The sequence below is a fragment of the Rattus norvegicus genome, chromosome 2, assembly GCF_021556685.1.
Source record: "Rattus norvegicus strain SHRSP/BbbUtx chromosome 2, alternate assembly SHRSP_T2T, whole genome shotgun sequence".
Lineage (NCBI taxonomy): Eukaryota > Metazoa > Chordata > Mammalia > Rodentia > Muridae > Rattus > Rattus norvegicus.
In genome coordinates, this window is record NC_141535.1 from 195,305,125 (window position 1) to 195,431,393 (window position 126,269).

The 126,269-nt window shown below is 40.9% G+C and overlaps 2 protein-coding genes and 1 long non-coding RNA gene across 23 annotated transcripts; 1 reads left to right on the plus strand and 2 right to left on the minus strand.

Annotated features, from left to right (window-relative positions):
* Positions 1–1,155: 1,155 nt before the first annotated feature.
* On the minus strand, positions 1,156–78,954 carry Rap1a (RAP1A, member of RAS oncogene family). 17 transcript variants are annotated; one of them, XM_087620190.1, is made up of 11 exons: positions 78,398–78,513; positions 41,718–41,815; positions 36,250–36,344; positions 34,955–35,071; positions 22,299–22,381; positions 18,000–18,068; positions 15,254–15,310; positions 13,369–13,509; positions 10,989–11,132; positions 5,892–6,007; positions 2,206–2,889 (listed from the first exon to the last, which is right to left on the minus strand). In XM_087620190.1, the coding sequence occupies exons 5-10, from the start codon at positions 22,353–22,355 to the stop codon at positions 5,921–5,923; spliced, it is 555 nt and encodes a 184-aa protein (XP_087476316.1). In that variant the 5' UTR covers positions 22,356–22,381; positions 34,955–35,071; positions 36,250–36,344; positions 41,718–41,815; positions 78,398–78,513; the 3' UTR covers positions 2,206–2,889; positions 5,892–5,920.
* LOC108350082 (60S ribosomal protein L21 pseudogene) lies at positions 29,552–34,948 on the minus strand. The gene is given in 1 exon segment (NM_001434470.1): positions 29,552–34,948. A coding segment is annotated over 1 exon segment (483 nt). The 5' UTR covers positions 33,018–34,948; the 3' UTR covers positions 29,552–32,534.
* A 103-nt stretch (positions 78,955–79,057) lies between the features above and the next one.
* Rap1al (RAS-related protein 1a like) lies at positions 79,058–95,381 on the plus strand. Of its 5 annotated transcripts, none has more exons than XR_015676739.1 (4): positions 79,058–79,936; positions 81,593–81,687; positions 93,676–93,845; positions 95,004–95,381. It is a non-coding gene; the product is annotated as an RAS-related protein 1a like (long non-coding RNA). The 5 variants fall into 5 exon arrangements; XR_015676740.1 differs by having other exon boundaries at positions 81,593–81,641; XR_015676738.1 differs by lacking the exon at positions 81,593–81,687.
* The last annotated feature ends 30,888 nt before the right edge of the window (positions 95,382–126,269 follow it).

Genomic DNA, 126,269 nt, shown 5'->3' on the forward strand with positions numbered 1-126,269 from the left:
TCCAAACATTAAGAAGAATAAATACCGAAGTGGCTGCAGTTCATTAAATTATTGGCATCATACCTTCCCAAATGTCTGTGTATATTTTGTGCCTGATTAAGTTGTAACTCCAACTCCATGACTGTATGGAGAAGCACATGCAGAGTACTTTGGATACAATGCTGGTAGGAAAGCACTGTAATGCTGGAGCGCCCCCTGGTGGAGGGTAAAATGACGCACTTGTATTTACTGTTCATTCTAACACTAGACTTTCGGAAGCATCAAGTCATTAAAGTTGCTTGTGGTCTACTTGGGAAAAGAAAAAAGCCTATCAATTGTGGCATCAAGCTTCCTTTAAATTAAATTGTTATTCACAAACTAAATCTATTATACTTGAAGCAGTCACAAACACTACTATGTAATTTGTTCATGAATATGCAGTATGAGATTCAAACTAATACCCTAGAGACTCTCGGATGTCTTGGCTATAAAAATGCAGCTTTCCTTCAGTCACCCTTCCCAAGACAAAGGAGTTCACATGAAGACACTATAAAAAGATAACCCTCTCTCTTAACATGACACCTTTCCATGTTGCTTGGCAAGTACATGCAGATTTCCATTGAGTAACGCTGCATCCCTCTGGCTTGAATATCCCTGGATGCCAAAAAGGTGTTTTTCTTGAGTTTTACCTTTACCAAGGGGAGAGTTTAAGATGTGTCAAAAGAACCTGATAAAATCAGTCTGTGCTACTGGTGAGACTGTTTTAACAAAAACCTACACAACCCACGTGACATAGTGTTGAGACATTTTAACTGGTTTGTGAGAGGTCTGACTGTCCATGAGTTTAAGTCCAAAGAAACATGTAAGATGTATTTCAAAGCATAATGATGTTAGAGGCCCTTAAAATAAATGTGGTATGCCTCTGTCTAATTGGTCACACAGTGATAATACGCTCCTGTAGTCCTAGCTTCTTGAGATCTGAGGCAGGAGGATCTCCTGAACCCAGACGTTTGAAGCCAGCCTGGGTAGTATAGCAAGACCTCACTTAAAAGGCAATCAAACAAAGAGCCCAGCGTCTCTCATTGGGACAAATGGACCCTCTCCTTCCACTTGCATTTTAGTTTAAGGCTTGACCCCTCAGTCACAGACATGCATAACTGGATAAGAGAAGGGAAATGTTAAGTAGCTAAGTTTATTAAAGTATCAAAAAAATACAATTTCCAAATTTTCAAACAGTATATTTTGACATTTCTTCAGATTGGTCGGATCTTACATTTGAAAGCTGACTTAGTAACTGAAGGGCTGTCCACACACCTGGCAAATCTCAGCAAGGTGTGAACACCTTCACACCTAGCTGCAACGAGACCACATCTAGATCCCTGAGCAAAGATTTACTTTCTAGGATTGGTCTCCTGGATTTTCGGGGACAAGGCACAGGGTTTCCTAATCTTGCCGTCTGCTTTTTTCTCTTGTGTGCACCTGGCCAACAGGCCAGTTGCTTTCCCTTTCTCCATGGAGAACATACAGCAGTCTCACCCTGGGTCCACTCCCTTTCTCCATGGAGAACATACAGCAGTCTCGCCCTGGGCTCACGACCTACAGAAGCCCCACCTTTGTAAAATGCAACTGGGAAGGAAAGGAAAAGCACCTCTGTACGGCCAGCAAACTAAGGTGTAACCATCTTCATACCATTCCTGTTATATATACTGCTCATAGTCAAGTCACGCATCACTTTTGTGTTCTAACTTGCAACCACTGCCCTCAGGTTCTTCCATCTATTAGAGAGCCAGTTTGAAATTTTCATTGAACACTTCATTGGTGGACTCACACCAGCAAATTAACAATGGCAAGGATTCCCTGGATGAAGTTACAAACTGTGCAGGATTTGCAATAGTCAAGGTCAAACCCTGATACAGTGTTAAACTTATCTTTTCACATATAAAAATAATACAGAGTGGGACATTTATTCAGTAAGATACAATCTTTAAGGTCACGAGAAAATATATAAAACTAGTCTATGTCACGTGGTGCATTTTACTGTATAGTAGGAATAAATCTATCTAGAGCAGGAAGTGCGAGGCCTGTTCCTGGAGAGATCACCAGTTAGTGCAGTTTAAAGCCCAGTGCTCTGCTGAATCCAGGCAGGCAGCAAGAGCTTTACACAGAGTGGTCTTATAAAGTAAAGGACTCAAGTCTACAAACAATAACAAAAAGACACAAACCAAATGAAAATGTACTAAAATTTAATCATCCATAAAAGCTGTAATTTAATCTGACAGTAAACACAAGAAGCAATATTAGAGTTGGTTTAGTATAGTATATATTTTAGCTTTGAAAGCCATAGAAATCAGTTATCCCAGTGTTTCCCTATAAAAGACCCATTTTTCCAAAGCATTATGCACAAACAATTTTAATTAGAATATAATGACAGATGATATTTTCATAATTTTTAAATATAAAATGAAGTCAATGACTCAAAAAAGTTATCTGCTGCAATGAGTTTGAGGGGAGATTTCATAATCTATATCATTACAGATAAAAAGTATGACGGTTCAGCTTTTTAGTGCTTGGCAGGGAGGAGTCATGATAAAAACGTCAATATGAAATCATTTGATTATAGTAGTAACATCTAACATTTGAAATGCATCCATGCTCTTCTGTATAATTGTATTAGAGTCAAGTATCTTATTTCACATCTGTTATAACTGCTATTGCAAAGGAGAAATACTATGTCTTATTTCCAGGAGATATACACAGAGCAACTTTTTCTCCAGGGAATTTGTGCAAACCAATATAAGATCTAAACTCTTCACATAATATATAAAACAGGAGAAGCCTCTTCAGATTTAGTTTTTGAAGTCTGGAATGCTGGCACTTTCCAAATAGGCAACAGTTCTTCATTTCTGTAATCTGGAACATTGAAGACACAGACATACATATAGAGTTTTCTCAGTATCAGAAGGTGGCAGTCAATAAACAGATATCTAGTAACACATGAGTGATGACACCAAGTACTTCAGTAGAAGAGCTATTTTACCTTCCCATTAAACATGCTCAAAAACAAGCTGGGCATGGTGGCATGATCGCCAGAAATTTAAGGCTGACCTTGATTACAGTTTGAGGTCCACACTGTCTCAAAAGTTCAAGGTCAAATATAAAAGACTGAGTTCACCAACAACAATTAGTGATCAATTTTTGTCTGTCCCTGCTTTTATTACACTTAGTATTTTCATGTCTTATCTACCACTCTATATAAAGAGGCAGACAGTAGTACTTTGCTTGTATCCCATTACCTTACTTTTAAAGGTTCCACATTTATCTACATACACTCTCTGTGGGAAGTTCAGCCACTTTCCGATACCACATTAGGAACTATCACCTCTAACGCAGCCGGCCAGAGACAGCGCAGAGAGAACCCATATGCAAAGGCAGAAGAGTCAGCAGACCTACTGCTCAGCAGAAGCCAATTAGTTTAGAGGGCAAACTCCTGGTGATAAATTTCTCTGAGGTCCTTAAAATTGGGATATTTAAAAAATTTACATGTTTTAATACAATTCTACTTAAAGGCTACAGATATATAAGCTGCCTTTGACATTCACATACTCTTATTAAAATATTGTAGTTGTTATTTAAATCTAACCCGTTATCTTAGAACTTTTCGGTCCTAGTCTTGCTGTGTTGGCCAGGATGTTCTCAAATTCCTGGGCTCAAGTAATGCTCTGCCTTAGCCTCACAGGCGGGGACTACAGGTGGTGCCCCACGCCAAGCTTCAGCTCCAACTGCAAAGTATTTTGGTTGCTCAGGCTTCTATTACTGGGCGTTACCACACACCTATAAGGATCTCGGGAAACTACACTGTCAACTGAACTGTGTACACGTCTAAAGACTGATGCAACAAATATGAATGGCTTATTTCTTCCTAGGCAAGATTTCTTTTATCTAAGGTAAACTTTATGCATGAATAAATTTTAAAATCACAATAGGCAAAGTGGTATCTTTTCCTTTAATATAAACTGAGAGAACGTTTTTTGAGAATACAAAGTTAAAACTCATGTTTGCCAAAGTAATGTCAATAAGCCATTCAACTCTAAAAGAGTGTAACAATACACTACCAACTGGAGCCCTCAGTTTTGTCTTTGTACCATTCCTTAAACACACAGATACACAGACACACACAGACACAGACAGACAGACAGACACACACACAGACATCTTAACAAGAATTATTTCCAGGAAACTAATGACAAAATATTTTAATCGATCCGTTTTAGCCAAAGGCCGCTCAGCTCTTCAGCAGCAGCAGCCATTTAGGCAGGAGCTGACCTTCCGAATTTGATCACCTTAGACAATCTCTATCTTTTCCTCCTTTCTAGTTTTCCTTTAAAAAAGGGTTGCAGTTACTCAACTGTTTTCTAAGAGAGACAGCTATTCATCCCTATCTCTAAGGAGTACAAATTAGCCCATCAGGAGTGGGAAAGCAGCAATCTACTAATCAGGCCCCAGAGGTCAACAGTCATTAAGAGTCAACAACTTAAGTTAGGAGAGTTTGTTCTTCTGACTCCACCAAGCCTCAAACCAACCATACAATTGACCGATGAAAGCATTTTGTTTGGGTTTAATAGCTGACAAAGAAGGAACATCAGTGGATTTAAATACGTAATTAAAGGAAAACAAGTAACTGGTTCACAGGGCCTGGCTTCTTACCTAACTGGCAGTACAAATGCTGACATGAATTTCTTAATGAAAGCTGAAGTGAATGCTACCTCACGTCAACTACTACTTGATGCAGACTGGCAAAGTGTTTGTTGAAGAAGTTACTCTTGAGAAGAACTGACATTCAGAACTACAAAGATATGCCACCACACACCATACAGAATGGCTCAGGTTTAAAAACCCTGAAAATACCAATCTTGGGGAGGATGTGGAACTCATGAATTGCTGGTGCATATACCCTGGTACAAATATTTGGAACCCATATGTATAGCATATGAGCTGGCCATTATGTTTCTAGACACATACATGTGCATAAATTATGCACACAGCTGCAAACTATCCATATATTTTGCTGGCTTTAGTTTTAAGTCAGGGTCTTATATAGCCCTGATTGGTCTGACTCTGCTATGTAAGGGAGGCTGGCTTTGAACTTCTAATCTTCCCACTTCATTCTGTCTGGGATAACAGGTGTGAGCTGTATTGTCCATGCTAATTCCTCAAAAGTACCTCAACAGCAAAATACCCTAGTCAAATAATAAACTATTGTCATAAAATAAGCTGGGGCTGGAGAGATAGCTCAGCTGTTAAGAACACTGGCTACTCTGCCAGAGGACCTGGGCTCAATTCCCAGTACCCACATGGCGGCTCACAGCTATCTGTAGCTCCAATTCCAGGGGTCCTGACGCCCTCACACAGACAAATAAGCGGGAAAAAAAAACCCAAAAAACAATCAATGCTCATAAAATAAAAATAAATAAACTAAAACCATACTACTGATATATGTGTGTGTGTGTGTGTGTGTGTGTGTGTGTGTGTGTGTGTGTGTATACACACACACAAACATGGACACTTCTAAAAAAACAAAAACCACAGCTCTGGGTTGAGGGATGGCAGTATATGTTTTTTGCTTATGCTAAGTTCACAGAGAAACAAGCAGACAGGGTAATACTGGTTAAATGCTCTTCCCAGCTTTTAGCACTATTTCTCAAATATCCACTCTTTGGCAGGTGTTGGCAACATGGTGGTGAGCGAATCACACATGGTCCTCACTCTGATCTTAGAGTCTCCTGGGAGGAAATAAATTACTCAACAGACCCAGGGACCTCTCCAAGTCCTCATGCACAGCTACAGCAGCTCAGAAATACAGAGAGTGAGTACAGGAGAGAGGAGGAAGTGTCTGCTCTGTTTAAGCACCTTACCTGGCTCAGAGCTGCTGCTGACTTCAGGTCTAGAGCAGCAGACATGATTTCTTTTTAGGCTTCTTCTTTTCCACTGGTGTTTTTCTATTTATCTGTCTGACCAGGTCATAAAATATCTAGGTAAAAACAGCAATACAAAATACTGATTGATTGGTGCACAGAATGACTTTGAAAGTACTAAGCATTATTCTGCCATTAGATCTGCTTTACCATTCTCTTCTCAAGTCAAGTTTCTTGGCTCCCCAAGCTAACTCAGAGGAAAGAAGGACTTACTTATTCATGATTAAGGACATGTACCTACTCTTACAGTCAGCAGTCAGTTAAAAAAACAATAGTGAGCACTTAAAGTTATAATTAAAATTATAGCACCAAAATTACAGCACTAACAGCAAAGCGCCCTCTTCACCTCATTTTTCCTGGATCCAAGTAATGGCATTTTGCTGCTTCTACTTTACTGGTTCTTCTCTTTCTCTCCAAATACATTTACTTTTGAACCATGAGATAGTGACATGGATCCTTAAAGGGCTAAATGTGTTTCTCCCAGAACAAGAATATACTCTTGTGGTAACCTAAATACAGTGCTAGTCCATAGGGTTGGAGAGATGGCTCAGTGGTTAAGAGCACTGACTGCCCTTCAAGAGGTCCTGAGTTCAATTCTTAGCAACCACATGGTGGCTCACGACCATCTGTAATGGGGTCCGATGCCCTCTTCTGGTGTGTGAAGACAGTGACAGTGTACTCACATCCATAAAATGATAAATAAAAAGCTGATCACAGTAAGATATTTGAGCATCGATACCTTTCTTTGTATTGTTTTGAGCATAAACCCTAACATGGGCAGAATCTATGAGGACCCACGCTGGATTCCGTTTCTTGATGCTGCAGCACCTATTCATCTGTCTCCTAGTATTTGCTTATCTGTTTGAGGTGGGGCCTCATTTCCAGCTCAAGCCACTTCAGACTTACTGTTAGTCAAGGCTGGCCTTGACCCCTGACTGTCTTGCCTCCATCTCCCAAGTGTTGGGATTATAGATGCATATACTCCCTCATAAACTGCTTTCAGCCTTGTAAACTGGGAATAGTTCTTTGGTCTTTGTCTTTCGGGGTTTTTGTTTTCTTATTTCTAAAAATAAGTCTAATAAATGTATATGGAATTTACCTTAATCTTTATTTGACATTGATGCAGATTTTAGGCTGGGACAGGTAAAAGTGTCTCTCTTCTGGAACCCAACATCAAGTCCATGATGTCCACCTATGGAATTTTTTGTTCTTGTTTTTTGTTTAAGGCAGGGTCTCACTATGCAGCGCTGGCTGACCTAAAACTCACTTTGTAGACAAGGCTGGTTTGATTTTAAGAGGTCCACTTGTCTACTTCCCTAGTGCATAGTCAAAGCAAACAACACAACAACAGACAGGAATAATCCACTAATCCTTGACTTGAAGTGACAGAGAATACAGTAATAACTATGAAGATTCACCTTTGGAAGAGTAAAAACATCAAAGACAAAAATACAGTACTTCCTGTTTCATGAGAGCGGATCCGTTACCTGTCGTGTTTATATGTAGTTCTGCCGTGTTAAGTATCCCCGTGTGCTAAAACAAGTCTGGTCCTTAGCTAAGAGTGCGGCACTAATGGCTTGGGATGAAAGCAAAGGCCTCAGCATCCTCACCTGAACGCCTACCTGTTCTGCAGAACTGGCTTTAAGGAATGCAGTAGGGATGAACTGGCAACATTTTCAATGCATGCCAAACAAACTGTGCTGAGGGCTACTTTCCTTAGTTTGCTTTTATTTTGCAGTGTTGGGGACCAAACTCAGGCCTTGCTCATGTAGGCAAATACTCAGCCGCTGAGTTATATCTTTAGCTGAATGATTTTAATAATTGTGGTTTTATTAGAGAATGACCCTAACAGTTATTTTCCATGTATCTGTCTGTGTGGGTGCCTGGAGTCCAGAGTGTTGGACCTGAGCTCATGGCCTTTCACAAAGCTTATGAGCTCTTAACCAGAGCCATCTCTCCAGCCCAAGCATGCCTTTGATCCAAGGATAGACATACTAAAATAGAGCAGAGCAAAGAAATATGGTTTCCATAAGTGCATGGCAAAATATTAACAACTAATGAATCTAAATAAAGACTAAACAATATTTCTCTTGTTCTTTTAAATAAATTTCAGAAGAAAGACACTTTAGCATCATTGATTTACATTCATTTCTTTTATTAGTTTATAGTAGAGGGGAATTAAACCCACAGCCTGTGCATGCTGGGAGCATCCCCCACTACTGAACTATATTCTAGTTTGCACATTGTTTTAAAGCTGAGAAACGGACTATACATTTCTTTAAACTGTTACTTTTTCAAATGGCTCAGGGATTATAAGGCTAAACTGCTGAAAATAAAAAAGAACAGACCCATTACAAAGTTATAAATATATTCTTTTCTTCCTTCCATCCATCCAATTCCCATTTTCTAAAATCATTCCACTTTCTACAATTTTATTTCTAAATGTTAAAAAACTACAACATTTATAAGCAAATTGATAGTTGTTTTCACAACTCTAAAACCTTTGAGAACTTAAGTATATGAGTCATGAAAAAGTTTTTATTGTTGTGCAAGGCTTAACATGCAAGCTATAATGCAAAGTAACAAAAAGATAAATCAGAACAGTAAATTAATGAAACACACACCCAGTTCCTATTTCAGTTTCTTCCTACCAGCCAACTTGCAGTTTCTGGTACACAGAGACAGATTAACGATGTTTTGCAGTATTACGTCTTTGGTACACACAGAGACAGATCAACTGATGTTTTTACGTCTTTGGAAAACATGGCCTACCTCACAGCAGCGGGTGGTTCAGTGATGAGGGCAAGTTCGAACTATAATATTTGCTTAGAAATGCTGAAAGTTCCCAGCCTAGGTTCGTCCTCATCTCTCTGAACTATAGAAAAATCTAGAGGGAACACAGAATAGAGTTTCTCAACCCCTCTCCCATTCCTAATTGGGATGTCTTTATTCCAATCATTACTCCAGCCTCAGCAAAGAACAAGAATCTGGGGCTAAGATTGCGGTACCTCCAGTGCACTGATTACTACTTGTAGGACAAAGAGAACTAGAGGGCTCTGGTCAAGCACTGTGCCCTTGTCTGTTTTCAAATTTAAAGTCAAGAGCTGAATCTTGTGAAATTATTATTCCGCTATCTTCATGCATCCAGAAACTATACAAGCATTTATACAGCGGCTTAAGCGGTCTGAAAAACCACAGACAATCCAAGGAATTCTGCAGCTTAATTCTTAGGCTATAAAAAGCGAGATCTTAAAAAAAACACCTCAAATTATATTCTCATTTCTAGCATGTAGTCTGTGTGGTTTCTCAAACAAGTAGAGACTATTATGGTGACTATGGCATTTTATTGTTTTTTACACCCCTATGTAAAGCTTGAACAAGACCGCTAGGAAAGTCAATTCTGCTGCATTAGAAACTACAACCCAGGAAGTTTAATAGCCTGTATAGGTTCCACATTCATGTAAAGACAGAAGAAGAGAAATACTTACTTTCTCCCTACTAAACTCTGGCTCCTATAGGAGGGGTCTTGTGTGATGGACTTTGGTCCAACTCAGCCCTGCACCCTTGATGAACTTGGAAGATGGACAGCAGTGAGGCTGACAGACACCGTAAGGAACCAGATTCCAAAGGTCAACCATCTTTCATAAGGTGACACTGCACTACAATTCTGAGACTCAGGGGCATTCACCAACTGTAATGTATTCTTCATTAAAATATTGTTAGTTCACTTTAGTTAGGGTCTTGTAATATATAGCCCAGGCTGGCTTAGAACTCACTGTCCTGCCTTGGCCTCCAGGCTGCTGGGACTACAAGTGTGTGCCACCATATCTGGGTCCTTTCATTCCTTTCAAAAAATACTACTCTAAACATTAAAATTTTATTATAGCCATATTTTAAAAAAAAACAACCTTTAGGAAATTCTAATTCTATAACAAAGGAGGATGAGTGACAGCTGTCAATTTCTTTTCACTGACCTAGCATAAGTAACAAATAGCTATATGGCAGCGTTCAGTAGGGCTGGTTGCCCATATAGGATGTAAACCTCTTAAGGGCTGAATTAGTTCTGTCTGAGTGACTGCCACTTGGGTGCAGAGTAAAGTGCAGGCACATGACAGGCACTCAATGTGTTTCCCAGATAAATGGAGTTAAAAGATTTTTGTATTGTTAAAAGTGGCTTCACCTAAAAGAGCAAGCTTTAGCATTCTTAATTATGTATAAGAAACAGAATGTGTAGTAAGCTGATTTTTTTTCCCTTACCAGGTGTTGAGAATAATATTCTGCAAGCACAGTCCTGAAAAGCACTTACAGAACCAGAGGCCAGAGAGGAACGGAAGTGCAACCTTCTCTTATTCTCGCCTGTGTTCAAGCATCTGCGATGCTACAATGGCAAGTGCATTGGCCAGAGAAGGGGACCGGAGGCTTACTTTGCCTTTCTGCCCCATTTATTTCAAATGCTTTTGGTAAAGTTCCAAAAGCAAAAGGACTCGCATGGGTTTGCCTGATGGGTGGTAGCAAATTGAGAAATGAACTAATTTTTTAGGGGCTCGGTCAACTACTGTCTCTTTAAAATGAGGCACATAGCCTATTTGCAAAGGTCTTCTGGACCACAGTTAAGACCTTAAGATAGTGAAGAGCTTCATTGGCCATGTGCATCCAGACTACCAGCCTAAAGGATGGATTATAACAGCAAAGTTAAATTTTTGTACTTTTCTATTGGACTTTACTACTTATTTATATTTGTCTGGATAGGTAACTTATAATAAAAGGTGTTGTGTCAAGTTTCACATGCTAGTTCTGGCATATCACTGAAAAGTCTTAGCAGGATTTTATATACAGCCTGTGGCCATAAGGTGACATTAGGTGTTTGCATTGCAACTATAAGAGAATGACATCATGGAAGCCAAGGAACACAGAGTCTAGCAATTACTATTTTTTACAAGATGATAAAATTGAGATTGCTATCATTTTTTTTCTGAAAAATTCTGGCTATGAAAATAAAAAGGCACTTGTTTGTACTGTCCAACAGTTGCAGGTTACCTCATTAACGTTGATCTTTGACTTTGCAGAAGATTCTAAAAAGGCACAGTTACACCACTGTCTTGCTAAATTCTGGCCTTGTTCTTTGCCAACTACCCGCTCATCTTCCAGATCACATTTATTGCCAACCAAAATCATTGGAACCTGCAGGAAGGAAAAACCACCAAATGAAAGACATGCATGACTTCCCTCTCATGACAAATGAGCAATTACCTGCTACTAAGGGGAACACAGCAGTTTGCAACAGCATGCATCAGAAGTGATTAAAGCATGCTGTGTGTATGGCTGCCTAGGACTGAGGGGGAATAGAAGGGGATGAGAGAGCCAAAAATAGCGAAGAACTCCCACTAGATTCATACAACAAATTATTATTATTTTTTTTTTTTGGTTCTTTTTTTTCGGAGCTGGGGACCGAACCCAGGGCCTTGCGCTTCCTAGGTAAGCGCTCTACCACTGAGCTAAATCCCCAGCCCAACAAATTATTTTAAAGAATAGAATTCCATTTTTTCTTAACGCAGTATATGAATGTTAGGCACTATGTTCATGTGTCGTGCCTGGGGAGGCCAAAGGAGCTGCAGTGCATTGTGAGGTGCCATGTGGGTGCTGAGGATTGAACCCTGGTCCTTTGGGAAAGCAGCAAGTGCTGACTACTGAGCCATCTCTCCATCCCTTAATGATCCTAAAATTCTCATGTGATCACTACAAATAGCTTAATTTAAGTAGGAAACTGAAGGAAATGGTACTCCCTGCTATACAGCAAGCAGTACACTCCTCTGTCCTAAGTGGTTTAAATGCTTCATCTCATAGGACTATAAATACCAAAAATGGTGATAAGACAAAAGATAATCAGCAGCTTCTACTATGTTTAGCATTAGACTTGAAGGCTGTGTAGGTGAGATGTTAAGGAGAAGTAAGAATAAAAGTAGGAATTGGAAAGATAGCTCAGTGGTCAAGAGCACTTGCTGCTCTTTCAGAGGACCTGAGTTTAGTTCCCAACGCTCCCATCAGATGGCTCACAATCACCTGTAACTCCGGCTCCAGGGAACCTAACCTATGTCCTCTTGTAGTCTTCCTGGGAGCCCCTCAACACATGGAATACACACAGACACACAGACACAGACACAGACACAGACACAGACACAGACACACACACACAGACACAGACACAGACACACACACAGACACAGACACACACACACACAGACACACACACACAGACACACACACACACAGACACACACACAGACACACAGACACAGACACAGACACACACACACACAGACACAGACACACACACAGACACACACACACACAGACACAGACACACACACACAGACACACACACACAGACACAGACACACACACACACATACACACACACAGACACAGACACACACACACACACACACACACACACACTTTAAAAAAAATGCCATCAAGCAGCTGTGTCTTTCCTTTTACTCCACACCAGAGATGTTTGACTATCTTAAACACAACATCCTACTTCCAATAAAACACGCAACTTTTAGCTGTGTTCCTCAGCTAAAAGTTCAGAGAACAAAGCCAGGAGGTTGTAAGGCAATGGTACTACACAAAAGAAAGAATGTAGGGATGTGGTGACATCTTTTACCCAAACAGGTTACATTAAACCATCTTCAACTCCATCTTTCTCCTCTTACTGATGGAATAAGGACACAGCAGGATCAGAACTCATCGATCTCTATCTAACTCCCCGATCTCTAACTGTGAAAACAGAACTCTTTGAAGAAATCAGCCATAGAAAGGAAGACAATTATCCATTAAAGGCAGTCATGGAGTCATATGGCACAAACACCTCTTACCAACAGTGTTGACAAGGTTAAGGGCCTGAGCAGTTGAATATGCTCCCATTAGAAAAACACACCAAAACCAGGAAGGTGTAACTGAAAATTTCTACCTTAATTTATATCATCGAAAAGGAATTTTCCCACAACCTCAAGTTCATGTAATCATGTAAAATATATTTTATTTTTTTACAAAAGATAAGAAAAAAGTATATGTTACTAACAAAGGTAGTATATGCCTATAATCCCAGTACTCAGAAGGTAGAGACAGAAAAGTTAAGTACCCAAGGCTAGCCCTAGGCTATATAGCAAGATACTGTGGTAAAACAGCAAAGCAACACAAAGAACATGTACGGAAAGAATTTTAGAAAGAGTTAACACTCATGGCTCTTTGAATGTCTCACGCTCACAGTGTGAGTCCCACACCTTCCCTCTCGAAAGCTGAACTGTACTTTCAGGGGCTCTTTCCTTCTAACCCTTCTAACGATGAGAAAGCAGACACTCTTATTCGGCTATGGAGAAATAGCGATATGTTTTATAGAGAGGAAAATACTCACATCTTCTGTGTCTTTAACCCGTAAAATCTGTTCTCTCAAGTCTTGTAAGTCATTAAACGTAGACTGAGCTGTAATTGAATAAACTAGTGCAAACCCTTGGCCATTCTTCATATACAAATCCCTCATTGCTGTAAATTGCTCCTATAATAAAAAAATCCAATTATAAATATTAATTCATTTTGAATGTATGCTGCAATAATTTAAAAAAAATCTTAAATAAGAACCTACATTTAAATTACATATTGTCATAAGACTTCTTGCTAGTTTCTGGAAACTGAGGTGAATGTCTATGTTTACTGACACAATTCCTTTAATATACAAACCTGAGTTTATTTTGTTTGGAAGGTTTATATATAATCAGCACCCAAGTAGAAACAACCCAAGATGCAAACCTAGGTGAGTTGGTCATCCAGCACGGCCAGACTGGTACATTACCAACCCTAGACTATACTCGTTTGAAAGGAGCTTGTGCGTACTTTTTCCTGCTCCCTGGATTTCAAATTCTTAGAAAGGACCTGAGAACAGCACAGTGACTGTTTACTTCAGAGTCACTGACCATCAACACCAGCCACAGTCGCACTAGATACACTGACTATTATTTTAAGAGTCACTAACCATTAACTTGGTCATAGTAGTACCAGATTAAATGTTTTCTGTTTGCTTGAAACTCACTTTCTCTTCTTTGGAGAAATCATTATTGCATGTTATACCCATAGATAACAATACAGAATGTCTAAAGAGTTCTTGAACTTGGTATATATATTAAGAAGGCACATATAGCAGAATGTTAAAAATGCATTCTTTTGGTGACCTCTTTATTATTAATCATACAAACCCACAAAGCTTTATAAACTTTGTTTCTTTGACTTGTCCTTTCCCACTGTTGCCACCTCCATTCTGTTTACTATACCCAATAGTTCTCCATGTTCCCACCTGGCTGCCCCTCTCCATCTGCTACTACAGATGTCAGCTGAGCTAACCTTCTCTACCTCCCAAACTTCAAGTTCTGTCTTTCATACATTTTTCTGGATTTTTCAATTACAGACTTTATTAGAAATTCTAGCACTAGTGTACCTTCCCTGTTCTTTGGGGATTTGGTCTCTGCTAGTTATTTATTAATACTGTAAATACTGTAAATACTGTATTGCTACAGACAGTGCTGGCTCTTACTGAGGATCCCAGCCTCCTGCCTAAGGGTATTCCACAAGACTCATCAACGCTGTTCAGCAGGGCCAATATACTGATCAACACAAGAGGCACAAGTCTCTCAAGGAATGTACACAGAGATAAACAAAAGTAAAGTCTAACGCTACAGAGAAAAAGAATTTTTCTTTGTCCGTTTTTCAGGGTTATGGGCTGGAGTGTGGAATAGAAGTCTACATGTTAAAGGGGAAGGCACTTAGAGGGAACAGGAGAGCAAGGAGGAGGAGGTTAGTATGTGCTCTTATAATATGTCCCAGGCAGAAACCAACAAATACACAGGGCCCAAGGAGAACCAGTGTTGGAGAAGCTGCAGCAACCAGTTAACTAGAGGGCTAAGCAGAGGGGACTAGGCAGGGGATTCCTATCTTAACTAAAATTCTGAACTTAAATACCTTAAAAAAAAAAAAAAGAGTACTTATAGCATATATCTAACTTCAATATAAGACTGTCACCCGCTCCCTCCAAAAACCCTTTAGATTCTTCAGGTGAATAAAATACACAATTTAGCTATAATATGTGGGCATCAAAGCATACCACAAAACAATTGCATAAGGAAAATGAATAAAAGATTACACTTAGAGAATTAAAAAGATTCAGAGTAATCACTTTACATAGAGAATTATTTAGGTAAGAAATCATTCTCACAGACTAAAACCTGTTGAAAGAAAAAAGGAATGCTTACTGTCCCTGCGGTGTCCAGGATTTCCAGCATGCACTGTTGGCAATCTACTTCGACTTGCTGTGACAGAGCAAAGAAGACAAAGTGAAAGAGCAAAATCAACATGTTTTCCCTTTACCCCTTCAAAGCACTTACTGACAACTACTGAGTGTTTTTCTACTTGGTACCACAATAAAGAACAGGGGTCTTCAATCACACTAGCAGTAATCCAAAGGCTAAGGTGGTTAAACCTGAGTGTGGCTATTCCCTGCCGTAATGATGTCCTTATTGGAAGGCAAAAGAACAGGCTTTGTAAGTTAAGAAAAATGGTACATACAGTTCTAACAGGAAAAAAAACTGACAGAAAAACATGAAGATCGTATTTTTGAGGAAGATCTCTCTCTCTCTCTCTCTCTCTCTCTCTCTCACACACACACACACACACACACACACACACACACACACACAATCATCATGGAAAACAAAGAATTAAAGAGCCCAAGCTCCGTGTAGATTTACCTATACTCTCAGCACTGGGGAGGCTGAGGCAGAAGAGATTTTTATGGATCTATGGGGTGACATTGAAAGACACTATTTCCAACAAAAGGTTGGGCTTCACTCTACCACCTTAAATGGATCAAACTGTATGCAAAAAGATTTTGAGGAATGGAAACGTTTGCAATTTACCATATATAAGTTGTTAAAATTTTGCTAAAATATTCACGAAATTTGCAAAAAAGGACTCAGAAATGTTAAATAGCAATGAGCTATTTATTCCTTAAGAATATACACATTTCTTAAAACTTTAAGGGGTTCTTTGGGGAAAAAAACTGGGAAGAAGGTGAATAGAATATTCCCAGTCTCTAAAAGAAGACTGGCCTAAAGAAAGTATCAATTATCAACTCTGTAGAAACTTTTTATAGACGGGATTGAGGAAATTAGTCTTCCAGCTTAGGGACAGCTCTTGCTTTACAGTTAGAGACTTAACCAGCAATTTATTTGGAAGAAACTTCAGTAGAGCAACACTGTCTCCTAAGAATAAATATAGCACCCTCCAGGTTCTTTTGACCCTTGCCTCCCTGTCAGTATCAAGAGGGAGTGCCAGGGGTGGGCTGCACAAACTCATCATCCCACCCACAGTGGGGCAAACAGTTAACAGGCCTGCAGTTTCATAGGTATTTAGAGCTCAATTGTGTTAATTTGGAAGAGAATGAGATCATTCTGCCAGTACATCCTAAAAAGCTTAATTCAATGAAAATTACAGTGCTATCAAAGAAACGATTCTCAAAACAGATAACCAACAAAGCAATCCTTTCCTCTGTAGTGACAATTCTAGAACTGTGTTTCTTCAAAAAAACACAACAATATTATAAGAATGGGTGTTCAGTTTTAATCCCAGGTGCAGGAATGTGGGGCTGCTTTGGATTGTCCACAGCAGCTGACCAGGATCTGCCTCATGCTCTAGCAGAGGCATGGTTTTGTCAGTGCACAGAGTTTCTTCAAGTGTGTGATGTTTGGAATTCTGGGAACTTTTCAGAGGATACATAAATGCTAGGTCCCCAAGAAGTGGTGTTGGTTGGCGGTTGTTTAGGGAGGCTGGTTGCAGTTTGTTAGTAACTGTGGTCAAAGAAGAAACAAAAGAAAAAAAAATTAAAATCAGGGAACACCCCCTCCCCTTTTCGTTTTCCTCTTTGTTTCTCTCCTATTCAGTGTTAAGGGGTAAAACTGGGGGGATAAAATAAAGGGTGGCAGACAAAACCACCCACAAAGTAGCAAAGACCAGCTACACCTCTCTGGTGAGATGTAGGTTTAATCTCTGGAAGGAGGGGTAACTGGCTCTTTTACAGTACTTTGTTACATGACCCTAACACTGGACACCTAAGCTTTTCATAGCTCTACCTAGTCTTAGAACGTATTTTTGTCAAGACCAACTATTTTGCTTCTTTTCAAAATAATTTTAGTCTTTCCCTAAATTAACTCATTAATTAATTCCTCCTTCCCTCTCTACCCCCACCTACCTGTCCCCCTAACAAAGATAGTGTCTCTGTACACTAGGTTGCCCTTGAACTTATAGAGCTCTCTCTGTCTGTTTCCTAGATGTTGGGATTAAATGTATGTACCACCATGCCTGCTCCAACTTCACTTTTTTTAGAGAATTTTGGGTTCACCACAAAATTAGGGGAAAATAGAGATTTCCCACATTATCCACGCCTATACTATATACAGCTTCCTCGTCTCTCTTATCAATTCCCTGCAGCAGAGTGGAAATTTGTCACAATCAATGAAGCTACAATGACACACAGTTTGTATTACAGTTGCTTTTAATATTGTATGCTCCACAGACTCTGAGAAACATGACAGGTGCTTCCATACAGTTTTTTAATACTTTTGATAGACTAAAAGTAAGTATCTAAATTTTCTATAAGCCAAGTAAAAAAAGTTAATCAATGACTCCAATCCAATAGTAGGTTTTGTTAATAAGCAGTAGTGAAAAATATGCCTATTACTCATTTGTAATATTTTTCTACTTAAACGTCCCACTGGGAAAATGTACACAGCAGAGAGTGACAGCGCAGCCGGGCAGCGGCAGCACACGCGAGTGCTCTCCTAAGCAGGATCCAGTGAGGCTTGTTTCAGCCTGGCTAAACTTCTAAAAACAGCACAGGCATATTTCTATTATTTCTCAGAACTATTTAAAAAAGCAATTCCATGACCAAGTTTGAAAGTTGTAAGCATTACTCCCACATGCGCACACAGTTTTGCATTTTACCTTTCTGTAGGAATCTTCTATCGTTGGGTCATATTTTTCAACAAAAATTCCCTGAACAAACTGAACTGTCTGAGAGGAGAAAACAAACAAACCAGAGTCAAAGACTTGAAAGAAAACCCAAATGTTCCTAAGAATTATTTAACACTAAAAATTGTAAAGAATAAATGGAATTGTGTTGAAATTCTGGATAAACACAAACGCAAATCATCAGGATTATATCTAGTAAGAACGCACATATAAACTAAGAACACATCTGTTACAGAAAGAAATGGTCATGGTAAAAACTTGTCAATAGTGCTACTACACTGCATAGCCGTGATCACATTACATCTTAAAAGACAGGGATACAGACAATATTACATAACTCATTAAAAAATATGTAACTGACACAAGGCCCTGGGTTCGGTCCCCAGCTCCGAAAAAAAAGAACCAAAAAAAAAAAAAAAAATATGTAACTGGGGTTGGGGATTTAGCTCAGTGGTAGAGCACTTGCCTAGCAAGCACAAGGCCCTGGGTTCGGTCCCCAGCTCCGAAAAAAAAAATGTAACTTCCTGTCCAAAAGGAAAGAAACAAAGGTTCTAACTGTTTATATCTTTTAAACTGTAAGGAAGAATTAAGGAAATTTAATGTTACTGAATTATCTGTTTGCCTCAATTTTAGATTACAATCTAATCTAGATTATATTTAGGTTTCACTTGTACCTAGAAATACTTCTGATTTGCCAGCTGAACTTACATCATCTTTCTGATTCTTAAAGGTTTATTTATTTATTGTATGTATATAAGTGTTTTATCTGCATGTACACCTGCATGCCAGGAACTGAACTCAGGACCTCTGGAACGCAGCCAGTGCTCTTAACCGCTGAGCCATCTCTCCTGCCCTACCTTTTTATTCTTAAGTCTTACTTTTTCCAGTGGAAAGTATTACCTAGTCACAGAAAACAAGGGCTATCTAAGTAACACCAGAGAAAAAAGTGACTAGGTGGTGTATATATTTGAGTGTACACAATATTTAGAATTTGAATTCAGAACAACTCATGGCTTCAAGGAATCAACTGCCCCTTGGAACATCCAGATTAGGAAGAATGATATAGGTTCGTCTGCAGTATACTGAATGAACGTATCTGAATGTATATTAGAAAGAACATTTGTCACCCACTAAATGGCAAGTACAGATGGTAATCCTGAGATAGCCTAGGCTGTTTTAAAGGCCTATAAACAAAGGCAAATATGCAGATTAAGGTCATCTACAACATAAATTATTAAAGGGGCGTCAGTATATAATCACAGTAAAATATTTAATCATTCTCTCCCTCTTTTGATTCCTCTGTTTTGAGGATATAACCCAGGACCCCAGACATGCTAGGCAAACATTCTACCATGGTACTGCGTCTTTACTGTGTGTGTAGAGACAAGAGGGCACTGGATATCCTACTCTATCACTCCTAGCCTTATTTCAACATACAGCTAAGGCGTGCGCGTGCGCACGCACGCACACACACACACACACACACACAGACACAGACACACACACACGTACATGCTCACCATTGGGGTTACAGATGCCCACACCCAGGTATGAGTGCTGGGGAATTTATTTAAACATAGGTCTTCATATGTACACAGCAAGAGCTCTTCCCCACTAAGCCATCTCCTCAGGTGCAGTCTTTTAATCCTCATTTTTATCAAGGGTTTAATCACTTTTTATTATGACATAACTTAGATAGGAAAAGGTCTAATATGGCTTTCAAACAAGCTTAGCCTAGAGGAGAGATTCTCAAAATATGGTCCAGGGTACGACATTCTTGAGGTGCATGAGGTCCCAACGCTAAGATGCAGTACCTTGCTCTTTACTTGTCCTGCACTGTTAGGAATGCTCAGGGGCAGGTGGCATGGAGGCCTAAGCACAGCCCCCAAGCTGGACATTACTGGCACCTGTGAACACTAACAACCAAATTTACTGGTTTAAATAACTGAAGTGTAGATGACACTCGGCACCTCTGTTTTATGATGTGCAAGCTTTCATTGTTTCTCTCAATCTGGCTTCTCATTCCTCAAGGATATCTCACTCCTTTGTCTGTTTTCATTTTATTCCTATGACGCCCATATTGGTTCTGCTCCTCCTTCTCCCTCATGCCCTATCTTCTTTTCTACTGATCACCGTCTCCAAGATACGAACGTTCTCTACTACTTCCAATCCCCAAACCAAACAGAGAACTCCTTCTAACCCTGTATCCACTGAAGCTTCTCCTCCTTTCTCTGTTCGCTCTCATACTCAGACTGTAACTGTCCACATGGTGCTCTCATTTCCTCTTCAGCTCTACCCAGCATGGTTGTGGCAACATCTCCAGACCAAAGCTGCTCCTTTTATGATGTGCAACCATCTCCACACACCATTCTTCTTCCTCCCTTGACTTCTGAGCAGTCAAGCAGACACATCTATGTATTCAAACACAGTACAGAGACTATCTTCTATGCTAGATATTTCAATCCTAGCCATCCTCAAACAGGTGATACCAATTCAGAACTCAGTCCTGAGCTGCTCTCGCCTATTCTCTCCCTGGACAATTTTGTTTGCACCTATGGAATTCAATTTACTTCTTTATCCGATTACCACCCTTGTTTCCACCCACCCAATCTGTTTACAGCAACAGTCCATGTATTTCATAAGTCCCTCCTCTCAGCATTTCTAACTTTTTAAAAGTCATTTCAATCTTATTTACATGTGTTTATGTTAATGTGTGTGAGCCCACAGAAGCCAGAAGAGGGCACAGGTTCCTGCAGGGCTGGACTTAAAAGTGTTGAGAGCCAGTCAGTCGGGGACTGATAACTGAACTTAAGTTCTCTTCAAGAACAGGATTTTCTCTTAAGTGTCCAGTCATCTCTCAAGCCTTGATACCTATAGCTTTTAGAAAAATCAATCATAAATGGTAGTCCAACTAGCACCTTTCTTCCCTATACATGCTCCATCTTAGATATCACAGTTAGTACATACAAAACACCACATACATACATACGTACATACATACATACATATACATACATACATACATCTATCTTTTTAAAAAAGTCCAGAAAGAAATTGCTAGACTGAAAGTTACATGTAAAGCCAAGTGTGATGGTACACATTAATTCTAGCATTTGGGGAACTGAGGCAGGAGGATTACTAAGTTCAAAGCCAGCCTGGGCTAGCACTGAGATCCTTTTCTCCCCTGCCCCAAATTACATGCATTTGAAAACTCATTTCCATAGAGGTGTTAATTTATATTCCTAAAAGGCTAACAGTAATGGAATTCTCATGAAACTGAATATGACTGATACATTCATGGTAATTAATGTTGTATCGCAATCCCCCTTTAAACTCCTAAGGATACATTTGTGTACTTGAGCAATCAAGGATCTTGTAAGTATCAGACTTTGCACTTCTATTCCAGCCGTGAGTCTCAGGTCTACCTCCTCCTATTTAATTTTCAAGCATCCACATGTCTCTTCTTCACTGCCATGGCCTTAATCAAGAGCCTAAGCAACCTAGTGTACTTAACTAGTCCCCAATTTAACTAGTCCCCAACCTAGTGTACTTAACTAGTCCCCACCTTTCTCCACTCTTCTAAAGGACAGAGTGTAAAGTCCACTTGTTAAGTAAAACACTCGGCCAACTCATCTGCTTCCTAGCGCCCTCAAGAAACCCTACCCTGTTTCAGTCCTGTGAGCTCCCACCTTCCTGTTACCTCATTTTCTCCCACTTACTAATGCCTAGCTAATCTGGCCTTTCCTGCAGCTCTCAAAGCTAAGGGCCATTTGCCAGTCTCTCCCTTAAAAGTCCGAATTTTTCTTTCAGAGCATCAAGTAATTCTTTAATTGTGTGTGATTACATCTGCTTTTCTGCTATATTGTGAGCTCCATGAAGGACTTTTATCTGCTGTTGTGACCCCAGAGGCTGGCATATTACCTCATATATGCAAAAAGTAACTCTCAGACCATGCAAGCTTGGAGTCAGGCAAAGGAGAATCTACTCTGAGACAATCTATAACACTTTTCCCCAATGGAATATAAATTTTCCTGACAATAAAAATTATGTTCCACTTTGAGTCACAGATACTGGTGGCCAATAAGTAGCTGGCATAGAAAAGTGTAAGTGACCTGCCAGTCAAAAGCTATATACATCTTTGGCTACAAATAGCAGGTTTATAAAGAACAAAGTCTCTTTTTTCCTTACTCACTAGAAGCATGAAAGCAAGCCAAAGTCCACATTCTATATATTAGTTAATATTGATGAGCTATAGCTGGGTGGTTAACTTACCAGAGCAGACTTTCCCACGCCTCCTGAACCAAGGACCACTAGCTTGTACTCACGCATGATGTGGTCTGTTTAAATATTGACAACTGAAAAACAAAAAATAAAAATAAAAACTCACAAACTTACAAAACAACTTAAAAATGTAGCATCAAACACAGGGTTTTGCTTTTTAATTTTTTCCATTAACATTATCTAGTTAAAACAGAGGCAACTGTGCAAAAATGACACAGTTTTCAATAACGACTTTATAGGACCAGTCCCAGACTCTTATTTACTGAAGATGATCTCTGACTAGGTATCAGTCATTAAGCCTGTTCATATTACTTTGAAAAGTGTTCAGAAAACAGGGAATTAAAATCAACTATAACCATGACCCTACTTATTTGCAAAGCTATAATCTGGAGAAGCACATGAGCTTTAACATAGTCAACATGTTACTTTACTTGTCCAAAGCATATAGTACTTCTGTAATGTTTTATTATAGCTGAATGGTATAAAATGTCAGCTTGAAAATTCTTAGGATATAAATAGTAGGTGAAAAGACGTTGTTAACATGTATCAGCAGGGATTAGTAAGCACTACCCACGGTCCAAAGAGCTGCAAAGAATAAACAGATTATAAGCTTATCTTACAAAGTAAAAGCCAGAAAATAATTTCCAATGGTAACAATGGAGCAAAAAAGGTTAAGACTTTCTACTCTATAGAAAACTGCTAGAACACTGGGGAAAACGAGATAATTATTTTAGACAGTAGAAAATAAACAGCGAGGATGGAAATGTGTAGATAAGAAAGACGTAACATGCTCACAACTCCTTGGCTTTCTATCCGAAGTTTCTTTTCAGGCTGTGCTACAGGGAGAAAGAGTTCAGGCAGCTTTGAAAATACACCAAAGGAAAGGGAGCTAGGCTCTGACTATCCAGGAATCTCCAGAGGAATCACTTGAGTTTGGGACCAATAGAAAGTCAAGCTCTCACTCAGTGACTAACCAGGGAGTGGATATGTACTTGTCAATATACCCAGTCCTCTGGTCTAGATGCATGTTCTATACAGACACTGTTTTTTCAGCACGACTAAATTCCATGTACTATCAAGAGCAATTCACTTGAAAATATACTTCTTAGAAATGTACCAAAAGGACTACCACGCATGGAGACTGAACTATATGAGATAAGACAAAGAACATAGTATGAGAGAAAAGAAAATATGTTGCTGCAGTCTCAGGGTTTACATGGTGATAAGAAATAGCATTGCTTCTTAGTGAAACAGCAGGCATCCACTAGACACCTCAAAAATTTTATACATTGGCAGAAAAACCTAACAACCTCCTTAGTGATAGTCTACATGTTTTTCAATATAGGGCTGAAAACCAAAATCAAAAGAAACCAAACCAAAAACATAACCACCACCACCACCACCACCACCACCACCACACTATGGCTGGTGAGATAGTTTACACCTTTAATCCCAGCACTCAAGTGTCAAGTGCAGATCTTTGTGAGTTTGAGGCCAGCCTGATCTACAAAGTGAACTTGATATCAGCCAGGGTTACATAGTAAAAGCCTGCCACACAAAGAAAAAAGTTATGGAATGTGAAGCTGGGCATAGACTTGTGCTTGCAAAGGCACCTGTCCTATTAGAGTTTACCTTTTACCTAGATACCCAAATAGAAAAGAGTTGTTTGTTTGTTTGTTTGTTTTAAACTCATGGGTGTTCTGCTAGCTTGCATGCCTGTGCACCAAATGTGTGTCTTGTGCTCACAGAGGCTAGAAGCACCAGATCCCCTGAAACTGGAGTTATAGATATTTGAATCAAATCTGCGTCATCTTCAAGAGCAGCCAGTGCTTTTAACCTCTGAGCATCTCTCCAGCCCTGACACAGTGATTTTTCTTCATGTTATTATGGTTACATTTATATTTACATAACATGGGCTGACGAACATGAGTAGTTCAGTGAGACCTGATGAAGACCTCTACGGTGGCCTTAGACTGAGAAGGGGACTGTGCTCTTTTGAAGGTTCAGGACTCTAACTGATGAGAGGTGATTGATAAGGAGAAAGAAGAAAGACAAACGTAATTCCTAGGTATCTAGTTTGAGCAAAAAAGTGGCTGTTAGGGCACCTGCAAATGAAGCAGGTTCGTTGCTTGAGGAAATTTGAAATTTCTGTGGGAAAAGCACATAACAGAATTTGATAGCTATTTTTAAAACTCAAGTTTGAAAGGGCTCAGAAAATGGTAGCAATTCAAAGCACAGCAGTATTCGAAATCGACTGAGGAACATTCAGTGAAAGAGAGGAAAGCTAGGAGGAGGACTTGAAAGTAACTACATGTTATCAGAGACATGAGAATCAGGTGGGGTCTGGTAAGCTTTTGCTTGACAAACTTGTGTAGGTGTCCTACCTATGTATTAGGTGGTTCTCTCACTTACATGAGAATAATGCTGATGCTGGCATACAAGAGCATCATACTGCTTCCTGCACAGACTGTTCCGTCCTTACCCAGGCCTCTCAGGGACTGCAACCATTATGTGAACTCTAATCAGTACTCTAGTTCAAGTATGCATCTCTCATGAAGTAGTCACAATACAGCAAACAGTAGCTTGTTTATATTCCCCAAATGCTTCCAAATTTTCTAGGGGAACAGGAATTAGGGAAAGAATTCAGAGATGATCAATTTACCTGGGTCAATTTTCCAATAACAGAATATTTAGTCTCTGTTCCTTAACAAAATGGTTACTATATCCAACTTTCAAAGTCCCTTTTCACATACTGTATGTACATAACATGGATTGTGAATATACACACATAGAAGCACATCTATAAAAATAAATAGCTTGTACAGCAAGCACATACATAGAAATATCAGTAGGAGTAACTGGAGTTCATCTTTCCCTCCTTAAGGGAGTTACTGCTAACACATCATTGCCAAGTAAGGAAATAATCTATCTTCCAAGCAACTGTCTTTGTGGAGACCTCCTGTGTCCTGAGCTCCCAACAAACAGCAGAAAGCACCTGACTTTGGCTGAGACTGCTGGCTGACAAGTGACAGACACAGCACTCTAATAAAAGTTTTAAGTCAACCTTGACTTTTTTTTTTTAAAGAATACACACACACACACACACACACACACACACACACACACACTGTAGCTATCTTCAGACATACCAGAATTAGGCATCAGATCCCATTACAGATGGTTGTGAGCCACCATGTGTTTGCTGGACCTCTGGAAGAGCAGTCAGTGCTCTTTTTTTTTTTCTAAACATTTATTTATTTATTATGTATACATCATACAGCTTTCTGCTTGCATGTATTCCTGCAGGCCAAAAGAGGGCACCAGATCTGATTACAGATGGTTATGATCCACCATGTGGTTGCTGGGAATTGAACTCAGGACCTCTGGAAGAGCAGACAGTGCTCTTAACCTCTGAGCCATCTCTCCAGCCCCCAGTCAATGCTCTTAACTGCTAAGCCATCTCTCCAGCCCCAACTTTGACTTCTTAATGTTATGATTCAAGTTCCACAAAATTAGTTTTAAAAGTAGCATAATTTGCTTGTCTCTACAAAGCAAATAAATCCTAAATTAGTTTCCTGTGTTTTAAAAATGCATAAACTAAAGAACTATAGACAAAAGTTTTCCCTGCAAATTGAACCTAAAATTCATGGGTTGGAGAGATGGCTCAGTGGTTAAGACCACTGACTGCTCTTCCAGATGTTCTGAGTTCAAATCCCAGCAACTACATGGTGGCTCACAACCATCTTTAATGAGATCTGATATCCGTTTCTGGTGTGTCTGGAGACAGCTACGTGAACTTATATATAATAAATAAATAAATACATATATATTTAAAAATATATAAAGGAAACTAAGTATTTGATTAGGATGAGAAATTAGACATTTGAACTAAACTGTAACAGTAGGAACCCCAAAGGTGCTGTCCTAGCAACGGCCTTTATCTGTAACCTAATTCACTCACTCATTCATGGACAGTCTCAACTATGCAGTCTTGGCAGACATGGTCCAAGTTATGTAGACAAGGTTAGCCTTCAACACAGAGATCTGCCTGCTTCTGCCTCTGGATTCCTGAGATTAAAAATGTGTGCCACCATATTCCACCACATGCTTAAATATTTCCTGATAGCAACAATATCATTTATTTATTCATTTTTGAGACATGGTTTCTCCATTATGTAGCCCTGGCTGCCCTGAAACTCATTATGTAGATCAATTGTTCTCAAACTCAGAGATCCATCTGCTTCAGTCTTCCAGCTGCTGTGATTAAAGGTGTGCGCTACCATGTCCAAGCCATTATTTTAAAGCAAAGACTGGAGCTTACTGGTTGAACATGTGACACGCAGCTCTTTGTTGGCTTTTCAGCACTGTAAAACAGACAGAACGAAACTCTGGCAAGTGGCCACAACATGTTTTAGGGAGGAGGAAATGGAAACAAAAATCATGACAAGATTTAACTTTCTAAAACAAACAACCATCTTAACACTGCAGGTTTCTGATATGAAACTGTGTGGTAACTATTACCTCATTGAAAGCATTCATCTTGAAGCCCTCCTCTCTACACTGTAATTTCTAATACTCTCCAGACTAGTACACCAGGGGAAGGGAGTGCACATACAGAGCCATGTGGTGGAAGAGGAGGAGTGGGTCTCAGAACTGTTCTCATGCTCACCATGTACCAAAATCCAGATCCTCAAGTCCCTTACATAATACAATATCTGCACGTAAACTACATATACCCTCCTATATACTTTAAATCATTTCTAGATTTCTTTTTTATTCAAAGCTGATTGAAGCCCTGAGTACAAAACCTAAGAGTATACCATGTCAAATGTATTTCATCAAACTATATATCCTAAACAAACAAACAAACAAACAACCCTGCTCCAGTTTATCAGAAGAAATACTAATATATCTGGAGGACTAAACAAAAAGGGTAGAAATGTTAGAGTAGAACATAAGAGAAAAATTAACTGCAACTGACTACTGTTAAACACTTATATCTGTTAATACTTTTAATCCACACAACATTCTTAGTATCTCCAATTTTATCCCAATTATCCTCGTTTTTTAAAACAGATTTAATTTTATTTTCTGTGTAAGGATGTTTTGCCTTCCTGTGTGTCTGAGCACTATATGCATGCAGTATCCAAGGAAACCAGAAGAGGGGAGTAGATCCCTGGAGCAGGGGTTATAAGCAAGTGTATTATCTTTAGTTTTAGAGATGAGTCAGAGACGCTAACGTTAAGCAAGGTCACAACAGGTGGAGGGTGATTTCATTTAGGTGAGAAAAGATAACCACAGATCTGAGAGAACTATTTCAGAGACAAAAACGTTTAAGAGAATAACAAAACCTAAAGAAACACTTGATAGACCCTGTGAGGATATTTAAAGACGTTTTGGGGTTATACTGTTTATAAAAAGATCTATTAGAGATTTACAAACACATGATTATCTCTATAAAAAGGTGGTAGATAGGATGAAGACAAAGGCATGGTTTAAAATAAAAGCAAGCTGCTCAGTCTATAACCGAGACCAGAGTGAAGAAGAAAAGCAGAGACAGGGAACATACATTGAGGGAGTTCTGTGATTTGAGTGTCTGCCGATCTCATTGTTGGAAACGTAATCCCCAAAGTTGTATCTTAAGAGTATAATATTTGAGAAGTGGGACTGAATCATGAAGGCTTTGATCATTAACAAAGAATCACTGATTGTCTGAGGACTGGCTTTGTTATATAAAGGTTTTCCTTTTGCTTGGGAAAAAAAGTAATAATGAGTATTTCTCTATATACATGGAAAAATTTCAAGTTTAAATAACTATGGAAAATAAAATGTCAACCAACTAGATGGATATACTTTTGAAATCACTAGGAAAGGTACCAAGGCTTAATAGAAAGTAGGTGCTGCACAAGCAAAAGGACCTGAGCTTAGATTCCCAGAGCACACAAGTAAAAAGCCAAATACAATGGTGAGGGTCTGGTGGTGCATACCTGTAACTCCAGGACTGGTGAGGCAGGGACAGGTGGAAGGGGAGTTGTGGTGGGGGATAAGTGGCAAATTCTAAGGGCTACTTGGCCAACCAGTTCTACAAAAACAGTGAATTCCGAGTCCCCTCTATATAAGGTGAAGAACAATAAACAGACATCTGACATCAACTTTTAACTTTAACATATATAGGCACACTTGCACCCTACACACACCCACATCTACCCCATAAATTAACACACACACACACACACACACACACACACACACACACACACACACACACACGGTGGTGAGGGAGAGGGAGAAGGAGAGGGAGAAGGAGAGGGAGAAAGAGGGAGGGAGGGAGGGAGGGAGGGAGGGAGGGAGGGGGGAGGGAGGGGGGAGGGGGGAGGGAGAGACGCATGCACACACACACATCATTAAACAAGACTCAGTAACTGAAAATTCAACAGTGTTAGGTCCAAATCAGGCCCCCAAAATGACAACGCTAGTGACAGTGTCCTGAATGAAAGGATTCTCTGACAGGTAAGCAGGATTGTTATACTGGGTAAACAGAAGCTTTCCTCAGAAATCTCTGTAAGGCAGCTTTCTATTTGCTAGGAAAACCATGACCTCCTTTATCTGCCCACAATGGTCAACTACTTCAGACAATATTATTCATCAGCTCAAAGATCCCCCCCCCACCCTGCTAACTACCATAAAAACCCACTTGCTTTCCAGCAAACCATTATTCTCAGAGGCAGACTGGCAGTTTGCTCCCCAATTAAACCTTTCTTTCTACCTACCTAGTAGTCCAGTTCGGTGATTTTACTGCACCCTCACAAACAATAAGAGAGTGGTAAGCAAAAATATTAAGAACAGTGAAAAAAATGTCAGTTATCACACACAACACAATGAAAAGAAACCATGACCCCAGCCAACGCTGACAAATACAAAACCTAGGAAATAATACACTTAACTTAGATGTGGTGAATAAAGAACTGGTTTGGGTTGGGTTTTTTGTTTTTTGTATTTTCCTGCTTAAATATTAAAACATAGAACTTCTTTAATCACAAGCCTCCTTCAAACACTACTGCACGCAAATTTCCACTCTACTTCTGGGCAACTGAGCTGTTACAAGTTCTTTCTCCATTGCTCTGGGTCTTGTGGTGGCCACTAGCTGGCTTCAGTTCTGTTCACTGCTATAAATACAACAAAGAGAATTCCTCCTCCATTTCTAGACTTCAAGCATTTGAACAGGGATCTTTTTTCTTTCTTTCTTTTCTCTCTCAACCTCTATATGTAATCATCTGCACTCAGCAGTTTTCTTTTAAAACACGTTTCTGTTGCTGCTCTGGTTTCTTCTGTAAAGGCTTCTGTCTCTCTCACTCCTTTTACACACTTTGTGCCTAGGATATGGCTTGATGGCAGGGTAATTTGCATACTATTCACAAAATACTGGGTTCAATACCTGGAGGCACTATACAAACAAAAACCAAGCCACCACAAAACTATTCCATGGTTGCTTGATACTATTGGAAGTTACCAGCTTTACCAAAAAAGGAGATCACTATTACCTCAATGCATAATTAAGTCACTTTAGTATTTTCCTCTATATTGGAGACTGTGTCTTCATTTTTGGTTTTAGATATTATGTTAAAAGTACCCATATGATACCCGTATGATAAAAGTGCTACAGGTTAAGAGTCCCTCCTCCAAAGTATCTGGGCACAGTGGTGCTTCAGACTCTGGACTGTGGGTCTGCATCTGTGGACTCTGGAGCTCTGCTACTCAGTCCTCCTAACAAAACTGGCCCAGGAGGACATCAGTGCCTGTCTTCTGCAAGCTGTTAGGTTGAGAGTAGAGTCTGTACTATAAGGACAGTGACTGTGCCTAGGTTTTTGTTTTACTGTTGCTATTAGATTTTTGTTGTGGTTTTTAAGGGAAAAAGCACTACATTACGACTCATTCCTACTGTCATCACTTTGGTCCAGGTATAGAACTCTTAGCAGTTTCCAACAATTCTTGGATTCAAAGCTTTTCTCTGCATTTTCCTTACATACATATTAGCTAGAAACACAAATTACACTGTTTTAAAGAAATTTATCCATCTATATAATCTAAATAAATCTTTGTCAAAAACTTTAATAAGAGACTGGGTGTGGCGGCATATATCTTTAGTCCCAACAATTAGAGGCAGAGTAATTTGGATTAGAAGCCACTTGGTCTACATAGCCAGTTGCAGGTCAGCCAAGGTGAGATCCTGCCAAACAGACAAACACCATTTGATGGTGGTTAATTCATTGTTTAAATCCTTAGAATTTTCTAAATATTCAAGTTACAGATTTCCAAAGGTAACAGTAAAATTTCCGTTGAGTTTGACAAGTGGTCTTGAAAGCTTTAATATATTATTGTGACAATAAAATAATTTATCATTGAATTTATTCACTAACCAACAAAATGGAATTGTGATAGTTAATCTTGGTTGTCAATTTGATTGGGTTCGTAATCAACTAAGAGACATACCACTGGGTAGGTTAAGGGTAATTTCCTAGAAGGATTAAGCAAGGGAGGAATCCTCCTTCCCTTGAAGTGGACAGTACCTGCCAGCAGGGGCTCAGATGTACAGAGGTTCAAAACGGTTGCTTCTTACCTGCTCGCCTTTGCCCCTCGCTAGCCGATACACAGACTGCCACTGTCATCCTTGGACATGGCATTGGAACTCAGCCTCTTGGACTTCTACATGGACTGAAGACCAGGGGCTCTTCAGGAATCTTCTAGGCCTTCAGTGACAAGTTGGGTCAACCCTTCTAGATTGATCAGCTATAAGGCTCTCGCCCTCTCCAATACCTAAACAGACATAGCTGGACTGCATACCATGTATCATACAAACCAATCTAGTCAGTCTCTTTTATAGTATATATTCTTCTATTAGTTTTATTCCTCTAAAGACTCCTAATACAATTTCAATCTCTTTCTCTCATATTTTTGTCCACCACATTTTTTTTATTGATGTATTTATTCTTTTCAACCCACTGACTGTAGTTAGGACTGGTTATAGGGGTACAGGAGAAGGCTACACCACTGAAGAAAGTCTCCCCTTCCTCAGCAAACATGAACTGCTAGAGTGTTCATGATTGTTTTGCTCTGTAGTGTAGGCTGACCTATTCATAGCAATTCTTCTCCTCCAGTACCCAAATGCTGAGGTTATAGGATATGCCACCATGTTTGGCCCCTTCTCTAATAATGCACTCCTCATCAAGCATCGAGGAGTATTTATCTCTGCATCTTACCTTCTGTGATCTTTTCTTAGGATATTCAGTTTTTGTTTTAAAGGCTTTGCTGCTCTTCATTACCACTACTGTTGGAAGACACTTCAGCTTTAGTAGATGAGCCCTCAGTACACTGCCTATTGCCTGGGTTTCTATTTTCCTTTCACTAAGTCAGCTGCTGTAATGGCAGCTCTTTGGAAAGTTTCCCCCTCTGGCTATTTTGACTGTGGTTTTAACTGAGTGCTTAGGCTTAGATCTCTATTTAGCTTGCTTAGGATCTAATGTCTTCAACTGGTGTCTATTTAGTACTTTGGAAATATGAAATCTTAATCTCCTTAAATATTATCTCTATTTGATTTTCCTCTTACCTGGAATTCTGATCAGACAACTGCTAAACCTCTTCCTGTATTAGGATGGAGACTAAGCTGCTCTAATGAGAGCATCTATCATCTAAGGGACGACTCAAGCCTCCCACCCCCACTCATATAGTCTAGGGCTTCTTTAGCAGGTTAGAAATATGCGAGCCGAACTTTTATATCTTACTGTGTCATCCTTAAAGCACTACTTTCATACAACCCTTAACCCCCCACAATAGCTCACCAACCACATTACATTCTTTTCGTCCACGGGATGGAAGACAAGAAAAAAAAGTAATACGTTTTCTCCTTATTCATGACCTAGAAGTTGCAGTTTTGCACTAGTATCCCCAATTGCTCAGAGCTTATCATACGGACAGAATTCACTTGTTAGAAGGCAATGGCATGGAAGTGCTGGCTAGACAGCAAAGCGTTCAGTCAGCACACCCACCACTCACTACTAGAGGGACAAGCATCAGGAAAAGCATTTTTTTCTGCCATAATTTCAAATATTTTCTTACATTTTTCTATCCTTGTCTTTTTCAGTTAACCTATTTTTTTTCTTTCTTTCTTTTCTTTACTTTTTTTTTTTTTTTTTTTTTTGCAGTCCAGGTCCTTCATTTCCTTTGTATACATTAGGCCATGAGTCCGTATGGAATGGGCTCCAGCAGCTCAGGCTCCTTCCCGTTACTCCTCACAAAGGGGGCTTCTCTGGGTGGCGCAGGCTGGTGCTTCAGCTGAACCCAGGTGCCCTTCTCTTTGGCTTCCTTTTTCTTCTGATCGTTCTCCTTCACCCGCTTCAGGAAGCTGTCTCTGCTCTTTGAGTGCTTGATGTGCTCAATCCACACATTGATCCTCTTGGCCAGAATCTTGCCTTTAACTTGCTTGTTTACAATGATGCCCACGGCATGCTGGGTGACATTGTAGACTCTGCCGGTTTTGTCTTGGTAACACTTAGGGGGCATTCCTTTTTGAACAGTGCTCATTCCCTTGATGTCTACAATATCACCCTTCTTGTAGATTCGCATGTATGTGGCCAAAGGAACAACTCCATGTTTCCTAAAAGGTCTACAGAACATATACTGAGTACCTTTCCTCTTTCCTTTAGTATTCATCATTTTGGTGAGTTACTGGAAGATGGCTTCCCCGGTGGAAAGCAGTTAACCTATTTTTCAGATCAGTTTCTTGCTCACTAGTTTGAGTGTAAATTGTCCGTTTAAACTTAATTTTATTTATACAAATATATTTTTATATAACAAATGTATATATTTATAAACACATATTTAGTTTCTAAATTGTTTTCCCTTCAACCCTAATAGCAATACTTCATCATCTCATTTTCTTGTTCTTACATAGCACAGTGAAACAGTTAAAAACAGCTAGAAACACTGTCTCATCTACTAACCTTGCCCATGTTACTTCCTCATTTTGTGCTTCAGTTATTCACCTATAATAAGTGGCCACTGTTTCACAGTTGTGAGAACTGACTGAATTAATATGTATTAAGGATTAGAATATTGAGAGATTCATAGAAAGTTCTACAATACTAAGTATCATAATGCTGCCATTCTGATATTTTAATTTAAAATTTCCTAAACATGCTGGTCTACATATAAAAATGATAAGGTATAAAGTCAGTGGGAGGATCCAATTGAGCCATCTGTTGTTGTGGTTGGTCCTTGTTTTCAGTATCTTTTTTCTTTTTGAACTGAGGAATTTTTTTTTTAAAACTATGACATGCATTTGCTTCTGTCAAGGGCTATCTCTGGCTGGAGTTACTGTAAACCATATTTCATTTTTATCTTACAACTATTCACAAACTGACTTAGAGATGTAAATCTCACAGAGATAAGGTTATAACTATAAAATATCAGGGAGTAACTGCTCCCCTCCCAACCTCCCCCACCACTTCAACTCATTTCATTTTCCTTGTAGTTGTCTAGGGTTGGGGGGGCCACATAGACACACATGATGAGCTATTTTTCCTAACAGGCTGAGTTAGTGTTCTACCTGTATGTCTCCAAGACAATGTAGCCAACCCCAAGAGTTTAGTAATGGACCTCATGACAGAAATAGGTTGTGGTAGTTGTTCTAGCTTTCACTTCCTAAGCCTGTACAGAGCCATGTCCGCTAAAACACCCACTCTGGGGCTGAGGATGAGGCTGGGGCTGGGGCTTTAGCTCAAAGGTAGAATGCTTATGTAGCATGTGCCTAGATCAATCCATACCACCACAAAAACAAACAAACAAAAGGTAATAATAAAATTTAAAACAGTTCCAGCCCTTAGATTCATGAAAACTACAGTATTTTCTGCCTTTTAAAGTTATTTTCATCTGGGGGAATAAGGGAACGTAGCTTATCATTTAAACATGAGTCCCTAAACTTTCCCCTCAGAACCTCTTTAAGTATCTCTAGGTGGTAGACAACTAAAAGCATGCACACTTGCTTCCTGTTGGCAAACGCTGCAACGAGACCCTCTGGGACTTCTCAAACCTAAAATGAGAATGGTAAGTTTTCTTGGTGAGGAATATACAACTAGAAGAATTGCATCCCTTTGCAAAGAATATGTCGTAGATGTCTAATTTCAGTTCTAAGTAGTTTGTTTAGGATTACAGTTATAAAAATCTATCTTTGCTTACAAATTCTATGTGGTCAACATACAAGAATCTATATCTAATGAAAATTCCTTTGTAATATTCTGAAGATGAAACTATGCATAGTTGATACTATGAAATACCATCCTAAAGTGATAATTTCATCACGAAGCAGTGCTTTTGCATTTTGTGTCACTTTAAAAAAAAAAACCAAAAACAAAAAAACTTTTGTCAATTCACACCTAACACCGTGGAGTTTGGGGCATTTTCATCCCCTGTCACCCTCTCTCCTGCTGATGCCCTTCTTCCCAATAACTCTTCTTCCTATGTTAATGCCTTTATTGGGGGTGGGGGGTAAGCCAGAATTTAATTAGGATTGCTTACACAAAAAGCAGTTATTTACTGAGACAGGAGCAACTACCCACTCCTACTGAGGAAAAAGACAGCCCTTCCTTCAGTACCTGTCAACCATCCATAGGCCCTCAGTGAGAGGTGGTCCAAAGAGCCCTTCCTGCATACATGAGAAGTAGTGATGAGCCGACTCTGGCAGCCGACCATCCAGAGTCCAGGTGATGACACTGCAATGAGGTAATGGATACAGTGACCAAGTCATGTCCAGAAGAACTGACTCTTACATTCTTCCTGCTCCCTCCCTCTTCTGCTGTGCCACTCCCTTTATAAGGTAGAATAAGGGAAAAAGACAGCAATGTTAGAATTACCTGGGTCAAGAATTGGTTACCCTCCAGTTATAGAACCCATCTACTTAATTTTTCTTCTAAGACATAGTCTTAAACAACCATTATTGTTCTTTTAGGACTTCTGAAACTGCCTCATAACTAGGTCATTGTTGCTTAGTCTCCACAGCATATTGGCTCTACACTGAAACCAGAATGATCTTTTCAGGATATATGTGTGTGTGCATGCATCTTACCATGGTCATTGTTTTAAGATTGTCAACTTGACATAGCTTAGAGCATTTCAGCGGAAAGCCTCTATTGAGGAATGACCTATATTGTCTGGCCTGTGGCCATGCCTGTGCTGTAGTGTTTTATTAATCAATGCCCAGCCCATTGTGAGTAGCACTATTCCTGGACAAGTAGCTAAGCATGCCCCCGTGAGCAATCCAGCAGCATTTCTCTGCAGTAAGTCACTCGGCTGTGAGTTTTCTGGTTGAAGGCAATGATGCCATAAGTAGTAAGGTGTCCTGCCTCCAGGTTCCCACCCTGACTCCTGCCATGGTTTCCCTCAATGCTAGACCGTGACCTGAAAGTAAAAAACAAAACGAACCCTTTCCTCCATGCTGCTTTTGGTCACTGTTTTATCACACAGCAAGAGAAGAAACTATGACAGTTACCACCCTTCTCAGGGAGTCAAATGGCTTCTTTTGAAGCTCTTAATAACTGAGCCCTTTGTACCCTATCTTGCTCTGCACTCTTACTTGTTGCCAGGCGCCCTGGGTCTCTCTTCAGTTCCAATAATCTGACATGCTTGCCTTTACCAAGGGATTTTACAAAAGCACAACTATTTGTTCTCCCTGAAATGCCTTTGATCTTCCCTCTCAGTTAACACTAACTGTTATCCTTAGATCCCAGCATACCTCTTCTATAAGATACACATTCTAGGGCTGAGGGCAAAGAGCTTGCTGTGCATCTCAATTCCCAGGATCCACATACTGCATCCATCTATAATCCCAGTACTTCTATAGTAGGACAGAGGACAGAACGAGGAGAATCCTGAAGACAGTGAGCCATCTGACCTGGTGTAGCCTGCTCAGAGACAACGATGAGATCTTGCTTCAAGCAGGGAACAAAGTGAGAGCTAATACCTCCACCTGTGTCACACAGTGAGACCCTGTCTCAGAGAGGAAAGCAAAACTTTTAATCTCATTCTTAAATAAAGCAATCCTATGGCGTTGTTTTTAATAACTAATTCTAGATTTGAATGCAAAGACGTGCTGCATGGCTGAATGTTGTACCATATCATATCCAGACCTAAAACAATAGCTTTTTTTAATCAAGTAATATAAATTTTAATTTAGTGAGAAATTCATCATTCTGGATTTTTTTTATCCCTGAAAGACAACTAAGAAAACATTTTTATGAAACAACTTTAAACAAGCATGTTTTTCCTACTATGAATTTTCATGCTATGAAGCAAGTAAGTTGGCAAGACTGGTCTTGCCAGTGTTGGTTTGTCTGCTTGTCTGAAATGACTTGCAACATATCCTTGGCTGGCTTCAAACTCCAGGTCCTTCTTCAGCCTCCAGATGATGGGGCTCAACAGTGTGCATCACTAAACCTGCAGACAAGCTGGCAACATCAAATAACACTGAGATGGATTTAATAACTTGAAAAATAGAAAAAGAAGAAAAAAAGAAGGGCTGGGGACACAGCTTCATGCCAAAGTTTAGATTTGAACTCCAGCAGGAGAATGGAAAGAAACTATATTATTTCTCTTATGCTTTATTTTCGTATGTTAAAAAGTATCACCTATTAATGCAGTTGTTCACAATACAGTAGGTGATCAAGGTTTCATATTGCATAATTAAATCACTAGACTGCGCTGTCTTCTAAAAACAAAATACTTTCAAAATGAAAATCTCAAATGTACTTTTTACATTAAATCAAATTACTATTCTGAAGTAAAACTTAACTTCTCATATTTAAATGATTTAACATTCATCCTGAAGGGATGATCTTTGTTAAAGTTTCTATGACTTTAACTTTTCCTTCTAAATGTCTAGTACTAGCAATGCCTCTAACAGAAGGGAGAACAGTACCATATCCAAAAATATCCTGTACTCTGCCTTTGGGGACAACATGTGCTCTTGGATCCATGAGCTATCAAAGCCTAGTAAATGCCTGTATCCTGTTTAGCAACACAGGAAATCATCACAAAGTGTGCGGCTGAGTGATGGACATGGAGATGGGGTACTGTCAAATATGACATTATTAACCAGGCTAAAAAACCCTTGTGTGCTTAGTGTGTGAGAGCACATGCACATGTAAACAACAGGTTAGTGCTGGGTGTCTTCTATCACTGCTACCACATGTTCTGAGACAGGCTCTCCCTGAACTTGGGGCTTACTGGTGAGGCAGGACCAGCTGGCTAATGAACTCTTGGGATCCTATTTAGGATTCCCCAATTGGACTAAAGGTGTCCTGGGCACTGGGGATCCAATTCAGGCCCTCATGGCTACAGGGTAGGTACTTTACTGAGTCACCTCTCAAGTCCTTAGTCCAAAAAATTTAAGATTAATACTTTCTAGGTTGACCAAAACATTTTTTTCTTTTACATTTTAAAAGACACACTTGACCAGGTTAACTAAATTCTGCAAAGCACAGCTAAATGTGTCCAATTCTGGAATCCACTAGCAGATATACTTCTATAAATGGGAGTTTATTTGCTCTAATTTTGTCCCTTGGCAGTACTGCGAAATAAACTACATATGTATAATCTTAAATAAGGAAGCTTGAGTTTAGAGTCATTTGGGGGAAAACAGAAAGATCGCTATTGCAAAGTTTCTGAGAGATTTGTCTATTTACTGTTTTTTGGTGCAGGTACAGCTTGATCCTAAACTGAGCTCTGGCGTCCTGAGTGCTAGAGATGCAGGCATGAACTACTACACCCAGAAATATATTTTTAATAGACCTCAGTTCTTCTATTCAGCTAAAATGTTGTGCCCTTAAAAAGTGAAACCATGTGCCCAGCAGACTAAATTTTATAAAGCATTCTGTCATTTACAAAGCTTTTAAGTAATCAAAAATTTTAAAACATATTATTGTCCCCATTATAAAGGGGGACCACAAAAGGGTTTTACTTGGGTTATATGATTTAAGCATAAAGTAACTAGAAGCCATAACCCAACCTGCCTCTAGTGTTTAAATGACATTAGCTTTCCGATATATTTGGTTTTGTTACATAACAACAACAAATAATGCCAGCCTACATTTCCTGAATGCTTAGTAGATAGCTCATAGTAAGAGGGCTGAAGGCATAGCTTAGTAGCAATAGATCTGCTTGGTGTAGACAAAGCCACTGGCTCAACCCCCAGTATCAGCTAGGAAGGAGGAAGTCATACTAAGCTTAGGAGGCAGGAACTAATTAACATATAAAATGTTAAAGAGTCCATATCTAGAAAGAAAAGGCATGATTCAAACTCAAGCAATTTGATTTCAGAGTTCACTGGCTAACATGCCAACTTGTCTCTACCCATATATATGCACACACATAAATTTGTATTTATGCATAGGTTCACCTTTGGAAGGAGATGGGGGAGAGAAAAGAATATATATCACTGTGTTTTATATGTATTATTTGAAGGCCAGGAGAGGAAGAAAGTAGGAGTAGAGTATAGCAGATGTAGAATTCCAAGGGGGATAAAAAGCAGATTCAAGAGACCTGGAGTAAGCTAGTGAACTTTTACTATGACAAGTCACGTGAGGGGAGGAACAAGCACATGGTATTTGTGCGTGTGTATGAATATACGGCATGTGTGCACTGATACACAGAAGCCAAGAGGGAGTGCTAAAGCCTCTGGAGCCAGAGCTACAGGTACTTATAAGCTACCTGATGTGGGTGCTGGGAACGAACTCTGGTTCTCTGCAGAGATAGCAAGCATGACTGGCAACTAGGCCAACCCTCCTGCCCCGGAAGGATGGCTTTAACGGCAGGCTATCAGGGTACTGTGGTCGCCTACAATATCCTAAGAGCCCAGAACATCTCATCACCAGGGCACAGCTTTATAGCAGGAACCCGAGGAAGAGCCGTATAAGCACCATGTAGAATGCAATCAGGAAATAAACTGGAGGAGGGAGACCACAGGAAATTAAGGAAACTATTTTTCAAGCTGCCCACTAATAATATATTTGTTTTTAACAGCTTCAAGGTTAATATCTACTCCCTAAAATGTAAAGAAAGACACCATCCTAGCACCCCAAACAATACTTGGGAATGGTAGATGTTCAATAAAACTTTACTGCATGAAATAATGAAGGCTGAATTCAAAGCTAGATTTTATCAAACATTAATGCCTATGACCTTCCTAATGAGTTCCTAGCTCAATAACCTAGGAAACCTTTAGAATTGAATGAAACCGAGGCTGGAAAATGAGATAATGGTTAATCTTCACCAGTTCAGCAACACTGGTGTGAACAACAAATAAGATAATATACACATAACATTCGGCAACACTATCAATGCGGGAACCCTAAATTACAAGGCAGCTCTAGGATACACACTGACTCTTTAAACTGAAAGGTACTGAACTGGTCTGAATTGAAGTGGCCCTGGCCTGAGGTGATGTTGGGAAGTGGAAGGCACTTTGCTGCCACAGCATAGAGGGTGGCAAAGGAAGTGGCAACAAAACCAGGGGACATGGCTAGTTGGCTTTTTTGAAACTAGAAAAGCAAAACAAACAAACAAAAAACAGATTGCTTGCAGGCTGATTTGGCTGGCACTCAGCTGACTGACATAATCCCCTGTCTCTGCATGTGTATGTGGATCTAAAACATCTTCAGGATATGGGAAAGTTTATTTTGCCAACTGGAGCTAATAAAACCCAGGGCAGATTGCAAGGGCTACACTGGAGAAAATGAATGGTCTTCATTTTGGGTGGAAAGAAACCCCCAAACAGTCCTGGTTATACAACATGTTAAGACAACTAGGCAAGTGGCACTTTAGGGTATATTCTAGGTTCTCTGATTATCCTCAACTATTTGGTGGTGGTGTTGAGAAAACATGTGGTACAGAAGTTGACCTCAACCTGGTAGCAATTAGAAACAGAACAGACTTGTATAAAAGTACAGATAGGCTTCTAGGGGTAGCACAAGGTCGTGGGTAAGAACAACACTCACCAGCCTCAGTGTACTGTGTAACAATAAGGAACACAAGAAATGTTCTCCACACCAACAGTCACTCTGAAGATCACAGATGGAGCACTTCAGTAGCCATCCAGACTAATTAATAAGTCAGCTGGAAGCTGCTTTCTCCCTTGTACCTACAAGTACTTGGAATAACTCAAGATTCTGGTTTGCTGTGCTGAAGATCATGGTGGTTGGGCAGGACTGCTCTCCTGGCCCCCACTGAATCGCAGCCACCGAGTATGTGTTCTCTTCTCCTTTGGAAATGACCTCACACCTGTTCTCTCTCCTACACACTCAACTGGAGAACAGCCACTCTTCCAGAACTCAGGTCATACTTCCTGTCAGCACTTTATTACATATGGTTTATTTAACAATCTGAAACTGTAATGTTGCCTTGGACTCCAAAATAAAGGGTGAAAACAAAACCAAAGTCTAGCTCTAATATAAATGAAAGTTAAATAAGAATAATTAGAGATGCTTGATTTTACGCTACATGCTCAGAAACATAAAAGGACACAGAGCTTTCTAGGATGTATATTAAAGATCTACATTACATCAGACATTCTATATTCTCAAAGTAGAATCAAAAGATTGTATACAATCAGAAAGCTCAGTCTGATGATTAGAAGATAAAAATTGCTAATTAAGGATGTTTATAAACATTTCATTGAAGGTTTACTGCTCCAACATTCTTTTTACATGGTCATTAACAACCTGCCAAAAACTGACACCTAAATCTGGAACCAACTGTCATCTGATTGCAGCAAACTCCACCTTTCCCTGAGACAGTTGTATTTAGAATGGCCACTGTAGGCTCATATGTTTGAATAAAGTGTCCCCAGGTGGTAGACCCAGTTTGGGAAGGATTAGGTGTGCCCCTGTTGGAGGCCAGTATGTTACAGGGTCAAAATTTGAGGCTTCAAAAACCTCTCATTATCCATAGTGCACTCTTTATGCTTGAGATGTGAGCTCTCAGTGCTGCTCTAGCCAACACGCCTGGTGCTTGCTACCACACAGTTCTGTCATGGTGGACTTTAGCCCTCCGAAACTATAAGCCCAATTAAATACTTTCTCTTTTAAGTTGCGTTGGTCACAGTACTTTATCATAGCAAAAAAAAAAAAAAAAAAGAAAGAAAAAAAGTAATGAATACACCCCCTTCAGTCTATTCCCCATAAAGTAGCTAGGATGATTTTCATAAGATAACAAATCAGCCACTTTAGCAACTATCTCCTTATAACCCTCCAAGCAAGTAATATGATTTATTAGTGAGCACCGTTACCTTTAAATGTAAGGATGGAAATGCTAATAAGGCCAAAAAGGGAGTATTATAATTTGACTCTAAATCCTACCCTGATTTACCTTACAATGTGCCCCCTCTGTTCTCAACAGTCCAGCAGCATAATTGGCTTTCTTTCATTTTCTTCAATGTACCATATTCTCCTCTGCCATAGACTCCTCTGCAGGTAAAGTGCTTTAGTGAGGACATGGGGGTATGCATGCTCAGGGCCTGGATTTGAATCCCCAGTAATACAAACACTCTGGAGAATAATGAAGCAGCAAAATGGGAAAAGGAGTTTGTGGAGTACGTGGTTTAAGTTTTCAAAAGCAGTATTTGATTGTGTAAGGGCTAGGGGAAATTAAAGAACAGAGCTGTGCAAAAGAGCAGGGTAGCAAAGCCTCCAGAAGACTGGCAACTTTCATTAAAAGAAAGAAAGAGAGAGAGAGAGAGAGAGAGAGAGAGAGAGAGAGAGAGAGAGAGAGAGAGAGAGAGAGAAAGGAAGAAAGAGAGAGAGGGCCCTAAAACTGAAGAGCAATTGGGGATTAATTATCAGGAGACTCTAAACAGAGCTAAATCCAGCCTTTCAGGCCATGGCAAGGACTTGGCTGTTTGAGACAGGAAGCCACTGGATGACTGAGCAAAGAGGATGACAAGCTCCTCTAGCTGTGACACAGATAAAAGGCAAGGCAGGAAGAAGGATGAAGGTAACCGCAAGCACCCAAGACAACATGGACCAAAGCAGCTGCAGTGGAGGTGGCGAGAATTAGTTAGTTTCCAAATATAGTTGAAAATGAAGCCAGGCATAGGATCTGGGAAGAGGGGGAGACTACTAAAAAAATAAACAGACAGGATAAACACTAAACCACAAATTCAGAAAACGGAGAGGATACCAAGTAGGGTGAACATAAAAACATCTACTTGGGCAGATACTCAAACTGCAAGCAAATGAAACAAAGAGGAAAAAATGGCCAAGTAAGCCAGAGGGAGGAGGAGCTAGGGTAAGAATTACGTCAGGATTCTCTTCCAACCACAAAAAAAGAATATAAAATGAAATGTTTAAATCATTCGGAAAAATCTGCCAAGCCACAATTCTGCATCTAGGTCAATTATCCTTCAAATTGAGAGAGAAAAGACTTCTACAAACAAAAATTGAAGGGATTTGTCATCAACAGGTCTACCTTCTAAGAACTGTGAATTCTTTAGAAATGACAATGGTTTAAATCATAAACTTCACTTTTACTTTTGTTGATCTAACAAATAGCATTTTCTGGAAATGAATACACAACATACCAAAATGTATAGAACAAGGAGACCAGGAACAAATCTCTCACATTTGCTTATAATAATAGTACTGTACTGACAGATAACAGCACCTGTCAGTAACTGACAGATCTAGTAGGCAAAGCCAGTAAGGAGAGAGTTTACTCACACTTAACGACTATTCCACCAACAATAGAATATACATTAGTTTTCAGGGGATATAGAACATTTGCCAACATAGTAAATACTCTATATATAAATACAAGTCTCAATAAATGTAAGGGAATTTAAACCATACAAAATGCCTTTTGTTCTCCACCAAACTGCTGTGTTCTGCTGTGGTGAGCCTGCTCCTCTTCCCCATCCCTTTTCATCCCTTTTCGATTCATTTCCAGGTTTTCTGGCCTCGTCTTTGTAACTGATCTCAGTGTGAGACATCTAACATCCTCATTTCTAATAGATGGTGCTCTATGTAAGAAAGAAATCTGTCACAATCCAGTCCCAGTTCCCTTTACAGCCTGACTATGTCAATGCTAAAAAGTTTAACTTCTGAAGCTTGACTTGATGGTTCATAAACTGTATTAGAATAGACTGGGGGAAGGAGTATCTATTTAAATATTTAGGCAGCATTTCTACAATGATCAATACTTAAACTTGTTTTCTTTTCCATAATATAAAAGAGTAGTCTTCTCTCATCACATAAGCAGCACTAGTAAAATTGTTTTTTAAGGCACTGAAACAATAGTTAATGGCTTACGTCCTGTATCAATTCTATACTTTCAAATAAGTGAACTGTAAAAATTTTAGTTTACTGACTGTAATAACAAGTCTTTATGTTTGTTATTTTATATAACTTTATTTATTATTTTCTCAGTACTAAGTGGTATGATCTTTATTCTTTTAAGAAACTGTGTACCTAGTATGTATATAATAAAAAGGTAACAGCATGGAGCAAAATATATTCTGATAGAATCAAATTTAGAATCAGTAGCAAAGATATCATAAGAATCTCCAATTATTTGGAAACTATATTTCTAATATCATAAGTTTTAAAAAATAAATCAAAAGAGAAGCTAGGAGTTGTTGTTGTTGTTGTATGAATATATGAGGCAAGGTCGTTTTATGTAGTTCTGGCTAGAACAGAACTCACTGTGTAAACTAGAAGTCATCCTTCTGCCTCAGTACCTCCCAAGTGCTGAGACTGGAGGCAGGCACCACCACATCTGTCACAGAACTTTATGCTCTTAACAGTGTACAAATAAATATACAAATACACCTTACAGAATAGGGACCTCAGAAATAAATCTTCACAAACACAGCCAAATTATGTTTTACAGGAGACAGTCAGGAAAGAACACACTTTGAAGAAAAAAAAAGTTCTAGGAAACTGGATGTCCACATAAAAAGAATGATCCTATTCTGTATATTAAAGTTGACCAAATGGGGATCACAATCCAAACAAAACAGCTTAACTAAAGTTCCATGGAAGAAAACATGAACAGAAACAATATGACATGGGTTAGCAATAACTCTGGAGGCATGACACTTGAACACAACCACTAAAAGGAAAAAAACTGGACATCAAAATTCAAAACTTTTATGTATCAAACACACACCAACAGGGTCTCTGGATGGCTCAGAGGGTAAAGTTTCTCTTGGCGCCAAGACAGAGTTCAGTCCTTAGACCCCCTTCCCATTGTTGTTTCCTGTTCCGTATCACTTGAATCCTGCTATTTTCCTGCCAGACACTCCAGCCATGGTCTCCCCACTTTCCTGGTTTCTGTGATTACTCCATGTTTTACATTTGGATTCGGAGCTAAGAACTACAGGTGAGAGAAAACATGTAGTATTTCTTTCCAGGTCTGGGTTACTTTACTCAATGTAATTTTCCTAGGTCCATCCACTTACCTGCAAATGTCATGATTCCATTTTTCTTTACAGTGAATAGTAAGTATTCTATTGTGTGGACATACCGAATTTTCATTATAAGCTCATCTACTGAGGGACATTCACACTGCTTCCACTTCCTAATCATTCTGAGCAGGGCAGGAATGAGCACTGCTGAGCACGAGGCTGTGGAGCCCGAGGTCCAGGTCTTGAGCACAGGCCAAAGAGTGGTACACCTGGGCCACAGGGTAGATTTATTTCTAGCTTTTTAAGGATTCTCCACGCTGATTTCCAGAGTGGCTATACCAATTTGCATACCCATCAACTGTGAATGAGGATTTCTTTTTCTCCACAACCTCACCAGCATTTGCTGTCAGTTGTTTTGTTGACCTAACTAGTCACTCTGAGTGGGGTAAGATGAAATCTTAAATCTGTTTTGATTTGCATTACCCTAACTGCTAAGGATAATGAAGCATTTATTTTTGTGGAACTTCTTAACTATCTTTATTTCTTCTTTGTTTTTTGAGTTTTTTGCATATTCTTGATATCACACTGCATATTTTGGACACAAGACTTGGATTATTTGAGCTGGATTGAACCTGAAAGCCTCCTTCCTACAGTCTAGCTTCCAGACCTGAAAATACTATGCAAGCTGTCAAGGAAGAAAAGCAATTAATAATAGTCCTGCTAAGCTGAGGTACCTATGAACCACCACAACAACTGAGATGGCAAGATATCCACTAAAGGTGCAATAAAAGGGACTGACATCTTGGTAGTAACCAACTGCTAAGTGGACTTAAGGTCAATTCAACAGGAGGAAAACCATGTCTTGCACCAGTAACCTAGCAACTTCCTAGAGCGAGTCAAGTCATCTGTTCTTGCAGAGGACTCAGGTTCAATCCTAGCACCCACATGGCACCTCACAACTGTTTGTAACTCCAGTCCCTGGGGATCTGCCATCCTTACACAGACAGACATACAGGCAAAACACCAACCCTCTAAAACTGTAAGCAAGCCCCCAGTTAAACATTTTCTTTTCTAAGAGCTGTCTTGGTCATGGTGTCTGTTCATAGCAGTAGAATAGCAACTAAGAGAGCTTCCTAATTGGTTATCCAAATACAACGTAGTCGGCCCTGAAACCATATACACACAAACACCAAAAACAGACTCAGCAGGTTGTATTTATATATTTGTACTTATATAATACATGTATTTGTTCCTACATAAAAGAAAAAGAGGCGGGGTTGGGGATTTAGCTCAGTGGTAGAGCGCTTGCCTAGGAAGCGCAAGGCCCTCGGTTCGGTCCCCAGCTCTGAAAAAAAGAACCAAAAAAAAAAAAAAGAGGCTATCAATTTGAGAGTCAGGGCATGGAAGGGAAGACTTGGGATAGGCTGGAGGGAGGAACAGGAAGAAAGTAATATAACTATATTTTAAGAAGTGTTTAAAAATACATATGCAGCTCACTACAGGAATTATATGACATAGTGCATGACAGTTTTGAAAACTGTCATTTCTGTTTTTCAAACTGGACAGTTCAGCAGGCAGTGGAATATACCTATAATACTAATAAGATCCTGTCCCAAAATAACAGAAAAGAGATGGGGGAAGTCAGAAAGCAACTAACTTGAGTTACTTATCTAAGAGTGTTCTAAGATAGCTGAGGAGATTGCTGAATCAGTAAAACTCTTGCCTTAAAAGTACAAGGACCTGAGTTTGGATCCCTAGAACCATGTAAGTCAAAAGTATGACATGGTGGAGAACACCTTAACTCTTGTGACAGCAAGTCGGGAGGTGGAGAGAGCTGAGCCTAGTCTAGTATACTTGGAGAAGCTGCAGGCCAGTGAGACCCTATGTCAAAAAAAGAAAAGAAAAGAAAAGAAAAGAAGAGAAAAGGAAAGAAAAGAAAAGAAAAGAAAAGGAGGAAGATGTCCAAGGATGTCTCTGTCCTTCACATCTGTGTGCACATACACAGACACAAAACACGTGTGCGCGGTGTGCGCTCGCACACACACACATACATGTACATACATATATATATATAGCATCTTTTGTGATTCATAATTTTACTTAGAATCAATTGATTGTTAAACATCATAAAATTTGAAAACCTGCTGAAATCAAGTATTTCTGAATCTTAAAGCCATAAAGTAAAAATTATAGTAATATAATGTGACAGAACTTACTGTCTTTCTTACTTGATATACAGTCAAAACAAACAAAAAGGGGATTCTGGCACACTTTAGGGCAGTGACGTTACTCAATACAATACTACCATGTACACAGCATTGTCGCTTACACACTTGTTAACCCATGGACAGAAGATGATCTTTGTGCGGTGTCACTCAGTGACAATGATGTGCCATGTGCTCACCCACCAGACCAGGGGCTCGGCTGGGCACTGTTGAGAATGGAGGAAGAGGTGCAGCCAGCACGGAGAAGCTTTGTACTGTATGCTCGGTGTTGCAGTGAACCTCAGATTAAATCTTTGTAGGAAGTAACTATGCGCAGAAGCTGTGCTACAACAGAGTGAAAACTAAGAAACGGCAGTTAGCTTCCTACTCTAGAGAAGCTCCCTGTCAGCGATGCTATCTGGTTTGCCTTTCACAGAACTCAAGACGAAGTGAGACGCACTGTCATACACAATGCAGGAAGAATTGTAAACCAAGACCAAATTTTTATAATTAAAGTAAATATAAAATAAGTATAAAGTACAAACTTTTATAATTAAATTATAAAGTAAGTATTAAACCATTTTAATAATTAAAGTAAGTATAAATAAAGCAAGTATAATTCAAGTAAGTACAAAATTAGTATAAACAAGAGTCCTCTGGGTCTTCATAGTCATAACAATTATTTTTCCCGAGTCCTAATGAAATCAAAGAACATTACAGCAATTAAAAAAAAAAACCTTCTAAAAATCAGCAAACTGGTTTCATATTCTGAATGGCATAGGATTAATCAAGTGCATAAAAGCATCCAAGCCAATGCTCCAGCTCATAGGAATCTAAGACAATAATCACTCTTTTAAATATTTAGTTCACTCTAGGAAAAAAGGAATATTATTTCCTATATTCTTTAAATGTTAACTGCCTACTAAAACTTTTATGAGAAGCAATCAATTACTTCATATACAAAATCAGAATCAGAGGTAAAGTATTGATCACCAGTAGCAAAATAAAGGAACTTTACATAGACCATGATAATTTATCTACATGACCCTAATTTATATCAAGTTTTTAACTGACTCATAAAAACTGTTCCGATTTGAGAGATGCCATGTGATGTTTCAATGTGTACTATCCCTTCAAATGTTTGTTATCTCTGTGGTGAGAACATTTAAATCTCTTTCTTTAGCTTTTTAAAACACATCATCATTATCTACGGTCTGGTATACTAGGGCTTCCTGTTTAACTATAACGTTGTGCCATTAATTTACCACACTCTGTCCTTCTCCATGCTGGACTCCTCCAGTCTCTGGGAAACCACCATTATACTCTCAGCCTCTAATAAACTAACGGCTATATTCATGTGTGGGTAAGAAAATGCAGTACTTGTCTCCCCAAGAATGACTTATTTCTCTTTACATAAGAATTGCTGGTCCAGAGACCAATTAATAAAACAGTTTATCTGCAAGTATGACGACCTGAGTTTAAGCTTCAGAAAAACAAAATCTGCCACAACAACAAAACCAACCACCAGTGTGTGTCTGAGAGAGTTGGGGGAGAGGGAGAGGGAGAGGGAGTGGGAGAGGGGAGAGGGGAGAGGGGAGAGGGGAGAGGGGAGAGGGGAGAGGGAGAGGGAGAGGGAGAGGGAGAGGGAGAGGGGAGAGGGAGGACGAGCGCATGCGTGGTGGCTACATGTATGGATCCTGCAGCAGGTTAGTGGAGACAGATTCCTGGGGCTAAGGCAAATAAGTTCCAGGCAGCAAACAACTCTGACTGGAGGGAAAAAGTGGACCACGGCCCAAGAAAACCACTAGAGGTAGTCAGTCCTCTGGTCTCCACGGACAGGCACACTCCAAAGAATCTCCACTTATACCCAATCCACAAGTAACAAGACTGCACTTTTTAATGACAGTTCTCATATTTCACAGCTAAAAAGCGTGACGCTAGGAAGCAGTGTGAAGTGCTTAGAGTCCCAGAGGAGCTTCTCATAATTCCAGCAACTGAAACACCGAGGCAGGAGAATTGTCACAGTTTGAGACCAGCCTGGGTTACAGCTTTAGCTACAGAGTAAAACCTTGTCTCAAAAGCCAGTAAGAAAGGAAGGAAGGAAGGAAGGAAGGAAGGAAGGAAGGAAGGAAGGAAGGAAGGAGGGAAGGAGGGAAGGAGGGAAGGAGGGAACGAGGGAGGGAGGGAGGGAACGAGGGAGGGAGGGAAAGAAGAAAGCTGGGCTGGCTGCCAGGAAAGAAAAGTATCTTACTAAAGACCACCCACACAATAATCTATGGAACTGGGATCAGAAGCCAGCAACAAAACTGGTACGCGCAGGCTTGCCTTAAACTGCATCTAACATGCTATCTTTCCTATGGACTACTTAAGTTAAATAGTGTAACACTACCATATCATTTTCTACAGTAGGAGCAAGACAAAACATAATGCAAGAACAAGGTATGTGTGCTTTCATTCTTTAGCCAATGGCCAGAAGCTAATAAAAACAGTACTTAATAAGCAGAACCCCACATAACAGAACAGGCTGATCTATGAGGTAATTCTTCCTACACATATTCACTCTCATTGTCACTTCTATGGTCTCTTAAAGCTCAAAATTGGATCTTGTTTCAGTAGGTTTCTTTGTTCACAATGACTGAATTCTTTAAATAAAGCCCAAACCAATGACTTCAGATCTGTTTTCAGTGTGGTTGAAAATGTGCTACCATTCTTGCTAAACAGAATACATTAAATATTTGAAATATTGTCTATTGGTAGAAATAGCACCAGGAGATAATTTGTATGTATTCAGCTCTACCTATTTTCATCAACATAACCAACTCCCCTACCTCCACTTTCATTACCGTGACTGTTTATGTTACATCGAGTCTAGAAAATGAGAGACTGTTTGCAAGCATCAATAACAGCCTCTTAGAAAATGTGATTCTGAGCACATTTTTAAAAGACATTTAACCATGAAAATTACTGAGTAGAACACTTTGGTTGGAAGTGTTTATGATTAGAAATAAAATGTGAACCCTGGAAAACACCTGCTTGATGAAAATATCTCTTTAATCACAGTATCTAATTCTAGTTCTTAAAAAGTTGTTTATTTTTTTATATTAAGTACATTGAGTTGGCCTGTTAGACTGCACTCTGTGCAGTGAATGCAGAGGCCACAAGAGGGCATCAGATCCCCTAGGAATGGAGATAAGGGTGATTGTGAGCTGTCATGTGGGTGTGTGACCTGAACCTGGGTCCTCTGGAAGAGCAGTCAATACTCTTAACCATCTCTCCAGATCCTAATTCTAAAAAGTTCCATTTTAATGAACTGTACCTTTCTTTCAACTAAAAAGAATACTAGACAGCAGTCTGGGAATTTAGCTTGGTTACAGAATGCTTGCTTACCTAGCATGTGTGAGGCCCTACAGCCAATTCCCAGAATGATGGAGAAAATTAGATTGATGAACACAAGACCTTGTATCTGATAGCAGTGTGCTGGAAAGCAAGGACAGAGGGTCATAGACATGCAAACACCGGGGCAGTGAGACGGCTCCGCAGGTGAAGAAGACACTTGTCACAGAGCCTAACAACCTGAATTCCATCCTGAGACCACAGAGTAGAAGAGAACTGACTCCAGAGTTGTCCTGATATTCACGCAGCATGTACATACATATATACAATAAATAAACTTAATGTTTTCTTAAAAAATATTTAATCAATGAAGGACACTGAAAGTGAAAAAATATCTCATAAAAAGTAATTAACGGGGTTGGGGATTTAGCTCAGTGGTAGAGAGCTTGCCTAGCAAGCGCAAGGCCCTGGGTTCGGTCCCCAGCTCCAAGAAAAAAAAAAGTAATTAAAATTATAGTCATAATTATGAGAAAAGCAAATATTTGTGCTTAAAAGTACTCAAGGGGTTGGGGATTTAGCTCAGTGGTAGAGCGCTTGCCTAGCAAGCGCAAGGCCCTAGGTTCGGTCCCCAGCTCCAAAAAAAGCACAACAACAAAAAAACAGTACTCAAGATATATTTAAAACATATAAAAATAAAATGTAGCATATGAGAATACACTCTAAATTGCCAAGATTATTTTCATATTAAATGACAAAGTTTAAGCATATACGCATAAGCTCTACTAAATGGAAACTATCTCCAATGAGTAGTGACATTGTTATTATATACATTTTAAAGAATAAGGATTACAAAGGAATTGATATGTGAACTTAGTACTGGACACTAAGAAGAGCAGCTATTTTCAATGAAGAACAATGTGAGACTGGTGCTAAGCTACTTCTACAGAGTTCACTCTAAAACACTGCTTTCGATTGTTTACTCTTTGTTGTCTCTATTCCCACAGTGTTCATAAGGACCTCACCATTTCTTAACAAAATTCCCCAAAGAAAACCCAGAGGGGGAGAACTAAGAGTGCACAGGGAAGCTGGAAAACTAACAGAAGTGATAAGATGTTTGATCTTCTTCAGTGTACAGACTTACATCTCTCAAACTATCTTCTAATATAAAGTCATGTGTTCAGAATGTAGCTGGCCACTGTGAATCCTCAGCTGCCTTCCTCACACACTATATTTTATCTCCCCCTCCCCCTCTCTCTCTTGCTCTCTCGTTCTCTTTCTCTGTTTGTAGTCAAGTATGCACTTTAGGAAATACAAGAACCGCTTACAACCTTTGTTTTTAAAGCACAGGAATAATTTCTGGAAAGATTAGAGGGTCCAAAAGTTTCAAGTTTCAATGATATCTGTGAAGATGTCAGCTCATAATTTTACATGTTCGGGACCTGGCTTGGGTCTCTATCAGTTGACAAGAGCTGGAGAATTTAGTTACATTATTTTTGCACGTCTATTGTCCCTCTTGTCCCTTTCTTGATAACAATATTCTCATGTTCTATTGGAAAGCAACCCTTATCTCCATAAATACAATTTTGATGTGAATGTCAATCAAGGTGTCCTTCTCTGGACTGAACAAAGGAATAGGACCTAAATTCAAAGTAAGGCCCTTACAATGAGTTTCCCAGGAAGCTTAATCTTAAGAAAAATTAGAGCTTAAAAATGGCTAAAGCCAGGGCTGGAGAGATGGCTCAGCGGTTAAGAGCACTGACTGCTCTTCCAGAGGTCCTGAGTTCAAATCCCAATAACCACCTGATGGCTCACAACCATCTGTAATGGGATCTGGTGCCCTCTTCTGGTGTGTCTGAAGACAGCTACAGTGTACTCGTATACATAAAATGAATAAATCTTTTTAAAAAATGGCTAAAGCCCATTAGTTTTGACTATGGAACACCTTAAAAAATGAGAAGAAAACCACTTGCACAGTGATGTCAAGGACCCACACCTTCCTGTTCTAGTTCCTCTTGGGGATGCTACCTGTTTATTTCCACTTAAGATCTGTTATTCTGTTATCCTTATATCCAACATATTTTTCTGCTTACATTATTCATAATTTCCAATAGCTGTTCACCTTTGTGAACAATAAATATTTACTGAACTGTTTGACAGTTGTGCCAAACTGGCTAGGTCACGATACTCAGTCTTTCAAACAGGAATCTCATCTTGGTATTGCTATCAAGTAATTATGTAAATGTGGTTACAGGCAGTTCACTTTAAGATGCTATCCTCAATAATGTGGGTAGGCAACATCTAAACTGCATAAAAGCCTGAAGAAGCAAACCTGAGGTTTCTCAGAAGATACAACTTACTTAAAGTTTCTGACCTACTGTTGGTTGGATCCACAGTTGGTGAAACTACAGATATGGAAAGTCAACTATACTAAAGAGACCCCATGGCCCTAAAAGTCTAAAATATATAGTATCTGCTACCTTTTAGGGGGGAAAATTGCTACTTCCTGGTCTTATTTATTGAAGCAAGCATTAATATGTTGTCAGGGGAAATGGATAAGAAACTGGTAGAAACAGTAGAAAATATGATTTAGAATAGAAAGAAAAGAGGTTATGAACAAAGGGTGATTGCTGTGATACAGAGTTTCAGTATGAGGAAGGCTGAGGCAGAGAATTACAAACTGAAGGCCAGCTGAGTTATACAGTAAGCCCTTGCCAAGGAAGAAATTAACTGTAACCATTATTTATTGCCAATTTACTATGTGCAAAACTGTGTTTAGAACAATGTTTGTGTATTATGTTTTCAATCCTTGTAATATTCCTATGAAGCAGAGATTATTATCCTCATATCAGGTAATGAAATAAACTGATATCCAAGGTGAACAAACATAAATCATAGGATCACGATTATAATCCACGCAGTTCGGTTCTGGCATCTGTGTGGTTAATCTCAATATCATACTGTTTTATCAGTAATGATCAACTTGTCTATATAATTTGCATTACACAAATAATGTTGATTTTCTTTGGAAATAAAGTATATATCATTGATATATAGTATATATCAAATGATATATAGTCATATATCATTTAAGGGCAGAGATATGAGAAATTAAGTCACTAAGAGACTTCACTGTGAAACATCACAGTGCGCTTGCACATGCCCTAGATAGCATAACCTACTGCACATTTTAGCTAAATGATGGTAGTGGTGGTGGTGGTAGTAATTGTGTGTGTGTGTGTGTGTGTGTGTGTGTGTGTGTGATTATTTATTGTTTCTGGGACTATGATGGATGAAATAAAAGATTAAACCAAACAAAAAATAAATGATTAATCAAGAATTAAGGTGAGCATGAGATACATGGGGCAGCAGCCAGCATAAGATAGCATCTTCTTTTATAGTAAACACACATAATTTAAGTAGGAAGAGCACAGATCGTGTCTGGAAACTTGACGACTTGTCTTTGAATGGAAGTATAACTAGAATGCTGATTGCAGAACATTCTACTCCTTACATGTAATCTCTGAGTATAGAGTAAGAAACATACACCAGTAACAATCACTTATTGTCATTAACAAGTCTTATCTACTAGGAGTTCAGGGACACCAGTCCTCCTATCTCCTGCTGAACTGTGGTCCACACACCCACTCTCTCTTTCTCTCTTTCCAGCCTTGCAGTTCAGAAAAATAAAACGTTAACCCAAAATTTCTCTTTTTCCTCTTCTTCCACGCACCCCACCTCTGTGTGTGTGCCACAAACATATGAGCAAACAGTAGAGTTACAATGTCATGGTTATGTTACTTATTACTCTATATAATAATCCAAGGAGACCACTGTTAAATACAAAGTCATAGTATAGTGCCTGACTAAATCACAAACTGTAGATGAGCCAATACTGGAATAAATAATCAAGTTTGCAATGGTACATTTTTAAGAGAATGAAAAACATTATAAAAACATCTGCCTATCTATATATCTACATACAACTTGCTGAAGAAAACCATGGCACCATGGACTTAATCACTGTCTTACCTTAGGTTTTATACTTTTTGGTGTTTCACTATATCTGTATTTTTGTTTTGTTTTTAAACACAGGATCTCACTATGTATCCCATAATTTGAGGTGTTTTTCCTGCCTCCTAAATCCTGGGACCATGGGCACGTGCCATGTACTATTACACTAGATTTCCAGCTCATACTTGATTGTACGAGCTCATGAATACGCAAAGCTAAAATAGAGGCTGACAGCTGAGGATGGCACATGCTCGTATCCTCAGCATTGTGGAGGCTAAGAAAGGATCTTGGGTTTGAGATCAGTTTGGGCTACACAGGGGACCCCTCTCTCAAAAGGCCATGGTCTTGCCTAGGATGCACAAGACCCTGATCTGCTGTCCTACACTTTCAAAAAATAAAGTAAAATTATAAAGAATTTAAATGCATATTTTGGGAGAGATGTTTCAGTGGTTAAGAGCATTGTCTGTTCTTCCTGAGTAACCAGGTTTGATTCTCAGAACCCATATGGTGGTTCACAACCATTGGTAGCTCCAGTGCCAGGAGATCTGATGCCCTCTTCTGGGCACAGCACATGTAGTTCATGGACATACATGTAGGCAAGATAGTAATAGTAATAATAATAAATAATAATAATTAAACATTTTTTAAAATGTATATTTTAACAGAAGTTTCTCTAAGGACATATGACAAATTGATAACCATTTTATTTTACTTGTAATCTTCTACACTTTCTGATTATCTGTACTTACTGTTTTTGCAATTTATTACTTCATAAAAATTAACCTTTCTAAATGGATTTAAAATTTTTCATATTGCTTTAGTGCTAAACTGAGAAATTATTATTAAAAGGGCAAGCAAAAATGAGAGTAAAATTGGGCTTCTGCATATTATTAGTGCTTGATACTTTTCTGAAAGACAACCCACTTTTACTTAGAGTACAAAACATAAAAAAATGAGATCTCCCGATTTCTACAAGCAGTGGAAATGTATTCTCTGAAGGACTCATTAAATAATTCTTACTATCATGTGGCCATTACTAACTAAAGTCCTATTGGTATTGACTTACCACAACACTAAGGCAATAATTACACAATAGTAAGGCAAGAATAAATGGAAGAGGGATAAGAAAATGGAAGTAAGGGGTTGGGGATTTAGCTCAGTGGTAGAGCGCTTGCCTAACAAGCGCAAGGCCCTGGGTTCGGTCCCCAGCTCCGAAAAAAGGAAAAAGAAAAAAAGAAAATGGAAGTATTTTAAGTTTTATAAAATACAAATTTCCATTATACATTCTAATGTTTGTAATTATTTTTAAAATAATTTCACATATTTTAGCTTAAAATTAAGTTAAAAATTGTATATCTTCTTTGTAAGCACTATCTATTTAAATTAGTTTGCCATCTTACTATCCCTCAGTGTTTAAGAAACAAAGTAGGCAGTTGGTGGGGTAAGAGCTCCCCATGGTTTGGTGGGAGTCTGAAGTCATAATGAGAGAATTCTCAGGCAGAGCTGTCATCTGTGACTGTGATGCCAATATAAAAAGCAGCTTTGTGGGAATACTTACAACTCATGAAAGCCGTATCTTGTACCAAAGCATGCAATCCTCAACTTGGTCAAATGGTAAACCGCAGCCCATAAATTCACAATTAAGACGTCAATTTTCTATAACCATTCTATTAAAAAACTACTACTACTAGCTGGACAGAGCAGCAAGCCCCCAGTGACTTGGTAGGGCATGGCAGAAGATGAGAGCTGAAGGCAACACAGTGAGACTCTGGTCTTAAAAAGCAAAACAAGACCAGACAAAACAAAACAAATTACTATCAGGGAAGCAGCTGTTTCACTTGCTAATCAGCATTAACACAAATCAAGATGGGCTCTTTTAAAAAAGAGGGATTTTCTTTTACTAGTTTTAACTACATGTATGTGTGTGGTTATGTGCACCTGACACAGGTACCCGCTGAGGCCAGAGGTATCAGGTGCCCAATGTGAATGCTGGGAACCAGACCCACGTCCACTGGAAGAGCACTGCTTGCTTTTAACCAACGAGCCATCTCTCTAGCTCCAGGATCAGTTTTTCTATAATGAACCTAGTTAACCTAGTAACCACTCAATTCCAAGAAAGTCTGGTAGTGCTGGGAACAATCCTGTCTGACCGGTGGAGGAGAGGGTGTACATTATGCATTGCAGATTTACTACAGCCAGCCTTTATTCAAGGTGCGAACATGCCAAAACACTAAGAGTAATTAAAATCTCGCTTTTAAAATAAAATATAGCAAGGTCATTATATAATGGCTAGCCTCAAACTTTTATTCCTCTTGCCCCTCCTCCACTATGGTGTGTGAATTTATTTGAAAGATTTTTTTATTATACTTTTTATTATTTAAAACAATTGTTAACTTTAAATATATTTTGATCATATTCTTCCCCTCTCCCAAATCCCCCCACATCCTCACCCCTTTCCTATCCACCCAACTTTAACCCAATACAACAACACAACCAAGAAAACAAAACACCACCCCAAAACAAACACACACACACACACACACACACACACACACACACACACACACACACACACACACCCCAACTGTAGAGTCCGTAATATTTTGATCAAGTATTCAACTATGCTGAACATGAGGCCTGCCCTGTAGTGGTTGATATACCCAGTATCACTCCATTGGAGAAAACTGATTTTTCCCTCTCTCAGCAGGATGCCTGCCTGCCTGCCTGCCTGCCTGCCTGCCTGCCTGCCTGCCTGCCTGCCTGCCTGCCTGCCTGCCTGCCTGCCTGCCTGCCTGCCGCCTGCCTGTTTCCTGCCTGCCTGCTGCCTGCCCCTCCCTCCCCCCCCCCCCCCCCTCTCTCTCCCCTTTCTTTTATTCATTTACTTTTAAGAAACATATAACAAAATAAATTATAGTAAGATAAAACAAAAACTACCACATTGAAATTGGACAAGACAGGGCTGGGGATTTAGCTCAGTGGTAGAGCGCTTACCTAGGAAGCGCGAGGCCCTGGGTTCGGTCCCCAGCTCCGAAAAAAAGAACCAAAAAAAAAAAAAAGAAATTGGACAAGACAAACCAGCAAAGGAAAAAAGAGCCCAGTAATCTCATTAAAACACTAAACTGGAAGCCATAATACAGAGGACCTGTCTCTTGAGTTCATATGAGCTTTTTGCTCATGTCCATTGAGAGGACCTTGTTTGCCTGGTGTCCTTCATTCCTTTGGGTCTTACCCTCTTCCTTCTCTTCTGCAGGGTCCCCTGAACTCCAAGGAGAGGGATTTGATGGGGTTATCTCATCTAGGGCTGAGTGTTTCAAGGTCTCTCACCCTGTAACATCTGGCTATGGGTGTGGTGTGTGTGTGTGTGTGTGTGTGTGTGTGTGTGTGTGTGTGTGTGTGTGTGTGCCAGCCATTGACATCAGCTAAGAAAATGTGCTTGAAGGTGTTCTTTAAAAAAAGACTTCTACAGGCTGGGGCATAGTGACACATATCTTTAGTCCCAACACTCATGAAGCAGAGTCAGCTAAATCTCTTGTGAGTTCAGGGCCACCCTTATCTACATAAAGAGACACTGTCTCAAAAAAAGAAAGAAGGAAAGAAGGGAGGGAAGGAGGGAGGGAGGGAGGGAGGGAGGGAGGGAGGGAGGGAGGGAGGGAGGGAAATTATAGCTAATGTAATTACTAAAAGAATCCGAACTAACATTCAAAGTATTTAAAAATGATACAAGTAGCTAAGTTTATATAGGAGAAATTAATCTGAAACAAATGAGTATATATTTTTTTTTAAAGATTTATTTATTTATTATATATAAGTACACTGTAGCTGTCTTCAGATACACCAGAAGAGGGCATCGGATCTCTTTACAGATGGTTGTGAGCCACCATGTGGTTGCTGGGAATTGAACTCATGACCTCTGGAAGAGCAGTCGGGTGCTCTTAACCGCTGAGCCATCTCTCCAGCCCATAAATGAGTATATTTTTAAAAGCTAAAAACATTTTTGTTTAAAACACTAAAATATAGTTTTTTGAAATGTTTACTGATTTTCCATAAAGAAACCTGCTTGAATCTAGCAAAGGATTAATTACATTAAGATTGTATTAAAAAATACTGAGTCACAAGTATCGCCTAAGATAATTCTATTCTGGTATAGGTTCATTTATGAGAGTGTAAACCTTAAGAAAGTATAGGCAACACATCTATAGCTCTATAAATAAACCAATACAATACAAGATGCCTAAAATAAACACATCACTAGAAAAGGGAGGGGAGGATACATCTATTTTTAATCTAAACAAATTCCAAAACAAAGACAATATAAGTTCGTAATTCTTCAATCAATAAACTAAAGATTAAAAGATATACGAAGACAGTATGTTTTGCTTCCAGATATCCTCAAGAGCGCATAGCCCTTTTATTTACTGTGCTTATAAGTACTATAATACAGATAACAAACTCAATGGTAGCTCTAGAGTTCTGAATTATGATCAGGCACTGAAAAGTTATTAAGTACATGTACTATTCTAGTCTAGTATATAATACACATGCACACATACTGCTTAAAAGTAATTTTTAAAATTAGAGCCAAAATTAAACTGTATATGAAAATTATACAGACACATCTGCACATTTACAAAATATTTTCTATTTCTTTACTTAAGGACTACAAAAATATTGCAATAAAAATCTGGTGCCAATACCAAAAGAATGAAACAATGGAAAATGAGTATATAAAGCACTTTCAGGGCTGGAGAGATGGCTCAGCGGTTAAGAGCCCCGACTGTTCTTCCAGAGGTCCTGAGTTCAATTACCAGCACCCACATGGTGGCTCACAACCATCTGATGGCCTCTTCTGGTGTGTCTGAAGCAGCTACAGTGTACTTATATATAATAAATAAATAAATCTTTTAAAAAAATAAAGCACTTTCACTTCTTAAGTGATCTAGAGACTCTGTTACAATCAGGAATTTATGACACAGACAGAAACAAAGAGACAGGAAACAAAAAATCCTTTAGCAGAAGAAGAGACACTGCTTTAAAGAGTAAATATTATGCACATGGAATGAAAACATGACCAACATACCTTCAACAAGCAAGCACTCGCCTATAGCAAAGCTACACTCTACTTTCTGGTCTCAGGAACACAGTGTGTAAAGCTGTATTTAACACACAAGGAAGGTCTGACCAAACACTCTAATGGTGCTTGTCTTTGGAGACAGGAACTTTGACTTTCTAAGTCATATGTACTAAAAATATTAAAATATATACAATAAATAGTTCTTATTTTTGAAACTATCCTGAGGATGTAAGTAAAGATACATAAAGGGAAAAAAATCAACCAGATTATTCATTGAACAACTTTTATTTTTAAAAAAGTGTGATGCCATAGGGAATCATTTAAATAACAGTCATGCATTTATGTTATCTGTTAAATAGGAAGTTAAAGTATATTCATTTGCCATGAAAAGGGGAACATGAAAAATTATGTATCTGATTTGGCTTCTGTAGACAAAAGAACTACATTAAATAATTTGGATAATGTTGTTCACCAAAATATTAATAGGCAAGAAGGTAAAGTTAAAGGTTTTTATTTTCTTTGTTTTCTTTTAGCTCTTTGAATCCATTCTTGATGGCAGATAATTTAGCTCTCTGGGGCAAAGAGTAAGTCCTACTTTTCCTATATAAACCACAGACACACAGAAAGCAAATATACACTATATATATGTCTCACTGGTATGTTCTTTTGTTTTTTTTTCCTAATGACACAGGGATGGATCCCCCAGGACATAGTGCACGCTCCACAAGTATCCTACACTGAGATCCATCTCCAACAACACTTCACTTCTCAAAATCACTCTGGTCACACCTGAGTGTGAGCCACATAATCTATGCACATTTAATGAATTTATAAGGTCAAAATGAATATACGATGAGAAGTTGACATCATTAATTCTTATTGTGAATATAAAATGTCCACTTTTATTTCTACAGCTTCAAAAATAAAACAACCTGCTGGAATATAGTGGCTTGTGTCTACAATCATGATGACTTGGAGGCTGAGGCAGAAAAATCCCAAGTTACAGACCAGTCAAAGAAACAATGAATACCTCTCTCTCCCCAGCATCAATGCATACATTTAATTCTAAAATGGAAACCATGGAAAGAAAGAAAGTGGAAGAGTGTCACATCACTACCACCCGAGGAAGACCAGAAATATAAAGTACAGCTGGCTCCCTGGCTCTACCCCAGATCAGATTCAGAGAATGAGTACTTAAGCACAGAAATCCAGCGCTCTGCCTACACTGTTACAGATTTTCCATGTTAAATACTTTACTCCTAAAATGTTAAGATACGAATGTCAAAGACATATTTTATACATTAACTTTAAAAACTTAACCTGCCTAAATGTAACCGCCAACTGCCCTACTCAGCCGATGGGGAATGTCTGAGGACACAGCTAAGCTGGTAAAGTGCTCAGCATGGAGACAGAAGCTCAGATCCACACGTGAGCAGCAGTCGGCTGTGAGAGCAGGAGAGAAGGGTAGATCCGGGAAATGAGCTGGCTTGAAAGGCTAGCTCTATCAGTGACTCTAGGTTCAGTAAAGAGACACTGCTGAAAATAAATGGGGGAGGGAGGCACCTGATACTGACCTCTGGCTTCATTGTATGTTCACACACACATACAACTCCAGTCTCTAGAGAACTTCTATTCTAGTGTTTGAGAGGCATTAATGCCAACTTTTGGTAATAAGAACAGCAGTGTAGAGTTATAAGTGCTTTTCGTAGGTCAGTATACTTATTTAACTTTGAGACATGCCTAAAGTTTAGATACCATGCATTTTTCTATTTTGCAGAAGTGAAAACTGAAAATAAAGGAGAGTAAAAACACCTACCATGTATTACATGCAAATTTTTGCCCAATGTTCTTTCTGTTGGTCAGAGACTTGGCATACCACTTAGAAGAATAAAATTAAGTTCTGCTATTAACAGTTATCTATAAAGTGGTGAAAAATCAATGTAACTGATCAATCACAATGATAAAAGTTTCCAAGGCATGCTATCTTAAGCACTTCACTTTTCTGGATCTCTCATTCCCTACATCAGAAACTAGAAAGTCAATTTTGCTTCTGTTTAGTTTTACCACAAAGTCTAACCAAATAAAAATTGTCATAATTCTACTTCAACTGATATATTTATTATATTATACAGTGTTTAATTCTATCTGAGAATTTTCACCTTTAAAACTAATTTCATTAATAAAATTTATATTAGAGCTTTTATTTTCTGAATATAAAATATATAAACAGTGTAATGTGTAAAGCTCCTAAAATAAAAGGATAAGGAATGTAATAAGCCAGGCATGGGGGAGTGCATGACTGGACTGTCAGCAGGTAGGAGGATAAAGGATAAGGACTTCCAATTCAGGCCACTGTGGGCTTCATGATGAGACCTTGTATTAAAATAACTGTCCATAACCCCATGATTTGGAGGTAGTAATTTAAGACCTTTTCTTATTTGTCTGCTGTGCGCTACACTAATACACACTTCACACATAAGGCTCTGAAAACCCCACAAGTGCTGATCATCTGCTCTCTCCCTTAACAACAGAGACTCTTTATGGCGTGCTGTACAAAACACTGTAACTTATAGGACCAAAAACCTGACTTAATATACTGTGAAAACTAACCACAGGATGCAAGGAAGGAGGGAATGATGGTTCGTCATGTAAGGACAACTCTTTTACAATTATTTGCTTTTATTTCTAAATAACTTTTTCTAGCTTAGGCACTTTTAAAAAAGTATTCACATTCCCATCTTCTGCATGTCAGCACACAGGGGATACTAAACAATAGTCACGACAGCATTATGACTAAAGGTCAAGGAGTGAGAACTCAGCCCAGCATACATGAACCTAAAGAGAGCCAGCTAAGAAGACAATAAAGCAATGACTCTTTGTAGCCAATATCTAAGGCCTACTATTCCTTACATACACACGTAAGCAGATGGTACTGAGTGGTGACAGGAGCTCAAGCTTGTTCTACTGGTGACAGCAATTCAAGTCTAAAGCACAATGGGAACAATGGGACAGCACATCTGCTAAAACTGTGCTTATTTGCTGCCCCAAATGCGGGCTGGAGTTAGAATGCTACTGAATTATAATGCTGATATTCTGTGTAAAAAGTGTAACATTGACTAAAAGGCTAATCAGAGGTTATTAAACATTTACCTAAAAGTCAAGGTATGTTTTACTAATGGAGTCTGTCCTAAGTTTTGGAACTATCAAAAGTCATAGGAATGTTTGAAAAGATTAATCTGAGAGGAGGACTTAGCACACACTATCATCGTGCTTGCCTGGCAACAGAAAGAACAAGAGGATCTGTTCCTCAGCACTGACCAATTAATTCTGAGCTTCTAAGTCCCAGACTTCTCATCAGAGGAATGCAAAGAAGAAGCATACATCTAACACGCAGATAAAAGCAGATCTAATTACTTTAAGATTCCTCTTCTCACATTACTTGCCCACAATTTTCCATAAATTAATGACATTCTTACATTTAAACTATGAAAGTTGTATCATTAAAATTCAGATACATAGCTATATAGAAAATGATACTTGAATTTACATGTGAAATACTTTCTGAAGAATGAAAACTTCCTATCAGAAAGCTACATACCACTATTAAACCACAGGAGTAGAGTGAAAAGCTTTAGAATACAATAGCCTAAATAACAAAGTTGGCTTTTTTTTAAATTACAAACAAAATCAAAGGATTTTTTGTTTTGTTTGTTTTCTGAAACAGAACCTGTCTGGCACTCACTATGTTAGTCCGTGGCAAAATAAACAAACAAACAAACAAACAAACAAATAAATAAATAACTTTAAATATTTTCTTTCTTTCCACAAACAAACTTTCTCACCCTGTCTAGGCTTACTGCGCTCCCAGAGAGATGGTGCACCCCAAGAAGCTGTGAACATTAGCATTGCTACAAACGAGGGCAGATGATCCTCATCTCCCTGCAGGTCTCAGAGAGCTACTGCAGCTCATACAACACATGCACCTCCTTCAACATCCTCCTACCTCCTCATGGCCGGCTTTCGTCACTCTCATTTCTGCTTTGTGAAAATAAATGATTTACCTACATCTAGAAAAGCCACTCTCTCCCATGCCAAGTGTTCTCCTACAGTAAACCCTCTATTAATATCCCTTCACTTCTCCAACTTTCCCTATCAACTTGCTTTAGTTCTAGGTGGACATCCATTCCTTAAGATTGAAAATAATGATAAATTTGTTATGTGGTATTGGGTTGATTTTCCTGGGAGGCCTGTTCTTTTCTGAACGAGCAGTGTATCTGAAGATAGGTGGGAGGTGTGGATTGGGAGAAGAGGGGGAAACTTCAGTAGAGATATATTGTATGAGAGAAGAATAAATAAAAAATAAAAAGAAAGTATCTGATTCACTGCCCTCAGGAGTTTTAAAGAACATTTTATTATAAGTAATGTAAGTCTCACTAGGGAGAGGGGTAGCAGAAAAAAAAGCTGAAGCAACCTTTTTCTTTTTTCATATATTATGTATTAAAGTGTTTTGTCTGCATGTAGGTACAAGTACCACATGCATGCAGTTCCTACAAAGGTCAGGAGAGGGCATCAGAGCCCCTGAAACTGGAATAACAGCTGGTTGACAGGCAGCATGTACATGCTGGGAATGGAACCCAGGAAGGACTTATGGAAGAGCAGCAAAGCTTTTAAGAGCTGAGCTACCTCTCTGGCCTGACTTAGTCATTTCTGAAGAAATGTTCTAGACTTACCTAAGAGGAAAATGGTGTTGTTTACTAAAGAACAGATAATTGGTACAGAGATAGTTCCTTGTAACTTAGTCCTTCTTCCATGTTTTTAAGCAGAACATATATAATTACTGAGCATCTATTTTTTTTTTTTTTGCCTTATGCTACTCATCTTTTGGGAAGCTTGGTATTAGCATAATAATACTTAGAGCTGTGTGAATTTTCACAAAGCACACAATTACCTTTATTTTAGTCACTTACAAGAACTGGACAATAGGGTTGGAGAGATGGCTCAGAGTTAAGAGCAACTGACTGTTCTTCCAGAGGTCCTGAGTTCAATTCCTAGCAATCTCATGGTGTCTCACAGCCATCTGTAATGGGGATCCGATGCCCTCTTCTGGTATGTCTGAAGACAGCTATAGTGTACTCATAATAAATAAATAAATAAATCTAAAAAAAGAAAGAAAGAAAGAAAAAAGAACTGAACAATAACAGTGTTCTGGCTGATTGTTGTTTTTGTTTTTTCCAACTTGACACAAGCTAGAGTTATCTATGAAGAGAAACTTCAACTGAGAACACACCTCCATCCAGACTGCCTATAGGCAATTCTACAGGACATTTTCTTGATTAATGATAAATGTGAATGGTTCCAGCCTACAGGGGGGCTATGCCATCCAAGAGGAGCAAGCCAGTAAGCAGTATTTCTTAGTGGCTTCAAGTCTGGCTCCAGGTTCCTGCCCCGACTTCCCTCAGTGATGGAGTGTGAGCTCAGAGTGTAAGCTGAAATGAACCCTTTCCTCTCCAAATCACTTTTGGTCATGGGCTTTCTTACAGTAATACAAAACTAAGACAGAAATTGCTATTAGATCACTGGGTACTGCTGTGGATATAACCATGTATTTTTGGGAGGATTGCAGAAAGAATTTAGAAGTTTGGGTTAGAAAAACCACTCAGTGTTTGAAACTTGGTGAACTGTTCATCTGGAGAATAATGCTAGAGCAAAGCAGATGAAGGAGGCCTGACTTGACATTTCAGAGGGAAGAAAGATGCTACTGAGGCCATTTGTATGGTATTTTATGCTAAGAATCTAAGTGGGACTGAAGCATCCTCACTTGGGCCTTCCTTCTTCTTTAGCTTCTTAGGGTCTGTGAGGTGTATCCTGGGAATTCTGTACTTATTGGCTAATATCTACTTATCAGTGAGTATATACCCTGCATGTCATTTTGGGTCTGGGTTAACTCACTCAGAATATTTTCTAGTACCGTTCATCCTGCAAAATTCATGATGTCCTTGTTTTTAAAAGCTGAATAGTATTCCACTGTGTAAACGAATCACATTTTCTGTATCCATTCTTCACTTGAAGGACATATGGGTTGCTTCCAGTTTTTGGCTATTACAAATAAGGCTGCTATGAGCATAGTGTAGCACATGTCCTTGTGGATGGTGGAGCATCTTTTGGGTATGAGCCCAGGAGCAGTATAGCTGGGTGTACAGGTAGAAACTATTTTCTGAGGGACTGTCAGGAAGCACTGATCCAACAGTGGCTGTACCAGTTTGCAGTCTGACCAGCTATGGGAGAGTGTTTGTTCTCCTTTCTCCACATCCTTGCCAGTATGTGCTGTCACTTAAGCTTTTTGTTTTTACATTTATTTATTTATTTAATATTTGTGAATACATTGTCACTGTCTTCAGACACACCAAAAGAGGGCATCAGGTCCCATTACAGATGGTTGTGAGCCACCATGTGGTGGCTGAGAAGTGAATTCAGGACCTCTGGGAAAGCAGTCAGTGGTCTTAACCATTCTGATTGGTATAAGGTGGAATCTCAGGGTCATTTTGATTTGCATTTCCCTGAAGACTGAGGATGCTGAACATTTTTTAAGTACCTCTCAGCTATTCAAGATTTCTCTGTTGAGAATCTTCTATTTAGCTCTGTATCCCATTTTTTAATTGGGAGATATATATTGAGTCTAACTTCTTGAGTTCTTTATATATTTTGAATACTTAGTTGAAATACCCAACAGTGGGGATATGGAACCTGAAGGGACCACTTCCAGTAGTTAGACAGGGCCCCCAGTGGAGGGATGGGGATACCAATCCACCTTCAAATTTTCTGACTCAAAATTGTATCTATAAGAAATGCAGGGACAACAATGGAGCAGAAACTTAACAAATGGCTGACCAGTGACCAGCCCAACCTGGGATCCATCCCATGGGTGAGCACCAAACCCTGGCACTATTACTGATGCTATATATTGTGCTTGCAGACAGGAGCCTAGCATGGCTGTCCTCTGAGAGGCTCTACCAGCAGCTGACTGGGACAGATGCAGATACTTATAGCCAAGCATTGGACTGAGGTTGGGGATCCCTATGGAAGAGTTAGGACTGAAGGAGCTGAAGGGAATTGCAACCCCATAGGCAGACCAACAGTATCAACTAACCTGGAGCCCTGGAAACTCCCAGAGACTAAACCACCAACCAAAGAGTATACATGGGCTGGTCTGAACAAACTCCATCCCCCCACGTCCCCACCCCCACCACCCCCGACACCCCATATATTGCAGGGGACTGCCTTTTCTGGCCTCAGTGGGAGAGGATGTGCCTAATCCCATAGAGACTTAATGCCTCAGGGAGGGGGGAGGCTTGGGGGGTAACCATCTCAGAGGTGAAGGGGATGGGGGAAGAACTCTGCAAAGGGGACTGGGTGGGGTACAAAATTTGGAATGTAAATAAATAAAAGAATTAAGAAAAAGAATCTGTAGTCTCCTATAGTGGCGGTATTCACCTTTAATGCCAGGCAGACGCAGGTGGATCTCTGTGAGTTTGAGGCCAGCCTGGTCTACAGAGCTAGTTCCAAGACAGCCAGGGCTATACAAAGAAATCCTGTCTTGAAGAAGAAAAACAAACAAACAAAACAAACAAACAAACAAACAAAAAAACAAAAAAAAAAATCTGTAGTCTCTGGTCAGCTGGAGCTGTGATTAACTGGAGACCAGCACCACAAGTGAAACTTTTGCTTTCTGGGTCAATTGTTGTCATTTAGCTGAAGCTGGGAAATCAGCTTTAATTAATAAAATAACAGAATAGCTGAGGCAAAATCTTCTGGAAAGTGTTTCCTCACGTTCAGCACACAGAAGCTACAGTCTATAGAGTAGGGTAAGGCTTTAGTTCTGATGGCCACCAAAATTGCTAATATAGGAGTTTTGAAGGCACCATCAAGGGGTTCTGGAGAGCAGCTAAAGCATGGCACTATGAAAAAGGTCACTTGTGAAGGTGAACCCTCAGCTGCAGTAGAAGCCTCAAAACGAAGACAGCCCCATAGAGAGAAGTTGAGGTCTGGTACCACGAAGCAGGCTTAGAGTACTGAAGAGATCCCAGGAGAGGATATTAATGAAGGTGCAGCCCAGTTACAGGGGAGAGCCCAGTACCCTGTCAGCACTACTACGGACAGCAGCAGTCTCGGAGTGGATGGCGGTGATCCTAGGAAGCAAGCTTTGTGTGCTGCAGAAGGTGGAACCGGAGAAGTGGTCCAGTCCTCTGAAGCCCAGAGGCACACAAGTAGGTCCCAGATGTCCAACTACTGAACTCCTTCTACTGTGGAACTTTGGGACTGCTTGATTTGATTGTGACAGTGCCCTGGTTCTTCCCCCACAGAGAAATATGCAACCCATTTTTGATTTTATGAGAGCCCACAGATAACAAGACTTTAGAATTTTAGAGACAGAAATCTGACAGACTTAGGAATGTGAGAAAAAAAGTGGATATTTTAGAGAAGTTCTGGATATTTTAGAGAGGTTTAGAACTTTAAAAGACAATATATTAAAGAGACTGAAATTTTAGTGTGAATTCTTTACGATTGTAGGCTTTCAAAAATTGGAATGTTTTATACTGTGATAACATTAAGTGCCCTTGTTGAGTGAGGGTAGTTTGTTGTTATTTTGTCAACCTGATACAAGCTACAGTTATCTAGGAAGAGGAGCATTAATTGAGAATAATACTTCCATTTGGACTGCCTGTAGGTAAGTCTATAATGTATTTTCTTCACTAATGACTGATATACAATTTTATTACGGTTTTTGCAATACTAAAAGTAATTTATTCTGATCTCTGTAGATTTCTGAGGAAAACAATGATGTATTTTAAAAAATTTTTAAAAAGTGATATATTTTACAGGGCCTGGGGGGAGGGCTCAATTGGGCAGGTGAAAGGACCTAAGTTGAACCTCAAAAACCCACATAAAGCTGGACTGGGCGAAGTGTCTCTGTAATCAATCCCAGGCCACCTATGGAGGAGACAGGAGAACACTCAAACTCAAACCACAGGCCAGCTATCTTAACATACACTGCAAACAAGAGACACCATCCCAAAACAAGGTGGAGTGGGAGGCCCAACACCATTCCCACCTCCACACACCAGCCATGGTTTGTGCCAGTGCTTGTAATAGGAACACACACACACACACACACACACACAAACACACACACATGCACGCACGCAGAGGGGGAGGAGGGAAGATTAACAGACAAGAAACTGCTGTTTACCCTGCAGATTTGTTTTTAGCTAGTATTCCTAGTAAGCTGCCTTCAGGCCCAAGTGTTACATACACTTATCCATAGAGGCAAAAAGAATCCAAACCAACTCAAAACAGACTCAACTGCAATCGTCAGTGCTGTGACAGTAACACAGAACTATGAATACCTGAGGTCTTTTGGTAAATGAAATACCATCTAGTTTAGTAAATCTGAAGTTTTGCAGTTTCACAGACAAAAAGTATTTGTCAAAAGCAACAGCCATAATTTCTAACACTACTGTTATACTTACGGATTTAAAGTATTTTCAAAGATACCTTTAAAAGGAAGAGAACTGAACAAAACTTAACAATGAACTAAGTACAGTTCGGTGATGGAGTATTTGCTTGGCTATAGGTGCGCCAGGGTTTTAATTCCCAGCATCTTAAAGATTTCATTTCTGAATTTAGACATTATTTGGAGGAAAAAACACTAAGAAAGAAATGAGAACTGGTTTAAAAATATAAACATCTTAAAACTGCCCAAGAGTTACTTGAGTTTCAACTGTATAATACTGAACATCTGAGTCACAGTTTATATGAATTTATTTTCAGAGAGATTGATATCAAGTCAGATCAATCTTGCATACTGAAAAGTCAAGTACTAGAATGACAAAAACTGGATCTGAAAGCTTATTTTAGAAACAAACAAACAAACAAACAAACAGAAAACCTGAGAAAGGAAGACTGGGAATCTTAAATACTTCTTCTACAGGTCAGCTCCCCATGTTGGAGCTGCTCTCTACTTCACTGCCTGCCACTTCCAAGCTGGCGCGCTATACTTCCTCTGCTCATTTAACTGGTGCTTTCCAAGTCTTGTAGCGTTTACAAGGAATTTTAAAAAGTGGAGTGGGGTGAGTTGAGAGTTGTCTCAGCAGTTAAAAGCCCAGACTGCTCTTCCACAGGATGTGAGTTCAAGTTCCAGCACCCACATAGCAGCTTAAAGCTATACATAATTCCATTTCTAAAGGATCTAATGCCCTCTTCTGACACAACAGACATGAAGACAAAACACCCACACATATAAAATAAAATAATGAAAAAATTTAACCCATGAGAAAGCATTTCACCATACAGTGAACAGTTCTCAACAGTTATGGTATCTCCAGAATACGAATATAAACTGAGACTTCCCTCTTAACTAATTAAACTAAACACTTCACAACACTAAATTGCACATTTTAGAAAAACAAAAATATTATTATTTGGCTGGCCTAGAACTAGCTATTTAGACCAAGCTGGTCTTATAGAGATGTGCCTGCCTCTGCCTCTCATGTGATTGGCTTAAAGGTGTGAGTCACTACACCCAGGGAAGATTTTTTTATGTGTATGAGTGTTTGCCCACATATATGTAAGTGTACTACATGCCTGCAGTACCCACAGAGATCAGAATAGGGTACTGGGTCCCTTCGAACTAGAGTTACAAGCAATGTGGGTGTTGGGGACCAAACCCAAGTCCTCTACAAAAGCAGCCAGTGTTCCTAGCCACCAAGCATCTCTGTGGCCTCCATTTCAATAAGTGTGTTTATCCAGTAATAGTCTTCACATTAAAACTTCTATACAGAATCAAGTCTTCCCTTCTCAACTCCATACTTGGTGCCTTTAAAAAAAAAAAACCCTAACCTACATTACCTCTGTTAAATTAATATCCCATCCTTCATCTTCTGAACTTTCTGACTTTTCACAAGCCATTCCTGACACAAAGAGTATCTACCATTCTCTCTCTCTCTCTCTCTCTCTCTCTCTCTCTCTCTCTCTCTCTCTCCTTAAGTACTGTACACTATAGTTCATTTATACCTCTATTAGTTCATATAAACAAGATCACAAAAGTGAGGTACCTCCCCTTCTGAAACTGGCCAAAAATAATTAATAAATTAGCTGCCTATTAAGTTTTATTAAATTTTTATTAAATGTCTATTATAAGCCAAGCAGTCTTACATATTATTTCAAACCTTTTCAACAAACTTATGATATAGGTAGTACTATTATCATGATCCTTTAAAAATAAGAAACCAAGGTTTAGAAATACCAAATCAAGTTAGTAACATGGATTTCATAAGTGGTGAAGCAAGGTTCTGGACCAGACTTGCCTAACTCCAGAGCCACTAGTAAATACTGTTTACTAAGTCAGAACAATATGTCTGTCTGTATGCCTGTCTGTCTTTCCCTCCCTCACACCCTCCCACTGTCCCTCTCCATCCCCAGTCCAGCTTATTTTTGCAAAATAACGATGAATATTATTTTTGTAAAATAATAATGAGTTTGTTCACCATTTTAGGAAAAAAACTCTCAAAAACAAAACAAATAGCATGTACAATGCTCAGATTGCAACTCCATTGTCTATTTTGCCACAGATCACTTTCATCTAAAATATTTTTAAAGAAATTAAACTTCAGGGCTGGAGAGATGGCTCAGTGGTTAAGAGCACTGACTGCTCTTCCAGAGGTCCTGAGTTCAATTCCCAGCACCCACATGGTGGCTCACAACCATCTGTAATGGGATCTGATGCCCTCTTCTGGTGTGTCTGAAGACAGCGACAGTGTACTCATATAAATAAAATAAATAAATCCTGAAAAAAAAAGAAAGAAAGAAATTAAACTTCAACTTTTTCAAAAGAACTGTAACTTTCCACTCTTACAAATGATAGTGTTCCACATTCTTTTTTTTAAATTTATTTATTTATTATATATAAGTACACTGTAGCTGTCTTCAGATACACCAGAAGAGGGCATCAGATCTCTTTACAGATGGTTGTGAGCCACCATGTGGTTGCTGGGAATTGAACTCATGACCTCTGGAAGAGTAGTCAGGGCTCTTAACCGCTGAGCCATCTCTCCAGCCCAGTGTTCCACATTCTTAATAATATGAAGTCGAAGATATAACCATGAAGACTCTAACATGGATCTACCCCACTGGCAAAAACTAACCTGCTCAATGCCACCGAAGGTGCAGCAAGACACTCATACAGGGCAACTACCCTGAGCCTGAGATCCCACTTCTGGGAATTTGCCTAAAGCAAAGGAAGGAAGGAAAAAACAAAAACAAATGCAATCAACGATAAACGTATAAAAAAGTCTCTCCATTGTTTAAAATAGTTAGTCTGATAAATAGTCAACCTTAGAGCTCTAAACCAAAGGACCAACATCCCATACAGACAGAAAAAGTAGTAACTAAATAGTATAAGGCACAAATCTAACTTTTATAAAAAGAAAAGTCTGTACACACAGAGGGAAAACTGGGAAAATCCACACTGAAAGATGGTTGCGGTTTGCTCTGTGTAATGGGACCATTAAAAATGTTAAATTTCTTTTTTCACCCTTATTTTCTTTTCAAAACTTGCTGTATGTAATATTGACACCTCTGTCTCTCTCTCTCTCTCTCTCTCTCTCTCTATCTCTATCTCTCTCTCTCTCTCTCTCTCTCTCAGAGGGAAGTGAAGGAGGTGTCAGATTAGTTGGAATAGGAGCTACATTTCTCAGTCTCGTTTTGTTGCCTGGTTCTATTACGCCCATGGTTACTTTTAGATTGTATAAAGGATGTTATGTGAAACTCAGTAGTATCTATGATGCTACACAAGGCCTATCATTTAACAGACAGACAAAATCCCAAAAGAAAGCACCACAGTTAAGCAGATTTTCTATGTATGACTGTTGAAAGTGAACGCCAAATTAATCCAAACACACATGCAAACTAAATATACTACTGTTACTTATAAGCATGTCGGTTAGGGCTCAGAAGGAAGAAATTTGAAAATAAAAGCTCACTGAGAATGCACACTGATATATTTGGTATCCGCACATCCATCCTAAATAAATTATTTTAGTGACAGAAGATGATTTTAATTGATGTGGAGAAAATATTAAAAATCTATTCTACAAAAGAAAGAAAGAAAGAAAGAAAGAAAGAAAGAAAGAAAGTCTCAAACCTTGACATTAAACATAGATTAAAACTGATAGCTTAACAATGAAACAACTCCAGGTGTGTGTGTGTGTGTGTGTGTGTGTGTGTGCGCGCGCGCGTGTGCGTGTGCGTTGAGTTACACCACAACAATCTGCGATTTTTATTTTACAATATTTTTGACAACTAGTATTTATGAAGCTTCAGAAAGTCTACCATTTAAAAGACAGCCAAGTACTAAAAAGTACTACTGGCAAAAAAAAAAAAAAAAGAAAGAAAGAAAGAAAGAAAGAAAGAAAGCAAGCAAGCAAGCATGAAATACTACACATTTAAATGTGTCCAACGAGAGTTTAATTTTGAGTCATTCGAACACCTCAGCTGGTGAGACAGTGCAGCAGATAAGGGGGCCTGAGTTGCCCTGAATTGATCCCTGAGAACTAGCTGTCCTCTGACATCCACATATGCATCATGGCATACGCATAATAAAAACAGATCATAAGTATGGTAATAAAAATCTTTTAGGGGCTAGAGAGATGGCTCAGAGTTTAAGAACCCTTAGTGCCCTTCCAGAGAACTAGAGCACCCAGCACCCATGTTCCCAGCTCCCAGCACCCATGCACTAGCTAAAAACCATCTTAACTCTAGTTCCAGGGTATGGGTCACCCTCTTCTGGCTTATTTAACCTGGCACTCATTTGGTACACAGACATACATGCAGACAAAACACCCATACACAGAAAATAAAGTAAAGTAAAATAAAATAAATTTATACTTAAGATATTGGTTCAATGGCTGACTAGGTCTGTTAATGAAAGTATACAATACTTTACATTTGAACCGAAAGGACAGTTTCAAACACATCCAATAGATTTGTGCTAGACTATAAACTACATAAAATTCTAAAATCAGTGCTAAATGCCAACTACTACAAGACAACACAGAATCTGTTGTCTTAATGTTGTATTATATCACCGACCTATCTGGAACAGAATGATTTTATTTATAAGTGAATTTAAAAATGTCACTGAAAATAAAGTGAATGAATGGGCTTTCTAGTCAACATGTCTGGCAGTCTGCAATAAGAGATCCATCAACACCATCAGGATTCTGTCCAACACTGCACCTGGTTCTTTCTACCTCTGTACAAAACTAAACCACCATCTTATCCAGAGCAAAATAAATTTTTCACACACACAATAAGTCAGTATAAAGCAGCACTGGAAAAACAAACAAACAAACAAACAAACAAACATGAATACGGGGCAGGAGAATGGCTCAGCGGTTAAGAACACTGGTTACTCTCCCAGAGGCCCCAGTTTCAATGCCTAGCACTACATGGTGGCTCACAGCCAGGTATAACTCCAGTTCTGACTTTTCAGTTCAAAGTGAGGCCCTTTAAATTGTTAATTAACTCAAACGTGGTTTTATCTGTTACTGGTACTTTAATATTCTTAGGAAATATAACTGAATTGTATTATATTCTGAAACCAAACATGATTTACATGCTTTATTTTAAGCTTTGTTTAACCTATAATTATGAGCTAAATAAGCTTAAAAAACTGGCAAAAATTAGAGTGACTTACAAAAAGATTCTTTCAGATTTATCTACAGAAAATTGATATGCCCTAGGTAAGCTAAGTGTTCTTTTAAAAAAGTCATTCACTTGTATAATAACTAAAGTTTATTTCACAAAGCAGTTAATGTCCCAGGTGTACATCAGGTGCTTCTGAAAATACTACTAAAAGGACTATTTTTATTCCTCTTATGAAAGTACACCATTTCTTATTTCAGTTTTACCTTAATAATCACACAACTTCCCTTTTTATATTGGTGCATGTGTGAGTGCAGTCGTATCCCTCACTCTGAAAGGCCTATTTTCAAGAAGAAATGAGAGCATGGCACAGTTCTTTGCTGAGCTGCTTTGCCAATCAGAACATAATAATGAATAAAGCTAACTTTATATGTTTAACTTTAAATGATCGTCAGGATCATTTAACTTTTAAACAAATTCACCAGTCATCTCAAAACTGTATGCCCAAGGAAGGGAGGCCAAGATCGCTCACTGCATAACCATAACCACTACTACAAAAAACTCAAAATGTAAATTAAGTATACGAAATACTAAAAGGCACATAAAAATTATTACTTGTGATATGTACACACACAGGCATACACAAAGGATTCTTCAACTTCCTCTCATTAACATATAAAAGCTTACATATGTCTATTTAATGCTAGTATTTTCTACATGATAAAAATCTACATTAAATAATGCAGTAATTTCCACTACAATATTGAAATAAGCATAAAATACTTGAACTATGCTCTCACCAATGATTAGCTTGATTTGTAAAAGAACATTAAGGGGAAATAAGTTTAAGTTTGCTATTTTAAATGTACCAGAATAAGAAGATATAAATGCTCTGTACAAGTCATTTCTATTGACTGTCTGAAATGAGAGCTGTTTGGAGCCAAGACCCTTGAGCACTGAGCTCTGTGAATACTCCCTGGACCTCTAGCACATGCTTCACAGTGTTAGGTGCTTTCTGGGAACTCAGCTGTCCTCCCTCCCTCTACACATGGCACAGTTTTGGCTCAGACCAAGTCAAGTCATCTAGATTCCAGAACCAGGAATGCTGAACAAAGCCTTGGTGGTATAATTTTCTATGAAAACAAACTGGTATCATTCTCCTCTTAAAACTAAATGTCAAAGATTCAAAGCTGGCCTTGCAGAACACAACAGCAGTCTATTTTCTGAATAACAGGCACTACAATTTCAAATTCAACTGCTCTTAACTAAGGTCTACTTGATATAAATTACTGTCACAAATAAGATTCTAAAAACATCATACAGAACATAAGCAAATTATAGAGGCCAATAAAAAACTCCTTATAGAAAATTCCTTATAGAAAAAGTAACCGCCAGAAGGAACAACTAGAAATTTATTTTATATAAGACCATCAACCACCCACAAAGTTCACAGTAGTAAAAAACACTGCCAAGGCTCAGTTATTTCACTATTAGATTATAAAACACAGACGAATGTAAAAGTCCCCTGAGAGCAAGGGTCCTCGAATTCATCCCTCTTTTCCCCAACAAGTAGCACTCTGTGGTTAATGCTGAAAAGCAGAGGTGAGCTAAATATAACCTGTGTAAAAGAATCTCATTTGTGACCATAACAATCTTTTGTGTTGATAACCCCCAATGAAAACTAAATTGCCATGACACTTAATGTTAAAACAAGATGACCAACTATTTAAGTCTATTCATATGGTGATTCTTTTAGAAATAAATCACAAGGAAATACTCCAAAAGAAAAAAATGTTGGCTACACTATGTGAAATGCCATTGTTATTTTACTGGGGAAGGGAAGACACCTACGTGCCCAACAGAAAGAAGACGGACGACTTCAACATGGCTGAAAGGAGAGAAACGAAGACACTGGGCAGGAGGTAACTTGGTTATTGGGCATTTGCCTAGCAAGTGCAAGGACCTGAGTACAACCCCCAGAAACTGAAGAGGAAAACAAAAAAAAATGTCTAAATCCTACTCCAGTCTTCCTTCCCCACCTGAGTTGACTTCCACAGCAGTAGTCAGAATGATGTCCATAAGCTTAGGTCAGATAAGGTCTCTTTTCTACAGTAAGGGTTCCCCCATCTCATTCAAAGTAAAATCCAAAAGTCCTACTACTGTTGAGCATAAGGACCCCAGTTACTTCTCTAATCTCAAGCCCTCCTCTCTCCCTACTTACTGTTCTTACCACACTGTCCTCTTAGCTGCTCTCAAAAGGGTCACATGTACTCTAGGGTCTCTGCCCTAGAAGGCCATCCCTGTGATCTTCTTGCGTACGAGGAAGCACACATCCCTCCTGACTTCCTTCAGGTCTCTGCTCCAGTCTCAAGTATCCTCTGCCAGTGTTGTTCTCTAACCCCTCACCACTCTTCACTCTTCCACACAGCTCTACACCCGACACTCCACATTTAGTTGGTTATGGTCTGTCCTTCCTGACTGAAAGGAGGACAGCAAGAACTCTTTTTTTACAGTAACATTCAATTAAGTACTTACTGAATATCGCATATTTTCACAATTAACTACATAAAGACCACACATAGGAACAAGCTTGAAAGAGAAAAAGAAGAATTATTTGATTTTCAAATGCTCATATTACTAAAACAAAGAATACCTAAATAAAAGCCTGCCTAGTCTGATTATGGGTTTAGGGGACCAAAAGATACTAGGGAGTCTTGGTTTTAAAATGGCTACTGGTTAGAACTGGGAATACAGCTAAGTGGCAAAGTGCTTGCCAACCATGCTTGAGGCTCTGGGTTAGATCCCAGACTACAAACAAAATGACTGCTAAAAGTTACCCACCATGCATGAAGCTGCGATTCATCCCCAGCGCCACATAAGCCAGGCAGTGGAGCACACACCTATCCAAGCACCCTGGAGGTAAAGGCAAGAGAACTAGTAGTTCAACGTCCTCCTCAGTTACACCACTGAGCTACATGAGACTGGGGGTGGGGGTGGAGGAGGATGTGGGATACTGAGAACTTTTCCTTATAAAACTGTAATCCATTTAAATTTTGTTCCAAAATCCCCAGAGTTTAAGGTGAAGACACAATCACACCCGAGGCCACAAAAAGTGTGCACTTCTGAAAACTTTTAATATAAAACTGAGTAACATGGATATCTCAATTCACTTTAAGTTGACTATCTATGGGTGGCTTTAGAGGAGTCCAGAAGTTGAATACAAAATTCTGTGCATAAATGCCTGTTTTGTTTTTCCTGGACATAGGAGGAGTGAGTCCATATATTTCACCATATTCTAGAAATGGTTAAGAATGACATTTTTTTTTTCTTTTTTTCGGAGCTGGGGACTGAACCCAGGGCCTTGTGCTTGCTTGGCAAGCTCTCTACCACTGAGCTAAATCCCCAACCCCAAGAATGACATTTTTATAATGCAAGTGGACTGCAACATTTAACATAAAGGTTCCTCTCAAAAAGATAGGAGATGTGTAAACGGACCACTCAACTCATTCGACAAATATTGGGACAGATAAAATCCTTGCTAATGAACACAATCATAACAGAACCTGAAGTAGCAAGAAACTAAACAAGATTCACTGAAACACCATACTAAGAAAGAATATCCGAAAATGTAAGTTTAATTTTGAAACAAAGTGTTACAGAAAAGCGTAAAGACAGGAAGGAGTCTGGGACCTAATCTAGTACTCATTATATCAAAGTGTTACAGAAATCAATTACATCAAAAGAAAAAAAAGTACTCATTGGTGTGTCTACCCCCACACATTCTGACAGGAAACTCAAAGAAAGTTTCCAAATCCTGTTTCCAGCATCATCTCTTATAACTGCCTGCTTTTGAAGGCTAACTACCCTGGTTAATTCTGAGAGTCGACACTTTGACTCTAATAAAAACAGTATTTTCAGCCACCCAAGAAGCAGAAAACAGTGGCAGGTGCCTGTAACGCTTGGCCCATTAACCTCTTGCCCTTTTATACCATTTCTTACACAGTACTTCCTTCAAAGCAGTGACAAAATGATTTTCCCTTCCCAACAGCAACACACTCACTGTTTCTGACCGGTTAGCTCTTTTCCCAAGGGATGAAAGGTCCCCTAAACGCAGGATAGTTTTCTATCCTGTGAGGAAATCTCAGATGGGAGGGGGGGAGGACGCGGGGGACACAACTGTCCTTCCTTGCTCTTCTCCTTACAACAGCAAATTACACAACTCAGCAGAAGACACTGTTCTTAACTTTCTGGGTAAGGAGACAAGCCACAAACCCACCACCTCGACACTCCTCACACGCCCTCGGTGGAAGGAAGACAAGAATCACACCGTGGCCTCTTTCCTGACAAAATTCAGAAGCAGCAGAGATCAGAGTCGAGAGCAACGCTGCAAAGGCGAACACATGGCAAGCCGCAGAAGACAGAGGGCAGGGAGGGCGGGAACCCGGCTGGCGGCGGAGTGGGACGCAGAGGTGTCAGCGCTCGGCGGCCGGGGCAAAGGCCGCGCCGAGGGCACCGCACCTCCCTGGCTGCGGGGACGACAGCGGAGCGGGCGCGGACACGCGTCCCATCTCGCGGCCCGCCCCTCACGGCCGGTCCCGCAGGCCCCGCCGGGCGGCCTGGGTCCGCGGGCGTGGCTGGCTCCGGCCTCCAGCCGCGGCCCCTCCCGCCCGCCAGGCCCCCGGCCGCCGCCCGGGACTCGCGAACCGCTAAGAAGCGGGCACCGAGGTGCGGACAGCCCGCGCCCCTCACTCGCACCCCGTACTCACCCCGCGGCCCGGCGCCTCCTCCACCTCCTCCTCCTCCCTCCTCTCGGCCGCGGCTCGGGCTCGGGCTCTGCACGGCGGCGGCAGTAGCAGCGGCCTCGGGAGCGGCGGCGGCGCCTCCGGAACGCGCACGCACGCAGCACGCAGGTCCCGCCCCCCGCCCCGGGCTCCGCCTTCCCGGTCGTGTCGGGAATCTATTTAAGGGAGCCGCACTTCAAAGAGTCAGGAGGAATAGTGTGTGCAGACAGGAACTGGGGCCTTGCCTTTGAAAAAGTGATTAAGGCCAACATTGAGATGAAAAAGGACAAAAAAAAAAATTAAGAAAGAATTTTGAAGGGATGCAATCCTGGGACAGTTACTAGTTGAGTGCCTAATAGGTGCTCCATGCTGTTCTAGGCATATATAGGAAAAGTCACTTTCTAGAGTTTTCATCCTCGTGACCTAAGAGAGGGAACATGAACATTAACAAGTAAAAAAAAAAAAATTCACAGGTCACCAGGGAGGTCTTTGCACGCCTTTGTTCATGCTCTGAAGAAACAAGCCTAGACAACAGAGGCTGGATGAGAGGAATACTCCTGGGCTGAGAGAATATCAGCCTCAAACACAGAGGTGGGATGTGTCTGCCATATTTCACGAATGGCAAAAGGCAAGAGAAAGGATGGATGAGCAGAGTCTATGGCCAAAGAGCAGAGTAGTGAGGCGCCGAGATCTGGACAAATGGCCCGACCCTGTGGAGCCTGTAGGCCATTGTAATGGCAACAGGAAGCCCTGAGGAGAGGGTGGGCCCACAAATAACTATATCTAGTCCATTTTTTTTAAAGGTTAATATTACTTAGGGTGTGCTCTCTTACTCCTGTAATCCCAGCATTTTGAAAATAAGAACAGGAGAATCGTCACAAGTTTGAGGCTAGCCCGGACTACACAATGAGTTTCCACAAGTTTGAGGTTAGCCAGGACTGCACAATGGGTTTCAGGCTCATCCGGAGCTGGAGTGAGTCTTGCTGTGTGTGTAAAATACCCAACAGAAGCATGAATGTCCACAGAGGAAGTCTAGTAGGTGGCTGCTCATGTCCAATTGGCCAAGAGTGACAGCGGCATGCCAGGTAAGAAGTGGTTATTTTATTTTCGATTTTGTTTTTTTCAGTTTTATTACATCTCTTTTAATAGGTTCGAACTTGAGAAGGCAGAGGGTAGAGCAAAACAATTAGGAATGATTCTTAGATTGGGGACCTGCTGGCTGATATCACGTAATGAGAGAGAAGATGGGGTAAGAGCAAAGCTGGGAGCGAAGAAATGGAGAGTTCAATTTTGGCGGGGCTGGAGAAAGCTCAGCAGCGATGAGTATTTGCTTCTCTTGCAGAATACCCTGGCTGGGTTCCCTGCACCTACACAGCAGCTAACAACAGGCTGCAGCTCTAATTCCAGGGGAGCTGAGGCTCTCTTCTGGCCTCCATGAGTACCACATGCTCATGTTACACAGACGTGTGTGTGTGTGTGTGTGTGTGTGTGTGTGTGTGTGTGTGTGCAAAACACTCATATACGTAGAATAAAAATACGTTGGGGATTTAGCTCAGTGGTAGAGCGCTTGCCTAGCAAGTGCAAGGCCCTGGGTTCGGTCCCCAGCTCCGAAAAAAAAAAAGAAAAAAAAATAAGTTTTTTTCAAAACAAAACTTCTATTTTTCCTGTTTATCATCCAAATAGAGATATTGAATAAACAATGCGAGGTATGAATCTGGAGATATAAATTTGAGATCCATCAGGATTAGATGATTTGACCCTCGGGATGGGGAGTAGCTGGAAGAGAGGACCAAGAGAAGTAGAGGTTAAAGATAAGCAGAGTTGGCAGTCAGGTTAGAGGAACGTCCAGGAAGGAAGGAAGTAGTTAGGGAGTTGTTTTAGGAAAGTCAGTGACAGTCCCCTTGCCTACTGCTGAAATAGCTAAGACAGTTGAGTTTCAATCTCTGCCTCACCCCCGCCTCACAGTCCCCATCCCCGTCACACTGGTTGGTTCATGCTAGACAAACTCTGCCACTGAGCTGCACCCCCAGTCCAGAGTTGGGAATTTAACCACTAATTTTGGCCTGATGAAGACTGCTGAGGAGCTTAATGAAAACCCTTTCCGTGTTACCATATGGGGAAAGGTCTGGTTAGAGGGTAAGAATGAGAGAGAGTGAGGAGGAGAGGTAAGGAGTTGCCTGAGCCTAGTAGTAGTAGTAGTGGGAAGGCTGTGGGGATCCAGGAACAGTGTTTAAAGCCAAGTTACTTCCTTGTGGCATTAGAGTGAAAAATAAAGTTACCAAGCAGAGACCAGAGGAGACACCTAGAGAAACTATAGGAAGTAAGAAGCAGTGAGTCCTAGCCTGGTGCTGAAGCAGTTGGTCTTGAATAGGAACAAGGACAGTAATCACAGACTGGTTTGTAGCAAAGGCACAGACACAAGAGCGCATAGGCGTGTGTTTGAGGTGCGGAGCAGAGGAGACGAGTGAGAGCTCAAGTCTAGTGGGCTGAGTTTGACCTTGTGGAAAGGGCACTTTTCTACTGTTCTCCCTTGGAGTGGCACCTTTTGTCAGTTTTCCATGCCCCCATCTTCACACACACTCACACCCGCACCACACACACATGCACGCACCCACGCGCCCTTGCATCCATGCCCTTCCCATTCCTTGTGTATATTTTTTTTCCAGTTTATACTAAGTGCTGTAAGTGTTGCCTGCGGATGGATGGATGAGATCAGATCTGACCTGTGTGCTTTCTTTTAGCCTCTCTTAACATGGTGGTCATATATCTACCCTGAGATCACTCCGCAAGGTACGGTCCGTTGCTGATGAGAGTCAATGCGAGAAGGGTGAGAGAGGTAGGTAAGGGAGTGGCTGATAGACTCCGGAACTTGACTTGTGAAACAAAAGAGTCCAACTAAAAAGCAGTGGCACCGTGGGAAGGAATATTTTCAGAGGAAGCAATCAAATGAGTGAGGGCGAGGGGACTTTCCAAGGATCAAGCAGACGCAAGTGAGGCTATCAGGGGAGAGGAAATGTGCAGCATCTGTGAAGATACGAGGGTTCAGACTGGCCCAGAAGAGCTACAGAAAGAGCACACAGCCCTACTAGGGGCTCCAGCCTTGTCACAGTGTGTGTAAGCCAGTGATGCCATAGGGCCGAGGAGTAGACCTCGCACTCAGACCATCTGGAGCGCCACAGTCTGGGAAGAAAGTGAGCACAGGAAGGAATAAGTCAGTTATGTAACACTGGGGCCCCTGGGCAAAGCTTTGGGACACCCCCTGGACACTGCGTTCCTTACCAGGCTTTGGAAGACCCCTTGGACATTTTGCCGTCCTTACACTATGTGCTTGTAATCATTCATGGAGGTGCTTGTGTCCCTAGAGTTTGATAGATGCGAAGTATCTGTTAGGTCGTTCTGTCTTCCCATCTGCAACACTCACCATCACCTTTCTCAGTCACCAACCTGCCAAGCCTTGGTGTCGTTTAGTCCCCTGTCCCTATCTCTATGCCAGCTGCCCTCGAAGCAATCTGTACCGTCCAATAGACTAGTCTGCTGAAATGAAATAACTCTTCTGTCTATTTTGACTTATTATTGGCTGTTTTGTTTTGTTCTGAAACAAGGTCTTGTTTTATAGCTCTGGCAGGCTTGGTGGTCATTGTGAAGTCCAGGCTAGCCCCAAACTTAAGGCAGACCACCTGCCTCACTGTCCAGGATTACTCCTAAGGCTTGGGTCTTCACTCCCCAAGAACTTCAAGGTTCTCTATCTGCACAATCCACAGGTGGCTCTTAAATACGTAAAATGTGACCATGTACTGAGGGGCTGTATTTTAAATCTGATTTAAATTTAATTAGGTTTATATTTAGATAGCTGCATATGGCTAGAGGCTTCTATACAGCTCAGCCCAGGAATAGATACTTCCTATCCTGTAGCTCTCCTGTCTGCCAGCTCTCTCTAGCTCTGTCACCCTCACCCTTGATTGGTTATTGACCACCTCTAGTCTAGACTCTTGCTATACCAATTTTCCTCTTGGTCTCCTGCTCAGTTGTTTTCCTGTCAGTCTGCCTTGTGTTCTTGCAGAAATACCCTCTAAGCAATAGTGACCTCCATCCCCTTTTAGACCTTCATTGGCTCAAGAGCGAGTTAAGCATGAACTGCTCAGCCTAATACCTGGCTGGTGACGTATCTCCAGTCCCACCTGACCCCCAACACCTTACTACTCATGCGCTGTGAACTGTTTGCTACACTTCCTCCTAACTCTTCTTCTCTGCTGGCTACAGGTGCCTTCATCCCTCATCCCAGCTCCAAGTCTGTCTCCTACTGCAGCTCCTACCCAGAGAACTTCTCTTTCCTTAGACGCCCCACATTGTCTGTTTGTATGTCACCTATGGCCTATGTAGATGTCTTGGGATGTATTTTTACATTTTCCTTTCCTTTTCTTTTCTTTTTTTTTTTTTCCTTACTACTAAGTACCACACCTCTCAGTGAAGTAGTGCTCACGGCAGTGCGAGCCTTGCGCCTTGTAGAATTTGGCACTGTGAAATTATTTCTCTTCATATTATCGCTGGCCGAGAAGGTCTTGCAAACGCCTCAGAAACCTAGCATACGTTCACAGCGCACTTAGAGTTTGGAATCCCAGAGAGCGTGATTATGCTGAGACTTGGCAGGACAAGCAAAGCTATGCCCAGGGCCAATTTATGGAAAGGGCCTTTTAGAAACATCGAGACTGTGCTACAGATCAATAGAAAGAAACTTTCATCTTTTGAGTGTTTACAAGATGTATTTTTGTAGCTTGAACTCTCAGAAACACATAACCCAAGAGTATTATTGCATATGTTCAACAGTATCTCATCAACTCTTTCTGGTACTGTGTTGGAGTTTAAACTACTGAAAAGTAGTAATATTACTTTACTAAGTTCTGGGCTTAATCAAACTAATGGCTAGGCATATAGTGGGGAAGTTACTATACCCCTGATCTACCCCCATCCCCAGGTTAATATTTTATATGCAGAATGTTGTTTACACATATAGGACCTTATACACATTCATTCACCACACCTAAACTGGGGCATGCTGCTTGCTGGGTACTGATGCTCATTGCCAGGAATACAAAGATATGGTCCCTGCGCTAAAAAATTATGACCTGGCATCAGTAGTTTATAACTAATTTAATCCTATCAATAACAATATTAAATAGATAGTAGTAGGTTCATTTTGCAGAGGGGAAAATTTGTTTAGAGGGATGGAATGAATTGCCAAAATATGCAGAATTAGTTCTTAGCAAAGCCATCAAAACCTTGGTTGACTAAAAATCTAAGTTTCTCAATGGCGGCAGCTTGATCTATTTTCTTCATCTGTATTTTCATTCAAGGAGTGTGAGGGTTACCTCCTCCAGTTTTATAGCACTCGCTGCTGTGGAGAGAATCTGGGTTTGATTCTCAGCCCCCAAATGGCAGTTCCTGACCATCTGTAACTCCAGCTCCAAGGGATCTGACATTGTCCTCTGTTCTCCATGGCCACTAGGGATCAAGTGGTATGCAGGCAAAACCCTCATACATATAGAATAAAATAATCTAATTTAAAAAATTCAAGATCATATATACATATGGAAGATCGTAAATACATGTGGAAAAAAAAGGAGGAGACTCTAAGGCAGCCAGTTCACTGGTCATGAGTCCATTTCGACAGTGTATACAATAATAATCCTACCCTTACTAGTGTACCTAAAGTGTGCTCTATTGATCGTTGCTCATCCACAAGCTGTTTATTACTAGTGAACCTTGATTCACTGTTGTGTGAAAGAACGAGTAAGACTCTTTCCCAGCTGTGGCACTGCTGTGAGAGTCAGACGAGTCATCTGTGGGCTTCTGTGGTTGAACCTAGGCACAAGGCAGTGCAGGTGTTGTCCAGCTCATGTGGCGAGTCACACGTGGCGTGTGCTGTGTACTCGTCGAAGCATCGAATTTAATGCCACCCAGGCCATTTGCCACCCATCTGCTCCTCCCCCTGGAGATTGGTTCACGCCTTTGAAGTAAAAGTCAGCAGCAGACTGGAGTTTAAAACCTGCTTCTTCACCGCAGACGCTGCAGCTACCGACCTTATGCTGTAGACGCACCGTTGAGCAGTAATTAAGTGTGTGGTTCCTGGAGTGAATTGACGCAGGTTCCAGGGCAGTGCGGTGTCTGTCAGTTAGCAGCTGCGTGGCCTTGGGCACATTGCTTAACCTCACAAAACCTCAGTTTCTTACCTATAACACGTACAAGGAAAGTACAAAACATCAGGGCTTCCGTAAAAACTGAGATATGCAAAGCACTCTTCTGATTAAAAAAAAAAAAACCAAAAAACTACAATTTTTTTGAGACAGTGTCTCTCTAACATGCAATCCTGGCTGTCCTAGAACTTGCTACAGGCCAGGCTGGCCTCAGACACCTGAGTGCTGGGACTAAAGGTGCGTGTCATCACGTTCAACTTAAAAAACTGAAAGAAATATATGAAGGGCTGATCACAGAAAATTACAAACAATGGCAAAATGCTGTTCTTATGTCCTAATATACATTACCATTGCTATGTGACTTGGATGTCGTAAAAATTCATTTGAAAAAAAAAGATTTTAAAATCCTTACAATTGAGGTAATTCTATAACTACCCATGCTTGTGTATAGACAGAGTCTTCTCAGTTATCTACACTACATTTCCCATAAGCTTTAATGTTAAAAAATAAAAACTTGTAAGAAAAAAAAAACCCCACACACTAAAACTAACCAGACCAAAGTGTGAGTTGAGATGTACAGACTTCGTATCTACGTTATTCAAAGATAATAAAGGTCAGTTGCTTCTGCAGCCCTCTGTGCTTGTTTGTTTTCAATATATTGCGTGTGTGATGTCGGAGGGCGACGCCTTTGGCTTCTAGGTGGCTGTCAAGAGCAGGTTCTGAAGCTGCGTGTGGTGACGCACACCTTTAATCTCAGTACTGAGATTAGACAAGAGAAGAAGCAGTTCTAGATCATGCATTGCTACATGCGAGTCTGCACTCAGTCCACGCCGCATGAAACTCTGTCTCAGAATAATGCAACATAAAATAAAGCCATTATCCCAACAGTCAGAAGCTTTGTCAAGTACACGCTTACGTGACATAGTTCCAAATAAATAATCACGGTCTCTGTTTCTCCAGCTGCATTATCTGGGTGATGTCAGAAGGCAGGCAGGCAGGTACACAACGTGTGTTGAATGACAGGTATGCATAGACAAGCCAGAGATGTTTGTTGAACTGTGGTATAATATAGCTCAGTGGTTGTACAAAACTTGTTGTGTTCAATCCCCAGCCCTGAAACATACACGTTGCTTATTCGGTGGCATATGTTTTGCCTATTGATATGTTTTGTACAACAGATTTTTATATACATGACCCCTTTCCTGCTGAGCTCCAGTCTATCCTGTTCTTTGTCTCTCATCCAGTGAGCCTGGTTACCTGGCAGGAGCAGCTACCTGAGCCCCTAAAAGGACTCCTGCCACAAGCAGGTTAGATATCGATGAGCCCCAGCAGGCAGGATACAGCTGGCCTCTGCAGAGATAGTCCAGTGTAGGGAGGGGAGCAGACTGTGTCAGGAGGAAGCAAAGCCTTTCTTATCGGGAGAGACAAGCTTGCACTATCAGGGAACAGACAGTTACCAGGCCAACCCATCCCCACATAAGTGGAGGGAAAGGGAATCCAAAAGCGTTTGCCCAGCATCAGAGAGGTACCTAGCATTATTTATTCCGTAGCAAAATTCAAGCACATTTAAACTACAAATAGTCCAATGGGAGGGACTTGCTGTAGGCAGAAGCCTGTGAGTAAGCTTGCTAGATTAATAATGAAAAGTATAAGATGCCTGGTTCAATTTGCCTTTCTAGGAAATGAATACATTTTAATACAAATATGTTCCATGCACTATTTAAGATTTTCTTAGAATCTGAAATTCAGTTGTAACTGGGTATTTTGTCTGGCAATCTGAAGAGTGGTTAACCATGTAGCATCTGGACTATGAGTTCAAATTCTAGGATTAGCTGTGTGACCTTGAACAAGTTACTTAAGCTTTCTGAGCTTCAGGATGTATAAATTGTGGATAAAATTATCTTACAAGATTGTTAATAAGATTAAATAGTAACCACATTAGAACGGGAACAGATACATATAAATGCCAATGAGAGCAGCTTCTTTTATAGAAAATGTAAATTTTTGGTAATTGAACTACCTTTTAAAACTTAGTACTCAGCATACCTTTTAAGAGATCTGAATGAGGGGGCTTTTTCCCCCTTGTAATTTTTACATGACATTTTCAACTGAACAAGATGATTTTTTTAAGTTCACTCTCAATATCCAGAAGGAGCAGACAACCACTATCTGATAGCACCAGGATAGTTAGTGACTGAACTCAGTCTTAAAGGTGTTCTAAGCTTCAAGTTTTCAGTGAGAGATTGGGTTAAATATTTGCAAAATATTCCCTAAGTGTTTACTAGATGAAAGTCTGAAGCCAGAGGGCTCGGAACATAGCTCAGGAGGATAGTGCTTGCTCATGAAGACCTTAGATTTCATCCCTAGAACAGAAAGAAAGAGAGAAAGTAAGTTAAGTGAGGGAGGGAGGGAAGGAGGGAGGGAGGGAGGAAGGAAGGAAGGAAGGAAGGAAGGAAGGAAGGAAGGAAGGAAGGAAGGAAGGAAGGTAGGTTAAAATACAGGGAGATACCAGAGACAGCTCTTGGGTGAGATTTATTGCAGTGGGATTTGTGCTCTTCAAATCATTAAGAAGTACCAACTTGAATAGAACCTTCCAATTCTTGCATATAGAATTCTATTAACACACACACACACACACACACACACACACACACACACACACACTAGTTCAATAGAAATAGCAATAGGTTTAGGCTCTAAAAGTCTATTTTTCTCACTCAGGGTAAGTCACTTGTATGCTTCTGCGTATCTGTTCCCAGGTATGTAAGAATAATAGCTTGCCTCAAATGAGGTGGAGAGTCAGACACTATAGTATTGGCTTTAGAATAAGCACTCAATAAATGCTTAATCAACCCATTGATTCATTGAAAAGATGATCATATGTCAGACCAGCTTTAAAGGAACATTTGAGGAGTTTAGGAGATGGCTCAGTGAGTGACATGCTTACTGTGCAAACATGAGACTCAGTTTGATCCACAGCATGTATGTAGAAAGCTTGTCTCAGTGGCCTATACTGGTAACCTAAGGGCTGGGGATATGGAGACAGGTATCTTCCTGGAGCTAGTCAGCCTGGTCTAATCAAGGAGCTCCAGGTCCCAGTATGAAACCCTATTTCAAGAAAACAAGGTAGATGGTTCTTAAGGAGTAACACCCAAGGTTGACTTCTGACATCTACATGAACTCCAGTGTACACATGTAATTGTGTACATACGGGAATAGATACACACACACATACACACACATGCACACTCACATGCAAGCGCACACACATGCACACTCGCACGCACACATACACACAAGTCAAGCCTGAGGCTTACTACTTTATATGGCTAAGTTGAAACTTTCTACTCTGTTCATGTCTGATTCTGGATGAGAACCAGTAACTTCTAAACAATGATACAACCTAAGGGGAATGCAGGGAAGGACTTCATATTCTTCATCATCAGTGCTCTCTCTCTCTCTCTCTCTCTCATTCTCTCTGGTATATAAACACTTATGTGTGTTGGGGCAGTAGTTGGGGGAGGTAGTAGACTAGAGTTAAGATCAGAAAAAGTGAAAAATTGTCCATTTCTTTTTTATCACTTTTTAAACAAGACACCAGACTTGCAAAATAGGATCTGAAAAGTGGAAAACACACTGCCAGTAAACTCATAGTGTTAATTTTGAGGGGAAAAAAAAAACAAATTCAAACCAGATTCAGAAATTGTGACCTCAGGAATTTTTCATAGTTCCTATTGATTACTTGTAAGATATACTAGGAAAAGAAATAGGGAAAATACAGAATTTATGAGAATACTTAAACCCAAGAAACGAAGAGCCCTGTGTTTGTGTTTGCTGCTAGCAAATGAGGCTCACACAACAGAGTATGTTATTTTCTAGGAAGGGAGAGCATGAGGGGTTTGCCAAGGTGGCTGGTCATGTTAAGCTGGGAAGTCATTGCTTGGAATTTCTGGGCTGTGCAAGGATGATGGAGAGCCAGGGGAACAGAGACGGTGGCTGCGGAATGAACTGGAAGGCAATTTTGAAAGTTGAAGTCTGTTTATTGTGTATCAGCTGTGCATGTATGACGTGGGAATGCTATGTTGCATAGAGCATCATGCCAGCCCCCAAGAAGGAAAGGGACCTGGGGATCAGGAGAAAGACGGAAGAAAAGGAAATAAAAAAAGGCTCGATGACTAGAAGGTTAGGAAATATTGAGTAACTATCTTTCAAAAGAAATCGTATGTGTGTGTGCATGTGCGTTTGTGTGCCCATGTGTGCACGCATGCTAGAGCATGCAGAGGTTAACCTCAGGTGTCAGTCCTCAATGTCTGAACTGTTTGAGACAGAGTCTCTTTGTTGTTTGTATCGCCTATGCCAGACTAGCGGTGCACAAGCTTCTGGGGATTTTCCTATCTCCATCTCTCAGCGCTGAGATTACAGACGTGTGCTGCCACACGGGTTTGAATGAAAGCTCAGCTTTACATAGCTTCTGGGGAATCACACAGGTTCTTGCTTTTGTGCCCCAGACATTTTACCCACTGTGCTATCTCCTCAGCCTGTGATTAGTAATTGAGTAAAATAAAAAAGAATAAAAGATGTATTCTCAAGTAGAGACTAGAATTTGAATTTACTATCAAAGAGAAAGATGTTTTCGTGGTGGTGGTGGTGGTGGTGGTGGTGGTGGTGGTGGTGGTGGTGGTGGTGGTGGTGGTGGTGGTGGTGGTGGTGGTGGTGTGTTAATGATAATAATAATGGTCCAGGTACACCTAGGATGCAATTAAAACTCTGGTTGTTTGAATATAGTCAGAAGCAGAGATGGGGCGTGTCCCAAATCCTTCCCTTGCTTCCTGCATCCTTGGGGTGTGGTGTGCAGGGGAAAAGCAAGGGTGTGCATGTCTCTCACAGACATCTGAAACAGATCATGTCCTCCCTCGGGTTGCAGGGCTTCTCAGATTCCTCCTTTCACCCCGAGAGCTGTAATTGCCAAAACAGACAGATTAGCACAATTTCAGCCTGTGTGACTATCTCACTAATGCTCATTTGCTGACTTTAATGATTTCCAGAACCCCTTACTGATCTTACTGTCAGCTCAGGTTCAGAAAGTTTGTAAGCCAGCATGGTGTGGGAGGTCAGCGCCTCAGTGAGGCATTGATAGGCAAATGAATTCAAAGGGATTCTCCCTGTTCTTGTAAAGCTTCAGTTCTGTAATCCTCTTGCGTTTAAGGTGTACTGAAGAGCTGGCTCAGGCAAATATCAGTTATTGTAAGTGACACCAGGAGTAGTCGTCCTTTCCCAGAGTTTCACAGCTTCCTCCAATCTGCCTGAGCTGTTACAATAAAACTATTGGCAGTCGGGAACCCGAAAACGGGGCCTGGTCTTTATTCATCACACCACATAGAGTTTTAACACATCAGGGTAATAATAACAACACAATGTTGTCACCTGATAATCTCCCCTGTGCCCTGGAAGAGTGTCAAGGACAAAGCATGGCTGGCCCTGAAGACTGTATGCATGCTAGGAGGCACATTCTTTGCATGGACCTGGAGTTGGGGTGGTGCAACCAGGCTGTGCAGGGGCAAGATGCACTGCAAAGCAGTTGGGAAGATGTAATTCTCTGATAGAAGCCATTGCCCAGGTCTGTGAGTAAAGTGTTTCATTGCTGCTTATTGCCAGGGGAAAATAAGCATTTTAAAAGGTTCCTCAGCTTGGAATGTGACAAGAGTTCAGCCTTGTCAGAGAGGCAGAGGGAGGTTTATTCTTGGTTGGTTGTTGTGCTGTGTTTTGGTTTTGAGACAGTTTTCACTACAGCCAAGCTGGCTCAGTGCTGGCATTCCAGGCATAGGCCAACGATGCCTGACTGGGGAAGTCCTGGTCCTGTCTTCAGACAGCACCACACTTAAAAGAGTCTGAGTGTGGGCCTGGGAATGTAGTTTAGCTGCTAGAGTGCTTGCCTAGGATGCAGAAAGCCCTTGGTTTAAATTCCCAACAGTGCATAAACCAATATGGTGGCATGCACCGGTAATTCCGGGGAACCAGAAATTCAAGGTCATCCTTGCCTACAAAGTGAATTCCAGGCCAGCCTGGGCTACACATAAAACAAATCTTTAAAAAACAAACAAACAGACAAACGAGGGCTGGAGAGATGGCTCAGCAGTTAGGACCACTGACTGCTTTTCCAGAGGTCTTGAGTTCAAGTCCCAGCAAACACATGGTGGCTCATAACCATCTGTAATGGGATCTGATGCCCTCTTCTGGTGTGTCTGAAGACAGTTAAACACTCCTATAAATAAAAATAAATAAATCTTTTTTAAAACATGAAACAAAAAATAACCTAAAGCCATAGAAATTAAATCTAGTAAAAAAAATTGAAGAATAATTAGCAAAGAATCTTGGCTAAAAACAAAGATACAGGGTCTCCTTTCATGGCAGCCTGCTACCTGAGTGGCTCCCCTGCCTTTTCACCAAGCTCTGCAGTGTAGCATCAGTCATGGCTGCTTCCAGGGCAAATGCTTGGGCACTAAGCACTCAGCTTGCCCGTGGTGACCTCTTCAGTGGTGACAGTGACATCTTCACAGAGGGTAGCATCCATCAGATGTGCCCTCCCGCTGCTCAGCTCACTTTAGAAGCCTTTCATTTGAGTTTCTAATTTTTAAGATAATGGGAAGGTGATGTCGATTATTTTTGATTCCCTCTCTCACTAACCAAAGCTCTTGTATCTGGATTCTGCTGCCCCAGCTGGGCTGCCTAAACAAACAGATTCAGAACATGCAGAAGCTGGGCCAAGATACATCGACTTCACCTTAAAAAGTACAATCTAACTCATTTATAGGCCAAGATGTTGGCCTTCAATGTGTTTATATCTCTGGCCATTTTAAGAACTACTCTGGATCCTTCTTTCTTCACACAATAAACCTACGTAAGAGGGCTGGGGATGTAGGTCAGTGGTAGACTGCACGTCTGGCACAAACTAGGGCTTGGAGTTTAATCACCAGAATCATAGAGCTTCCTGTCTGAGACAGACATGAGGTTTGTTTTGCATTTCCATGTAGCAGTCTGTGAGGTAAATTGGCTTTGGGGATTTTTAACTCATTCATACGATTGGCAAAACATGAAACTGAGAAAAGCCACCGTCCTTGGGAGACTGTGTTCTCTCGGAATGAGCTGGGCTTGGACCTCACTTTCTTGGCTTCTAGCAATTAGGACCATTTGGACAAACCCTGTACCCTGCTAACTTCATCACCTCTGTGATAGGTAATCACTGTGTGGCCCATTTCCGTGCTCTTTCATGTGAGTCAGAGAGGAGTTATGGGGCTGACGGGAACTTTGGGCGGCAGATCCGCACCACCCACCTGACCTGAGAGCAGTCAGGCAGTAGAGAAGCCAGAGGGGTAGAGTGGAGCCACCAAAATGGAGATGAAGGCCATCCTGAGGGTCCCCAAAGAGTCAACAGGCCCAGATGCCTTTGAAATACCTTGAATGTCGCTTTAAATGACAGCCTAAGACGGCTTCTTGCCCCTGTTTGGTTTTTTTGAGATAGGGTCTTCTGAAGCCCAGATTTGGTCTTAAATGTGGGATAAACTCCTAATCTTCCTGCTTCTGATTCTCTAACTCTGGTGGGGGTAAGGGGGTGCACCACCTCACCTAGGCTGAAACTGCCTTAAGTCATGAAAATAAATTAATAAAGTGGAGAAGTTGCCTCTAAATACTTGGTGGCATAGCTGTCCATAGTTAGAAGAATAAGGAGAATGGCTACCAAGGAAGGCTGCAGTTGTTGTGAAATGGATCAAGCATTGTCAAAAATTCCAAGCCCCACATGTCAAGAGATTCAAACTCATTTGTGTTGCATGGTTTGTTTGGATGATGATAGTGTTTGGGGTTTGTTTCTAAGGCTGTAATCTGGACTCAGGACATTCTAAGAAAATTAACTTCCAATGTAAGCAGAGCTTAATGATGGCCACCCCATAAGAATTTAGACAGAAGGATGGCAGCAAGTGGGGGATGGGGGAGGGTTGAGCAGTGACAAGGTGTGAACAAGGCAGAGGCTTTGGGCTGACCAGGAACAGTTGCCAGACTTCAAAGCCAGTGAGGAGACTGACAGCACTAAGGATCTGCCCTGAGGCTTGGCTGTCAGCCCTCCTGATAGTCACAGGTAGGGCAGCTTTCTTGCAGAGTGCTGCACACATCCTGGGCTGCCTTCATGGCTGCATAGATGTGGGTGGGTAGTCACCAAGTGGCCCCAGGCCCCTCCTGCTATACCCACTTCCTCGTTTTCAAACCTCTTCACTTCCGAGAGGCCTGAGCCCATTCCAGGGGCTTTAGGGATAGTACAGTGTGAGTGATTCTTGCTAAGTATTCCTTTTGTGCTTTCAAGTCTCATCAGAGAGATAAGGAATGGGGCCCAGAGCAAACAGGTGCCTGTGTTATGTTCACTGTAACCGAGTCTGAAGTGAAGCTCACATGAACATGAGCTGGAGGCAAAGGCAAGTTCCAGGGTTCAAGTTCATAGGATTCTATACATGATCATGTTGTTCTGCTTCTTTTGTTTAAAACAAACAAGGAAACAACTAGATAGTGCCTCCGTATTTGGCATTGTACACTGTGATTGTTAAATCGCCAACCTGAACATTTCAATTGTTTGTGTTCCAATGCAGGTGCCCATGTCTCAAATTTGGGGGAGGACAAGTGAATCTATTTTATAAAGGAGAAGGTAATATAATTAATCACTCTAATGCTTCTACCTGGACGAAGATGGAAGTTTAGAAGGTGGACGACATTGTGAAGTTGGTGACATCACTCAAGCGTGATGACAGCTGGCTGGCCAGTAGGTCACCATTTCCCTTTGTTGCATTCCACTTCCCACATGCTGGGAAGCCAAGGCTGAGGAGGACATGTGAGACTGGGCAGGCTTCAGGGTCTGAACCAACACTAGCCTAGCTGTCATCTGGGGGAAGTGGCTTTCGGTTGACCAGTGGCACTTCCCAGTGTCAGCACGCGTGTTGTGTCAGCAGCCCAGACTCTGCGCTAGGGGGCCCCTGTCCTCAGCCATCCTCCATCTTGGGGAAACTCTCTGGTGTAACGAGCAGGGCCTCAGTGGGGAGGTAGGATGCAGCCTCAGCGAAGCAGATGGTTGGGTACTTGAACAGCAATCTAGTACAGGAAGGAGAAGACTCTGAGAATTGAGGAATGAATGGTAATTGGATTGGAACCTTATCTTTATTCTCGTAACTTTGATAGAGACCTGGCAGCACCTTGCACTACAATCTCCCTTAATAAAGGGCATTACCATGCCATGACCCAACTCACGTGTCCTGCCCCATACATATTGAAATCTCCCTTTCAACTTTGGAAGAGGGTGTGTTGGAGTAGATCTTCTTGAAACTTTGTTCTCATCTTCCAGGGTGAGAGAGGAAGAGGGAGAGGAAGAAAGACAGAGACAGACAGACAGACAGACAGACAGACAGACACAGACAGAGACACAGAGACACAGAGACACAGAGAGACACAGAGGCAGAGAGAGAATGAGAGAACATTACAGGTTGACAAGGTAGCAAAATAATTCCAAGGCAGCTGTTCTAGGATTTCCTGAAATAGAAGAGTGAATATTTGCTAGATATAAAGGTGAGGCCTGTAGGTTCCTTGTTTCTCCACCATTTTTATTATGATCTCTTGCCCCAGAAAAGGAGGAAAACAAACTAAGAATGAGTGCCTCTCCCCCAGCACATTCTAACTTGGCGTATCAGCATGGTATCGGGGAGGAGGAATCGGCAACTGACATTTACCTAGTGCTAACTCTACTTGTTTAAACCGTTATATGTTATCTAGATAACTGCACTGAACACTGGGATACAGAGGCATACTGTGTCTGTGTTGTTATCCCCATTTTAAAAGAGAACGCCATTGGGCTCTTGTAGTTAGGAAATGATGAGGTCAAACTCTAAAACCCAAGGCTTCCTGGCTGCAAAGTCCACTTTCTTTCCAGTTGCCTTGCTGAAGTGCCTGCTCTGAATGAAGAAGAACTGGGTCCTGCAGTATGTCCACAGGAAGAAGACTGTGTGTGAGTGCAGCCTCCATGTTCACTGTGCCTCATGCCATCCCTGATGTCAGGGGGAAATGAATGGTCATTTAAAAATTCCGGCTGGCTAAAGAGCTGGTGGTTTGAATGAATGCATCTAATTGCAAAATGTGAAGGACTGCCCCTGGTATTAAAAAGATGGATGATTCTGTGAAGGGAATGTGCTAAGACTTGTTTGTTGAAAATGGAATTATTAATGACTTGTCAGTAAATTTAAGAATGCCTTAAATCATTCCACTCTTACTCTTTTCATACAAGGAATAAAACAGATGAATTTATAAAGGGTTTATTGTCTGCCAGGCATTATTTTTTATATTTATATGGGTCGTTTAACTCTGCAATGATCCTATCTGGAAGATATAGTTATTTATTACAGTTGAAAGTTCAGGGGGAAAGCACAGAAAGGTTAAGAAACTTAACCAAGGATACGAAGGATGGAAATGGTAAAGGGGAAGCCTGATCTTCCAAATCTGGACAGCCATACACTGTTCCTTCTGCTCCTGTCTAATAGACAGGGAACATCAGACAGAGATAGTAAGGCCTGTGTCTATATTTGGAAAAAGTTATTCTTTTTTATTTTTTATTCCTTGAGTGACAGAAACCTTTTGCAATGCTGAGCCTCATTAACGGGAAGACAGGTCTACCGACTATCACTCTTGAGTCTTTCACCACATATCATTCTCTCGAGTTCCTTCTCAGCATGTCTCTAGCATCCTCTACCCTTGGGAGTGAGGCGTGACTGTGGGCTAAGATCTCTTTCCCAAGAGGTACAGTTGTCAGTGCCTGAATGCCCACAAGCACAGGCACTAGACACAGAAGACCCCACTATCACCATAGGCCTCACTGGGGAGAGAGAAGTAACTTATCCACACTGCTGAACACTGTACGGGTAATAAGTGAGTCCCCCCCACACACACAACCTCCTCCTCCTCTACTCCTCCTCTACACCCCCTCCCCAGACAAGATTTCTGTGTGTAGCCTTGGCTGTCCTGGATTTGTTCTGTAGAACAAACAGAACTTGAACTCAAAAATCTGCCTACCTTTGCCTCCTGAGTGCTGGGATTAAAGTCAGGTGCCACCACTGTCTGGCTCAAGTGGGTTCTTATGTTGTCTAAAAGTAAGTGTGTGGACCTCACTGGAAAGAGACTGAGCTGTCACCTGCTCCCCATCATGAAGCTGGATAAGGACAAGGGCAGTGGCCTTTATATCTTAGCAGCTGAAACTTGCATCTGCTCCACTTTTGTTTGCAGAGGAGACTTGCAAAATTACTCATTCCGCCCAGATGTGTAAAGAAACGGTTTCCTTTTCTTCTAAACCACTATGGTGTCCTTCATAAGCCCTCACCTGATGAATAGCAAGAGGAAAAGGCTAATTTTAGCTCCATCCTAGTCTGATTCAGCTATTTGAACAATGTCTTTTGACCTGTGTGTCTTGGAGATAAGGTGAAGTCCTTCTGATTCTGCCATCCTGCTCGCTTCTTCCTAAATGGTCCCACAGTTCTGAGGTTCTGTCTACCAGGACACCTCCTCCACAAGTCTGCCCTCAGAGACATGGCAGTGTGAGGCCAGAGACACAGTGGACTCCCAGCAAAGGAATCAAGGCAGTGGGACAAGACCTCATGAGCTGGGTGGATTTACTTCATCCTATGGGTAGAAACCTGAAGGGGATAGATAGCATCAGAGGACACAGAGACTTCCTGCCTGGCATTTGGCTGTCTCCTACATCCTTTCCCAGCAGCAACAGGAGAAGAGGTCTACTGGCTTCTAGCCCAGGCAGAGGATGTTCTTTTGATACCAGAGAAACAAAAAGAGACTCATTTTTGAACTTGAGTGTGGAGGATCCTTTTTTTTTTTTTTCCGTCAGTAGTTGACCAACCCACTAGGTTGCTAAGCTTCCAGATGAGGCTTTCATGGGAAAGGGGGTTGGTTACTAAAAGGACTCAAAGAGGAATGAAAATACTGTTTTTACTAAATATTGTCCCCCATTATGTCATGGTAGACTTGGGATGGTTAAATGGCTCCCTTACATGTGCACGCTCATGACTGTGGTGTGTGTGTGTGTGTGTGTGTGTGTGTGTGTGTGTGTGGTGTGTGTGGTGTGTGTGTGTGTGGTGTGTGTGTGGTGTATGTGTGTGTGGTGTGTGTGTGTGTGGTGTGTGTGTGGTGTGTGTGTGTGTGGTGTGTGTGTGTGTGGTGTGTGTGTGGTGTGTGTGTGTGTGGTGTGTGTGTGTGTGGTGTGTGTGTATGTGTGGTGTGTGTGTGGTGTATGTGTGTGTGTGGTGTGTGTGTGTGTGTGGTGTGTGTATGTGTGGTGTGTGTGTGGTGTATGTGTGTGTGTGGTGTGTGTGTGTGTGTGTGGTGTGTGTGTGTGGTGTGTGTGTGGTGTATGTGTGTGTGGTGTGTGTGTGTGTGTGTGGTGTGTGTGTGGTGTGTGTGTGGTGTATGTGTGTGTGGTGTGTGTGTTGTGTGTGTGTTTGTGGTGTGTATTATAGTAGAAAATGCTCCCAAAGTCTCTTCAAAGCAAAGTGTAGGGTATAAAGAGATGGCCTCTGCTATTTCTTTGTGTTTTACACAATTTCTTATCCTTAAAATGATATAACAGTGGTGTGTACTTCACTGTGCAGTTAACAAAGTTTAAGTCTGTTAACATATATCCAGAATCGAAGACTTTTACCTTTATTGAAGGAAGCATTCAACACATTAGCTATTTAGATCCTAAAAATGAATGCCACATATTTCAAATCTCAGAAATGTGTTGTGTACGATGCAGAAGAGTGTGGGTTTTCAGATCAGCCAAAGTTGCATAAACCCCAAACAAGTTGCATGTCCACTGTGAGCCTTTCTGAGAAAGACAGAGAACCTCATCCTAAGCTAGGCGTGTGGGTGTGATGGTAACTCCTCCTTGTTCACTTAAGTGGATTCAGAATCACCCAGGAGACACATGTAGGACTTCCTGTAGGGGCAGTTCAGGAGAGGCCTAACTGTGCCATCCCACAGACTAGAGTCCTGGGCTGACTAAGAAGGGAAGTAAGAGGAGAACGAGCTGAGCTTCCGCTTGCATCTCTCTCTGATCCTTAACTCTGGATGCAAAGTAACTCACTCCCGTCACCAGGCCTTCCCGCCACGATGGACTGACTATTCCCTTCAAACTGTGAGCCAACATTCCTCCCTTCCTCAAGTTGCTTCCAATAGATATTTGTCACAGCAAAAGTAACTTGTATGTTGTAAGAATTAAATTATGCACTACATATAAACCACGTAGCAAAGAGTGACACCTAACTGAGGCTCTGGGCTCTTCTCCTGTTTCCTTATGTCAGCAGGATGCTGCCTCAGAACTAATAACTGCTGGGTTATCAGCCCAAGAGCTTAAGTTTTTATGACCTGCACAATATAGTGTGGCAGAAACTCAGTAAAGCTTGTGTAACTGATCCAAATGAACTTCCAATGCTAGGGCTCAAAGCTATAACTTTTTCTCCTTTAAACACTGCTGGTTTGAGGACAGATATTTCATGCCCCTCCACCAGCAACTTCAGTCATGTTAGACACATCTCCCCTACAACCTTGTTTCTTCATTAAAATTCCCCTGGGGTCTGTTGGAGGCATTTGTGTCTGCTTCAGTCACATTGCTCAACCCACGTTTGGAGAGAAAAGTGTTTGCATAAATACTAGCAGATGAATTTTTTAAATATCACTTTTTCTTTCCTGGCACTCTGTGAGGGAAATGAGCAAATATAAACAGACAAGTATTGCACTAGAAAGATAGCAGATGGGCTTCTGCCGGGACCTGGGCTTGCCTGGGCTTTCCACATTTGGGAGCTGTAGGATTATGACAAAATCTACTTATAATATTCTTGCTTTTGATTTCTCAGCCACAATATTAATTGCTTAAAGACCTGGCTTACTCCACACTTTCAGCCTAGCTTTTCCCGTGGAGAAACCAGCAGGATGCCGGAAGCTCCCTCTCTAGGAGGGAGCTGCCTGCTTAAGTCTAGCATAAACTCAGTTCGACTCCGGAATCATGGAGAAGAAAGAAGAGTTTATGGTAACTCCATGCAAGGGCAAGTGAAAAAGAAGCCTCCGTTTCCTGTTTCAGATGGCTTCATGCTTATGATCTAGAGTTTATAATGGATATTAAACATGGAACCTGATTACACATACTCCCTCACTTCTTTTGATTTGAGCCATTTTGGTTTAAACCACACACCCTAGAAGATGCCTCTATCCATGAAGCCATTCTTAACACCAACCTATGCCTTTGGGCCAGATAATATTTTCAGTCATATGTTCAATAAATATTCTGGAGCATCTAAGCAAGCTATAAACTAACTAGTAATACCATCCACTCCCCTAACTCATATGTTGATACCTAGTCCCCATGGTTGATGGTGTTTGGAGGGAGGACTGAGGTAATTAGACCATGAGCTAGAATCCTAACGAATGGGTTTAATGTCTTTATAAAAGAGAATGCATGGCCAGCAGGATGGCTTGCAGCTGCCAAATCTGATGACCTGAATTTCATCCTGGGACCAACATGGTTGAAGGAAAGAAGCAGCTCATGCAAGCTGTCCAGACCTACAAGTGCGTACTGTGGCACATGCATGCATCATGCCTCCATGCAGACAAAATCAACTAGATATATCAATAGTGATACACCCAGAGAACATCTCTGTTCTACCTACCATAAGAGAACAGTGAGAATTCTGCTATCCATAAACCAGACACAGGCTGGCAGGAGACAGAGTCTCTTGGTACCTTAATCTTGGACTTCCTGACTTCCAGAATTTTGAGAAATTAATGTCTGTTAGAGATAGCCAGTCTATATTATAACGATCCAAATGGACTAACACAATCTCCTAGGGATCATACAGTGTCCTAAGAGTCAAAACATAACAATGGAGAAGTCCCTAATGTTACAAAACTGGTCTAGTGGGAAAATAGCCAGTCATGTTATGATCTAATGATTCATTTAAAAACTGCATCAGAAGCAAAGTTTCCATTACCATCATCATCCATAGTATGTTCCAAGGATGGGCTTTGGAGTAAATGAGTGACAGACCATTTTTTAATTTTGTGGTGCTGGGAAGAAACCCAGGGCTTAATGCATGTACCCTGGCAAGCAAGTGCTCTAGCAAAAGCCCCAACCCCACCTTGTGGCATCCTTGTTGTCAAAGCCTCCACGGGACAAAGTTTGTCCGTCAGTCATAGTTGACTTGGTTACTAACTTCCTCATGAGGCATCTTTTAAGTCCTCTCAAGAGCCTACAATTTGTATTCGTTGTGGAAATGCCTACCTTGGTGGACAAGTATTAATGCAGTTTTTTAAAGTTATGATGATACTTATCTATAAGGTTTCATGAGTGAGGTAGCACTATGTCATAGAAAACCATAAGCTTTGAGGCCAGCCCTGGATCCTAATCCTAACTCTAATGTTTCTTAGCCAGGTGCTTTCCAGTTGTACTTTACTTTTCTGCTCTTTAATCAGATCACATGGAAAGCAGGGAGAAAAATACCTCTGGGTTTCAGTAATTCTTATGTGAAATAACCTGAGAGCTAACATTGATTGTGAGCTTGATTAGATCTAGAATCACCTAGGAGACAAACCTTTGGGCGCATCTGTGAGGAAGCCTCTGGATAGGGTCAATTGAGGCAGGAAGCTGAGTCCCTGCCATTGGTGGCACTGTTCTATGGGCTGGAATCCTTGGCTGAATAAAAAAGGAAGAAGTGATCTTAGGACCAAGGACAGTCTTTCTCTGCTTTCTGACTACGGAGTTAAAACAACTCTATAGTCACCAAACCCAGTCACTGTTGGGGATGCTAAGATGTGCATGCTGACAGGAACCTGATATAGATGTCTCCTGAGAGGCTCTATTAGAGCCTGACAAATACAAAGGCGGCTGCTCACAGCCAACCATTGGACTGAGAATGGGGTCCCCAATGGAGGAGTTAGAGAAAGGACTGAGGTAGCTGAGGGGGTTTGCAACCCCATAGGAAGAACAACAATATTAACCAATCAGATACCCTCCCCCACCCCCCGCCGCCACCAGAGCTTCCAGGGACTAAACTACCAACCAAAGAGTACACATGGATCAGTCCATGGCTCCAGCTGCATATGTAGCAGAGAATGGGCCTTGTTGGGCATCAATGGGAGAGGCCCTTGGTCCTGTGAAGGTTCAATGCCCCAGTGTGGGGAATGCCAGGGCAGGGAGGCGGAAAGAAGTGGGTGGGTGGATGGGGAGCACCCTCATGGAGGCAGGGATGGGGGAATGGGGATTTCTGGAGGGAAAATCTGAAAAGGGGATAACATTTGAAATGTTAATAAAGAAAATATCCAATAAAAGAAAAAAAATGCCCTCTGTCTCAGGCTCCTGTCGCCAAATATACCCTTCCTTTCTTTGATCAGGCCCTTGAGAATGAGAAAATTAACAAGCACACACTCCGGACTTGTGCTCTGTATGGCTCAGGGCTCCATCTTTGAAAGAAAACATTTGCACGGAATGATTTATGACAGCCATGTAACCAGGAGTTAAACGGCAATGAAAAGCTATATCCATTGACTCTGCTCAATCCTTACGGTGCCAAATCCCACATACTTCAGTCTACTTTACCTAGAATTCAAAATCCTGAACTCACCTGCCAGTGTCTCAACCAGGAAACCCAAATCAGAACAAGTGATGATCTGGCCCTTTAAACTTAGAAGATGCCATCCTCAGCTCTGTCTTCTGTGGCCTTTTACCTCTGCCGTACTGTGCTTTTCACAGAGTGCGAATGTTGCACTAGAGATAAGATTTGTGGTCACAAACACAAGCTGGATGACTGGGGCTGTTGTGGTAGGCAACTGCTATGTTCTCATGAGTCGCTAGATTCCCCCCATGAGTCTATCCTGAAGAGTCATCTGCAACTTTGGGGTTATTGAAACAAATGTTAATGGGATTTACCAAACAGTTGAAATGTGAAGCTGATGTGAGAATTTTTTTTTTTTAGGTCTCCAAAGTTTGAACATCAATGAAATAACATACCTAAAAAAAATCTGGAAACAAATTTAGTGTCTAAAACACAAAAGCTGATTAAGTTAAATGTTGATTATTAGATAACCATTGGTAATCACAGTTGTGAGGTCAGCAAAGAGGCTCAGTAAAGATGGTGTCACATAAGCCTGGTGCTGTGAGGTTTGATTCTCAGAACCCATGTGTCTTAGTCAGGGTTTCTGTTCCTGCACAAACATCATGACCAAGAAGCAAATCGGAGAGGAAAGGGTTTATTCAGCTTACACATCCACATTGTTCATCATCAAAGGAAGTCAGGACTGGAACCCAAGCAGGTCAGGAAGCAGGAGCTGATGCAGAGGTCACAGAGGGATGTTTCTTACTGCTTTGCTTCCCCTGGCTTGCTCAGCCTGCTTTCTTATAGAACCCAAGACCACCAGTCCAGGGATGGTACCACCCACAATGGGCCCTCCCCTCTTGATCACTAATTGAGAAAACGCCTTACAACTGGGTCTCATGGAGGCATTTCCTCAACTGAGGCTCCTTTCTCTGTGAAAACTCCAGCTGGTGTCAAGTTGACACACAAATCCAGTACCTGCTAAAGGTAGCAGGAGAGAACCGATTCCACAAAGTTGTTCTATAACCTCCACACACAACAATAGTAAATAAAAATAATAAAACAATCATGATTGAATATGTTTTCAATATAACAGTGAAAAATGGTATATAATTTCATGCATTTAGAAATGGGTTTAACTGTGTCAAATGACTAAGTCTGTGCCCATGGAAAGACCAGAAGGAAATATCCATAAAATGTTAGTGTGTGGCCAGGTGTGATGGCAAGTGTCTTTAGTCTCAGCAGAGGCAGGTGGATTATTGAGGTCAAGACCAGAGGTAGCAAGTTTCAAGACACCCCGGGATATGTAGCAAAACCTGGTCTCAAAAAAGAAAAAAAAAGTCATGCATGAGGCTTGAAAGTATAGTTAATTTTGGGAAGGGTCCTATTGCAGGGTCCTGTTGTAGTTTCATTGCAAGTGTGAATTGTTTAGTTTGGAAAAGCATTTTTAAATGAAGATCTCCAATGGGAAAAATAGACTTTCCCAAGATGATTCAAATGAACCATTCATTTCCCAGGAGAATTTTCAACTGGTCTCTAGTTGGTGTGCAAAAGGAAGCAGTTTTCAGAAACTAAACAGGAACCAGAAATTATGCCTCAATCAAATCTGGGGTCTGCTTTTATGTTTGTTTGTTTGTTTGTTTGTTTGTTTGTGTATCTCGAGGAGTTGCTTTCATTTTAGTTGTTAAATCATGTGGCCTTATGTCTTCCCACTCTCAGGTGAGATTAAGGTTTCTCCTTCCAAGTCGTGGCATCTGGTTTTCCACTTATGCGGGATAGGGGTGGGAGAGGGACAGGAGATAAGCATTAGACTGACACCAGCCCCCACTGCAGGGGCAAGTCAAGCAGAACAGCACTGAATCACCTAACTTTGTCTCTGTTTTAAAGTTAGCCCCTGAAGTTCCTGGTTTTGCGCTAAAGGAGAAGGCAGACAGCTGGTGATCAGATCCTGTCTTCCCCATGATCTAATATCACCTTTCTCAGAGGACATTCTAAAGTTTCTTTTTGTTTTCAAAATTCTTCTTGTAGTCATATCACAATAAGAGTCCCGTATGCTTCTTAGCCCTAGTTCCGTGCACAGGTACTTTTTTGCTCCCTCCCTCCCTCCCTCCCTCCTTCCTTTTCTCTTGTTGTGATGTCTTAGCTCTTATAGAAGCAGAGTGACCCTGTATGCTGGTCTCCACGAAACCAGACCATTAGACAAGAACTCAGGGCTTACCCCACTCCACTCTTTTTCTGTTTAGAAACACAAGAAACAGGAATCATCTCCTGAGTCACCAGGACAGGCACGCGGTTCTCAGAGGCGAAGCTGATCCTGATGAGGCAGCACTCAGCAGATGTCTCAGTAGCATCTCAACTGCACCGTTAACTTCAAGTTAAAGGTTTAGGCAAAAGCTACATTCTAGAAAGCTCAGCGAGGGCTCGAGGGCTTGTGGGATGGCTCAGCAGGTAAAGGCATTTCCTGCTTACCTTCTCTACCTGACTTTAGTCCCCAGAACCCACAGGGTAGAAGGAGAGGCTCACCTTACAGAAGTTCTCCTCTGACCTTCACATATGTCACACACACACACACACACACACACACACACACACACACACACACACACACAGGCGTGGAGGGAGAGGAGGGAGAGAGAGAGGGAGAGAGGGGAAGATAGTCATTTTTAAAAGCTCAGCAAACAAAACAATGCAAAAGAAATTAAATTTGGTCCCAATTCTTGATACTAAGATACCATAAATCTAAGAATGGGCTGGCCTGGAGAAATACCATTTTGGCTTAGCAGCCTTGTAGCAACTTAGAGAATTCCAAACTCCAAGACTCAGAAGTTGGACGCAGAAGAAGGTTATCAGTGAATGCCTTGTCCAGCTGAGATTTACTAGACAGCCCAGTATTAGCAGTTCCCAAGGGGCCTGGGCTTAGCTTGAGTCAGTCAGGGTGTGATAGGCCACAGCGCTGATCTCACCTATGCAGGCCAACCCAGTTCTTTGCCCCCTCCACCCCCTCAGCCTGCTGTCAGTCACCCCTACCGCCCCCACCCCTGCCTGCAGTCACCTCCTCTCTGCTATTTACCCACCACACAGCCAGCTGTGGAAGCACGGTGACTCATTTGCCACTTAGGTATTTTGGGTTCATTACTCTTCAGCCACTTTACTGAGAAGAGCCACTCCCAATGGTGCCAAAATAGAGAGGAGAGGAAGTAGGGCCAGCAGATGGGAGGGGGTGGGGCAGAAATTCAAGGACTGCTGTGGAAAAGGTCAACGGAGGTGCTGTTGTCAATGCCAGCACTCCGAGCAAGGCCACTCCAAAAGCAACAATGGAAAGGAAGCAGGGCTTTGATTAAAACTTCATTGAGAGGCCTGGACACGCAGCCCCAAGTTCTCAACAACAGAAATGATGTGTTCAGGAATCCAGGGGAAGCGTCATTGCTCCTTGGGAATATTTTTAAGTAACCACACCCAAGCTGTGTTGACTTGGCCAAGAACAGGGTGGAAGGCACAATTACAGGACAGTTAAGCACTGCCTAACAGCACACAATCTGACCATTCGCCCTACTCTCTGACCCCTGCTTCCAAAATGTGTATGTTCCTTTAGCTCATCCATCTAGACGCGTTCTGTAGACTGGCGCTGGTATGGAGTGGCTGCTGTTTGGAACAGGCAGATACTGATTCCATCCTGAACAGTAGGGACCGGAGTTTACAGCTCAATAGTAGAGTGCTTGCCTAGTTTGCCTTAGGTCCAATTCCTAGCAACCACAAAGCAAACAAAACCTAGAAACGACAGGTCAGGTCCTCCAGAAGGATTTGGAGTATACATTTGAAAGGCTTCAGAATATATAGTAAAAATCACTCTCCTTAGGAATGGACCATTCATGGTGCTTCTGCTGCAAACCTGCCTTGTTCTAGCTCCAGTCTCTTTGGAACAAATATTGAATTATTATTTGTGATATTTGTCATCTGATGGCAGTTTAAGGCTTGCAAAATGAATGCGAACCCACTGGGGATATCAATTCCTTTCTAATTATGCATTCTTCTATCAGACAAATATTCTCCCAAATACTAATGCTAGAGCTCTGGTCAGGTCCAAAGCTGGGGCATGGGGCTAGAGGCTGCTTCTGAGAAGTGATTCCAGAATTCAGCTGAACTCTTGAATTCCGAGAGGAAGGAGCTATTGGAGGCAGCTTATGCTGAATTTTGAGGTTATTGACTTGGGGCTCTTGCTTCCTTCTTATGAGGCTGGGATGTTCACGATGTAGAGAGTACATAAAGCTGCTAAAAGGAACCGCTTTACTGGAAAGTGAAACACAAAGCAGGGTGCAAATGAAGCCAAGAATTTGGTGGACCAGAAGGAAGATCTAGGCTTTTGATGGCTCATGCCTTTACAGTCCAGGCAACAAGACATTAGTACCAGGCAGATCATATCCTTTTAATTGATAAAAATAATAACACCATGCCTTTAAAAATTAAAAAAGATCACTTTCAAATAACCTTAGGAGTAAATCATGGGCTAGAAATAGAGCGCAGTGGTAGAGGGCGTGTTTAGATCACAAAGCTCTAGGTTCAAAACTCAGGGGGAACAAAAGAACTTCAGCACAAAACCAAAATACCTGGATTTATTTTGTTTTATTTTATTTTTACACTGGGCCTCATTTTGTAGCCTTGGCTGGCCTGAAATCCCTTCCAGGGATAAGCCAGACTGGCCTTGAACTCACAGAGATCTACCTGTCTCTGTCAACAAAGCACAATGCTAAGTAGCTTCAGGTATCATCATAATTGACAAATGAAGAAACAAATCATAACTAAAATTAGAAAATGTGTACAGTGGCAAATAACAAATAAAAATATGTTTCCAGGTTCTACTGAAGAAGATTCTTTAGAAAATAAAAGAAAATCAGAGATTGAAGAGGTAAGTATTGAGCTCAAGATAAAGGGATAACAGCGAGCACAGAGGAAGGCAGAGGGAGGCAGTAACAAGAGAAGTCCAAATTCAAATAAAATCAAAATACGTTATAATAGAAGCTGTCAAGCAAACAAAGGTTGGCACATAAAAGACTAATAAAATTGAGATGAATTAAAAAGGAAAAGCATTATACACACACGTATATATAATAGAATTTATAAAATAAGAAGGTTATAAACTTCACACAGGTAAATTACATGAAATACCCAGTTCCTTAGAAAAATGAAACTTACCAAAATGGACTCAAGAAGAAATAGAAAATCTAATTTAAGAACTACGGCTATTTTTAAGCAGTTGTACTGGTAACTTAAGATCTAACTACAAAACAAAATAAATAAAAACAAAGCATTCAAGGGCCTAAGAAATCTGTAATTAAATGCAGCCGAATGCCTAGGAAAAAGTTCCCCACAGTTTTATAAATTTACTCCATCACATAAAGAAGCAGAGAGAATGACCACAATTTTTCGTATGATACTGGTAGACTCTTGGTACCAAAGGAAAAAGAAGAAAAGTTATAGACCCATCTCTCATTTAATGCAGATGCTAAAGTCCTAAATAAAACTAGGGAAAATAAAATCTAGCAATGAATCAGAATTAACATTTGTTTCAAACTTATCTCACAACACAATTATCTCAAATTCACAATTTCCTTGAAGAAGGAAAAATATTGGTCATTTCAATGTATGGAGAGAAACATTTTCTGAAATTAAATTCACATTGGATATTATCATTGTACTTATAGAAGAAACATCCTTAGCTTTTTTGGTGGTACTCACCACATATTTGCAGTGTATATAATATAACATGTGTGTGTCCTCAATGATGAAATATTATGAGACTATCCATGGTATCTACAGGCTTAGCCCTGGAGGTCCTAGCAAGAACTGTGGGATAAAGCAAAGTTAAGTATATAAGGATTTAAAATGAATAAATAATTGTATTTATATCTTCATGGCTATCTACCTAGGAAATTCAAGACAAGCTACAAATTATTATAATAAGAGCATATTGAAATCCAAAAAATACAAAGTTCAAATGTAAATATCAGTGTGGTCTCAAATAGGAGAAATCAATAATTGGAAACTGTGATGATAGTGTGTGTGTGTGTGTGTGTGTGTGCGTGCGCGTGTGTGTATGTGCGTGTGTGTGCGTGTGTGTATGTGCATGTGTGTGTATGTATGTGTGTGTATGTGTGTATGTGTGTGTATGTGTGTGTGTGCATGTGTGTGTATGTGTGTGTGCATATGTGTGTGTGTGTGTGTTTCACAAGCTATGGTGGCATACACCTTAATCCCAGCTGTTGGGAGGCAGAGTCAGGCAGATCTCTGTTGATTTCCAGGCCAGCCTGACTACATAGTGAGTCCCAGGCCAGCTAAGAGTACATACTTAGACCGTTTCTCAACCCTTCACTCCTGAAAACAATGACAAGACATGTTTCTCGGATCTGGAGAGACAGCTCAATGGTTATGAACACTTGCTTCTCTTGCAGAGGATCCAAGTTTAGTTCCCAGCATCCACATCACAATGGACTGTAATGTCATCTCCGGGAAATCTGATGCTTCTGGCTTCTTTGGGCACCTGTACATTCTACACATACCCACTCCACAGACATACCCACCACACACACACACACACACACACACACACACACACACACACACACACAACTAAAAGTATTTTTATTGTTAAAAAGAGTTTAGGCCAAGTATAGTATCATAAACTCATGTCTTAGCACTAGAGAAACTGAGGCATGAAAAATCACAAGGTCAAGGTCAGCCTGGGAAACTCACTAAGACCCTATCCCAAAAACTCCCCTAACTATAAACAAACAACAAACCAAAAGGCATGCTAATCTTGGAAAATTAAATTATAAATAACTGGTCAAGTGTATTAATACTTGGAGACAAGCCAAATTAAAGTAGCCATCTATCATTTTCTATATCAGATAAGTAGAATTAAAGAAAAAAGGGTCTAAATATTGGGAAGGATGTGGGAGCTTCTAGCTCCATGGGTTATTTTTTGCACCGCACTCCACTTCCTCTAGAATGCATTTGCACAAGGCCAGGAGCCTCCTTTTATTCACAAGCCTAATCTTTACAGCAGGGAATGGTGCTGATGCTGAGGGCAGTAAGGGCAGGAACTAGTAAAGAGGAAGATGCAGGTAGAACATCCCATTAGGAAGAACATAGTCCCAGGAAAGCCTGAGGCAGCAGCTTCACATACACACCAGAGATGTCTAAATCAATAATCAAAACAGCAGCAAATGAAACCAGAGATTATGAACTAGTCACATAGTACTCTATATCACCTGAAGCGAGGGATGTAGGACGAAGGGTGTCAAGGTGAATAAGAGGTAGTTTGGCTGTGTTTCAAATATTTTCACTTGAGAATTATATATTGTCTTTAAGAACTAAGATAGAGGCTGAGTGGTGGTGCTGTACACCTTTGATCTCAGCACTCAGAAACAGAGGCTGGCAGATGTCTGGGTTCAAGGTCAGCCTGGTCCACAGAGCCCGTTCCAGGACAGTCAGTACTACACAAAGAACCCATCTCAAAAAATAAACAAACAAAAGAACTAAAATAGTTAGAAAAATAACCTCAGTATAAAATTAAGACTAATAATTTAAAATAACATTTAGTTTGTTTGGTTTGGTTTTGGAGTGCTGGGATTGAACCCAAGGCATGGTCGTGCACGCTAGGCAAAGTTTTACTGTGCTACTGAGTTGCATTCCCAGCCCAATCTGTAATAATCTTTGTTCCCGACATGTTAAAAAGTAAAACCAGATATATGATAAGAGGTCCCAAATGACATGTGGGTCTAGAGAGGGTGAAAATTAATCCGTCCAAAAGGAATCAGAGAAGTATTAGAAGTATTAACACTTGAAGTTGTGCTTAGTTGTTAAACAGGCGGGAACAGGCAAAGAGCCTTTCCATGGAGTGAAGCCAGGCCCAGGCAGAGGAAATGGTGCACTGTAGGAAACAGAGCAGCTCTGGGTGTGCTTAGAAGCTCAGCTTTACTGGACTATGACCCAGTACAGAGTAATAGTGAGAGGCAGGTTGGGATGAAACCTCAGAGACATTCAAATACACAGTAAAGATGAGAAATATAAGCTGGCTAAAGTCCACCATGGTGCCTGGACTCTAATTTCATATTCACAAGCTCCATTGGAATTTAGACACATTCAGATTAAGGTGTTTTCCTAATGAATTAGGGTGTTGGTTTTTTGTTTTTTTCACTTAAAAGTGAGTGCGGTGGCTCCCATCTCAAGGCACAAAACCTAGAAGGCTAAGGGAGGAGAGTGACTGTGGGTTTGAGGCCATCACAGAATGAGACTCTGCCTCAAAAACAAAACAAACGCTAGATAAATAAGCAAGAAAAAGATAAAATTATTAGTAATTGCATTGATACTTCAAAGGATGCTACAACTCAAAGGATGCATACATAAATATATATTATATATTAATAATAATTATAATACAATGGTTTTTACAGTCCTTTAATGATTATCACAGCTTAGTTTATCTACAAATTTTACCTTATCTTCATATAAAACAGCTCTTTACTTGCTTGACTTTATTTTTAGTCTAGAAAATTCAATAATTTATTTTGGGTGGGAATAGAGCACTCACCTAGCATGTGTGTGAGTCCTAAGGTCAACTCTCAATATGGGGTGAGGAGGAGAAAACTAAGTGATATATTTTGTTCTACTAAAATTAATAACATTGTGAGCAAACTAATTCACAGTCTTTGTTGTCACGACTCTGTAGTCTGGAGTACAGACCTATGGACTAATCAGTGATGGTAAGAGAGGCCTAGGTCCATGTACGGTTTGTTCTTATAGAACAAAGACAGGCACTAATCCTTGATGAGAAGGCTTTTTAGGGCTGGCGATATGTAGTAATGGAGTTTGCATTGTATACACAAGGCAGGTAGGCTAGGGATATTCTCGTCAGCTTGAGGAAAGTATGGGAGGACTCGCCCTAGAGGAAGAGATGCTAAGGAAGGGCATTCAACAGTTGCTGAACTGCACCAGACAGGAGAGGCTTAGAGAGTGTGTCAGGAGGTTCAAGAGTGAAACAGCATGTACACATAGTCACATAGTCAGTATGAGAAGAAGAAAGTATACTGAGAACTGACAGGAAGAAGAGTTTCAAGCTGCAGGCAGGGGGACATAAAGGATCTTGTGAGGATCAATTCTATCCTGCAAGTTACTGGGAAACAGCAAAGTGCCTTAAGCATGGAAACGGCACGCATTGGTTCCATACACATTCTAGAAAGATTACTCTAGAAATCACCTGGCCACTGGCAGAGTGTGTCAGGTGGGGTAGGGAAGAAGCAATTAGAAGAGCGCTTTGAGGCAAGTGACAGTGGATAAAGTCCTCAGTTAAGGAGCAGCAATGAGAATGGATCCAGAGATCATAGGTCACAGAGTCTGACACCTGAGTGTTCATTCGATCAGATTTGTCAGGGAGAGGGCGGTGAATCCAAGGGAATGGATGCATTTCCAACTTACTGCTTGTGTGGACAGTGATGCTGAGAACCTTGCACAAAGAGTAGCAGGGTGACGGGCAAAGATGATCTGTTTAACCTGATACTTGTTATCGTTGATGTAGAAAGAGTTTTTGGTTGGACACAATGACCTGAAGGTATAGGTGATATGCAGAATTAGTTTGTTTGATAGGATGTCACCAAAGGAAGCCCATAAATAAAAAAGAAAGCCCGTAAACAGGCCAGGCAGCACCAAAAGCTGAAAGCAAAGGATCTCGCCAAAGAATAAAGCGAGGCCAGCAAGTCAGCTCAGTTGGTAATGCGTCTACCTCTCAAGCACAAGGACCTGAGTTTGGAACTTCAGAATACATGCAAAAAGCTGGTGTTCGGGTGTGGAGCCTGTCAGCCCAGCATGGTCTGGTATGGACAGGCAACACCCCAAAGTTCATTTGTGAGCAAGCATAGCTTAATAAATGAGCTTCAGGCTAAGTGAAAGGTCTTTTCTCAAAAAATAAAGGAAAGACACCCAGGGTTAACCTCTGACCTCCACATGCATTTGCGCCTGAGGGTGGGCACACAGTCACACATAAGAAGCATAGATACCATATGTACACACATCATAATGCATGCATACACACATACACACATTCACATGTACACAGAGAAATACATGAAAAGTGGAGAAAGAGCCAAAAGGAAAGAAATGTCAAGGAGGAAGTTTCTAAAGTTCTAACTAAAATGAAAATGAAAGGTCATTCAGGGAGAATGAGGTCAGGCAGAGGTAATTAGTGAACTTGGAGAACAACTTTATCAGCAAAAGGGCACATTTCACAGATTGTTGCAGCCTTTTGAGTGGGTTGGGGGTGAGCATGCAGACAGCTATAAGGGGCAGAGACATTGAAGGAGAAGCAACTAGAGCTAGGAGAGTGGAGGCCAGCAATTTACTTTTATTTTTAAGAGACAGGGTTTCTCTACATAGTTCCAACTGTTCTGGAGCTCTCTCTGTAGACCAGACTGAGTTAGAACTCACAGAGATCCACCTGCCTCTGTCTCCTGAGTGCTAGGCTCAAAGGCATGCACCATTTTGCCTAACTGGATTTTAATGAGAGTAGAGATTGGAATATTTATTGCCAGGAAACACCAAGCAATGGGAGAAGTTGGAGGAAAAGAGTCCAGGGATCAGTTCATAGAACGAGACCTTCTTAGACATAGGCATAGTCCAAGAGACAAAGAGGGAAGGAAAGAATTCTGCAGCATGTGTAGGAGCTGGCAAGGTAGTTCAGGGAGCTAACTGAGTAGCAGTAATTTTCTTATGAAACAGGAAGTAAGTCGATTTGCTGAACCTGAAGGTGGCTGTGTTGAGGGCTTGAGGCAAGAGCAGAGATGGATACGTGAGCACCTGGGAAGAGAGGCAGGAAACGCAGATTAGCAGCAGCTCAATGGTTCCCTCAAGACTGAGCTTGTGAATCTGCATGTCTGGTGGCTATGCAGACACATGCAGCCCAGTAAGCCAGGGTGGAACACTGTAAAAAGTTGAAAAGATCAAGGAAGAAGCGGTCTGAGAGCAGAATAAATCAAGGCTACTTGTGTAAGCGTGTAATGTAAGATAGCATTGGATAATCTACGTGACCTTGGAGTTTCACAGTCTGGACGGCATTTTTCCCGTTGAAAAAGTTCTTTATTCAGGTATCTACACCCCCAGAACTCAGGAGACTGATGAAGGAGGACCAACATGAATCCAGGCCAATGCTGGGTACAGATTGAGACTTGGAGGCACATGCCTTTGATTCCAGCACTCGGAAGACGGAGGGAAGTGGATCTCTGTGAGTTCCAGGCCCACCTTGTCTACATAGCAAGTTCCAGACCAGCCTTAAGACTCTGCTTGAAAGTGGGGTGGAGGTCAGCTGGAGAAATGGCTCGGCAATAAAGATTGCTGCTCTTCCAGAAGAAACGAATTTGGTTCTCATGTTCCAGTAGTTTCCAACTACCTATAAACCCAGCTCAGGGAATCTATAACATTCTTCTGATCGTGGGCACTGCCCTCACAGGCACATATAAACATACACATCTTAATCAGGGTTTTATTGTTGAGAAGCAACACCAATGACCATGGCAATTCCTATTAAGAAAAACATTTAATTGGGGCTGGCTTACAGTTCAGAGGTTTAGTCCATTATCATCATGATGGGAAGCATGGTGGCCTGCTGGCAGACGTGGTGCTGGAGAAGGAGCTGAGAGCTCAACATCTGTATCTGTAGACAGCAAGAAAGGATCTTAGACAAGAGCATCTTAGACCTCAGAGCCCATCCCCAGTGACCCATTTCCTCTAACATCATACCTCTCCAACAAGGCCACACCTCCTAATAATGTCACTCCCCGAGATTCTATTGGGGCCGTTTTCATTCCAACCACCACAGAAACAGACAGACACATAATTTTAAAACACAAATAAAATCTTAAATAACATAGTAGAGAGGTGCCTTTCAGAATTCCCAATCAACTACTCATTTGTGTGTTTATCCAACCTTTCATTCAGCCCTTCAACGATGTAAAAAAAAAAAAAGTTTGCTGAAGACTTATTATTTGCCAAAACACCACAACTAGTAGTGAATAAGACTTCTCTTTCAGCAGTTTTAAAATACACTCCCAAGCCTCCTCCCACACTTTTTCTTCCATTGGTGTAGCATCTCTGAAGTCAGACTGCTTATACCAATGTCAGTCAGACTGCAGTCATGACATCATTGTCATGGTCTGCCCAGGCCTAAACTTTATCATAGCTCTTCATGCTAGCATGACTTCAGTTGCGTTAAGTACACTGTTGGTAATACTATGTCGGGCTAAGTTGCTATTATAAATTACGAAAAATTGCACTATGAGCTGGCATTAAGAGGCAAAGCCACTGTATTTGCAGAAGACATGGAAATAAAGGCACTGTATTTGCAGAAGACATGGGAATAAAGACATACACATTTTATGTTAATAAACAAGTAGTCCCCAAAGGACTGATTAAAATTGCTGTTAGTTTTTTTTTTTTTTTTTTTAACAAGAGCTAAATGTCTTGAGGGAACTGAAAAAGAAAGACACCTACAAGTAAAATCGTGCTGTGCTTTATTCCTGAGGTACACAGATACAATAATCTCCTAAAATACACAAAGCAATTCAGAAGGAAGTGAGGGGGAAGAGTCATCTCCTATTCCAAAGCACAGAGGCGGTGGGTGTGACAGACTCCTGGCTCTTCAGATTACAGGTAAAGCATCGGGTCAGACTTTAGCTGGTGGGGATTTTTCTCCGTTGGGGTGGCATAAAGTCATGAGTGCGCCAGAGTTAAAAATAACTTTAGAACAAATGTGACATGTCCTACAACTATCTAAACATCTTCTTTCTGGAGAGACAGAGAGGATCAGAGCTCCAAAAACCAGGTTCTCCCTTTAGACAGTGAGGAAACCGAATGCCAAGAGGTGGGTGGCTGGCACCTGATGACGCCCACAGCCTTTCAAAGCCAGAGGAGATTTATTTACTACAGAGAAAATTGTCTTGCCTGTGGTAAAAATAGATAAAAATTATATAACGTCCTGGTGGCCTATACTTCCATTTAAAATTCCGTGATTGCTTCGCCCCCATCACGGAGACGATAAACAGCTTCCATGAGCATCTGCAACTTCTGAGCCCTAACAGCATGCTCCTGATTTAAGCCTGTCATCTATATCTAGTTAGTCTCTGTAATCACCAGCCCTGCTGGCTTTATAGTTTAAATATTTCATAGAGCATACCCTCTCAGTGTCCCTTTCTACTTTCCCCATGACATTTAAAAATCACATGATGTAGTTTTAAAATATCTACAGATAGCAATTTCTTTATTTGATGTGATATTTTTTCCCAATATCTAAAAATGTCCTCACTGTCTGTCCCACTGTCAGTCCTCCCGTAGAGCTCAGATAGGTAAAGAAAGCAGGTGTCCAAACTTGAAAGGGGAGGATTAAACCGAGACCAGAAATGACATCCATCTCCCACAACTGATGAGGCCAGCATGGAGCAACAAGGAACAGGCTTATCTCTTCCTACCCATTCCTTCTGGTCCACACTAGCGCAGAAGCAATCTCAATTCCCACCCACTGCTTCCAATATTAGGAGGAAAATCTAGTGACGATGTGGAAGGGCTACTAGTTGCCCGGTTTTCTAGGTTTTTTTTTTCCCAGTGGGAGGTTGGAGAGTGTTGCAGGGAGAAGTGTCAGAGTCCCTGGAACTAGAGTTACCGATGGTTTCGGGGGCCATTGGATGTTGAGAACAGAGTGCAAGTCCTCTGACCCAGCAAGCACTCTGCTGAACCATCTTTCGAGACCTTTATAAGGAGACTTTTATGGTCAACAATTATATAACTCGTCCTTTCAGGTTCAGTATTTGAACTGAATGAGACTCAAATTTGGTATTAACCCCTTCGGTTATGAGATATTACTTTTCCTAGTTTTATGATAGGATGGCATTCTGGTGATGCACACACACACACACACACACACACACACACACACACGGCAATGGGTTGTAAATGCTTCTCTATTCATATATGTATTATCCTAAAGGCATTAAAGAATATGAAAAGCACCACAGGAGACCATATTTTATCCTTCTAAAATGTATCAGTTGAACATCAAGTAAATTATTTGTTGATACTGCTAATTCAAGACTATGTCTTTTGTAGCCTAGGCTGGCCTTAAACTCACACAGCAGAGAATGATCTTGAGCCTCTCATCTCCCTGACTCTACCTCCTGAGGTCCACCAGGCCTGTTTTATGTGGCTCTGGAGACAGAACAAAGGCCTTTGTGCCTTCTAGGCAAGCGCCTACAAACTAAGATATCACCAGCCTACTGCTATCTTTTTAGTAAAAGACTAGAATGGAGTGTAACTCATTGATACAGTGCTTGTGTAGCATGTGTGAGGCACTAATTCAATTCTAAATACTGGAAAAAAATCTAGTATTTTTCTGTGTGATTACTATTTTTTTAAATTCTGTTGTTCAAATTCAGTACCCTGAGCATGCTTGGCAAGTACACTGTTACAGTTAGTGTCTTCAGCCTCTATACATGGTTTCAGGTGTGTATTTTGTTTTACTTACTCAATGTTATTATGTAAATGTTTCTTTAAATTATTACTGTGTATGTATGTGTATGATTGATATGCGTGGGTATATTTGTCACAGCTTGCATGAAGACATCAGATGACAGCTGTATAGTTGGCTGTTTCCCTCCACCTTCATAGATTCCAGGAATCAAATTCCTGTCACTGGGTTTCTGTGACAAGCATCTTTACACACTGAGCCATCTCCCTCTCTGACCCTGTTTTCTTTTGCACTAACACTCTCCTAAGTATAACTTATTAGAACCCACAAAAGATTTCACTCTTAACATAGCTTTTCTTTTAACCCATTCACCTGTGATTATACATTTTTATTTTTGCTTCCTTTTAAAATTCAAATATTTGGTTTTGGAAATTTTGCTGTGCATGTTTTGATACTATAAATAATACTGCAACGAGCATCTTTCTTCTCTAAATGAGACTCATAGTTCCATTGTGAAACTAGTATGGGATATGTTCATATGTATGCCTATGGGGGTTAGTGGCTCGGAAATGGTAAAACTGCTTAGAGTAGCTGTATTTGAAAAGACTGGGCGTGTAGCTCATTGATAAAGCACTTGCCTAGCACGTGGGAGGCACTAATTCAGTTTAACGTACTGATGAACTATTTGGGTTTAGGAGATAGTCTTGCTATATAGCTCAGGCTGGCATCAGAATTGCCACTGTCTTCCTCAGCCTCCTGAGTGCTGCAGTCATAGGTGTGCACCACCAAGCCTGGTTTATAAAGAAGAAGTCTTAAAATAAGCACAACCATTTACCCATTACTACCAACGGTGGACTCCTTGTCCCAGAGAGTAACTGGGCATAGCTCTAGCAGCCAGGGAAGTACCCTGCCATTTTGTACTTTTCCAGGGCAGGGAGACTTTGGGGGGTGGGAGAAAGCAGGACTGTTGAGAGGTTTGAGCACTGGTCTGTGCCTGGTAACCTCTGCTCAGGTACCGTGGAATGCTGGACTTCCTTTAAAAAATACTGCATGAAAGCCATTGTTTCCAGCCTTGCTGATTCAATGACATACTCCATAGAGGTAGACTGGCCTCTGGGCCTTCGTGTGCCTGCTTTCCTTGGCGTTATCTCAGGATGCTGTGGGTGTAACACAGGACAGCTGGGTGACCAGGCCTTAACCTCTGTGGGAGTGGCACCTAGAAACTTCAAAAGAGAAATCGATCCTGAAGCTCTTAGGTCACAACTTTTAATACAGCAGTTAGAATGTGCACCCCGTAAACAGGAAATGTCTTAGGAAATACAGTCGAATACTTGTTAGTTTTATTTTTAAAGATCTATTAAAAAGTCTGAGCACAGGGTGACATTTATCTGGTGTTACCATTAACAAGCTGGAGCTCTTCCCTAGTGGCCCTGCTTTTATGTTTTGGGCCATTGTGTGCCCACTGCTGCTCAATAGGAGCTTAAATATCTCCGAATTAATCTATAACTCATCTTACCTTGAAATATGAGTGTCTCAGACAAGGGAGTTGGTAAGTCACGGGGCTCTTTTTTTTTTTTTTTTTTTTTTTTGGTGCCACTGAATAAGAAAAGATTTACTAAGGCTCAAAGCATTATTTATACACCATGTTGTGCGGTATTCCACAGAGAAGGCTGCTCAGACATGTGCTTAAGCAATAGAAAGTCACTTGACAGCCGGTGACTGCTTTGGGTGTTAGAGATCCAGTATAGTACTGAACCTTTCTCAGGGTGAACCCTTAAAGCACAGATTCTTGTTCTGAGTTGACACCATTCAACAAGAACAGTTAGCCAGAAGCAGACTACAGAAGCTAAACAGTAAAGCTAGGGCCCTTCCAGAGCCCCTTTGACTGCCGTTTGACCCAGGTAGGGACTATCCCAGATCTATGGATTTTGATGGACTCGGTCTTTGTTTTCGTTTTGGTAAGTGGTCTCAGTCTACATGCTGAGTTTTATGGCCGAATGGTACTTCTGTCATGGACTCAGTTGTGCTAAAGTCTGGGGCCATTACAACATCTGTGCTCAAAACACTGGGAAACAAGAATATCGTGTAAAACAGAACAGAGGAGGCTCCCACCAGTAGAACAGCATCAGCCAGGGTTGGAGATTTAACTGTATGTGGTCATAGTACTTCTCCTCACTTGAGGGCCATCGACGGGCATGTACCGTTTGTCAGTCCTGCAGTCTCCTCAGATTGTCATCTCAAGGTCTTTGCTAGAGTTCTACAGGCATCTGGTATGGCCCAGTTCCTCCTTTTCTTGCTCTTGGTTTGGCCAATTCCTGATCATGACTGGGTGAAGTTGGGGATAGGTAGTTAATAGTCAAAGTTGGCTGTGCTGTGAAGCTAATGTCCTTGTCTAGAAGTAACCCGATTAGGGCTGATGAGATAGCTCAGCGGGTAAAGCTACCTGATGCTTAGCCTAGTGTCCTGAATTCGCTCTCCTGGATCCACATGGTAGAAAGGGGGAAGTGACTTTCAAAGGTTGTCCTATGACCTGCTCACACATGTAAACACTGAATAAATAAATACATACATGTCTGTGCCAGGCATGGGGGTCTGTGCCTGTAATCCCAGCACTTAGGAGGCAGAGGCAGGTGGATCTCTTTGAGTTCAAGGCCAGCATGATCTACAAATCAAATACCAGGCCAGCCAGAACCCTTGAAAAAAATTGTTTATTTTTTTATGTCACGGGATCAGTTTTAAAACTTCACTTGTCCAGTACAGCAGCCACTTGTCACAGAGTCTCACTCATAAGCATTTGGCTGGGGGCCAGGGCAACTGTATAATGGAAATTCTGGTTTTACTTGATTCTAATCAAGAGCGATGGTGAAGTAGAATGTTTTATTATACTTAGTTCTAATTTGCCACGTTGAAGACTTTAGTGTTTTTATTTATTTAACTTTATGGAAGACCTATTAGTATGTGCGGGACAACTGGGGTATATGAATGAACCTGCATTTGTGCGTGTGTGTGTGTGTGTGTTTATGTGTGTATGTGTGTGTGTGTGTGTTTGTGTACTAATATGTGTATGAAGCAGTTTTTTTTCCCACAATGGGGTGTATCTTTGGCTGACATTAGGATGTCCTCCTCACCTCTTCTCCACCTTACTTTTTGTAGACAGGGCTTCTCCTCTCACTGAACTGGGAACTTATGCTTTAGGTAGATTGGTTGGCCTTAAATAAGCGCATGGCTGTTTTGGAATCCTCCTCAGTCCCAGTCTAGGGTTTACGTTTATCTGCTGCCTCACTTAACTTTCACATAGGTCCTGAGGAGCCAAACTCACCTTTTCACGACTGTGCCACACTTTACCCACTGAGCCATCTTTCTAGCTCAAATTTACACTTTAAACTGTAAATTTTATAAGACTTAAAAGATTGGATAAACTGCCTAGTGATGGAAATACTAGAAATGTACAGCACACACTAGAGCTCCAAAGTGCTCACCAGTAAGGCTGTAAGCTAGCTACCTCATTGGCAGTGCTCACCAGTAAGGCTGTAAGTTAACTACCTCATTGGCTTCTTGAGACAGGCTCTCATGTGGCTTACCTCAAATAGCACGAGATGACCTTAAACCGCTGATCATCTTGCCTCTACTTCCCAAGTACTGGGATTGAAGGTCTGCACCACGCTAGGCTCCATTGGTTTTTAATGTTGAGAAATTAGCATTTTGGTTAGATTAAGTATGTTATCAAACTAATGTCGCCTCTTCACCTTTCCCCCTTTTTAAAGCTTTCCTATTGAGTGGGATGCAAGGTATTTCATTAGTTTTTTCATACTGATTACAATCTGAAATTAGCATTTTTATTCTATAAGGTTTAATGCATTATGAAAATTAATTGTATCTACTAGTGTTATTTTTTTAACCTATGATTATTAAAAGTACGAAGATAATTAATCATGTATTAGCCTATGGAAAGAGGTTCTGGTAGGAGACAGCTGTAGTCTCATTAACACAGGCACTCTGGCCGTTTTATGTAGTATGAATCATGCTGGTGAATTTCTAATAGATGGGGGAATCTTGCCTGAGAAACCAAGTTGCAGAGCCCAGACTCAAACGTTGGTCCATCCCAAGCTACAACTCATACTTTCAGAGCCGCCCTCTTGAAATCTCATGGGGCCCTCAAGGAGGCCAGAGGAGGTCTGAACCAGGCGCAAGTACTGGATATGCTGAGTAATTGCTGTTCCATCCCTCTGAGGTGTGAGCCAAATCCTTACAATAGACTCCCTGACGACTGGGCTGTACAAGCCAGGAACCCCTCAGAGAAGTTTCCAGCAACGCTCACCTGGTGAAGACACCACCCAGGCTGCCAACATGTCTTCCAACTCTGTACTCTCCACCGATTATGTCAGCATTCACATGTTTTCTTCCTGTAGAGTAAGATGTCTTGAACACAACGTTTAACATCTGGCACACATTAACTTTTATGTGAGGAGGGATATGGCGGGTTGCTCTGTGGTTCATGAGACATTCATCAGAATCTCTGCTCACTATTCACTAGACGAACGATAGCTACTCCCCTGCCTCACTGTGACAACCAGAGGGCTTCTTGACACTGCTCCTGCTCGAGAACTATCCTGAGACCTGCCTCTGCTTGTTCCCTCTGCAACCTCCACATTCAGCCATTCCATATTCATGTCCCTTCCTGCATAAAAATAGACTCTTTTCTCCAGTCTTTTAAAAAGAAAACAAATCAATTAACCACAAAACCCTTTTCTTCTTGGTCAAGTTTTCTAAATAACTGCAGGCAGAATTGATTGTCACTTTCTGTCCACCTTTTCAGACGGGGTTCCTCACCCAGAGAAAAGCTGTGTCTTTGTCCTTTCTGCCATGCTCGGCATGTTCACCTGAGCTTACTTGCCTTTCTAACACTTGGTGTTGCACCAGGATGTCTTGGCTTCGTGGTTCTTTGACTCTCTCCCACAGAGCGAGTCTCTAGTAATGTTGTGTCCTGCTTCTTACATTCTGACATGACCCATCTCCCAAGGGGATCATCTCTCTCTTCCTGGGACATGACCACTATTCACAGTATTTTTGTTCCAGTGGAAATATCAATCCCCAAATTTCTTGTTCAAGCCCAGATCTATTTTGTGAGTATTAAACCTAAGCTTCTCCATGTGTGTCTCGCACACTCTCAAAGAGAACTTACTACCCGCTCCTTTTGTGAAGGCCCACCTTTCTAGGCCTCATCTGCCCCATCTCAGCTACACAGTGGTCTCACAGAAGACTGTCAAAGCTCTGGTGTTTCAAATACGTGATACTTCTCTAAAGACGTCCCCCTTAGGTTACTTAGAAGTGAAACCCTGTAGCTGTAGGTAGACATGAACCAGATAACTTGGTGTTGTAGGGTATACAGAAACATCCGTAATAAACCTTGCACACTGTAGGTACTCAGTAACACACATAAGCTCCCTTCCCTGTGTAGTATAACGTAAAGTAGATTTTGTCTCTGTCCCTGTCACAGGGCTCCTACAGCTTCTGGAATTTGCTAAGTGACAAAGGTCACAGACCTATATAATACACTTACATAGACACATTGACACTCCTAATCAGCCCCTTTAATAGCACCTGATGATATGTGAATGGATGGTTTAAAGTGGGTCTCTAGATAGCTCAGGAGGGGGCTGCTCATTAGAAAGACAGAGCGAGTAGATGATTAGAGGCTTGGAACTTTCAGCTCTGTTCACCCTCCATGAAGTGATGGGGTAGGGCCTGAAGCTTCCCAGCAGCTGACAGTAACCAGTGCTCTGAGGTGCCAGGAGAAGCTGTGCACCCCAACAACACCTCATCCTGGATGCTCATCGTCTTACTTCTTGATACTCTTTATAATAAACTGACAAGGAGGTGTTCCCCCGAGCCACGAGCCAACCTTGCAAGTTAACTAAATTAAGAAGAGCATTAAGAGACCCCTGGCTTTTGGTCAATTTTCAGATATATGGAAGGCCTGGACTTAGGACCAGCAACTTAAGGGAGGGAGTTTGTGGGACTGAGCTCTTGACCTATGGCAGAATGTCAGAATTGAGTTCCTGGGTATCCAGCAGGTATCTGCTTGGGAACAGTTAGCAATGGGACAGACTGCAGCCACATTGAGAGCTGGAAATAAAGATTTCCTTTTTATTTCACTCCCTGTTAGACTTTCTGAAAGACATACTCCAGAACATTAAGAGTTGTGCTTTGGTAGTGAGATTATAAGCAATTTTGTGTGTGTTCTCTGCATTTTTTCCATGGGAAAGAAACTATGCAACTACAGAAAAACATTTTATTAAGATAGTCTTACACATACACCTGACAACACCACTCCCCTTCTGCTGGCTGGCTGTTAACTTTCCTGGTCAAGTTTAAGCCTCTAAACGTGGCTTACAACATCCTTCAAGATTGGGCTTTAGTCTAGTTGTGAAATGTTTAAAAGTTTCAACCATTTCTTACTTGTATGAGATGTATTCTGATTGTATATTCTTGTGTCCCTCCCACTCCCACTGACCCCTTGTTTCTAACTAGTCTCTCTCCTACTTTCATGTCATGTGTGTATGAGAGTGTGCATGTGTAAATGCGTAAGTGTATATATGTATGTATGAGTGTGTTATTATGTATATGTGGGAATGTGTGTGAATATGTATATGTATGTGTGTGTGAATGTGTGTATGTATGTGTGTTTATGTATGTGTTTGTGTAAGAGAATGTGTATAAGTATATATGTGAGAATAGGTGTGTGCGAATATGTGTATGAGTGTGTGTATGTGTCTGTGTGTCTGTGTGTATGTGAATGTATGTGTGTGCATGTGTAAGAGTATGTGTAAGTGTGTATGTGTAAGTGTATGAGTTAGAATCTGTGTTTGTGAATAAGAGTGTGAGTGTGTATATGTGTGTGTATGTGAGTCAGTCTGTGTAAGTGTATGTGTGTGTGTGAGTGTGTTGTGTGTGTGTGTGTGTGTGTTTGTGTGTGCAGGTGGTCACAGATGCTATGTGTTCACAATTCTAACTGCATCTAGAAGACAACATGCTATAGTACTCCTCCCATTCTCTGGTTCTTATAGTCTTTCCACCCTCCCTTCCATAGTGTCCCTGACTTTAAAGTGGATGATGTAGATGTCTCTTTTAGTGCTGAGCACCCAGCAGTCCCTTATGCTCAGCATTTTGATGATGTAGGCGTCTCTGCTTTGCCTGTCACCCAGTGCTAAAAGAGGCTGTACCAGTCAGCAGGAATAAACATAAGTATTTAGAGGCACTTTTAAGTACATGTCCACTTAGCAAAACATCAGTAATAGATTCTTCCCTATCCATAGGCAGTTGAGCAGGTTTATAGTACGAGGAATCCTGGAGTCCAGCTACAGCAGGGTTCAGGTCCCAAAGAGGTGTGGAGTCATTGAAGAAAGGAGACAGACATGATCTGAGGGTGAATCAGGATAGCTCCAGGAAGGTCCACGGTGGCTTACATTACTGATGACTTTTCTCCCCCAGCTGCTTAGCACCTTCCAGCACTATGAACACTAATAGCCAGGAGGAAGCCTCCCACTCAGTTCTTGAGTTTTCTGTGTCCTGTATCCAAAGGGAGTGTTGTCTTCAGTAGCAGGGTCTTACAGTCTAGTTTTGGTGGGCAACTAAGAGCAGTGGTCTTCTTTTGGGAGTTCCTAGGGGGATCTCTGTTCATTAAAAAGTATTCCACAGCTGGCACTGCGATTTTGGGTTGGAAAACCCCTGGGAGTGATATGTTAGAATGTTTCTCCATGAAGTGCTTGCCTACCAGTTGGTACATGTACATACATACACTCCAGATTTCTATTTCACACTGTTATTTCAAAACTCCATTCAAACATGTCTTCTCTAAACTCTGCTCTTATAAAAAAAAAAAAAAAGAGACACACTCTGTGTTGTCTCCATTGTATACTTCTGTATTTATCAGAGCACCCAGGACACTGGTATTCATTTGAATAATTTTGTCTCCCTCTAAGAGATTATGAAATCTTTATTGACAAGAAACAAGGATTGTGTTTTAATGCAGCTGATAGAAGACTGGAGAGTGTAGGTCAGGGTAGTGAGGTTGCCTAACACACACAAGGCCCTAGGTTCAATCCCTAGCACTACAAAAATCAGTAAAATAAATGAAACTGAGAAGCCCTGTGGTTTTACTTCAGGAGGGGAGGAGAGGGTGGAAATAGGACCACAGTGCCCCCTCTCTCTCTCTCTCTCTCTCTCTCTCTCTCTCTCTCTCTCTCTCTTTCTCTCTCATGGGATCTCCCACCACTTCATGAATAAGAGAGAAGAAATTATAACAATGAAAGCCAAGTGTTGGGCCAGTGTGGGAGGGAGTACAAGCCTGCAATTCTAGCACCTGGAATGTGAAGGGGGGAGAATCAGTTCAAGGCCAGTCTGAACTGTAGAGACTCTGCCTCAAAGAGAGAGAGAGAGAGAGAGAGAGAGAGAGAGAGAGGAGGAGAGGAGAAGAGAAAAGAAAAAAGAAAAAGAAAAGAGAAAGGAGAAAAGAAAAAGAAAGAAAGAAAAGAAAAATAAACAGTCAACTAACCAAAAACCTCCAAGGATTTTTTTTATTTAACCCATGATTTATTTGGAAGTAATTTTTGGATTATACTTTTATGTTAATTTTTATTAGTTCTCTGAGAGTTTTATACAGTGGGTTTTCTTTACACTCACCCCTTAATTCTTTCCAGATCCTCTCCCCCTCCCTTCCCCATCAACTCTGTGTCCTTAAAAAACAAACAAGCAACACCCCCCCCCAACACCCTTTAAGACCTATTTGTGCTGCCCAAATATTCTTGGATGTGTGATCTTTCACTGGAGCACGGTTGACTTACGGGAAACTACACACTTAGACAAAACTGTTTTCCCTGCGCCCAGCAGCAATTGCAACTGTCGCTCCACAGCTGGGTGGTGTGCTCAGTTCCTCTCTCCAAACGGGAGTGTGGTCTGGCTTGGGCTTGCACAGGGCTTGGGAGAGTTCTGCTCTTAGTTCATACGTGCGGCTGCCCTGGTGTGCTCAGAAGACCATGTTTCCTTGTGATCATCTCCCACCTCTGCGGTCTCTTACGCTTTCTCCACTCCCTCTTCCTCAATGACTCCTGAGCCTTGGGAGACAGGATATAATAAATATGTTGAAAATAATTTTTTTGTATGGGAAAGTGAGGCTCGGAGAGGTGGGCAGTTTGCCCAGGCTGAAGCAGGTCGTCAGCTTTCAGAGCTAATGTATTTGACCCTGTGCTTTGAACGAAGTCCTCAGTATTCTGGGGAAAATTTCCATCAGGGCTCATTCTAACCACTCAGCACACGAGAAACCTCTGGGTCTCCGCAGAGTAGCCAGCAGGAAGTCAATGAATACTGGCATTCAGGAACTGAGGTTTATGCTGTTTCTCCTGGATCCATCCTCCTATCTCCGATTCTAGAAAGATACTCAAAATACAAGGTTCCCTCCAGTCGCTGGATCCATATCTGTTTGGCCTATGGAACTTCCTGACTTTTGGAAAAATCTCACCGCTTTACCGTCAGGTTCATAGAAGGGACTATTTTTTTTCAGAGCACAGCAAGAGTTTTTCACTAGTGAAGATGTGGGGCTTCTGGCAAAGATGTTAATACCAGGTAACTTGAGGTCAAGTGCCCCACCGTGCTCTCTCTTCCCAAAGCCTGACTGCAGATTCACAGGAGGCCAGTAGCTTCCTTAAAGACTTTGGGTTCTGATTGCGATCAGGGGGCCACCCAGCTGGCACCAGCCGCCAGTATACTTTCCAAAGATAAGGAAACCAAATATTAGCTAGCAGGAGTGTAAACACACCCATAAACACACCCATAAACACACCCATACCCTTTTCTCCTCCCCTCCCCCGTCCCTGGAGTGGCAGCAACCTGTTACACCTGTCCTTAGAAAGTACGGAACTAAACACAGCCTGGCTGAGAGACTTGTTTAGCTAAGATGGGTTCTCAGACAGAGAAAGGTTTCTTTATTCCCCACAGAGAATGGGGATAGGTTCCTTGATTTCTTCACGACTCCCTCAAGTAACCTCACCTGTCTCAGCACCTTAGCTTGGCCTTGAAT

Excerpts from the sequence above, each read along its gene's own strand:
- Rap1a (XM_087620177.1), bottom strand. The coding sequence starts at position 22,355 with ATGCGTGAGTACAAGCTAGTGGTCCTTGGTTCAGGAGGCGTGGGAAAG. Across the intron at positions 18,069-22,298 it reads GCGTGGGAAAGTCTGCTCTG|ACAGTTCAGTTTGTTCAGGG; the intron begins GTAAGTTAACCA and ends TTCTCCTCTCAG. Across the intron at positions 15,311-17,999 it reads TAGAAGATTCCTACAGAAAG|CAAGTCGAAGTAGATTGCCA; the intron begins GTAAAATGCAAA and ends GCTCTGTCACAG.